This window comes from Protopterus annectens, chromosome 5.part0, assembly GCF_019279795.1.
Source record: "Protopterus annectens isolate FY-2018-M chromosome 5.part0, PAN1.0, whole genome shotgun sequence".
In the NCBI taxonomy this organism is placed as follows: domain Eukaryota; kingdom Metazoa; phylum Chordata; order Ceratodontiformes; family Protopteridae; genus Protopterus; species Protopterus annectens.
The window spans coordinates 787,631,366-787,775,544 of NC_056735.1; positions in this window are offsets into that span (position 1 = coordinate 787,631,366).

The window sequence follows — 144,179 nt, forward strand, 5'->3', positions numbered from 1 at the left end:
TATTAAACTACCTGAACAAAATGTGTAATTTGTCCCTGCAAGAATCTGAGAAAAGTAAAGGAGACTTTGATGACTGATTTATTTTCACATCAGTATACTGTATTCTTTTTTCTTAATTTTTAACCAAAAGTAATCAATAACTTAGCTTTTGAAGGTGTACAGAAAATTATGGAGAAAGGTAAAATAAAATTAATACCAGCACATTTTAAAGATGTAACTTACTTTTTGGAACTAGTTCATTTCACAACTCAGGATGTTTGGAAAAGAAGATTCCCCGAAGATTTGTTATGATATTACTTGAGATCTGGAAAGAACCTGCTGTAGAAATCTGTTCACAATGAACTAGCTTAACAATGCAATACAATACATTATATATTTTTGTATTTTACTAAGCCTGTCTCTAGTTTGTTAAATAGATGGTATCCCTTAATCATTGAATAATGCTGGGGTAGATTTGCTGGTGAGAGTCTCCCAAAGTTACAAACCTGAGGACTAAAGAAGAATCATCAACAGAATTATGGGAATCTAAATAATGCTGCTACGACGCTGTACCTCATAATTCCCAAAGTATACCTCCTTAACCTTGTCAACACCTTTCCCTTAGTTGGGTTACTCCTGATAATCACATCTGTGGTCTGCATTTAGCTGGTTATGTCCCTGCTAGGAACAAGATACATTGCAGTCTGCTTGTAGACCTCACATCGGTCAAAGTGTATTGCTGCATAAGTTAACTTTGTCCACAGATAATGCTGTAATAAGCTACACCTTTCAGACTGTCTAATACATTTGCTACCTAAGTACAGTGCAGACTGCCTTGATATTACTGCACTGTTGTTGTATAACCATACCTGTGCAAATGTTATTCTGCAATTAATTTAAATTGGTGAGTGCTTTCATGGGAAGTATATACTTCTGTGCCATTAATGATAGTCCTTTCAAAAAGCGGTATTTTAAGATGATTATATTGCTCATGCTGTCTCTTTTACTGAAATACTTGCCTGAGTAAGTATTTCTTTTTCCTCCCTTTCTTTTTTTAATCTTTGCAGGTTGTTTTTGTTATAGAGATTGTCCTGACCTTGTTTTGTGCTCTCTTCTACAGCCATAAGATAGAAGCTCTCCTCTGCAGACTCTGTGTACTTTGCTGCTATTTTGTCCTGCTAGTTCATGATCTTTTGTCTTGATTCTATAAATAGTTTATGTGATTATGGCATATGCACAATTTACGTCTACACTGATAATTGTATACAGACAATATACTGTGTCTTGCTCTTCTCCCTGCTCCCATCACCTGTACTCTTTGTATTATTCTTAGCCTTAGTTTTTAGTAGTACTTAAGTATTTGTACCTGGTGACCACTGTGAGATTGTCAGAGTGAGGACATCACTTTGGTGACCCTGGAAAGTTTCATCTTGCAACCCCCCCCCCCATTAGTGCAATATTTATTAAGTAACTACTGTTTTATTTTAATTCATTTGCAGACCTCATTTTATACAGTTATTTGTCTTAAAGAGTGCAGCTCTGCCAGCCTCTGACTCATCTGCCCCTATGGAGACTGATTGGCTTCTCCTATCAATGCAACTGTGTGAATGGTCTGCACGATGATATCTCTGAATTTGTAGTGACTTAAACCTCACTTAATCAGTACAGCACCATACCCACTCAGACATTCAGTCCTCTTACAATTCAGTCTTAGACCTTGTTATTACCAAAAACCCTTCTCATATTTCACAATTCAGTGTTATTCCTCCTTCCATTACAAACCATTGATCAGTTTTCATTTACAAAACGTGCCACTCAAACATCCTCCCAAACTCATACCTTTCAGTCTCAAAACACAAACTAACATCAACAAGTTCAAATCCCATTTAAATTCCCTCAATTAGACTGATGAACTGTCAAAACCTCAACAGTACTGCAGAAACTATAACATAGACCTTCCAGCAATCCAAAACTCACACTCATATCCAAAATCTTGTCAAAGAAGCCATTCATGTAATAAAGCTGACAACCTTATTACAAAACAAAACTCCTTACTTACCAGACCTAAACTACTATATTCTAATTCAAGTCTACTTCCTAAGTGAGTTCAATAACCTTCCATCCCTACCCAATATGATCCCTTGACCTCTTCACTACGTATCTCCTTACTACATATATTTTACTTTTTTTTCCTTCATAGCATTAAAATCCAAAGACACTGAATATCTCCTGGAATAAATCCCATTGGATGGTCTATCTGGTTCTGTTAATCTAACCTCCTGGTTTATATGCTAATTTATAACTGTCTATTTTATACACTCACTACGGCAAGGAATTCCTTAATATTCCCCTCCTTCATTTATACAACTTCTGTATTACACAAACTATATTATACCACTCAACTGCGGGTCTGCATTCATTAAACCCTTGTAGAAAAAAAACAACCTGACTAAAACTTTCCTTTTCTGACCAAACTCTCTTACTTTTACTAGAAAGATAATCTATCCCAGCTCTCATGAATTAATCAGTCAATGCAATCTCCTCTCGTCTAAACAACATGGTTTCTCAGCAGGCTACAGTATGATTGATCTGTGGTCTCTGTCAGATGAAATACCCAAGAATTTAGAAAAGGATATGATAACTAGGGCAGTCTTTATCAACTTCACAAAAACATTTGACCTTGTTAACCACTCTGTCTTATTTTTCCACATGCTTGACTTCAATATTAGACCTGAAGATTGTCTCTTCTGCACAATAGGCCCCTTCTGCAACTGTAGCCCTCTAATAAAGGGAGTCCACCAAGGCCCAGTCTCAGCTTCTTTGTTATTTTCCATGCTGGTCAACAAACTTACTTGCAGCCTACCCAATCTACTTTTGCTAATCTTTGCTGATGACAGTGTGGTTTTTCACACATTCTTCCCTCTCTTCAACATGATCTTCAAAGAGACATCCTCCCACATATAGACTTAATAAACAATAAATAGCTTATGTTCAGCACATTAAAAACTGAAGCCATGCTGTTTGACACCAACCAAAAACTGTAAAATCATCACCCCCTTTCAAATTAACTCATTCACTCCAATAGAGTTCAAGTTTGCATTATTACTTTAAATGGGCGGAGCCTAAGCCTTTTGACAGAATCAACTTATGTCCTCACATTTCAAACAAATGTTCATATCTGTGGAACCATACGGGTTATGGAAGAAATATAAATGGCAAACTCTTCAAAACACACTATTTTTATAGTGGTAGTATTCTTTAGGTTCTAGGTCTTAAACCAAATTTTATGAATCACAGTAAACACAATATTTTGTAAACAAATTACAATACCTCTGTGACCACTCAAGATGCATGCATACTGTCAGCAGCATTTTGTTCATCTAGTTGAAAGCTTTCATATGAGGCTAATAAGTTCTGTGTTACTTGGTTGTTGAAATATTTAGAAAAATGTGAAAATTGTACCTATATAAATTAATATCATAAAAAACAACAGTTAATATCTATTTACCTGCACTAGACAAAGGACAAATATGAATGTAGTTTAGTTTGCTATTGTGTAAGTTTTAAAATAAAATCATTTAAAACCTGTACATACCATGGTTTTCTAATTATTGATGCAAATATGAACAAGCAATATTCAATGTCTAGAGACATCAGTAGTAGTTAACTATAGATGCAACTGGAGGCATCTCTCAGATGTAATGAGTTAAGGACTTTTACAATTTGCTTATTAACAATGTATCTCAGTTCAGAGTCCTAAGAATGTGTTTTGACCAATTCTTCAACTTTCACTACAACTTTAAAATAGCAGAGAGCAAAATTAACTGTCTCATACTTTAGGTCCGAAGAAAATCTTCTGTGTTCTGTGTTATACAGCAAGAACAGATATAATCAAAGGAGTTTTACTCACCTATCATGAATATGGCCTACCCTGACTGCCAAAACCTCCAAAAGAAATGCCACATCTGTCCAAATCATTTCCAGAAAAACTGACGGTCACATCACACTCTCCCTGAGATGCAAATTGCTGTCTAACGATTGAAAAGCAAAATGGCTACCAATCAAGCAGATGGCTGAACTCCTTCTAGGTTCCTGACTATTTAAGCTGTTGCAATTCAACTCCATATTTTCATTTGCTGCAAACCATACTGTGAGAACATCTTCCTACATTCTAAGAACCACATATCTGAACTTCACTGCATTAACTACAGCTTCACTATGCTTGCTCCAAATTGTGAAAATCACTGACGTTTAATTCATCTTTTTTGGATGCTTACAACCTCCAGTTTCCTAGAGTTGCTCCAAATTGTGAAAATCACTGACGTTTAATTCATCTTTTTTGGATGCTTACAACCTCCAGTTTCCTAGAGGCAGCATAATACATATCACCATAACATCACATTATCTCCTCGGTCTCACTTCTCAGGCATGGATACTCAGTCTTCTAAATATGTACATTTCTTTATAAGTTTGTGTCACTGAGTGTTGTAGTCAAGGTACATGTTTGTGACATCTATTATATTTTTGTGCCACTGAGTGTTGTAGTCAGGGTCCATGTCTGTAACATGTGACATCTATTATATTTTTGTGTCACTGAGTATTGCAGTCAAGGTCCATGTTTATAATATCCACTGATGTTTATCTGTGTTTGAAAAAGAGAAATATTCTATATGTACATGGAACAATAATATATTTTTTGCATGCTCTAAGTACAAAGTTGAGACTGAAATTGCTCATGGCTGCTCAGTGCTGTACTCTGGTTAACAAAGTTCAAAGTTAAACACACAAATAAATAAGACAGCAAGTAAATAAATAAGTAATGTATTTTGAATGTTCAAAAATCATATTTGTATCACATTTGCATTAGCTGCTTTACTTACAAAAGGTTTGATTCTGAATTTTTAGAAAAGGCCTTTTATTTCTGAATATCAGATTCAGTTACGAATATTTTTTTTATTTAATCTATTTGTTAAATGAATAATTACAGGTGACAAAGTGTTCCTTTTAAGGCATGACCCAGAAGCACTATCTGAGTAAGCAGATTGCTTGGAGTCAGACATACTCAGTTGCTCTACACTTGATTAGAGGAAGCAGCTAATAACAATTCATATCCTGATTGCAGCTCAGTGCTCTACCCTGGTTAACAAAGTTAAACACACAAGTAAATAAAGATGCAAGGAAGTAAATAAGTCCTGTCTTTTCTTTATATTTTCAAATATTCAGAAATCATATTTCCTCTACATTTGCATTAGCTGCTTTGATTACAAAAGATCTGATTCTGAATTTTTAGAAATGGCTTGTTATTTCTGAATTTCCCATTCACTTAGTGTCCCATTTTAGGAGTGACCCCAGGTGAACTGTTTGGATAAGCAGATAGCTCAGTCACACAATAGGCAAATGGAGGTGGATGTGATGAATCACTGTACAATTGACTAGAAGTAGCTCATAACAATTAAAACCTTAATCTTCTGTGCAATGTGCAAGCAATAACTGTGCAGATGCACTTTAAATGTTGCTTATTAAGAGTGTATTAAGGTTGACCTAACAAACACAATGATTTTAGATGTAAAAATGGGGGGGGGGGGGTTACATTTGTGAAGCATCAGACTTGTACTGATATTCACTGCATATTGATGATCAAGTATGGTTCACTTTGTTCTGTGGGTTTAATTTCTCCATGTTTTTTGGGTTTCTAATACCATAATGGGAATGGACATCATTGCTAAGTAAATATATGATTAACGTTCATGAAATTAGTATTGTTTTAGTCTTTAATGTTAACCAAAAGTGCTCTTTGCAGCAGCTACAGTGTGCCTGGAATTGACTTCTTCTGCAATTAATATTGAGTTACATGGATCAGTAGCATATCTAAATACAACTGTATTTTTTATGAGACCCATTGCTCTTCATTCTATTGAATCTGTCTGGGTATCCTTCTTCCACATTGCCCTTGTGGCTGCCTGCAAATCTTAGTATTTTATGACTTTGTGTCTTCCCATATGTAAGACACTATAATTATTCAGTGTAGCAATTTCAATGATCAATGCCACTTTTGTATTCTTTTTATGGACTACTGTATCAGGTTTTCTGACATCTATTTTTTGAACTGCTGATAATGGGTGATCCCATGTGATATAAACTTCATCATTTTCTGTAATGCTTTGTCGTTCATGTTTCCAGTACTTCTCAGCTACTACAATATTTTAATGTTTGCATAATCCCCAGTGTAACAGTCTTGCTACATTATTATGCCTTTCAGTATGTAGGCCCTCTTCCGTTAGTGTATCACATCCAGCAACAAGATATGCAACCGTTTCCAATTCTGGTTTATAAAACCTGCATTTTATCTGTTTTCCAACATCTTCAATGGACTTTGTAAACCAACATCTATCTATGTAGTCCACTATTCTGGGTTGTCAATATTAACCTTTTGTCTTTTGGTTTAAATTCACCTCTCCTTAACTACTCATGTATCAGATCCTGATTGACATGAGGTTAGTCTAGGAGTTTTCTGTATTTGCAACTATATTTATGCCTTTTTCCCTATTTCTTGCTTTCTCATCTGATCCTTTAGTAAATATTCTTTCTTTTATACTGTGGTACATTCAGTTGCTGCCTGATTTTGTCTACTTCTGGTTTCATTTCCATTCTTGCTTGACACCTGAATGCTAAAATAAGTAATCATAGACTTGTTCTCCTCATGTTTTAAAAATTTCATTATGTTTGGATCTTGTGAGGTCAGCAGATATGTATGCAGTCCTATGATTGCAGATCTATACATGCAATCAATTTTTCCTATCAAACTGATCCAATACTTTTTGGGGCTAGCCAATCACCCATAAACTGTAAGCCACAAAAGGAAGAACAAATTGGTTTAAACGTTGGGCTTTATTCCCAGATGTCAGGGCTGTTTTCAGTATAGGGCTATTTGTAGTATTACTTTTAGTCTTCTAAAATACTCCTTACCAAGTTTTGTTAGTACTTGTTCATGTTGTTCATGATGGTGATCCTTCACCAAATCCCAAATATTTATACACTCCCTCCTCCACAAGTTCCTTTATATCACATTCCTGTCCCAGACTGATATTTTCTTGAGACTGCAACTTTCCTCCTTTAAGGATTGTTTTTTCACATTTATCAAGACCAAATTATATTCTATCATCTGTGAAAGTTTTGACCACTTTCAGTTGTGCTTTCAGTTCCTCATCTGATGAACTATACAGTTTTAAATCATCCACAAAAAGAAGATCAGAAGTCTTTATACTTTTTTGTTTTCTGGGAGCTAACTTGTAACCATGACCTAATCTGTAAAGTAGACAGCATAATGGGTTAAGGGCAAGACAAAAGAGTAGCAGTGACACAGAGTCACCCTAGAATATCCCCCTTTGAATTTTTATCCCTGGAATAATAATTTGTCCTTTGTCATGGCTTAGCTGCAGAGTGGTTTGCCACTGCTTCATGGTCACTGTAATGCAATTGATGAATGTAGGATGTATCTTATACATCTGTAAGCACTCCTTTATCCATGAATATGGTCCATTATGACAATGACTATAAACTCTATTAGCATCAATTGTTTGGGATAAGCATATAAATAGTTCTTGCTCGTGGATAAATCTTCATGTAAAGATGATAATACTTTTAGCCAGGAGTTACATACTACATCTGGGTCTTGGATTTTATTTTTAATTAGGAACTTTTCTTAATTTGTTTTAATTTTTCTGGCTGTTACTTCATCCCATTTTATATCTTGTACATGTGAACTTCTTACTGTTTCTTTTACTTCTTCTGTCCATTCAGCATCTTTGTTATGTTCCACAGGGTCTTTATAGATATTTCTCCAAAATGTGTCTATTTCTTCTTTTTTTGGTGGCATTTCTATTCCTTTTGCTTTGTTTCCAAATTCTCTATCAAACTGTTTTGGGACATCAATAAATTTCTTGCTTTGTACTTTTCCTTTATATTTACCTAACAGTTTTGTGTTTTTTTTGTAGACTAGTACTTCCTTCTGCAACAGGGGGCCATCCTCCCCCGACCCTGGTGTAATCCCATTTTAGAAATGTTCCCATGTCATGAAGTTTCTACACTTTCATTTTTTTCCATTCCTGTTTCCAGCGCACTTTCTAGGATTGGGCACATTTTTTTCCCCTGGGACTTGAACACCTAGCTGTCTTTTTATTTTTTAAGCTACTTCTGTCCATTGTATATGCTATATAAAGTACAGTCTATATATCAATGTCATCTTGGTGAGATTTTGTAAAAACAGGATCCGCCTCATGAAGGCATGCACCAAGACTTGAAGATGAATTCAGTTCCAGCATTACTACTCTCCTTTGCTTGCTGATTTTGTCATCTCTCCATTTGGTCTCCTTGTAAGATGTGCATTATGTTACAATGATGAACAATAGCAATTTTACTGCCTTCTTATGAATGTTTTCTACATTGCTCAAAGGAAAGAAAAAAATGCATAGTCCAAAACACTTGCAGTACCTATAATGTTCTGAAAGTGACTTCAAGCACTTACACTTTAGGCATTGCAATGAAGCCATATTTTTTAATTTACATTTATACATTTGTTTACAGGGTCTGAACACTGATCTCAGTTGACCATTTTTAGGTGTGCATGAGATTTACAATTTGTTTACTTGTGTTTAGATAAAACTGAGAATTAAACACATGGTGGGCACTGGGACTGGTTTTAAACTGAAGTGCTTCACAAATCCCATAAATATGCATACATTTTTCCAGGAAGCTTTACTGAACTTTTGGTATATTAGAAATATACCCCATTTAAGTGTTCTATAATTTGTGGTTTTCTGTATGAATATTAAGTTATCCATGTACAATTATACTTTGGGCCCTTTTATACCTTGCAACATCATTTCTGCTTTGTTATGCATCTGATGATCCAGTTTCCACTCTCATATTTTGTCCAGTCAGCTCTCTGTAAAGATTCTCCTCAAATCCTTCCATTTTGCTTACTACCCCCATCCCCTCCACCATTCTTACCACAAGCAATATCTGTAAAACATGCAGAAAGCGGTGATCTTACTTCGGTTACACTTCAAAACATCTAAAAGTCATAACATCTAAATTTATTTATTTACATTTATTTATTTACATTTGTTGACCGGGCTAGTCTAGCTGGATACATATCCCTTTTCAGTAGAGGCCTGAGGAGAAAAGCTCCAACACGAGTGAATTAATACATTCAAAGTATTCTAAAAATGACTAGTTTCACATTACATAATAAGACATGATAAGAAAAAATTAATAAATTGTGAACAATGTAAGGTTTCATTAGAGTAGAAGTAAGAAATAAACAACTCTTAATGCTTTAGTAGGGTTCATGTGAAGTCAATCAAAATCTAAAGCATTAGAACATTAGCAAAACTTTTCAGTAGTGTTGTTCATAAGATATGGGGGGTAATTGTTAAGGAAGCAGGAGAAAAAGAAACAGGGGAAGGAGAGAAGAAAAGTAGATTCAATCAGGCTTTGAGCAGGGGAAAAGACAATGTATTTTAAAGTGGTCTCTAAGGTGTTTTTTAAAGATTAGAGAGGATGAGAGTGAGGTAAGTGTATTAGGAAGTTTGTTCCAGATTCTACCCACAACATTGGAGAAGAGGGAATCGCCTGCTTTGTTATTAGAAGGGTTGCTGGCAATAAGTAGCTTAATAGCTGAGCGTAGTGTTGAAAGGTTTTGTAAGGGGAGATCAGATTAGTGAATATGGGAGTATTAGTAGGATGATGCAGGATTTTTTGTGCAATCACAAGTTGATTGTATTGTAGTTGATTTTGTAGTTCTAACCATTTGAGTTGTTTAAGGTTGAGGCAGTGATGGGTTCTGTACGGAGAGCCAGTGGCAAATCTGGTTATGTTATTGTAGCTAGTTTCAAGTTTGGTGAGATTATGCTTTGATAGATTGGAAGAAATGGCAGATGCATAGAATAGGGTGGAAGTAAGATGAGTCGGGGCAATGGATTTCTTAGCTAGTGGTGTAAGGAAGGGTTTTATTCTATACAAGGAGCCTAATTTTTTATTAACAGTTTTTATAATATTATTAACATGGGCATTGAAGCTGAGGTTATGGTCAATAGTTATACCAAGTAGTTGAGCAGTAGAATCAGGGGAAATGCAGGTTCCATTGTCAGAGGTAATAGTGAAGTGGAACTGAGGAGATTTTATGGTGGGAGTAAAGAGTAGTAGCTTAGTTTTCTTGGGGTTAAGAAGAAGGCAGCATTGGGTGAACCATTTTTCAACTGTGTTAAATACATTTTGTGTAAGGGTGTGGAGAGAGGAAGAAGACTTGGCAGTACAGATAAGAGTAGAGTCATCAGCGTATTGTATACAGGTGGATTGTGGAAAAACAGTATGGAGATCATTAATAAAGATGGAGAAAAAAAGAGAGGCTAGGATAGAACCTTGAGGAACTCCAGTGCTCACTGGGAGGTGTGTGGATAGATTATTGTCCCAGAGTACTGCTTGTTGTCTATTTTCCAGATAAGATTTGAACCAAAGGATTGCTTGTGGGTCAAGAGATTGGGCTTTTAGCACATTAATAAGTAGGTTGTGATTGACGATATCAAAGGCTTTGGAAAGGTCAATAAATAGAGTAGCTGAGAGACAGTTATTGTTACGATTCCTATTTATGCAATCAGTAAAAGTTAACAGGGCAGAAGTAGTTCTATGGAAGGGCCTAAATCCATGTTGGCAGTTAGCAAGCAAGTTGTTTTGGAGAAGGTGCTGGAGTAGCTGATGGTGAATACATTTTTCCATCATTTTGGCTAGTGGAGAGAGTAGAGCAATAGGACGGTAGTTGGAGATTTCAGTAGATTTACCTCTTTTGTGCAAAGGGATTATATGAGAGAATTTCCATATAGAGGGGTTGTAGGCTTCAGAGGTGGATCTGTTTATCAGGATAGAAACAGGGTATGTTATGGCTTTGGCTGCAATTTGAAGGTATTCTGCTGGGAGGCAATCAGCCGAAGGAGTGCAGGGTTTGAGTTTTTGAAGGAGTTTGCAGATAAAGGAGGCTGGTACATGTTGCAAATGAAGGGAGGGAAAGGGATGGTTAGTGTGTTGTGTAGGAGTGGGGGTCATGGGAACTAGAGTTTGAGTTAAAGTTTGAATAGCTTCAATGAAGTAATTGTTAAAGGCATTAGCTATTTGCAGAGGATTACTACTGGGAATAGAGCAGGGGGGAGGAGTTGTGGCATGTCCTGGTTTGAGAAGTTTATTAATGCCAGACCAGAATTTTTTAGGATTATTAGAGTGTGAATGTTGCAGGTGGGAGTAGTAGTTTTTGTTATCTGAGTTTATATCCTTTTTGACAGCATTTCTTAGTTGTTTAAAGTATAGATGATCTACAGAGCTTTTAGAGGTTCTCCATCTAGCCCATATTTTGTTTCGTAGAAACATTTTTTCTTTGGTTTGTTTTGTGAGCCAGGGGGCTGTTTTTGTCCTGATTCTGGAGGAGCGGAAAGGAGCATGGTTATTTAGAATTTGAAGGAAAGTAGAATTAAAGTAAGAGATTGCTTCATCTAGATTAAGTAGTTTCGGAGATGACCAGTTACATGCTTTTAGTTCATTAATAAAGTTCTCAGCTTGGAATTGTTTTTTAGAATGATAGGTGACAAAATTGTTCTTTTTTGGGCTATATTTCTTTTGTTTAGTGATAAAGGTTAAAATGTGATCGCTAATGTCGTCAGGGAGAGATCCTACCTTATAGGTATCTGGGTGACTATTTATAAGGATCCAGTCAAGAGTAGTTTCTTTGTTACTTGGTTTGTGGATCCTACTGGGGAAGTTTATTATTTGATTGAAACCAAATAGATTAATATGGGTGTTAGGGGTGGGGGAATTACATAAGGTCCAGTCTATATTAAAATCGCCTAATACAATTGTTTCCTGTGGTAAATGGGTAGAAAGGCTATTGAGAGTGTTTTCTAGGGTGCTAATATTGTTTCCTGGAGGGATGTAAGAGCAGATTATATAGATTGCTTTATTGCTATTCATTTGGAGTTTGATAGTAAGGGTCTCAGCATTGGTATTTGAGGGTAGTGATACATCATAGAGTGAAACCAGAAGATCAGATGTGAACAAGATAGCTACACCGCCACCTTTTTTTGATGTACGGTCACATCTTAGGATATTATATCCAGGAGGGGTTATTTCTAGGTCATGAGTAGAAGGTTTTGGCCAAGTTTCTGTAAGGCAAAGGATATCAAATGGATAAACCTGAAGGAGAGCATGCAGTTGACTAATTTTGTTGTTAATGCTACAGATATTAAGATGTGCTATACTGAGGGAGTTCTGGGTTATTAAAGAAGAGGTAGCATTATTAAATGATGGATTCTGTAGATTGGTATTTGGTGGGGATGGGCCAGGATTGGGATGAATATCTCCACCTGTTGGAATGTTTATGGTTTGAATGGATGAAATCTTTAAGTATTTATAGTACTTGGGTGGGGTTAGCTTATTGGGGAGGTAAGAAACATGGGTGTTTGTATGGAACTTGGGAAGCAAATAGGCTGAAGTAGAGGTGATGTTGCTATGAAAAAAGCTGTGGGGATGTGTGATGGGGAGTGTTTGTAGATAGGTCACATTGTGCTTTAGAGTGTAGTGTTCATATGCAGTGAGTGAGTAGGTTAAGGATAGAAGTAAAAATAAGAAAGAGGAGACAAGAAAGTTTTTCAGGGAAGATTTGGGAGAATGGGTCATTAGGGCAGTGGAATAGAAAGGTTATATACAGACGATATGAAGCTTAAAGTGTAGATAAAGGGTAGGGAGAGATAAATGTAATGGTGTAGAAAGATAGTCAGAAGAAGGGAGAAGGGAGTAGGAGATAAACTAAATAGCTGTAAAAGAAGTGATTATAGTTACTGATTATGTGTAGAGGTGAGAAAGGAGTAAGCTAAGGAGAGAAGTCAGGAGGAGTGGTGTTAGATAAAGAGGTGGAGTAGAGAAGAGGAGATAGGGGAGGAGTTGAGAATTATATGTTGAGACTGATTGGATAGGTAGTAACGTGGGTGTGACTTGTTAGGTATAAGTGTAACAGCACTGGGGGTGGGTGGGAATTGGAGGTAGGGAGGGGAGTGGAGTGAGCCCGAAGGGCGAACGGAGTGGGCTAGAGCAAGTAGTGAAGGAGACAATCAGTGAGCAGAGCAGCCCAGTTAGGGAAGGTAAGCAGGTGAGTAGCCTCAGGTGGAGCAGGTAAAGTTCAAGACAGAAGTATGGAAGGGGAAGATATGTTGTTTACTAGTTAGAGGGTAGAAGGTGGTATGAGAATAGAAATTCAAACCATCGAGACCACAACATCTAAAACCCAAAACATCTAAAACTAATGACATCGAATTTCATAACATTGAAAATGTATAATATAGAATAGTGTATCTTGAAACATGAAAATGTCATAGTTTAATCTGTTATTCTTGTGGTATCAGTATGACATATTGTAGTTTCTATTTATGTAGTTTTTATATAGTGTAGGAATTTATACTATTTATATAGTGTTTATTGTGCCACTCTGTATGTGTTTTTTAGGCAATACAGGTAAGTGATATAAACGTTATGTGTACATGGTGATCGTGATATAGTGGGGTTAGGAAATTAACTTTTTCTCACTGTAGTGTTATCTCATAGTTGGTATATTTATTTTACAGGGGGGTGTGGGGGGCTTGCGCCCCTGCAGAAACATAATAAAAAGTGTGCTTGTTAGTTTGGTGTTGTTATAGGTGGAGGGGATATTATTTCATATGATTTGTAGTGTTCGATGTTGTGATGCAAAGTTTCAATGTTATGAGATTCAATGTTATCGGTTTTAGATGTTCTGGGTTTTAAATGTTGTGGTCTCGATGTTTTGAATTTAGATGTTATGAGTTTTAGATGTTTTGAAGTGTAAACATTACTTCATGTCTCTACTACCCAATAGTCCAGTTATCATATGACAAGGGCAAAAAACTATATCCAATGCACCCTAAGTAGGTCCACAATTTCACCAGCAGCTGTGATCAGTATGGACGGGTCTATATTAAATCAGCGAATGCTTAAAAAAGTGAATGCTGATTTATCGACCCCATGTAAGCAAAAGCTTACAATCCTGAACACTTAGAATCACTGTTCCAAAAAAGAAAAAAAAGAAAACTTTAAAACATTACATAAAGTGGGGGGCTTCAACCCCCACACCCCCCGATGTGGGGGGCTGTGCCTCCACACACCCCTACTTAAATACACCAACTCTGAAACCACACTACAGTGAAGAAAATGGCAAAATAATGAAGGTGGCCAAGCAATTTCTTTCACAGGGAAAGAATTCGCTTATATGCTGTTTCAGTATTTTGCCGTTTTGTGCTTTCAAGTTAGATCAAGACGCATTTGAAAGAATGCGTCTTTGATCATATAATAGGGAACCATATGGACATAGGACTTCAAGTACACTAGCCCACCATACCTCTTAACCTCTTAGGGCAAGAAATCTGGACGAAACCTAAAGTAATGGTGGGACAAAGGCCCCAAAATAGGGACAGATTTTAAATATTGCTGCTATAAACTTAGAAGGTTGCTAGAATAACGGGAGTCATGTTATTATGCTGAAGGCTATGAAGTTTGAAACTCAAATGTATATCGTTATTTAATGACTTCAATGTACAGTGATTTGCTAGAAAACCACACATTTTTGTGGAACAAAAATATGAGTAAAAATATAGACATTCGACGAAAATCTGGACAGTTGAGTGGTATGTAGCCTGCTGCAAGTAGTTTGGGTCAAGCAGGAAAATAACAATTAACAAATTCATTTCTAGCTATCCTCATAGATTCCTTCTCCAGAAGGGGGTACAAAGCAACCTTCATGACATGAAGTTGGAGAGATGGCGAGATGTGCAGGAAGTTCAACATGATTGGAATGGGAAGAAAACTACTGACTGAATGACGAGAAAAGTAAATGAACAGTGAAGTAACAAGGAGGCAAAGATTCAATCCAGACATAAAAGGAAAAGGTAAAGAGAGAGAGACTATACAGGTAAGGAAACTGACACTGTCATTTTGTTCACAGGTTCATAGGTGTGCACTAGGCTAACGGATGATCTAACAGAACATTCTTATAACAAATACATGAAAAGACTATTGGGCTTGATGAAAGTAAGTATATTTTTGATTTATTCATTAACATTTACATTTAAATTGACAATTTATTTGAATAGTCATAGTATATACACAGTCACATAACTATTGTCTTCCTGAATATATGTTTAATCTGAAAGCTCTTCATTTTAATTCTTGTAGTTTTAAATGATTGCAAAGATAAAAAATGAAATTGTTTTCAGGTGCAAGAAGAAATAGTCTATACATCAGTTCTTTTGTGAAGATATCCTTTTCCTGTTGCTGTTATATTACCAAATAACTAGTAGAGAAGTTGAAAAATTCATTATGCTGAACTGGCATTTTTGTTCATTCTTTTGCCTGCTCTATCTAGGTTAAGAAAATAAATATTTGGTTTTCTAATAATATTGTTAGAAAATATATTTTAGCATGTGAACAAGTTATTTCACAGAACTGCTCAGTAGTGCATTACTTTAAGAGAACCACCAAACAACAGAAGTAAAATATTTTTTCTGTATGGTGTCAACTTTCTTCTCCCTCTGAGACATTTTGTTAACAACTGTACATATGCAATCCTTACTCTGTACTGATTATTTTGCAGCTGTATTTCATATAAGCAAACACTAAACTTGCTGAAGTCATCTGACTTATTTTTAAAAACTGATACTAACTTCATTACAGATGCTCTTCACTGTAACCAACTAACAAGGTAGGATTTTTACTGAATGTATAGAGCTCATAACAGTGTAGGTAGTTTCTGGTGAGAGCACTTAGTATGTTTGCCTGACGATGGTTCTCCAGTTCATTTCTTGGCTAGAATGTTTTCTGGGAAAAGTCTGTATGCACTCTCTGTGTCTGTGTGTTCTTTGACTGGGGATTCTTTTTCCTCCTACACATGGGAAGTCATCCTGAGAGCTGAATTGGTTACCATCCCGAAATTGCCTGTAGGTGTGTGTGTGTGTGTGTGTGTGTGTGTGTGTGTGTGTGTGTGTGTGTGTGTGTGTGTGTGTGTGTGCATACATGACACTTTACAGAAAAATAAATGTTACTTCACGCAAGGATTTGAAACGTGGCATGGTGTGATTCAAGGTTGAGATATAACTAATTAGTGTTTAGGCAGTACCTTTGTTTATCTTTGCATCCACAATTCATTAGAAGCTCAAACAAACTTTTACATTTAGCAAACTGTTATATAGTTTTAAGGAAGTAACTGACAATAGTGTGAACTTGATAAAAAAATAAAACAGTGTGGTAGCAGTAAAGTTCCTGGAGTAAAAAACTTTGTAAACACAAAGTAAACCAAATGAACTGTAAAGCCAGGACCAAGTAAGGCTTCAGGTAAAAACAAAACTATTTAATAAAGGTTAGTGCTTTCATGCCTTTACAGGCACTTCATCAGACAAATAACAGTCACAATTTTTAATTTATAGCAGTTGCAATCAATTAAAACAGTTAATTAATGACATGACTTCCTTTCCTTCAAAATAGGTTTTAAAGGCACATAGCCACACACCTGGAGGTCTATGTGCCTGCAGTAACATAATCCATCTAGTTTCACATTTCTCAATACTGTTGTTGACATCTCCTCCCCTTTTGTTAATAACAATATTTTGTAATACTAAAAACTTGAATGTCCCCTGAATGCTTGGACATGTCTATATAGAGGACTAGTAATATATTTGTTTCTAATGTAGCCAACATGTTCTAATATCCTTTCTTTTAAACTCCTACTAATCTTACCTACATAAAAACTTTTCCCAGTTAGGGGTCGCCACAGGGGAACAACTGTCCGCTCATGATTGGCAGTGGAGTTTTTACAGTGTTGAGTTGCCAGCCCGGCACCCAACCTTCCACAGAAGGCACACACACACACACAAACATGCACTCACACCTAGGGCCAGTTTGGAGTGTCCAATCCACCTGCAGCTTGTCTTTGGGATGTGGAAGGAAACCAGAGCACTCGGAGGAAACCCACATGACCACAGGGAGGACATGCAGACTCCGCACAGAAGGAACCCCAGCTGAGGATCGAACTGGAGAACCTCTTGCTGTGAGGTGACAATGTTAACCACTGTACCACCATGGCTACCCTCTTACCTACATAGAAACTACCACATAAAATACAAAATTCAAGATAAACTAGAAGCTTGCAACAACAATCTGAATAAAACCTAGGTGTAAATACATAATCTAAACTGGGATGCTTAAACGTCTTTGTATCTGAAATAAAAGAACATGCCGTACACTTCCCACAGGCAAAGGTGCCTTGTTTAGAGAACTGTGGCCCCTTTGCTCTAGTCTTGTCATAGCATACTTGTTGCTTAAGTTATATAGCATTTTTAAAACAAAAATGTGGAGTATCACCTACTAGTTCAGATGTGGTACCATCCCATAGCAGGAAAATGTCATCCACAAAATGTCTAAAAACTCTAAATGTTTGATAAAACCATGAGATATGTGGACAAATCCTTCTTCCCATTGTGCCATCACCAGGTTGGCATAGCTATTGGCACATGTTGTGCCCATAGCTATGCCTATCTTTTGCAGATATACTTGTTCATTAAACATAAATGTGTTATTTTCTAAAATAAGATCTAAAAGGGCACATATCAAGAAAATCATATTGTTATAAGAGCTGAGCTTATGCAAATATATTCTAATCCCTTCCACACCCTCTAAATTGGGTATTACTGTAAATAATGTATTAACATCCAATGTGACTAATAAACAATTTGATACATCATAGGTGGAATTATATTCATATAAATATGTAAGGAAATGTTGAGTATCCCTTAATATAGTGCTGACTTTATTAACCACTGGTCTTAAATGATGTTCAGCAAAAATAGAAAGTGGCTCCATGAGTCAGCCACTGCCTGAAATTCTAGGTCACAAAGGCAGATTTATGGCATTTTTATGCATTTTTGGTACGCTATATATCATTGGTATTAATGGATGTTCAACAGAAAAATATTCATACATTTCTTCATCTGTTATTCTGTTCCTTAACAAATCACATAACTCAACACTGACAAACCGTGTTATCCTATCCATTGAGCCTGTTTTCATTTTGACATAAACAGTTACATCAGATAACATACAAAGCATGTTCTCATTATATCCATTCTTGTCAAAAATGACAATCCCTCCACCTTTATCAGCCTGACGTAGTTGTATATCTGGATTGTCTTTCAATGAATTTAAAGCCATTTGTTGTGCAGCAGTCAAGTTAACAAATTTATTCCTTGTGTTGCATTGCCTAATGGGTTGACATTGTAGTTGGATGTTGGTGGCATCTTCTTTCTGGATCCTAATCTTTCACCCTCTGTGTATCAGGAAGTACACCCTAAGTCCTGGGATGTCTACGATCTTACGTCAGACAGTGGCTTCACATAGTTGCAGCTGGGAGGAGCTATGGTGGTCTCTTTTGAAATAGAGGAAGTCCTTCCTTTAACGCTAGTTGTAATATTAACTGTGTTTGCTACAGTAGGGTTAGAATCATGCAGCCATGTCCTTTACCGGAATCATTGTAGTCACGATTCAATTTCTTACTTTTCAAGGATCTCAATTTATTCTCATAGACACATTTGTAAACATTTCTTCTAGTTTAGTCCTATATATATCGGCACCTGATCTGGAATCAAATTCCTTCAGTAGATTGTCTATTTCATTAGATATATTTTACTGCAGGTACATAGACCTCCAGGTTTGAATGGCTATGTGCCTTTGAAACCTGTTTTGAAGGAAAGGAAGTTATGTTGTTAATTAAGTGTTTTAATTGATTGCAACTGATATAAATTTAAAATTGTAACTGTTGTCCTTTGTCTGATGAAGTACCTGTAAAGGCATGAAAGCGCTAACCTTTATTAAATAGTTTTGTTTTTTACCTGAAGCCTTACTCGGTCCTGGTAACAGTTCATTTGGTTTACTTTGTGTTTACAAAGTTTTTTTACTGCAGGAAATTTACTGCTACCACACTGTTTTATTTTTTTATCATTATTCATCTTTGCATGTGGTAGCAGAGATGGCCGAAGGGCTAGATTTGGAATTGGATCATGTGTATGAAACTACCAGAAAGCAGGACCTGACGAGCAGGTTACATTAGCTTATGTGATTTAATGACAACCCACTTTTCTATTTGAATTTGGGTGGGTTAGAACCAGTTAACAAGATGGACATACCAGAGAAGGAATTTTTTATCAGTAGATTGAGAGACATTGAGAACAAACTGTATAACCTGAAGCTTTACCAATGGCAATGCCTACATCTCAAAGCCTGTTTACATTTTAAAGTAATTCCCAGAGACTTACATGTCCTGAAAATGCCAACACATGGATCTAGCTTTCCAGAGTTACTTCGGAAATGGCAGGAACTGAATATGGAATTAAGTTTTAATTACATGTGGCTATTGATAACCTTCTTTAAACCAGAGGAAGATAATCAATCTAATGAAATAGACAATCTACTGAAGGAATTTGATTCCAGATCATGTGCCAATATATAAAGACTAAACTAGAAGAAATTTATACAAACGTGTCTATATATGAGAATAAATTGAGATCCTTGAAAAGTAAGAAATTGAATCGTGACTACAATGATTTAGTTAAAGGACATATATTTGTTTGGCTGCGTGATTCTAACCCTGTTACTAGAAATAATACAATTAAACCTGTTTTCTACGGAACTATTCACAGGAGGAAAACAAACAACACATGTAATAGATATGTTAAATCAACTATAACCTTTACTAGTGATGTAGGTATGATAAGTTACGTCATTAAAAAAAATTGGCCAGTCCTTGTTTCAGATGATAAAATAAATGAGGTAGTAGGTGATACTCCACATTTTTGTTTTAAAAATGCTATGTAACTTAAGCAACAAGTATGCTATGACAAGACTAGAGCAAAGGGGCCACAGTTCTCTAAACAAGGCACCTTCGCCTGTAGGAAGTGTACAGCATGTTCTTTTATTTCAGATACAAAGACGTTTAAGCATCCCAGTTTAGATTATGTATTTACACCTAGGTTTTATTCAGATTGTTGTAGCAAGCATCTAGTTTATCTTGCATTTTGTATTTTATGTGGTAGTTTCTACAAATGTAAGACTAGTAGGAGTTTAAAAGAAAGGATATTAGAACATGTTGGCTACATTAGAAACAAAGATATTACTAGTCCTCTATATAGACATGTCCAAGCATTCAGGGGACATTCATTCAAGTTTTTAGTATTACAAAATATTGTTATTAACAAAAGGGGGGAGGAGATGTCAACAACAGTATTGAGAAATGTGAAACTAGATCTATTATGTTACTGCAGGCACACAGACCTCCAGGTTTGAATGGCTATGTGCCTTTAAAACTGTTTTTGAAGGAAAGGAAGTTAATTCATTAATTAACTGTTTTAATTGATTGCAACTGCTATAAATTTAACATTGTACTGTTGTTATTTGTCTGATGAAGTACCTGTAAAGGCATGAAAGCGCTAACCTTTATTAAATAATTTTGTTTTTACCTGAAGCCTTACTTGGTCCTGGTTTTACAGTTCGTTTGGTTTAAATAGTTTGAACTCACCTGCTTGGAATGAAATTCAAATCTTTATTCAAAACCTTTTCTCTTCCAATAACAAAATGCTGTACAAACGGATTGATAGTTTTTTCTACATCAAAGTAGTCTATTAGCTGTAGATCATAGGTCTGTTAGGAAAAACGAATATATCATTACTTATAGACACGCTGTAAGAACAATCAGAAAGTTATAACTAGGGTATAAGGACTATTTGTTTGCTAATTAAAATAGGAGTACATGCACTATACAGGCATGTTAAAACCTGTACATCTTTTTAAACATTTTGTGTGTGTGTGTGTGTGTGTGTGTGTGTGTGTGTGTGTGTGTGTGTGTGTGTGTGTGTGTGTGTGTGTGTGTGTTTTGTTTTAGCTAAAAATCCTAAAAAACAACTGGAGAGAGATAAATACTTGATATTTTGATACATTTTATTGCAAGCTAGCAAACTGTGTGATCTTAATGGAAATTTGTACCTAAGTTAAAACTGAGGAGGCTGAACTAAAGTTTCAATTGTCTTATTTTAATTATTTTTAGAAAGAACTGCTGTTTTTAAGCATTATTAATATATGCTTTTTTTCTAAATTGAGTAACATTTGTCATCTGAATATATATACTTTTTATAGCCTAACTCTGGACATTTAATAATTCATTTCAATATTTAAGTGAGAGATTCAATTCAGACTTTTGAAATATTTGTTGGACAAAAGTGCAAACCTGTGTTTGTAGTAAATAAAATCTTACCATTTATATTCTTGTTTCATTTTCTTCCCTATTTCTATTATGTTGATACAGTTTGAAGTTTTATATTTAAGTGTGTGTGTGTGTGTGTGTGTGTGTGTGTGTGTGTGTGTGTGTGTGTGAACTTCAAGTGCTTTTTGTAGGATGGGGAAAACCATAACAAATCCCTAGCTACACCAATGCGAAGAAGTGAAGTTTGGCACAGACAAATTTGTCACAGAACTGTTTAATGTGGGATGGGGGGTGCTGGGTGGTAGCTGTGCTAGGTTATTTGAGTGGCTGAGAAGGTTAGGAAAGGGTTAAGTGAGCTGGGATTTGAAGGGAAGTGAGGTGGTATTAGGGATGTGGCTTGAAGGGTTTTTGAAAAGAAATCCAGAGTGAATAAGCACATTTTGGTATGGTATTGTTGTTGAGGCAGGATCATGTCCCAGACGATCTGAGGTTGAGAGTAAGGTAGGCCTTGGGTAGTTATAAGCAGTGAGGTGAGTACAGCTTTGTTGGGTTTTTAAGGATTCTTTTTTTTTCCCTCATAAAGGATATATAAGAAGTTTAAATGTAGTGTTAGGTCTGTTTCTGGTGTGGGGCTTGTTTTCCAGTTAATTGAGGTTGTGGTGGCATTGGCTTTTGGGCGAAAGTGGTATTTTAAGTGGCTTGTTAGGTTATTAGGAAGGTTTTTGTGTATTTATTGACTTTCTCTGGGGGGGGGGCTAGTGCTGGGCCATCCTTAGTAAGAATTTTGGTTTTCCCTGGTTGGCTAAATCAGTTTATTCTTTAATTAGTAACTTTGTTTGTGTAATATTATGTTCCCCGGTGGTCTAGTCCTGTGCCATTAAGTTTCTTGCTACTGTTTAGCTTTCCCTGGTGGTCTAGTGCTGCACCGTTAAATTTATTGCTACTGTTTAGCTTTCCCTCGTGGTCTAGTGCTGCACCGTTAAGTTTATTGTTGCTATTTACCTTTCCCTAGTGGTCTAGTGCTGTGCAGGTTTTGTGGTAATTCACAGGCCGGTTTCTGACCGTTAACAGCCAGATGCGCATGTGCAATGGTGCCGGTACGGCACTCTATGTATATTAAAAAAATAAATAAATAAATAAAAGAGAGAGACAGAAATAAGTAAGGGGGTGGCTGCTTATCAATTTGCTTTTAACCCCCTAGCCTTTCATCCCTGAGGTCTAGTGTTGGCATGCGATGATAAGTAACATGGCCGTGTTGTTCCATGGTGGTCTAGTGTGTTTGTGCGGTGTTTGAGTGGGGATAGAGTAAGAGGGTTGTATGGATGTTTTGTTCATTCCCCAGTGGTCTAGTGCTGATGTATGATACTTGTATGGGATGGCTGTTTGGTCGTTTGTTTCCTCGTGGTCTAGCGGCTTTGTTGTGTAGTATGGCTGTTTGATTTCTTCTCTGGTGATCTAGTGCATGGTGCTTGTGTGGGATGGCTGTTCAGTTGGTTTGCTTCCCTGGTGGTCTACCGGTTTGTTGTGTGAGATGGCTGTTTGATTTTCTCCCTGGCGATCTAGTATGGTTCCGTGGTGGTGTGTGGTGATGGCAAAGTCTGGTTCTTGTTCCTTGTATGGTTTCCTGGTGGTCTAGAGCTGAGGGGACAGAGCAAAGATGCTCTGCTTTTCCAGGCTTATCGAGCTGTGTGGCTTTCAGCGCATGCGCAGTAGTGTGGGCAATCCTTGATTGCCGTTTTTCTGTATGTATATATATATATAGGTTAAAATAAAAAAGAATAAAAAAAAAAAGAAGAGAGAGAATGTAGGCAATTCAGCTTTCTGCTGATGCATGCTTAGACAGGAGAGGTATGTGTATTGATTTAGATAGGATTAACATTAAGAAAAAGGCATGATGATGTGGCAAGTTTTTTTTTCTGGGATTCCAGAGGGACCTAGGGCGATGGTGACTACAGTGTGTATGACTGGAGTGCGAATGGGCTTGAGGCAGAATAGGTAGTTATTGAGATTAACTTTATTGTGCCAAGTTTTTATTGCCATTAACTACTTTGTTTCTTTCTAGGTGATTATGTTGGTGGCTTTAAGACAGAGATGGTATTGTAGCACAGGTGGAAGATTTGTTCAATCCCATTCCTGCTGAGGTACCAACAACTAGCATGCAGGGTGTGACCATGCATAAGAAACGGCAGATGACTACAATCCGGGGATCCAGGGCGAAGAAAGCCAAGCTGACAGCATCGGTGGAGAAGGCTACAGAGGTGATAATGCCCCCTGTTTCAGCAGCAGGTAATAATTCATCAAGCTTGGGAGGGGGTGCGGAGACTGGAGCAGTTGTGGGGGGTGCGGTAGGGGGCACTCAGTGTGTCCATAGGTGACTACTGGGTAGTGGTTTGAAGGCTTTATCTGAGTGTGGAGGGGTTTTTGAGGATACCCTGTCCCTGTTAGATTAGGAGTTAGGGCAAGATGTCCATGAGATAGGATCTGATTTTGGTTTACAGCTGGGAGATTGGTTGATATCACAGGCTCTGCAACAGGAAGGGGCTCCCGTTTATTGACCCCGCACATATCTCTGTAAGTAAAGGAGAAGATTTGGAAAGGGGATTGTGTCGATATTTTTGAATTGATTGATGCAGATGGGGTTCAGCAGTTGATGCAAGCAGAGATGGCTAATGGGAAGGACCTCTTGTTTGCATTGGTTGTGATAGGTCCCAAAAGGTAGGGTGGTTTCGGTCTAAGACATCGGGTAATTGGGTCCTAGGTTTCATTTATTATATGGTGGTGTGTTTGAAAAGGGACACTTCACTGGCTCTTACTCTTTTGGCTTATTTTTTTTTAACTATTAGGGAAGTGCAGAGGTTGAAGCCGGGTTATGCATGGTTATGTTATGACCAAAAATTTTGCAAGCATAAAGCAGTAGATAAAACTATGCATTGGGAGGTCAGACATCTGCACATTTTTCTGTCCACCATGATGGATACCAGTGGAAGGGGTAGCAGATTATCTCAACCATCTGAGGGAGGTGCAAGGATATGTTGGGTTTTTAATGCCGGTAGGTGTTCCTGGGTGGGTTGTAGTTTTGCTCATATTTGCTCAAAGTGTATGGGGGTGCATGCATTTATACAATGTGGGAGGTGGGGGTCAGGTTGGGGGTCAGTCACCACATTTTTGGGGTATAAGAGGTTGGAATAGTTCCCATTCAGCATTGCTAGGCTGGCATGGTCGGATAAATTTTTGGTGCCAAAGGGGTGGTCCTTTCGGGTAGGTAGAGGGAGTTTTGGGGAACCATTCACCTATTAAAGTGAATGTATTGAAGGACTTATTGACACATTATCTGCTGCCAGTGGTAGCGGGGGAGTTAATAGAAGGTTTTTCCAAAGGGTTTTCAATTGTCTGCATTGGTGGGGGGCAGGAGTAAGGGGAGAAATTTGAGGTCTGTCAAGGGCAGGAGGTGATTTTGAAAGAGTTGATTGACAAAAAGTGTCAGGCTGGGAGGGTGTTAGGTCCTTTTTTTTACTCTCCTTTCTTTAAGGTGTCTCCATTAGGTTTGGTTCCAAAGAAAAAGCAGGGTGAATTTCACTTAATTCATCATTTATCATACCCAGCAAATGAATGTGAATGAATTCATTCCCAGTGAAGAGGCTAGAGTAACGTATTCATCTTTGGATGATGCAGTTTGGGTCATTAGGAGTTTCAAGGACCCTTGGTTAGTTAAAGTAGATATTGAGTCAGCTTTAAGTTTGCTACCTGTAAGAGAGGAGGATTGGCCATTAGGCATGGTACTAGGGGACAACTTTTATTTTTACACTGCCATGCCTATGGGATGTGCGGTGGCATGTGCTACATTCGAGAAGTTTATCTCAGCGTTGCACTGTATATGGCAGCAGAGGGTGGAGGATCTGAAAGCCGTACACTATTTAGATGATTTTTTATTGGTGGGGGAAGTTAGGCATGGTGCACAGGTAGCTATGCAAGAGTTTGTGGGGATGTGTGAGGCCTTACGGGTGCATTTGGCTTAGCATAAGTTGGAGGGCCTGACGAGGACCTTGGAATTTTGGGGGTTGACGGTAAATGCAGAGCAGGGTTTGTATTATTTGCCTCCAGGTAAGATGGTTAGGCTGTGGGACAAGATCATTTGGGTGAAGTCTAGGCCTAGGGTTTGGGTGAAGGATGTTATGGAATTGCTGGGTTTGTTGAACTTTGCATGCAAGGCAGTACATCCTGGGCAGATGTTTTGTCAGTCTGTGGCATTTTTGTTGAAAGTACATAAGAGTAAGCACTACAGAGTACAGGTCAGTTAGTTGGCACTAGAGGATTTAGATTTGTGGATGGAATTTTTACAACAGTTTAATGAGATTTCATTTTGGCAGTTGGATTGGGTTAAACAAGTAGACCTGCAGTTGTTTACTGATGAAGCTGGGGGGTCAGGAATGGGTGCTTACTTTGGGGGTCAATGGTTTGCTGTTCTGTGGCCGGAGCATTGGTCGGAGGAGTTGAAATGGGATGTTGCCTTTTTGGAGTTGATGCCAATCTGGGCATCTTCGGAGGTATGGCAGGATCGTTTGAAGGGGCAAAGGTGGTATTCCATTCAGATAATTCTGTGGTGGTGAGAGTGCTACAGATAAAAATGGCTAAAGCACCTCACTTGTTATTTATTCTTAGGGAATTGGTGTTGCATAGCCTGCTGATTAACTTTTCTTTTACAGAGTTGCATGTACTGGGGGGTTTCAAATGAGATAGCTGATAGTTTGTCTAGGTATAGGTATAGGTGGCTCTGGAAGCAGCTTTGCATCCATCAGTTGTCCCACCCAGCATTTGGCAGATTGGGCAATAGTTATTGGAAGGTTGGTGCAACAATCATGGGCGGCATCATGAGATGAGCCTACGGTAGGCATTGCTTCAATTTGACAAATATTTGTGTCAGTTATCTGATGAGGACTGCATGTGGTCTGAGAATTTACTATTACGTTATCTAGCCATGTTGAAGGGGCAGGGTAGGGCAGTGCAAACGGCGAGGGTGGCCTTAGCAGCCATTGCAGTGTATACTCGGTTGGTTGGATTAGAGGATTTCACTAGGTCATGGGTAGTGAGTAGAGTGTTAAAAGGGTGGGCTAGAGTTGAAAGGAGCAGCACGAATAGGAGATGGGCAGTTACGAAAAGTATTTTAAGAATGTTGTTAAGGGGTTTGGGTAAAGTGTGTGGTTGTTTGGATGAGTATGTGTTGTGGTGTACAGTTAGTGTTTGGATGTATTGCAGTGGGTTTCATGTGTCGGAGTTATTGGGTTCATTAGTATGGGAGGATGTATTGATATTACCTAGGGAGGTGCATATTAGATTACTTTCTTCAAAGACAGATCAGGAGGGGCTTGAGCCACCCATTGTTTTGGAGGAGGTGGGGTTAGCTTGGAGATGTCCAGTAGTTTGGGGAAGAAAGTTGTGTGGGGTACGAAAGGGTAGAATTCAAAGTTTGTTTTTTTCAGCAGTGAGTGGTAAAGCATTGACAGGCAAGCAATTGAATGTGGTTATGAGAAGGGTGCTTTGGAGTGTGGGTTTACAAGGGGATAAGTTTTCTTCACATTCCTTTTGGATGGGTAGGGCATCGGATCTGGCTAAGGAAGGTAGGTCAGTGGAAGTAATCAAATGGGTGGGTCGGTGGACATCCAATGCCTTTTTGAATTATATTAAATAGTTTGTAGAGGCTTTGTTTTTAAAGAACTTTTTTTTCTCTCTTCTCTTAGATCGGAGATGGATCATCACTGTGGGCCATTCCTTCATATTCTCGGCTGCTAGTGTGCAGAGGTTAGACCCAATGGCATGAATCTGGGTTTGTATCATTTTGGCTTAAAAATCATTTAGCATGGTGTTAGAGGGCTAAGGTGTAGTCAAATATTGCAAGAATTTAATGGGTTGCAGGTTAAGTGGGGGTTGCCTCAGGTGTTAGTAATTCATTCAGGTACCCATGATTTAGGCAGGGTACCAAAAGGCAGTTGGTCTGTCAAGTTCATGAGGACATTTTAGCATTGTGGGGGATGTATCCAGGGATGGTTTTTATCTGGTCTGAGATTATTCCTTGGTTGGTATGGAAAGGGGCACAGAATTTTGCCGCCGTGGAGAAGGCTCGCAGATATGTCAATTTTAAGTTGGCAAAATATTTGTGAGAAATTGGGGTACATACAGTCCGGCATGTAGAGTTTGGCAGTAAGGATCCAGTGTGGTATAGACCGGATGGTGTTTACCTCAATGATTTCGGTTTGGATTTATTTAACCTTAATCTGGGTTTGATGGTGGAGGATCTTGTGAAGAAAGGTATTGTTTGAGAGGAACAGCCCTTTAAGGGCTGGTGGGTGGAGAAGAGAGTCAGGCCTGACCCTCTTCTATTCCCCCTCTACAGGATGGTGGATGGAAAATTGATAGTTGTGAGAAATTAAGGTGAGCGGGGATGCTTCCTTTGTGTTTATCCAAGGTGAGCGGGTACGCTGCCTTGTCTTTGGCTATTGTATATATGGGTGAGTGGGGACACTGCCTGTATGTTGATTTGATTGATGTTTGATACAGTTTTGTTGTTTCCTTAGCTAACTGTATTCAAGGGGTGAGCGGGAACACTGCCCTTATGTTGTTTATGTCCTTTATGTTTCAATAAAGTTACATTATTAAGCAATTTATCACAATAAACATCGTCAAATGTCTGTGAGTGTTTGTGTATTTATTAGGACCATGACAAGTGAAGTTTGGCACAGGCAAATTTGTCATGGGACTGTTTAATGTGGGATGTAGGGTGCTGGGTGATAGCTGTGCTAGGTTATTTGGGTGGCTGAGAAGGGTTAGGAAATGGTTAAGTGAGTTGGGATTTGAAAAGAAGTGAGGTAGTGTTAGGGGTGTGGCTTGAAGGGTTTTTGAAAGGAAATCCAGAGTGAATAAGCACATTTTAGTGTGGTCTTGTTGCCCTCCGTGCCCAACCCAATTGATTTTGGTTTGAGGTTTTTGGGCAGAGAAGAGGGTCAGGCCTGACTGTCTTCTCTTCCCCCTCTACAGGATGGTTAATGGAAAATTAGTAGTTGTGAGGAATTAAGGTGAGCGGGGACACTGACTTTGTTGTTTACCCAAGGTGAGTGCCTACGCTGCCTTGTCTTTGGCTATTTTATATATGGGTGAGGGGGGGGTGCTGCCTGTATGTTGATTTGATTGATGTTTGATACAGTTTTTTTTGTTTCCTTAGCTAACTGTATTCAAGGGGTGAGCAGGAATGCTACCCTTATGTTGTTTATGTCTTTTATGTTTCAATAAAGTTATGTTATAAAGCAATTTATCACAATAAAGGTTGTCAAATGTCTATGGGTGTTTGTGTATTTATTAGGACCGTGACAAAGGAGAAATCTCCCCATAAAGGGAAACACTTCTGGTGAACACTTACAAATCACACCTGCAATGATTTCACATGGAAAAGAAAGAAGTCAGTATTGTGTTCTTGTGTGATTTGGGCTTCAGGCAAGTGACTCTTGAGGAATTTCAACTTGGACACCTCCAAATATAATACACATCTCATTTCTGTCAGACTAATTATGGATCTCACTTATGCTTACTTGCAAACACACATAGAACCTTCTGGAAATTTCAGAATCAATATTAAGAGTCTAGGAACTCTGAAAAATTAAGCACAAGTGTGCAGATAAATCAGAAGGCTGTGAAACTCAATATTATGCTTAAAATCATTTTTTTTGTCATGGACCACCTACATCCTCCTTCTTCTTACATATACCAACTCTCCATTCAGTATATTTTAGAGAAGGCATACTTTTCTTATATAAAATAATTTCATACTTCAGTTTGATTTTCTCCTCATTGAAATTAATTCTTCACAGATTAAGGAATTTGTATATTAGGTCTGAAGGACAAGCAGACCCGACTGCACACACACACACACACACACACACACACACACACACACACACACACACACACACACACACACACACACACACCAGTGGCAGCTGGTAACTTCAAATCAAAGGGGGAGCTGCAGGAGACAGCTAAATGGGTGGGGCCAACAGGAAGGGATGTGTGCAACTAGAAAGGGGTGGAGCTATGCTAAAAACCACAACAACTGGGACTTTAATATAATACACTGCCCTGGGTGCCACTGCCAAACTGTCATTATGAGAGTCCAATCAAGTCAAAATGAAGTGTAGAAGAAAAAAAATATTTCAATGCATTGGCTACATGACAGCTTACTTAATATCTAGATGGAAACAAAAAGGTTGTGAGGCATGAAAAAATAAATTACTTTTTAAATACATTACTGGAATGCCAGTCAACCTCAAGAATAAAAATCAAGCAGCACTCAGCTCAAACCATTTCTCCTTGCACTGCAGCTCTAATTATAATTTATATTCAGCTTTATAAAAGTACCAGGTAACATGCTGAAAGTAGCAATCTCTGTGTGAAGATTGGGTGAAGATAAGGGAAGGCTGCCAACCTAGCCAGCTAGAATTTAGGAGACAATTCTGTCATCTGTAAATATTAATGTAAATAACAGGGTTGTTGTCTTAAATGGTGAAAATAGTGTTACATGTGGAACTGCAAAAATGTAACAACAGTGCACTTTGCTGTAAGGAAGCTAAGTCAAGCATTTTGTGAGTGGCTTTGATCTTTAAAGTTAGCTCCAGCCTGTCTAGGTGAAGGAATTCTTACTGTTGCTTTAAGGTGAGAGTTAATAGCCAGAATTTGCATGCATAAATGTCCTTTATGGCTTTGCTTCCTGACCAGGTGTAAACTTACTAAAGAATGTAGCCTGAAGCCTGACAACCCTAGAAAAGTGTGAAGAATGATGTAATGTGAACCAGGAATGTGATTTTAAAAACAGAGAGAATCAGAGAGCATTAAGCATTTTTGTCTTGACCATCCAACTCAGCATTGCCTTTGCTCTATATGTAAGTTTATCTTAGACTTGTGTTTTCTCTTAGAAATCACTAGAAACTAGAAAAATTAGTCTAAGTGTTTTTCTGTGATGTTAGAACTGTACTACTGAATTATTTTAAATATTTCTCTGTGATCTCTGAACTCTTGACTAGCACTGTGTAGTAAAATGTATTGTCTTGTGTTTTTAATTATTTATTATTAAATATTTTTAAACCTTTTTAGCTGTGGCTGTTGACTGTTTAGTGTGTGTGTGTGTGTGTGTGTGTGTGTGTGTGTGTGTGTGTGTGCCCACTAGGCTGAGATCTTAAAAATGTTTCTAATGACATGCAAGAAGAAGCATAAATCAACAGTATACGGGATACTCTGCACGCTACACTCCTTGAAACTCACATTCCTTGAAACTGCACTGAAATCCACATTCAAAGAAAATACATCTGGCCAGTGGCAGATAAAGATTAACTTTGGGTTGTTTTCAAATCATAGGTCCCTTGCACAGGAAACATACATGTGTTCTTTGATCCACCTTCTTGATTGTATTTAATTATATTCCTTGCATAATACAGTGCAGTTGTTTGAGGATGTTTTAAATCTATTGTTTTGAACATTTTTCCAGTAAACAATGAAACAAAATGCATGCACACAATAATGACAAAACTGCCCAATTCAGAACATTTCCATCATAAAAGTCTACTCAGACTTCTACAACCGAGTATCAGTAAATATGCACAATCTCTGCAGAAGTAAAAGTCATCTAAATTATTCCACATTAAACATACCTGTAACTAAATGAAGAGGTTGATGCTAGCAAACAACTTTATAGTTCATTGTTTCATCTACAAATAAAGTGCCTGTTGCCCTTGAGGAATAAATTGCCTTTGTTACAATAAAAAAAAGCTAGTAATATTGCAGTAGGGAATGGATGGCAAACTGATAACAGGTTCATCATTACTAGGTATCTCTGCCAAAGAGAACATTCTCAGGACTATAGCATCTACCCCCTTTAAAAGTACAACGCAGCACAGTTTCAGCAATGCATCTATATACTGGGGGAGTAGAACCCACAGTCTTCTACATCAAAAGCAAGTACACTATCTGCTGTGCTATTAACAATGCAAGCAGATTTAGCATAAGCAGCACTAAACTTCTCTTCAAGCTCTCAGCTCCTTGTAAAATCCATTCAACACTCAACTGTATCTGTCAACTTTGAAGCACAAGAAATCTGGAAAGAGACAAAATTTAATGGGGGGGGGGGGCAAAAGCCCCAAAACTAGGGACATATTTTAAACGTTGCTTGTATAATCTTGGAAAGTTGCTAGAATAAAATGCTGTGTTACCACCATGCATTTCACTGCCAAACCTTGAACCCAGGGCCCTGTGTATTACAGTCAGAGCAACATACCACTATACCAAATCAGCTGTTTCTTGAAAGACAGACTGAAACTTAAATGGCTATCATTAAGTGAATTCAGTTCTCACCACAACTCTCAGTCTCTTACCACAAAACACCTAGACAAAGACAATAATGTGGGAATACAGCCCCTAAACATATCCAGTGAATTCAGTTTTCATCATAGCTGTCAACCTCTTAGCACAAAACATCTGGACAAAGCCACTATACAGCCCAAAAAATAAAGACAATTTTCAAATATTGATCACATAAACATAAAATTGGTAGAATAAAAGTTTTGTGTTACCATGTACTTTCTGAAGAATATGAAGTCTGAAATTCAAATGCCTGTCATTATTTAGCGAATTCAAAATCCTGAAAACCACAGACATTATCTCAGACATTATGAGGAACAGAACAAAATTTCACAAGTGGTGGTAGGTAGGGAAGCTAAGTTGTAGTACCTGCTTCCCAAGGTTGAGGGTTTGAGTGTAGCTCCTAAGTTCTTTCTAGCCACCAGCTTTATGTAACTGGGCCATTACACACACACACACACACACACACACACACACACACACACACACACACACACTCAGTATACGTTCTGCTATACAACCTCCATTCAGTATAGGTTCTGCTATACAACCTCCGTTCTGTATAGGTTCTGCTATACAACCTCCGTTCAGTATACGTTCTGCTATACAACCTCCGTTCAGTTCTGATACAGAAGAAATAAACCCAGTTACATACCTCTGTTCTCATAAAAGGAGCAACCTAAATATTCCATTCTTTGCTGCTTGCCCCATGAGAGCAAGCTACCCAGCCAGACTCTTCATTCCCTTCCCGCGAGAGCAAGGTAATAGGTCCCAGCCTGCAGATATTGCAGTCTGATCCCCTTCAAGTCTATGCAGTTGTAACTGCATAGACTTCTGGGATCTCTTGTTGTTTGAATGCTGTTTCCCCAATCCAGACTGGTTCACTAGCAGTCTGGATTGATTCCTATGTGTGATGGACTCGGGAATAACACGTATGTGTGGGTGGAGTTTTGGGAATAGCATGCGTGGGTGGAGTTGTGCAATTTCAGGATCACTTTTGTTTTTTATTTCTTTTTTAATGAGTTGTGAAATTTTGTTTCTTTTGAATTTAATTTTAGTTACAGCTGGGGGGGCTGCAGTCCTGCAGTCCAATAGCACAAGCCGCCCCTGACACACACACACACACACACACACACACACACACACACACACACACACACACACACACACACACACACACACACACAAACACTCACACACGTGCACAGACTGGATTCAGAAATAAACTACATGACAGGATATGCAGTCCTCTTTTACAGGATTCTGCTATAGGAAAAAACAGGATAGCATATCAGTTATTTAGGCTGAGCCTTTGCTTACATTTTAGTGAGGGATGGGCATAATGGCTATGATATCCAGATAACCTACTGGCTTATTTCATGATATGTACCAATGTCATTAACATATTTCTACTATAAGGACAGGAAGATGACATCTGCTTAAAAAAAAATAAAAATAAATGACTGAAAACTGTAGCATCCCATACCCCCGTAATTAAACATACTCTGTCTACAGCATTCTGTTGCACATAAGAACACATACATATTATATCTGTAGTTCATAGAAAGAAGCAAAAAAAAAACTTCCATATTGCCTCATTTGAACCCCCCCAATCAAACCCCCAACACCACAGATAAAAACAACGCTCACTCAGAATGAGCACATTTCAAGAAACACTCAATTCTGATAATGAAGCTTGATATTAATCCTGTTAATCCTTCATTAATACTGACACAGGGGAAAAACCTCATTCTGATTATTTGAAGTTGTTCTCTGTTTCACTGGACTACATGGTAATGAAGGCTCCTGACTTTCAACTTTTGATTATTTGGAGTATGGCAATGGTTTAGGAGAAATGTCTGAAAGACCATGCAAGTGAGAGAGTTAATAACTTATCGTATGGTTAGCCATCATTCATATACCCACCACATGTATGTTCTTTACAGCCTAAACAATATAAGGAAACAGAAGATGAAGCCCAAGTTATAAAAATTAGCATATATATGTTCACACTTTTTATCCTGGCAAGACACCATGCACAGTGCTGTTGGATGTCCATCGATCTAGCTGCCTGAATGCATGAAGATGCCATGGGACATTTGGTATAAAACCTTATTATATACTGCCTATGTTGGAGTTGATGTCCCTGTCACACACCATGCAGACATTTTGGTGACCTCAATTCTTTGATTTGCTATTACCACAGACACCAGCTTTGCTACATAACCTTAGGGAAACTTGAACAGGATATGCTTACAACCTGAATCATATGCATGGAAAATCGATAAGTAAATCACACTATTTAGTTTTGTAGTAATTACTTCACATAGAATAAAGGTGTGAATAGCATAATTTGATGAAATGGTATAAGAAATCACCTAGTGAGAGGTTAATTTATAAGACAAGTACTTTGTCTTCCTTAAGGATGTACCACATGTTTTAATATAGCCCACATTGATAGCATGGTCTATGTAGTACTGGATGAATGAATAAGAAATAAGTTCCATAAAATTGCTCAACTACATTGGAATCATTATACATTTTGCATACTGCTGCTAATTTGCATCAACTTTGTGTATTTCTGCTACAGAATCCTGCCACATTTGGCGTCCAAATGGAGTTCTTATGTTATCAGTACAGTGCATTGGTACCTGTGAAAACTGTAAGACTTCTGCAGTGCTACAGTACCAGCTGCACCTTTAAATGGAAGTCATTACAGAGCACTGATTTATTTTTATGCTAGTACTTGTGCTGGTAGGGTATCTGGGAGTACCATGCGACACATGCATTGTAGTTCAGTGGACTACTTTCAGCAAGCGCATCTCTGGAACTATAATGTAACATAGTTTCTGCAGATAGGCATTATATGTAGTATAGCCATCTCTGAATTTTAACACTCATATTCAAGCATCAGCAGTGTGTCCCACCTGCCAGTTTGGTGCACACATACAGGTTAATTTGCTTAGTCCAAATCTTATTAGCTGAGTGCTATTTAGGATGACCAGGATTATTCTGATTCTGTTTTATTGATAGTTTTGGTTGTAGATCTGTGGTTTCTAGAATACAGCTGAAATTGAAATGTTTCTGTATCAGAGATGTTGCTATTTTTTGTTGGTTTGCTTGTTTCAGTTTCTTTAAAAAGTATCATCATCACCTTTTTTCTCATTTTTATATGGGGCCAGGATATTACATCAGCCATCACCACTTCTTTCAATTCAGTGCCACTGCCTATCTGCTCCAGATGTTCTCTCACACAGTCCATTCATCTCTTGGCTGGACACCCTCATCTCCTCTTGTCTTTTTCCTGTCTCTCCCAAATTTGCTTTACCAAATCATTTCTTGTTTTCCTACACATGTGATCAAACCACCATATTCTGTTTTTGACCTTCCCTGTAATTGGGGAAACTTTGTCTATCTCTCTGATTTTCTTGTTTCCTTGTTTGTCCAGACAGTGCATCCTACAGCACATCTCTGGCACTTCAAGTCCATCACCTCAAGGTTTTTCATGTACTGTGCCTTCACTAGCCAGTTTTCTGTGGCACATCGAAGACCTTTTCAAACTACCATTTTGTGCACTTTACTTTTCAATTTCTTTAACATTCTTCTCACATGCTACCCCCAATACTTTGTGCCAATTAGCTACAGTGCCTTTATCTCTAGCTTTGACCTTCACCTCCTCAGTCTGACTTCTTTTCACTTCAGCTGTTAACTGTTAAACTGTATCAATGTTTTCCCTTCCATTTCAGGACTAAGCTTCTTAATACTGAAATAGGCTAGGCTTATAAATGCCTTTGGCCAGATAGCCTAGTACCTACCTATGAACCTATGAACCTATTGCTTCCATTTGTTACATAACCACTCTCTTGTCTATACTTCAAGGAACTTCAAGGAAATGATAGGAGATCTTAATGTAATGCTGAACACACATGAGATGAAACCTGAGTACAGACAAGAGAGTGGTTATGTAACAAATGGAAGAAATATATATATATATACATATATATATATATATATATATATATATATATATATATATATATATATATATATATATATATATATATATATATATTATATGTATACACATATACATATATACATACATACATATCTGTCCCTAGCTGCCTGTTTTCTAATGTAGTCCATTATCAATATGATTAGGAGTGAGTGGGCTTAGGGCTAATACCTGCTGCTGAATCACTCACATACAGAGCCCATCCTCGAGTCCTAACACTATTCATATTTTTGTCAGTGGGTCCTTGTATATAGGCTACACTAATTATATCAATGTGTATAATAATTTAAACCATTGCAAGACTTCCCAAATCAATTTTTTTCAAATAATATCACTGACTTTCTCAAAAGGCAAAGCCTTTCGACTTGGCTTTGTTGTATGTGACATTTTACTTTAAGTTTGCATTTCTTGCAGCAAAGTGCTGCAGATCTGTTGTGGGGATTTTTCCCTAGGACATTTACTCTTTCCATGCAGCTATGTGGCTGGATTTACCATGTAAAAGTAAGAAGGGTAATGGAGTGCTAGCAGATGTGGTGCTCTGCAGAAATAATTGCTTTATTTTTACGTTAGTTTTGTGCATGCTGATTTTTATATTTTTGAGGTGATTTTAGGGTTTCAAGTTTAGTAATTTCTATTATTTGCTAATAGTACTACAGTAATTTTTTGCTTCTGCATCTCTGAATCTGACATAGGCCTTAGATCTACATTTCTTGTCAATGGTCTTAAATGGTGAGTGCAATATTCCTGAAGCTTGCTCATGCTCTGCATTTTTTCCAACCATTTTGTCCTCAGCATAATTAACAAATACTGTTTCAGAAGTAATAGATTTAACAGTACTATCATTTTAACTATCTTCATTATTTCACACAACTGTACCTTACTTCCCCACCTAGCATTCCTTTATTTCCATTCAGCATCCTATAGATCTTTGTTATGATAACAAAGGCTAGGCTTATAAATGCCCTAGGGCAGATAGCCTAGTATGAACCTATGATCATCATTCATTTCTTCAAAAACACTTATTCCTAATCCTAAATGCTTTATCCCTTGAATTCCCTTCTGCAATCAGCAGTCCCTTTTATAGGTGGATAGGTAATTACTATGCTACCAACCCATAAAGACCTTTTTTTAGCCTAGTCATTCTTCTTTGACAGGTTTTCATACTAACCATTTTTACTTTGAGAATAGCTTGGGTATGAGCATTTATAATCTTCCTATTTCTAATAGGGATATAGGTGACAAACCAGGGGTAAGTTTGTGATTCATCATATACTGATCCAAGTTACATCTGAATAAATGCAGGGAGAAGCTCTGATTCACATGGATGAGAAGCCTGTTCCAGGGAAGGGTTAGTCTTTGAGACATGGGCCTGTCCTTCCAAAATGCCTTATTTATGTTGCTGACAAGGTTTAGTTCCCTGGATTGAGTGCTTCTAATGCCATTTTTTCAATGGATGCTTTGAAGACCAGGCATTGACTGCCTCTTATCTGTCTGTAGGAGACAGAGTGCAAGGATAAGTCTTTAAGGTAGTATGTACAAGACATGTTGTTTACACCATGCATTCTTTTTGTGTGGAATCTCTGTGGATGCTTCATTTATTGCATATGCCTTGACAGGTACATACCAAAGGGGAAATTATACTTAATGACTGGTCTAAAGAGGGCTCAGCATGACAGATCTATGACATCTTTGGACCTAGATGCCATACTCTTGCCATACTCTTGCTTATAAGCTGGTCAGTATAGAATGATTTCCTTACTATAGTAGACATAGGATGATCAAAAGCCTAGTCACTGTCTGCATGCCATCCCAAATCCCTGACCACAGGGTTAATTTTTAGGGTTGTATTAGAAATGCAGTAATTTTCAGGGGTGGCTGTCTTTCCAGAAGATACTATTATGAATTCTTTAACATTATGTTATAAACTGCGACTATGAAACCAACTACTAGTCTGTGGCATGCCTTTTTGGAGGATATGTATGACTTTGGGGGATTCTATGACTGCACTTAGTTTGCAATCATCAGTGAATTTGTTTAGCCAGATGCCTTGAGGTTAGCCTTGACTTCAGAACAGTAGAGACCAGTAGCCCTAGCACTGAGCCCTGGGGGACACTGCTAGTGACTGGCCTTTTTGTTGTAGAAGACTTACCTATCCTGACTTCCTGGTCCTATCTGAGGGCCAACTGGTGATCCAGTGGGTGACATAAGGGTTTATACCTAATTTTGGGAGATTGTCTACAGTACCTGAGTGGCATTTTGTATAAAATATTTTGGTCATGTCAAAGTGGGCAGTATGCAGCATTTTGCCCTTATACATTGCTCTCGACACCTTCTCAAAGAAGTCCTCCAGGGTGAATAGGCATGACATGCCTCTGATGAAATGAAACAGGTTGGATGCAATGATAGGTTTTTTATATCATTATTTATCATGTCCATGAGTATTCATTCCATGACCTTACATATGAGACTAGTTAGGTTTATGGGTCAGCAGTTTCCTTGGTCCATGCATGACCTGCTCTTGTGCAGTTGCAGATTTCCATTCACTTGCCACAAAGCTTATATGTATATGACTGAATAGTTCTTCTAGTAGCCACAATAGGTCATGTTTCATGCTATTAAGCAGGCATCCTGGAATACTTATTTTAAAATTTAACACATTATGTCCCTCAGGTCTTAATTTAGATTGCAATTGGAATGTCTTAATTTACATTGAATTTGGGAAGTGCTTATTTAATTGGATGTGTGTTTTTATTGGTTATTGTTTAATTTGTGGGTGTATTTTATCAGGTTCATGGGGAATGTTTTTTAGTACTCCTTGAAGGCTGTTGCTGAGGTGGTAGAGAGAAACAATAAAGTTTTTGTTTTTTATGGCTAGTGAACCCTCTTTTAATATATTTCATATTTTTGAGAGGATTCTCTTGATACCTCACAATGTACTATGGATCATTTTGTGACCCATGTGGATACTTCTGTAGATTGTCCTGGTACTGGTTGCTAAAATGCTGTGGAGAATTCACCACCTGTGTTGGAAAAATTTGAACAGGAGTAGCAAATAAGGACTGATAATCCTTTTTTATCAGTGGGTCAAAGATCCAAATCTCCTTTACTGGGTAACTCTCGTAAATTTGCTTGATAAGTTGGAACGTTATGTTATTTAAAGAAATGGCCACCTATTTTAACTTGCTATGTTTACAGAGTTATATGTCACCTTACAGCAAGACGTTGTCCCATTCGATTCTCAGCTAGAGCATCTTCTGCGTGGTGGCATGCATGAATGGGCGTACCTTCGTTGAAGGTTATGCGTCAGGGCTGGTAACTCGGGACATAAAAATCCACTACCAAACATTAGCAGACCGGAGTTCCGCTGTGGCGACCCCTAACTGGGATAAGCCGAAAGACACAACAACAACAACATGTTTACAGTGTTATATAAATGTGGACATTTCACCTAGGGGTCTTAGGACATTTAAAACCCCTTCTACTCCATTTGACATATCTGATGAAATGGATAAGAATTTTTCTCGGAGGTGGCTTGCAGCAGCACATAAATGTGCATAGAAGTGGGTTAACATTTTATTGGAAAGAGACAGAGTAAAACAAAACAAGTTAAAAAGTGAGATTCTAATTACATGTTCTGAGTTATCAAAATGATTGGTTCCTGCTTGTTGTGATTCCTTGAAAATTAATGAAAAGCTTAAGAAATATGGACAGAAATTTGTTGATTGTAAAACTGATAAGTTAAAAAGGGACCTTAAAGATTACGAAGGGGCAAAGCTTTTCTGTGGAAAGTAAATGATTGTCCGACTCATCAGAACACATCCAACCTATCTAGCAAATCATCCAAGTCTTTGAGGGGTGTTTCCTTTGTGTCTGACATCTCAGGCTCTTTCATGGACTTGGAAGTTAATGAACGTTCATTTCCTTGCCTGCCTCCAGCACAGGAGCCATTGAATTTAGCCAGGGATTTTCAGAGAGAATATCAGGACTAAACTGAATCCTTCAGTGACCAGAAAAGAGGGTGATTTCAACCCAATACAAGTAATACACATGGAAGAGAGGGACAGCATCAATGTAAGAGGAATAAATAGAAATAATCTGTTTAAATGCTGCACATTAGTTCATTATATCTCTGGTATTGATTTAACTGATAAACAACATAGAATTTTCAATTATGGACTTAAATTTGTGGCTACAGTTTTGCCTTGAATTCATGATTTATGTACTTTTTTGAGTGTGAGGGATGGTATTCAGAGGATAAGATGAATCACTTGGGGGATATTTCTGTTGATAGTAATGAAGATGCTAGTTTTTGTTCATGTTTGTCTGACCTGGGGGACGAAGATTGTGGTAATGCTTATTGTCAACCTGACACTGCAAATTTTGTTTGTAAAAGTCATTTTATGCCTCCTTTTAACATAAGGGGATTAAGCAATTTGCTAACATGCATAACTTTGTTATTGAATGTGCTTATGAAAAGTAGTTTATGAAAAATAAATATAGTATAGTTTATAATATGTCTAAATCTGAATGGAATTAACTGATGATATTAGCTAAGGATAATAATGTAGTTATTAAACCTTCAGATAAGGGTAACAAAATTGTTGTTATGAACTGTTACCAGTATTTTCAGATGTTTTTGTTACATTTACAAGACAATACTGTGTATGAGATTAGTACCATATCTAAATATAACAGAGCTGTTTCTAACTATATTGCTCTTTTAGAAAAAGGCTTAAGATTTGGTTATTTCTCACACACTGATTTGGATATCAAGTTTCAAGTTTCTGATAGTGAGTTAGCAGTTTTTTTACTGTCTCCCTAAAATACATAAAGATGCCTCTAATCCTTCAGGCAGACCAATTATTTCAGCCTGTATATATATTTTTGTCTAACATGGGCCATTTCTACATGACTTTTTGATGCCTTATTTTATGAAACTGCCATCTTGTATTAGGGATACAAGTGATTTTTTAGAAAAAATACCTACTGTTAGGTGGTTGGATGATATGTTTTTATTCGTGCTGATGTCTGTAGTTTATTCACCAACATTAAACATAGTATTGGATTGGAGGCCAAGTATTTTTTGGGTGATAAGCCTTTATCAAATTATGTATTGGAACTTTTGTAATTTTGTTTAACTCATTTTTTTATGTTTAATTGTTTATGTCATCAGTTGCAAGGGACTGCCATGGGGACATCTTTTGTCCCCATGTATGCTAATTTGACTATGTATTTGTATAAATTTGAGCATCTTTATCAACGTGATTTTTTTAAATAAATTTGGGGTTAACTATTATCAATTTATCAATGATTTAATTTTTATCTGTAAAGGTGGTTATGATATAGTTCAAGAGTTTTATAATCAATTACATAATAATCATTTTGTTTTTTTTCATTTGATGGATTACAATCTGGTAGATAAATTACTTTTTTGGATATCAGTTTATCTGTTAGTTCTAATAATGAGCTATTTACTACTGTACAAAGGAAGTTTATGGATGGGGACAGTTTTTGGATGGATGCAGTTGCCATCCCTCTCATGTTTTGGCTGCTCTTCCTTATGGGGAACGTGTTCATCTTAGGAGGTTATGTAATTAGTGATAGGGACTTTTTTTGTTGAAATTGACAGGATGATTTTTATTTTTTGTTGTAGGGGTTATGATTATGAATTTGTGAATTCTGCAGTACATAAGATTACAGATGGACTTACATCTATGAGAGTGGTTAGGAGTGAGTTTGGTAAATATGGTAATGTTATGATAGGTTGTAATGGGGGAGATAGAAAAACATTTTATTTGGTGACTACTTATAGTGTTTTTAGTTCTGAGGTAGTTGGTTTAGTTAAATATTATTGGTATTTTTTGCTTTAAGCTTAGAGACATGGCTGGTGTGCTTTGTCCATTTCCTTGTATCTCTTTTAGAAGGGGAAGAAACTTGAGGGATATTTTGGTGTGTAATTATTTTAGTTTATCTCCTTCTAGTCCATCAGCCTCTCCTAACCCATTATGTACTTATTCATGTAGACGTTGCTGTGTTTGTCAATATATTAGGACTTTTGAATATGTGAATAGGATTCTTTTATATTCTTCTGACTTTTATAATTGTGAATCTCAAGGAATTATTTATGCTCTTAAATGTCCTTGTGGTTTGACTTACATTGGTAAGAGTAAAAGGAGATTCAAAATAAGGTTGCAAGAACATGTGAGAAATATTAGGCTAAAAGGGAAAGTCTTATTGCTTATTACTTTGTACAGTTTCATAATTCTGATCCCAGTGGATTAAAGGCAACAATTCTAGAAAAAGTACTTATGAGGTTTTGCTCAAAAAATGCCTATAAAAGAAAGCTTATGTATAAGAAGGCTATTTTTATTTTAAAATTTAACACTTAATGTCCCTCAGGTCTTAATTTAGATTGTAATTGGAATGTCTTAATTTAGATTGTAATTGGAAAGTACTTATTTAACTGGATGTGTGCCTTTATTGGTTATTGTTTAATTGTTGGGTGTATTTTATCAGGTTGGTGGGGAATGCTTTTTAGTACTCCTTAAAGGCTTTTGCTGAGGCACTAGAGAGAGAATAAGGTTTGCTTTTGATTTTATTTGTTTCTGAGGGTTCCTGCCAGTGGTTTTCTCTATCCTCGAATATTATCAGGTCCCATATTACAGTGTTTTTGGCCTTGCTGAGTGTATTGAGGACCAGTCCCCTAGTGATAGCTGGGAGAGCTATGGTTGAGGGTAATACTTGAGTTGTCTTGTGGGGGAAACTAGGATAAAATTAGAGATGAATTTATTGGCCACTAGATTTGCTCTATCCTCCAACTCAGTATAAGTGCCTCCATTTGTAATTAGTTTGGCATATTGTTTTGTATTACCTTTGAGGTTGTGGACATATCTGAAGAATGCTTTATCATTTTCCTTGGCCTAGAAGTCTACATTTACCTAAAATGTGGCTTTGGTAGAATTAATTAGTTCCCTGAGTTGTTCATTTAGTTTAATGTGGGAGTCATTACCTTGCCAAGCTTTGCATTTCCTATTTTTGGCAATGATCTTCTTCCTTTTGTTTTGCAATCTGATGATGTTGGGATTCTACCAGGGTGGCTTGTTTTTTCAGTTTGTTCCATGATTATTTTTGGTAGGTACTGCTGCCTCCATGCAACTGTATACATGATTGGGAAGAGTTTTTTATGAATGACTCCACACTTAAATGTAAGAAGATTGCTTTAGAATAATTCCTAAAAATTCCAGGGTTACCTGGCTGTCCCAGGTTTTACTTTTATTTTTATTTTAGATACAGTGTTATGGCCTGTCCAGAGGGTGTTACATGGGTGGGTGGGAGCATTCCCCCACACTGGGGAAGACTAGGTCAGGGATGTTGGATACCCGCATGGGCATATGGAGTAGCTTGTTAAAGGCATCCATGCTGATAACAACCAGGAATCTTCATGCCTGCAAATTTGAGGTTGTGTATGGTTCTCAATTTATAGCATGTAGTTGAAGTCACTTAAGAGTATATTGTTCAGTTGAATGCAAAGTGACTCATGTTTGCTTCAGTAGGTGATATAGATTTCTTGGGGGATAGAGTGGGACATACACCTTGCTAAGATATGGTAAGGAACTTTGATTATTGTGAGTTGGATTTGAAAAAGTTCAAGTGCATCATAATGCCTGACTCGTCTTCAGGTGTAATTGTTTTGATGTAAATAGAGAAAACTTCACCTTTTGTCCTTTTCTCTGCAGCAGCTGGTGTACATGTGTGACATGAATTATAGCCCTGCACTGCATGCCTCAGTAAGTACACCAATGTCTACATTCTCCAGGGTTAGGAGAGCTTGCAGGAAGTAGAGTTTTTTTTTTGTTTAGATTCCTGACATTGAGCAGTATGACCTTCAGATAATTCTGGGTTGATTTAGCTATGTCAGATCATTTATTAGGTTGGCAATGCCTGCAAAAGGCACTATGTTGGATTAGGTTTTAGTTATTATTCTAAAACCTAGAAGGGACCCATACCAACCATCCCTTGTGAAGCATCATGGTCTGTCAACCATATCTTCCCAGGCTGACAAATACTGTACCCCTTTTGAATGAAACCAGAAAATGGGACGATTATTAAAATCAATAACTTTTATTTGTATTGTGGCATTATTCTTACAGGAGGCAGAATTCTGCTCAGTGCTCGACTCATACCTGACTGGGACATATTGTCTGAAAGCTCTTTCAAATATGTCTTTGTATAGTCCAGTCTGGTATGTCTCAGGTCATTTACTCTGACATGGACTATGACTGAGTCATACTGGTACTTGTGGTTCAGTGACCTGAGTGCATATGCAATCTACCAGATCTTGGCCCCTGATAATCAGCTGACCACAACCCTCTCCTTGATCAGCCTGGTGAGTGAGACATCAGTGTGCCTCCCAATGGCATCTCCTGTAACCAAAATGTTGGATTGTGTGGTGGTATGCCTTATGGGTTAGGCATAGAGACACTCTGAGTTGAGGGTGAGTATGTTGTAGTGGGTGTTGCTTTGATAGTTTGTTTTTGAGGCTCAGAGGATATGTATTGTAATTGCTGCATCTGGGAGACTTTTGAGGTTTTGATTTAGGAAAATTACTTTAAGGCCCTCAGCATATGTGGGTCTATATGTTTGTCCTGCAGTGTGTGTGTGTCAAATACTATGTAGTGAATGTAACTTCAAACCAAGACAAGAACTCACAAATAGTAAACGTTTTGCACACCCTTCACAGTCCAAATGGTAAAACAGCAAAAATCAGGTATCAGAGCAAAACACAGCTGGTAAGTTTTAAAACACATTCAAAGGCAGCAATTCCATCCAGTGCAAGTCTTTTTTTGAAACAAATAGATAAATCCCATAAGCACTTTCACCCAACAGGGTTTCATCAGACCATAATGCATCACTGATAGCAACTCTTTATATAGTAAAAAAGGCGCCAAAAACTTGAATTCAAACATTTTCTTAAAGTGACAAGATCATAAACTTATCAAACATCTTATTTCAGAAACATCACCTTAAAAAATAAACATAAAAAGTATAAAAAAATGTGAAAACATATATAATGAAATACATGTAAAAAATATATATAAATATATAAAAAATATACATATTTTAATATACAAATACATAAATACTGATGGGAATATATGCTCAAACTAATAAATACTCTCATTCCATGAGGACACAAATTTCATGTGCCTATTATACACAATATATGAATATCTTCACCAACAGGTCAAATATTGGTTCTATCTAAGCCTTCTAGACTTCAAAAATGGTTTCAGGGGTACCTTATCATTAAGACCTGAATAAAAGTCTGCCCTAAACTGAATTATCCATTTAGCCTCATGTGTTTCAGTATGGTTCTAGTGTTACCACCACTAGGACCTATAAATAACATCGCAATGACTCTGAAGGTGAACATATGTGTGTTGTCTCTCTCCAATACATGTCTAGATAGTGCACTGACTGTGGACTTAACTTTAATTTGATATATGCTTTCACATATCCTGTCCCTGAGTTTTCTATCTGTCTTGCCTACATAGAATCCATCACATGCTACACAAGTAGCAAGGTAAACAACATGCTCAGACTGGCAAGTTGCAAAGACATGGAACTCATAACTCATGCCATTTGAGGGGTGCACAAAATTTCCACTGGAATTTATAAAGTGGCAAAAATGACAACCAGTGCAAGAAACTGTACCAAAGGTATTATAAACATTCTCCTTCCTACCTTTCTTAGGATAACATAACAACTTCTTCAAGTTGGACCTGTTCTTATACACAAAACTTGGTGTGTCCCCTACCACTTCTCTAACCACCGGATCCACAGTCAGCACCTCCCAGTGTGATCTAATAACATCTTTAACACTGCCCACATCCTTAGTGTAAAAATAGGGGGATCCTGACATTACCATTTTCCATTGTAACTATAGGGTGCTCTGCTTCTAACTGATTAGATGCTATTTCCTTAGGATCTGAAAATAGGGGGTAGCCACATCCCTTCTTAAAGTAGAGATCCCAGCTATTCCCATTTTGATCTCCTCATCCTTATAAGCCCTAGACTTAAACCTCTCATATAGTTTCTCTAGTTCAGTTTCAAAGCCTTCCTGTGAAGGGTTATAGTGAGAAGTCCTCATGGCTTGACCTCTAATCACATTTTTAAACACATATTCCGGATGCATGCTATATCTGTGCAATAAAGCAGTCCAATAGCATGATTTCCTATACACTCCAGTGTTTAACATTCCATTCACTATTCTCTTTACATACACATCCAAGTAAGAGATCCAAGTATATGAAAACTCATATGTGAACTTCAAAACACTAGATAGACCATTCACTTGATCAAAAAATAAAGCCAGTTCACCAACAATCTCTGTCCAGATAAAAAAGAGGTCATCTACAAATCGTCTATAAAAGGAAACCCTCTCACAAAACTCAGCCAAATTAAACAAACAATCATCGTCTCAGATGGCCATGTAAAGGTTTGCGTAGCTATTAGCACAAGAAGTGTCCATAGCTATGCTATCCCTCTGCAAATAATACTGGGAATCAAAACTGAAGATGTTATTCTCCAACACTACCTCCAAAAATGAAACTATGAGATCTATAACATTTCCATTCAATCCAGAATGACCCCTAAGGTAATCATACACTGTTTGAACACCTTCCCCATTGGGAATAACTGTGAACAAGGATTGAACATCCGCGGTCATCATGAGGTAGTTCAAATCCACTGGTACTCCCTGCATGTGTTCATAGAGATCAAGAAGAAACTGTTTAGTGTCCCTTAACACATACTTGTTGGAGTCAACTATTGGTCGTAAATATTTTTCAACAAAGATTGAAAAAGGTTCTATAGACCACCTGACACAATGGGCTTCATAGGAGGCTTCTGAGAATCCTTGTGTATCTTGGGGAGGCTTGCATCAAAGGTATGAGGCGGTCAGCAACCATTACGTAATCATACAATCCTTCATTAATGAACTGGAGTGTATAGAAAATCATGCTATCAGAATGCTTTATTGCACAGATATAGCATGCATCTGGGATATGTGTTTAAAAATGTGATTAGAGGTCAAGCCATGAGGACGTCTCACTATAACCCCTCACAGGAAGGCTTTGAAACTGAACTAGAGAAACTATATGAGAGGTTTAAGTCTAGGGCTTATAAGGATGAGGAGATTGAGATGGGAATAGCTGGGATCTCCATTTTAAGAAGGGATGTGGCTACTCCCTGTTTTTCAGATCCTAAGGAAATAGCATCTGATCAGTTAGAAGCAGAGCACCCTATAGTTACAATGGAAAATGGTAATGTCAGGATCCCCCTTTTTTACACTAAGGATGTGGGCAGTGTTAAAGATGTCAATAGATCACACTGGGAGGTGCTGACTGTGGATCTGGTGGTTAGAGAGGTGGTAGGGGACACACCAAGTTTTGTGTATAAGAACAGGTCCAACCTGAAGAAGTTGTGTTATCCTAAGAAAGGTAGGAAGGAGAATGTTTATGATGCCTTTGGTACAGTTCCTTGCACTAGTTGTAATTTTTGCCACTTTATAAATTCCAGTGGTAATTTTGTGCACCCCTCAAATGGCATGAGTTATGAGTTCCATGTCTCTGCAACTTGCCAGTCTGAGCATGTGGTTTACCTTGCTACTTGTGTAGCATGTGATGGATTCTATGTGGGCAAGACAGACCGAAAACTCAGAGACAGGATACGTGAACACATATATCAAATTAAAGTTAAGTCCACAGTCAATTCACTATCTAGACATGTATTGGAGAGAGACGACACACATATGTTCACCTTCAGAGTCATTGAGATGTTATTTACAGGTCCTAGAGGTTGTTGCACTAAGAACCGTACTGAAACACAGGAGGCTAAATGGATAATTCGGGCAGACTTTTATCCAGGTCTTAATGATAAGGTACCCCTGAAACTGTTTTTGAAGTCTAGAAGGCTTAGATAGAACCAATTGTTGACCAATTGGTGAAGATCATTATATATTGTGTATAATAGGCACATGAAATTTGTGTCCTCAGTGAATGAGAGTATTTATTAACTTGAGCATATATTCCCATCAGTATTTATGTATTTTTATATATTTTTTATATATTTTTACATGTATTTCTTTATATATGTTTTCATATATTTTTATATGTTTTATGTTTATTTTTTATAGTGATGTTTCTAGAATAAGATGTTTGATAAGATTATGATCTTGTCACTTCAAGAAAAAATTAAATTCAAGTTTTTGGTGCATATTTTACTATATAAGGAGTTTTTATCAGTGATGCATTATGGTCTGATGAAGCCCTGTTGGGTGAAATCACTTACCGGATTTATCTGTTTGTTTCAAAAAAAAAGACTTGCACTGGATGGAATTGCTGCCTTTGGGTGTCTTTTGAAACTTACCAGCTGTGTTTCACTTTGATACCTGATTTTTGCTGTTTTACTTTCTGGGAATGTTTTTGGTGTTTGTAGTAGCTGTATGTGAGAGTCTTGCCTCCAGAGAGAGTGTTTAGGTACATCTGTCATACACTGTATCAGATTGTTTGGGAGTTAGGTGGGTGACAAAAAATATGAGACAATTTCTACATAGTCTCGTGATGCTAATTTCTCCCAATGTAGCCACAAAGACAGTAGGGAAATGCAACTCTATGGCTCCAGGTATGAATATAGTGGGTTCCAGGGGACTGGTACCAAGGGATTCTATGATCCTCTTTATGCAATCTCTGAGAGGGGAACAGATTTTCTATGGTACTAATTGGGTAAGAGGTACAATGTTAATCTAATCTCAAAAAGCAATATCCTCTTCACTCAAACCTAGTCTTCATTGAACAACTGTGTACTCAGAAGCACTTAGGGGTATTTTCTGTACAGAAGTTGGGATTCTAAGAATACATCTATACAAGCATAGTAACCAAGCAAAATGGGCCCCTGTTCAGTCACAACAAGCATAAATTCTCAGCACAGAAGAGATCGGGCTGCACTGTAATCTCATGAGAGGGCAGACCTAATTTTTCTAACTTTGAACCTCTAAAAATGAAGCACAAGGTTCAGTAATTAACCAAGTTAAACAGTAGACCAAATGGTTAGGCAGAAGTGTCAAAGCTTAACAGCTGATTAAATTCACAAAAAAACAAAAACACTTAAAAAAAACATAAAAGAGTACAAAAACTCTGCAAATAATGTATAAATATAACATCAATACTTGCATAGTTTAAGATAAAGTGGCAGTACTGTAGAGTACTTATCTAACAGTGGATGGTCATAGATTTGACAAGAAAGCCTCAGTAATTAATGGTGTGACTGCCCAGCTTTTTCAGTAATGTCTGGTAATCACTGGACAGTCAGAGTCCAGCAAAAAACAAGGCCCCTCTTCTCCTTCTCTCACCAAGACCAAAGCAGTAGCACTAATACAAGTTGGCTCATAAGGAGCACATTTCAAGCTTTATGGTGATTGGTAATGACTAGGAAGGTCAGGATATAATGCTTCTTCTTTCAGTAGGAGCAAAACAGAAGCACTAATTCCAAGCTGTTTCCTGAAAAGCAGTTTCCAGGCTATCCAGTGGTTGGTAGTCTAGTCCCACATTTTACAATTTTTAAATATAATCTGGAAAGACAGGATTAACAGTCTGAATATTGCAATGTTCATTAATTAAAGTAGGGTGATATGAAGCAGAGCCTAACTCAAGCTTTAAGAATCTAAAAAAGGTGGGGGCATGGCCAAGATGGTAAGCAGTTAACAGCACTGATTTTTTAGCTCTGCTTCATTTTAACATTTTTAACAGGACTTTTACTTAAAAATTCAAACAGAAAATTTCAAAACTTTATGGACTTATAGTTGATAATCTGCTGAAAGATTTACTACAAAAAATAACAAGTTTGAAACTCTTTTAATTGCTTTTTACTGTCAAGAAAACTAGACATAACTAATTGTCTCAGAATGAGCAACTCTAATTCCAGTGCACAGGACACTACGATGAAAAAAAAAGACATACAGGCTATACTATGTAACATCAATGAGTTATCTGTAAAGACATAAATTAGAATACAAAATGGACAATTTTAAACAGGAATGTAAAAAACAAGTGCTGAGTGAATCTCTTAAACAACAATCATCACAAATCTTGAGTATAGAAGAGACAATGTCTGATTTTGATGGAATATTACTTGAAAATGAGAATAACACCGAATTGTTTCTAAAACGAAACAACTTATTCTGTGAAATAATAGAACACGTAGAGAACAGATCTAAAAGGAATAACATAAGGATTTATGGAATTCCTGAAAAACATGGGGACAGTAATATTTCAATTCCTTAATACCTGGCTGTCTAAAACTTGAACTTGCCTGAAGCTTTTTCTTTTGGCATTGAAAGGGCACATAGACAACTTTCCAATGCATCTTAAAAAAAAACAAACGCCTTCACTAAGGAGAGTGTCAGTGATCGTAAGATTTTTCTTAAGTCAAGTTAAGGATTTAGTCTTAAAAGATGCATGGACTACTTATCCAATTAAAATGAAAGAAAATCCTATACAATCTGTCAATGACTATTCAGTTTTAGTGGTATCAAGGAGAAAAGCATGTGTGCCTCTTCATAAAAGTTTAAAGACAAACATTATTAAAGCACAAATCTTGTTTCCAGCAAAAATAAGGATAGTCCTCCTAGAAAGAAAGACCATTTTTTAATACCTTGGAAGATGTTGGGAGGGTGGCCTAATGGTTAAGGTGTTTGCCTTACAAACACAAGGTGCAGGGTCTGAGTCTCACAATGGGTAATTGGCTAGGCTTAAAATGGCTCACAAGGGCAGTTAGTTTAGTACTAATCTATGAACGTATGCAATGGACTTTATAAAATCCTAGAAGAAATGGACTGGAATCCATCAACTTCTTTGAAGAGAAATGCAATAAGAGATGGTTGGTTAATAAAAGACTAAAACAGCAAAAAACTGAAGGAGAAATGAAAATCAATGTAGTTCGTGGTTATAAATTCTTATTAATTTAAATACGTGTTTGAATACTTATGAAGATGTGCTGAATATTACTTTTTACAAGGTAAATAATTTCTTTCTTTCTTTTTTCCCTACTTAAAATGGTTACTAGTTCCCTTTTTAAAATGTTAGCTTCTGATTCTTTTAACTATATTTGAAGTTAAAGCCATTTATTTTTGTTTAAAGTTTAAAAGTTAATTTTATTAAAAGTTAATTCTTATTATGATGAAACATGTTAGGTGGCACACTTTCTGATATCTTGGCATAGCTGAGTAATGTACTGTTAAATTTAATGCAAGATGCAATAAATTGCACTAAAGAGGCATGTTAGTACATTCTGTGTTCTTAAAATGGTCCAGCAGTGTGCTACCGATATTATACTTGGCATGTAATAGCACCCAGGAAAGACAGGCTATATTATAAAAAAAGTATAAAAAATATAGATTTTTACATATAACAAAAGTTACTATTGGAATGATATCAAATAATTAGAATAACACACTTTTACAAGTTAAACCTAGATCACATGTAACTGCCATTTTTTTTTAATGTAAGTTTATATGCTATGTCTTCTTTAAAAAATGACAGCCTGCTTTATATTAAGCATCTCATACAAATAGTGCTTACTGAATCATTAAATGTTATTTATTTAAATACAATAGCTTTTTAGTGGTTTGGAGGGGTTTGTGGGATTAGTGTGTGGAGTAGAGGTGGCTTGGATTCACTTGTGAGCATTTTTATGTGAATTGTAACTGATGGGACTATTCATTTTCAAACCCTTATCATGAAAGACGTCACGTTCGATTCTTAGCTAGAGCGTCTTCTGTGTGGAGGCATGCATGAATGAGCATGCCTTCGCTGAAGGTTGTGCATCAGGGCTGGTAACTCGGCATGTAAAAATCCACTACCAAACATTAGCGGACCGGAGTTCCGCTGTGGCGACACTTAACCGGGATAAGCTGAAAGACACAACATCATGAAAACCAGCATGAATCAACTTAGGGTGAGGAGCACTTTTGTTTTTTTTTTCTCAAATATTTTTTTTTCATTTTTAATTAAAATAACATTTACATAATATTTTTAAATATAATTTTAAACAACTGTATACAATATTTACAATAACCTGACTTTCAATTATATGCACTGTATGTTATTAAATATAGAATTAACATATCAGTTATCAGAGATATAATATTGATTATTGCAGACTGTCCAACAAAGATATAACTTTCTTCCAAGGATTATTTACCAGTGGCCTAGGATAGATTTGTAGTTCTTTGATTTTTATTTACATCAATGCAGTTGTCTTCGATAAAGTGTAGAATTCTTCCAAGGTCGGGGGTGCATTTGAATTCCACCTTCTGGTTACGCATTTCCTAGATATAGCAAGTATTGTCCATAACAAATACATAGTTGTCTTATTCAGGTAGGTACCTTCATTTTCATTTAGTATTATCAATATTTTAGTTAAGGTAAAGGATTCATTAAATAAAGCTTGAAAAAATTATTGATTCCATTCCAATATGATTTAATTTTATTACATTCATAAAAAATATGAATCCAGTCTGCTTTATTTGACTTTTCACACCTCCAGCAAAAAACATTTTTAGTAGTACTGATCTTTTTAATTCTGTCTGGGGTTAAAAATGCTATATGAAAGTATTTCCAGTTAAATATTTTCCAGTACTGTGTGTTAGAGGTGTAATTAACTGATAGTAAGATGTTACTTTTAATTTCTTCTGTTAACTGCAATGACTGACCTTTTGTTAAGAACTGCCGGTATGATGGTTTGGGAATTGTTTTATATGTTATTAACTCTTTATATAGATTTGAAATGGAATTTTTCTTTTCACAACTATTTATATATAAATTCATACAGAAAATTTAGTAGATTTGGAATACCTTTAAACAAGAAATTATTAATTAATCGGCATAAATCTTGAGTGCACATTAGAATGCTTTGTAAGGTTAACCAGTCCTGTGTTGTAATATTGTAAGCAGTTTTTGTCATATTTATATCTAAAACATGTATTTACACATTGAAACCAGCATAAGAATCCATTGTGTTCCCAGGAAGTTATTGTTTCCATATATATTTTGTGAGGAAAGTTCTTAGTGATGGTAAATGGGATTAAAAGGTCAAACCAAAGTTTTAGATATATGTTTGTATTGATAAGTTTCCTAAAGGAATGATGTAATGATTAATCAGTGTTGTTTTAGAAGGTTTTGTTATATTATATTGTATACTTATGCATAGTATGTACCAGGGTTTGTTTGATTTGTCTACTATTACATTTTTTAATAGATTAAATTCATTTGTTAATATAGCCGTTGTTAATTATTTCCAGTTGGTAAAATAATTTGGGTTTATCCAGTCTATTGTAATTTTAAGCACAGATGCTTTTATATATGTTTCTATTTCTGGGAAGTTCAATCCTCCTTGTTTCCAGGGTCTAATGTGATGAGTTAGAGCTAGTCTATTCTTTTTGGGATACCATAAAAACTTTATTAAACATGAGTTTATTTGTTTAAGAATGCATCTTTCAGGAATTAATTGTATTGCTAATGCTACATATAGTATTTTTGGCAATAAGACCATTTTTATTAATTGCAATCTGTCTTCAAAAGTTAATCTAATTTGGTCCACTTTTTGCTATATATTTTTATTGTTTCAATAATGTTTTTATAATTTATTAATATTATTTTGTTTATATTTTTGCATAACACTATTCCCAAATAATTTAGCTTAAGTTCTTGTTTTCCTATGATGGATTTATCTGTAACTTGTAGGTCTTTTTTCTTATTTAAAAATATATATTTTTATCTTGATCTATTAAAGTGTAGACCTGAAATCTTATAAAATGTCTCCATTACTTCTTCTAGCTCTCCTAATGACTCTCTGGAGTTTGACACGGTTAATAAAATATCATCAGCAAAAAGCATTATTTTAGATAAGTACTGGTCATAGACTTCTATTCCTTTTATTTTTGGATTATTGCATATTATTTCTGCAAGTATTTCTATAGCCAAAGCAAATAAAATAGGAGAAATGGGGCATCCTTGTTTAGTACCTTTCATTATATGGATAGATTTTGAGGTGAAAGTACCTAATTTAATGTAGGCTAAGTTATTAATATATATGTTTTTTAGTAATAAGATGAAGGGAAGAGGAAATTCAAATAATGCTAAAGTTTTAAATAGATATTCCCAGTTGAGGGAATCAACTGGCTTTTTCTGTGTCTAATTCAATTACAAGTGTTTCTCTATCTTCTTTATTCACATAATCTATAAGAGTAAATATCCTTTTAATATTATCATGTGTGTGCCTGTTATATAAAAATCCAGTTTGATCATTATTAATTGTCTTTGAAAGTGGGATTTTCATTCTGTTAGCTAGGATTGATATGAATATTTTGCAATCATTATTCAGTAATGATATAGGTCTGTATGAGTTGCAACGGTCTGATGGTTTATTATCTGTTAGAATTGGTGTTATGAGAGAATATTTCCATGAAGGTGGTATTTTTGCTTCTGACTGGACTTCTAGCAAAGTTTTATGAAAAAGGGAGATTACTGTTGAAGGGAAGAGTTTGTAAATTTCTGTATTTATACCATCTATCCCTGAAGCTTTGTTAGATTTACTTTCTTTTATCTTGTCAACAATTTCTTTGTAGGATATAGGTTTTTGTAGATCTTTAAGTTTTCGGGAATTTTTTTTATATTGATAAAGTTTGCATCTAAGTTTATTTGGTTAGTATCTAAATCTTCTTTTTTGAAGTGTTCCATATAATGGAACCAAAATGCTTCACGGATGTCTCCTATATCTGATACCTTTTCCCCTTTCTTTTCATGATATATACTACTAATGTTATTTGCTTCAGACTGTATTTTAATTCTTGTAGATAAGTTATGCAGATATCTGGGGGAGGTGGCGAATGAGTTTATTTAAAAATTTTCCAGGGCTAGTAAAGTTTTGTGTGTTAGAATTTTATTATATTTTTTATTTAAATCCTCTATTTCCTTTTTCACTTCTGGACAATTCTGATTATTTTTAGATTTTGCTGTCAAAAGTTTGATTTGCAAGTCCAATGATTCAGATTCCCACTCTCTAACTTAGTTTTTGTACCAGCTAAAGGTATTACCAAATAAATATGCTTTTAATGAGTCTCACACCATGACTCTACTGATTTCAGTTGTACTAGTAATTTCAAGAAAAAATTGTAGTTCTGACAACATCCAGGTTCTGAATTCTTTAATTTTCATGATATATGATGGAATTCTAGTTGAGAGGATTAAAAGATTAAACTCTATTTGGAGCCTCATTATCAGAGAGTCATGATCTAAGAAGGGGCATGGAACTATTGAGAAGTTGGGGAGTTTTGTTTGTAAATCCTGAATTACAAATAATTTGTCTATTCTAGTTTGTGTTCCAAATATATGGTCTTTATGGGAAAATAATAAGGATTTATCATCTTTTACTTTAAAAGTGTCTATTAAATGCAATTAATCAATCAATTTTTTTAAGGATTTTGAAATAGTTGCTATGCGAAAAGACTTCTTGGTAGTTTTAGAAGCTATCTAAGGTACAATCAAAGACTCCTCCCAGTATAAGATTTCCTTTATAATTGTTGGAAATAAAATCTAGGTGTTTTTTAACCATTCCTGCTCCAATTCCTGGGAACCAATATAGATTAGCTAAGGTCCATATTCTGTTATTAAATTTAATTATAACAAATGCTAGTAGACCTTCTTTGTCTTCATATTTATAAATAACTTTTGGAGTGATTATGTTTTTCTTCCAGAGAATTGATACTCCTTTTGTCGTTGTTCTATAGGAGGATTGAGCTAAAACTATATAGTCCTTAGGGTTCCAAATAAAGCTATCATTAGTCTTAAAATGTGCTTCCTGGAGAAATACTACTTGTGCCTTATTTAGATTTAAATATTTTAGTAAGTTTGATCTTTTATTTGCATTATTTAAGCCATTAGTATTTAATGATAAGAATGTTAAATCTATTTCAAGTTATTGTTGGAAGAAACTTTTTGCTTCTTTTTTTTATTTTGATTATAGTAGTTATACCATATTATCTGATAACATTGGATGTTGCTTTTATGTGTGTACACTTGGGAGTGTAATTCAGTGTTCTTTCTTCTTTAAATATAAGTAGGGTAAAATTCTGATCAGGCTTTAAAAAAGTACTTCTATAAAACATTAATTATAAAGTATCAAATACAAGCAGATATGAATTTCCCATTAAACATGGAATGAAAGTCATTCTTAATCCAATAGATAAAGATAGATCTATTGGATTATCACTCATACCTTTAACCAACAATATCAACTGAGCTCCATATGTTAAATTATTATATGGATAATTTTCTTAAAAGAGATATGAAATTCTATATTATTCTATTATTGTTCTATAGTATTTTATATATCAGGATGGAATGTTAGTAGTGTAAGCAATTATTATGTTGACTTAGAAAATATTCAATATTTAGTTACCCTTAAGAGATCCCAAAATGTCATTTTGGATAAATTAAATGCAACAGAGGAGCATACACTAAATAAGCCAACAACAAATAGATTATTACTAAAATAATTGGACTTAAATGACTCTACAGGAGACAATGAGTGATTACCAATGAAATATGAATTTACTGTATGTGTACTAACTTCCTTTACTTTCCCACTCTTCAGATCACCAACTTCAACTTACACTTATGGAAAGATATGCCCCCGGATTCACGAATCCTCCGTGTAAGACTAAATAAGTCTTATTCAGAGGCTGCAGTTGAACGGTATGACGTCAGCGTGCCATGAATATGCATGAGGGCACGCGGACTCAACCGTAAGTCTTACACGGACCGTGTAAGAAAGCAGGGGGCGTGTCCAACTACCGAGCAGTCTAAATGTCCACGCCCCTGCAAGTGTTTAAAATAAAAGCAAATAAACAAGAGCAAGTCTGGTCAAATGTCCCTGCACCCAACACCTCACTGTCTGATATTGTAAACCCCCATCACAGTTCTAAAATGCATAACATTAATTTTTTTTAAATTCTCAAATTAGCTGCCTGTATTTGCGCGTGTGTGCATGGGTGTGCCCATTGCTTAGCTACAGTTAGCAATTCTGACATGGAAGAGCATAAGAAAAAATGTTTATGCAAATCACACCAAATAACAATAGCGTAATGGTAGAGCATTCGCACAAAGAAGAGGCATTCACGGTTCGAGTTCCACCACTCCCTTTCGTATTTATTTTTTAAATCAGTATATGGAATAATACCTGACATATATGTTTAAACATAACTAAAAAGCAGTGAAATGGCCAATGTATCAGTGAACAAAATAAATATTTTAAAGGATCCCAATATAAAATTGCCTGCAGTTAAGCAACGCTTCACCCAGCGCAATAGAGTTGCCCATAGTTCAATAGCGCTTCACCCAGTGCAATAGAGTTGCCCATAGTTCAATAGCGCTTTACCCAGTGCAATAGAGTTGCCCATAGCTTAACAACGCTTTACCCAGTGCAATGTGTTTGCGCGGACGTGCACGCCGCACCAACCAGGGCACCGTAGGGCACCAAGGAGCAACGTAGAGGAAAGTTGCTTAAATGCAGCTATACCCCCTAGCCTGTCTGGACAGTATGAAAATAAAAAAAAATGACAAGGCTCGAACCTAGGACTCTGTGCATCAGAAGCAAAGTACAGAACCACTAAGCCATGACAACATAGGGGAAACAGCCATTGTTAACATTCATATACTTATGAATGGTAGTTAACCATTACTAAGCAGGTCTGCAGTCAGCCGAGAATTTTACAAAATGACCAATCACAAAAAAGTGCGGGAAATGCAGCATATTTAAGCCCCACAGGCAGAAATACACGTCATAACTGATTGTAGCTCACATCTGCAGTTAGAATGTCTGGTGTCAGAGAGGGAACACGCTTCCGAGCGCAACGTTGGAGCATCGAGGAGTCGAAATACATGGTTTGGCTCCTTGTCCACTGTCATGAGTCAAGACTCCTGCAGGGCCAGTTCCAAGGGACGGAGTACAAGGCAGAGGCTTGGAACCGGTTAGTGCGTGACCTCACCAGTGCCACAGGCTTTCCTCGGACAGGTGAGCAGGTCCGTCACCACCATGCAGACCTGAAGAGACGAAAGCAAGACTGCTTGAACCAATGGATACAGGAGGCCCATGGGATGCAGGATGCCCCACTATTGAGTAAGTAGCCATGGAATGCAGTATGTAAGAATTGATAATGGAGTATGTATAATGGATAGGTATGTCTCAATATCCCTTCATTTACTTTACAGCTGCAGGTGACCGTGCTGCTAATCAGCAAGCCTATGCTGATAGGCTGCTAAGGCTGCGCCACCAGGCAGGTTAGTGATTATTCTGCATGTATTGTTATATAAAATATGGGAGAGAGCATGACAGAAAGTATTGTAGTCCAATAATACAGCCATAAAATTGCCTGAATAAGTCCTCTGCATGTACTGTCAGATAAAAATGTCAGAGAGGCAGAAAAAGAGTGCAGTAACCCATTAAGAAAGGTAACATATGTCTGGAATAATATCTCTGCAGGCACTGTCATATAAAATAAGTGAGTGAGCCTGAAAAAGGGTGTTCTAACCCATTAATAAAGGTATAATATGTCTTGAATATGTCTGCCATATACACTGTTAAAACAAATAAAGGAGTGAGCCTGTGGAAAAGTGTGTAATGTCATTAATAAAGGTCTAAAACCCAGAGTGTGTCTGTGTCACAGAGTTTGAAATGTTGTTGTACCCTTGCGTTATAGAAACAGTACTGTTTGAAAAGGTGCTGGCAACCCAGAGTTGTGCAGTCCCATATAAAGTGGGTAATGGAAGTGCTAGTAGCTGTGAAACATATATACAGTCCACAACAGTCAGTTACTGGCTGGCATGAATAAGTAAATCTGGCACATGTGTGGCATGTTATTTTTCCCCAGAAATGTGAGTGTGTGTCAAGAAATGCAGGGTTCTGTACAAATTGAAGTGAAAATGTCATGTGAAAACATCCCAGATATGTAGATAAAGAAATATAAATGCAATCAAGAAATATGTAGCAGTAACATCTGCATCCTGGACAGTTAGTATGTCAGATATAGGTCAGGCATATATATATTGAACTAGCCAAACCCATTACACAACCTAATGTATGGTGGCAATTATAATAATACATGTAGGGGATATACACTTGCAGTCACTAGGAATGTAGTGTAGACGAAAAGGTAATTATAAGATGTTAACCGAGGTTTTTTTACACCCTACTGTATGTGCATAAACCATGCAATTCCACACCTCAATGGGTAGGTTTAATCTTACATATTTGTTGGGACATATGTCCTATTGTTCTATAAATATTTGCATTCACGTTGATGCATGTGCCCTGTTTAAACACCACAATCATGGTGGCCTGTTGCTACCAAACATCCCTGCATGCTGTTGGAATATCCACTGTGGTTCAATATATGTATGTGTTATGCTTCCTGTTCAACTGTTGTAACCTTGGTGTGTTGGGTTAATGGGAATATTATTGCATGCTGTTACAACTAATCTGGAATGCTGTTTTGATTATGTTGTCATTAAACACACCTAATCACAGAACGTATGGGAAGGCCGGTCCCAGTGGACCCACCTGTCCCTCCTCAGCTGGCGAGTGCACCTGGCACCAGCAGGTCCGGTGCCCAGCCCGGGCTCCCCTCCTCCATTGGTCCTGTGCCACCTTTGGGTGGAAGCACTGCAGGGGATGGGGCTTGTCCCCCCTGTGCAAGCATGGGTGGAGAAGGGCCACCTGTCACCCTTCAAAGGTTGTGGTGCATAGGGAAATCCAGCATTCAGTCGCTGATCCCCTATGCCAGCTCGAGGTGAGAGTGGTGCATCTCACGGGTGAGCCTGTCTGTCATACACCGCCCCCAGCACAGCCACCCTCGGGCTGTGAAGGTTCAGTGGTGACTGCCCATGGGTGGGGATCTCAGTTCCACTGTTACCATCTGTGGGCTTATGGGCTTGCGATTTCCAAACATCCGGCCCCGTCATTTGTGTTCCCAAACCCCATGTGTCATACACTGTCCCTGTATGAGTCTTGTCTGTCTTGTCTGTTTACCTTCCCAACCTACCTCCCTGGATATACCTACTTCCTCTACCTCACTTCCCACTCTCACCTAAAAAAAAAAAAAAAAAGGGCAATCTGTACCCACAAAAAAATGACACCCCATACATAGCTGCCCATTTCGCACACATGTCAATTGGACATGTAAGCTGATAATTAGAATTGGCAGTACAGCATACTTTGTTGTCCTCACCCCTCTCCCAGGGGTGGAAGGTTTCAAATTTCACTCCAAATTCATTGCATATGCACAGCTGTTGCTGTTAAAGAAATGGGCAGCTATGGACCTTACCTACACCAGTCCTGCACATCCCGAGCTTGTTTACCTACTGTCTGTCCCTCTTTGTGCCCCCTTTTTCACCACTTTCCTATCTCCCCATTTTCTTTTCTTTAAAAGAAATTAGCGCGGGGGTTAGCGGGAGTAAGCACTTTTAAGCAGTAGTAAGCGGGATTAAGCGAGTGTGCGCATGTGTACGCTTAGCTAAGCGTCACGCAAACCTGGGCAAACCCGCTTACAACTGCTTAAAAGTGCCTTAGTCACTCTATGGCGGGATCCTTGTTTTGCTGAGCAGCTTAAAAGTGCCTTAGTCACTCTATGGCAGGGCCCTTGTTCTGCTGAGCAGCAAAAGAAAAAACCTCTGACAGTCTCGAACCCCAGACCATTGACACAATAGACTGCATGAATTACCACTAAGCCACAGCACATTTACAAACAACTTGGTTCTGAAATAAATATATCATGCATTACAATGAGGGAATGTAAATGGAAATTAGGAATGGTATAACACAAATCCTTTTCGGTGGGTCTTTTCCAGCAGTAGTTGTGGAATTGCATGACATGACTGTGAAAGAAGAACCAGCCATCCTAGCAGGGAATAATGTTACAGTAGCATCTTACAAACACCACACAGTATCACACCAGGATAAATACTGGCCACAGGAATACAGTGCAATAACCATATTTGTATGGCAGTTAATTGTGTAAGTGAGAAAAAAGTACATACTCCCATGTATCCTGTGTTAGCATTTGGAGGGGTGCGTACATGTCTACACTGAGATGTATGTACTGGAAGCAGCAACATTCAGGTTTGAGTACAACAAGCATATAACTGGCTACAACCCTAGCATTAGATAAGAGACATATACCAACCTTCAGACTGACACAATGGTGTCCAGAGCAAACAAGCATGGGCCCCACCTTGGAAATCTGAAAGGGCTATGCCTACTTAACCTAGCATTTTATAGCAGTGGGCTGCACTCAAAAGTGAGTAATGCAATCACCAAACAGCAGGCTGCATGCAATTACTGAATGGTGGGCAGCAATTGGTGCAGAAGCTGTCACATGCACAAGTGCAGATACCTAGAAAAGCAGGCTGTACCTGCAGTCCACACATGCAATTATATCATTACAGGTGCTGTGAGATAGAGAATGAGAGTGAGAGAGAGAGAGACAGACAGACACAGATGCAGACTGAGACAGAGACAGAACACAGTGAGAAACTGAGACAGAAAGTTAAATAGAGTGTGAAACCCAAAACAAACCACCAATAAAAAAAAAAAAACTACAAAACCGTAACACACGGAGCAGGGAAATACAAAGGTAAGGTATGTAACTCACATATATGTGTTGGCATGTTGTAGATGTTCCTGAAGAGTACTGTACACACTGCAAATCATCCATGTGTGGCAGCAGTATGTATCTATCTGTATCTGCCCATGTGCATAGGGCAAGGGACATACTGCAAGTGTTAGTGAAGGGTGGACAGATATATATCAGTGAAGGTTGATATGTGCATATATCCATGTAGGTCATAGTGTGTGGCTTAGAAAACAGCATGCAGTGCGCATGAGCGGCCTTAGGTAAACTGGTGCCCTAGGCAAAAAGGCTCCACGGCGCCCCCTACCACACTTCCTGGTGCTCCCATCCTTGTCTTACTACACCACATAAATAGTGGAAAAGCACCCCTGCTAGAGTGGCGCCCTAGGCGGCCGCCCAGTTGGCCTATGCCTAAGGCCAGCTATGGTAGTGTTGATATATGTTATGTGGGGGTTAAATGCTGCGGGACAGATTTGTCAGATCTGCTGTGTTACAGCCAATGAGGCCTGCTAATGCTACAAGGGCTGAGGACACCCACATGCATTCTGCACAACACTGTGCAATTTAATCACATACCTGTACATCCCACAACTGTCACATAAGTGATATCCCCACCATGAAGGATGGACTGTACATGTGTCTATATGTACATCCATGTGTACAGCAATGGATGTGTACATGTATGTGTATAGATATGCATACATATATATATATATATATATATATATATATATATATATATATATATATATATATATATATATATATCTATAGAGTGAGAGAGAGACACAGAGACACAGAGAGACACGGGGTCAAATGTACCACAACAGGTGTGTGGTGACCAAGGCATGGACTGTAGACAAGTGTTGATACTGCAGTGCCATTCCACCTTCCCAAAACAGTGTACCCATTAACTACCACATAGGTAGAGATCTACCTAACAGTGAAGGTGTGATAAGGGAACATGGGACACAGGTGGACAGTAACCTCCACTTTGATGAAGACAGTACCACACTACACCTGTAATCTGTCTGTGTGGTATGTGTCATGACAACAGGTGTGTCATCTATGGAAGTATAGGGTAGAGTTCCCCTCTACTCATCAAAATGCCCTGTGTGGTATGTACTTCACATGACAACTACACCAGGTGAACAGGCCACAGACAGACCTTCCAGAGGGTAATACTGGCCGCAAACAGATGCCCTATGCAGACTGACTCACAAAACCACAACTACACTGTATTGCGTACTGGCCACACAGAGGTGACCTCTGCCAGACATACAGAGGTATGTCACACCCATAGCTGGGTGACAACCACCATGGCAACATATCACAATCCCTCCGGGATACATGCTGTAGGGCCCTAAACCTTGTCAGCTAACTAAACGGCACATGCTGGAGGGATAGGTTCCCATCTCAGAGATATGCCATACACCGGAATAGACCACATAGCAATAGCAAACAAGGCTCCTCCTTAGCAGTTGTTATAAATACCCCTGATGATTGTGTGGGAGATTGGTAATATACCCCAGGAAACACCTCTGTGGTTCAGGTTGCAGAGGCAAGTGAAATCAAACTACATGAGTGTCAAAGGCCAGGGTAGCATATGGCTAGGCTGCCGTAGGCCCTAGGGCCAATAGCATATTACCTACCTATGACACTATGCACTTACACATGTACTTAATGCAATAGCTGCTATGTGAGGTTGAATAAGTGTAATGCTGAATGTGTGCAAGGTCTGTAAAGGCGTGATAGCTTAGTGTGATGTTGTATCTGACATGGGAGTGCCTATCCTAGCTGTGAGGACAGCAACTGATGTGTAATGTACTGTTAGGCAGACATAGTAGTACGGCATATGATGTGACGTAGTTCTCCATTGACGAATGTGGTGTCTCATTGTAAGCTAAAGCAATACATGTATGCTTAGTGAGTGGTACTGCTGGTGAATCCATCACCAGTATGAACTGTAGTACTACCTGAAGCTGTAGGCCTAAACAGCACAGTATGGTCTGTGTTCACATTGCTTGGAAACATTGTCATGTGTGTTTCCTGTAGTCTCCACAGAGGACAGAATCAGAATTCAGGCATAAGGGTGTGTAAGTAGTGGCACACAGTACCGTATGGTACACAAGTAATGCTCATCTGTGTTGGCATACAGTGGTACATTGTATGTTTGTCTGATGTGTGTGCGATTATGCCTGTACAATGGCTGCAATCATATATGTGTTACAGGGTAAACATGTGTATCCAGCAACATATATAGTCTGTTACAGCAGTATGCTACCTATAGTAACAACTGGACACATCTGTTAGGCAGGGCTATGGCATCAATGACTAGGGTGGTTGATTTGTACTACTGTACCTGTACTTTACATCCATTGCAATGGATGACATATCTGTTTGTGCATCGGTGTGATATACACCCCTGTCTTGAGGTTGTGCAATGTGTCACAAACAGTGTGTTGGGTACTGTTGTATAGTGGTGTGATATATAGAGCCTGCCAGGCAGTGGTAGTTAGTTGTGGCCTGAAAACCAATAAGTGGTATTGAATGTGTGTAACCTCTGACAGACAATAGGATGGTATATATGTCAGTAAAGTGATATCTGTGGGTAAAGGTGTAAAGTGTGCCACAGGACACTCTCACACATATTGTTCATATCTTTTTCAGCCAGATGGCCCACCAATGCAACCCAGCGTACACAGTGCATGAGGAAGAGGTGATACTCCACAGCCTATTACTGCGGTACACAATGCTCTTCTCCAGAAGCAGCCAGCACCAGCAGGAGCGGACTGCACTGTGGCAGGAACTTGTTTGTCGAGTAAATGACATAGGCATGCATAACCGGACATAAGAGCAGGTACGCCATCACTGCAGTGATTTAATAAGACAAGTCCAGCAGCGTGCATCTGATATCCAAAGACAGCAGCTTGCCACAGGTGGTGGGGTTGCCATTCATACTCCCCTCACCAGAGCGGAGGAGCTGCTCCTAAGCATGGTGGCTCCTGGACAACAGCTACATCAACCTCTGACATGTGTTGTAATGGAGGCTGGAGCCACCCAGCACATCCACCTGGAGCAAGCAGGTAACATGCCCTATCTGTAGAATACAGTTAACTGTATTGTTAGATTATGTGTACGTGAGATGAGTACTGTGTGTTTAGCAGATCTGCTGCCTAGTGTTGTGCAATACGGATAGTTTGAATAATATCCCTACACCTGTCACTGTTGACTGTTGTTGTACAACAGTTTAGCATACCCACTGTAGCAATGCCACAGTTGTGGCCACTGACGAACCCTCTCATATTCTCGTAGGTCCCTCTGGTGTGATGGCAGGGCAGCCAATCCATGCTGGTGAGTGTGTTATACCTGCAATGTTGTTAATGAAATATGCATGTCATAGGTGAGGTGTAGGCCATGTACACGTAACACACCTATGCATAATGCATGCTGTCCATGTTTGCTGTGAGACGTTGCACAGCTCAGTAATGTCAGTAGCTGCCTCAATGACATGCAATACACAGGGCATGACACAGTTGTGGCAACCCCGTACTGCACATTGGATAGGCATAGTTGCAACACCTGTACACAACATAACACATTTATCACATGCAGTACACAAAGTCATGCTACATATGGCGTAACCACACACCCGCTGTAAGGTCACACTTCAGTATCCCACATGTCATTCACACACACATGGTGTATCTCAGGGGTAGATGCTTATCATGGGGCTGTGCAACACTCTTCAACACATTACACAGTCATGTTAGGCAATGCTCTCTACTGGGCACCTCATACACCCATGTACAAAGTGGCTGTGTAATAGTGAACGTATCCAAGGCACTGTAGTTCAGGTACAGCATGCTAGGCAGTGCTCTGTCACACAGTAGTAGCTGTGAGTGACCACAAGATGCATGATGATGATGATGGCACATGGTACTGCACCCCATCCGGTTGTAGTGACCACAGTACTACACATAGCAGTCTTTGCTGTGCACCTCATTGTTCTGTGTGCGCAAACATATGCACATATACACACCATGCATAACATGTTGTGTGTGTGCTTACATATGCTAGTATACACATTTTGCACATCAGCCGCCATCTTTACAAAGAGTCACAAAAATGTCCTGGAATGCTATTGGGTGTATAGATCACATGACACACATTGGGTATGTGTGATGTTTAATGTTGCAGTCATGTAGCATGCCATGTCATGACTGGCACTGACATATCTGCAATATGTCCCCCACTCACCATAACCACTGTACAATGTCCATGTCGTGCATTGGGATTCCTTCACATCTACATGCACCACTCATGCCATGTCTGTACATTGCATGCATTTGCTACACCTGTGCCCACTATTATGTGCTATGGACACAGACACTGTCATCAGACATGGAAATCTATGTGTCACACAGATAACACATGCAGCCATGGTATGTATACCACTGAGTGATGGTGCACATGACATTGCAGAGCAGATAATACTTGCACAGCAATGTTGTGTCCATATACACATTGTGTTCCAGGGTGTACCCAATCACTCAACAACTACACAGATGCATCAAAGCCATGTATAATGTCATTAGATAGGGCTGTCTACACTTGCACTGCATGGTATTGAGCAACACATGGTCTGCATGCTGACACGTGTGTGGTGACTGTTTGCCTTGTGATACAGTCACCCACCATCACCCACTATTGTGTATGTGTTGGATTGCTGGTGTGTGTGTGTGTGTGTGTGTGTGTGTGTGTGTGTGTGTGTGTGTGCTGTGGTGAGCAGTGTATGTCTGTGCATGTGTGCATGTGTGCATGTGTGCATGTGTTCATGTGTGCATGTGTGCATGTGTTCATGTGTGCATGTGGTCATGTGTTCATGTGGTCATGTGTTCATGTGTGCATGTGTTCATGTGTGCATGTGCGCATGTGTTCATGTGTGCATGTGTGCATGTGTGCATGTGTTCATATGTGCATGTGTGCATGTGTGCCTGTGTGTTAACATCATGTACAGATTGTAAAGTGTGTTTCCTATCTTCCTTCCATAGGTGCTGAGTTAGGGGTGGCTGAATGCAGCAGGGAACCTGATGTCACCGCCACTAATAGTAGAGATGATGAGACATGTATTGTGGCACAGGAAGGTCTGACAGGGTCTGTTGTTGGTCCACCAATCGACATTACACAGAGGTCAACCCCATCTATGCGCACACTCATACTGCCAATACTTCCCTGGTCACCAATGGCCATAGCTGAGGGACAGCATACAGTTGGCATTGACCAGGAGAGTGTGGTACCTAAGGCACGTGCATCCCCTCACAGCAACCATAGCTGGATTACCAGAACGGTACCACATAGGCGGATGTCCAGGGGTTCTCGGGGGAGCACCACTGTTGTATTACCTCTGGCAGACGTGCCCCCGGAGGTATTACAACCTCCAGTATGTTCTGGGCTGTAATGCAGGCACAGACACATATGGAACGGTACACCCGACAGAGACTAAGGGCACAGAGGGCCCATTACACTGCTATCAATGACAGCATCTGTGACCTTGCCAGTGCCATACGGAATTACACCGAGGTCATTGATAGCCATTGGAGGGAGACATTAGATGTCCTCCACAATGTGTTAGCCATGAGCCAGGACCATGTGGGATGGATGAAAAGCCGACGCAGATTCATGCCAGCAACAGCATCAGCTGGCAGTCGTCGAGGACGGAGCATGGATAACAGCCACTCCCGTAGTGACAGTACCAGCCCCAGCAATGCTGGGGCTGGCCTGTCTAATTGACCATCCTACTAGACCATGTGCACGTGGAGCTGGCCAGTCCCAGCAGGGACATGGGTCCAGTCATCATACCTCTGCCTCTGATGATAGCACCCAGTCAGGGTTGGTACCCGATACTGCCCGTAGCACCCCTGCTAGGCACAGGTACTGTGTCCATGGCTGGAGACAGTGATCTGTATGGCCTAGCAGGTACAGTATGTGGCTGTCCCACAACTGCCCGTATATGGCAGCCACATGGTGGAGTTGTGTGCATGCAGACACACACACATTTACCATACAACTAGGGGTCACACATACACACACATTACATCAACATTGGCCCATGCAGTACTGTTGTCCCTCACACACACACACACACACACACACACACACACACACACACACACACACACACACACACACACACACACACACACGCACACACGCACACACACACACACACACACACACATACACACGCACATGCCAATTGGATGGGTCAATGTTGGGCTCTGGCAAACCTACAACACACCCTGTGCATATGATGACACCTGTGCCACCTCCTGTCATCTGTCACATTGATGCAGAAATAGGCTAACATGGTTCTGATGCACAGGGTGACTTTATAGCAGTGTAGCAATAGTAACAAGTTGCCAACAGGAAAGTGTACTGACATCCTTGTAGGTATATCTGAGCAGGCATTATGCATCACAGCTCTGATAGTCATTGTAGCATTGTTTACACCAGTGTTAGGTCTGAGTATGTATTGTCCACCCATGTGCCACTTGGCTGAAGTGTACAGTGTTGCCAGCATGTGCTAGTGAGTGGACAGTACGTGTGTGATGTGTGCATTACAAATTAGTGGGTGTACATCTGTGAACATGGTGTGTGCGTACTGTCTGCATGTACGTGCATAGTGGACACGGTGGATGTGCGACATACCCTGTTCTACACATTGTTAACATCTCATGGTATCTTTCGATGGCCAGTATGCATTCTACTAAAGATATGTACTAACATGGGTACACATGTGTGTATGACATGGGTTGGCACTATGCTGTGGGTGATACCATTGATATCTGCCAATGATCTGCAGTCTGGTAGTATACACCACCTCAACAGCATGACTATAACCAATCATTAGATGATGTCCTGACAAATGACTCACAGTTGTAGGGAACTCAGTAACAGTTGGATCCTTCCAGTACTATACTATAACAGTAACCACTAGTATTGACCGCCACACGTTCCTGGGACCACACCTGTGTGGCATATAGCCCTCTTAGGTACATGCAAACACACTAGGGATATGTCCATCCACATCTGGAAATGCATGCATTGGCCTACACTGCATTCCCTGGATGGGACGCATATTCTACACAAGGGTATCATACAGGCAGATACCTGTTGTCCAATACATGCTGTATAGCAGTACACCGTCTATGGCATAGTCATCCACATTTACTATACATACTATCCCGACAGCACCACATAGGTGGTAGCCCTGAACATGTATGTTGGGTACCAATGTGTACAGACAGACACGTGTTATGTCATCTGTCCCTTGGTATCCACATATCCATAGGTATTGTGGGGTCTCTCGGTGTTTCACATAACACATTAGGGGCCTGCATGAATATCCACAGGGCTGGTGCACACCTATAATGACTGTCCATTATTGCCAGTTGTTGTTGTGTATGAACATGTCTGACATATACCCTGGAAATTACCCTCACTCACAGTACTCTATAGTACGTGTCATGGGTGTGTGTGGCAGGGATGTCCTTGGCCACGGATCACTACATTGGCCAGTCTTGACGCATACATACATATGTGACCTATGATCTGAGAAGCAGCAGCACAATCTGTCGAAGGTTACAAATGTATTCATGTAGTATCCAGGCTTCACACCTATGTACTCATTGAGGTCACATGTACACAAATTTATTTGACATGCAGATACTCGATGCGTGCAATGCACATACTTTTTGAAACATATGTCATACCATAGTAAAAGCAAAATCCACACAGCAATGACCACCTGTGGCGCGCGCGCACACACACACACACACACACACACACACACACACACACACACACACACACACACACTCAGTGTTTGCAGGACCCAAACCCCACTATGTTATGATACTAAAAAGATACGCATTACTACAGTGTGCTATATGCAATACTCGGTGGTTTTTGTTCCCCTTGAATATTTGTAGGATGCTGACATCATTAGACTTTCCGAAGAGGGATGTACGTCTTTTAATGTGTTTTCCCATTCTCCAAAAAGGCTACTCCTCTCAAAAGAAATCACACACATACACACCGCCCTCCTTTCCAAAGAGGGATGTACATCTTTTAATGTGTTTTCCCAGTCTCCAAAAAGGCTACTCCTCTCAAAAGAAATCACACACATACACACCGCCCTCCTTTCCAAAGAGGGATGTACATCTTTAATGTGTTTTCCGCAGTCTCCAAAGAGGCTACTCCTCTCAAAAGAAATCACACACATACACACCGCCCTCCTTTCCAAAGAGGGATGTACATCTTTTAATGTGTTTTCCCAGTCTCCAAAAAGGCTACTCCTCTCAAAAGAAATCACACACATACACACCGCCCTCCTTTCCAAAGAGGGATGTACATCTTTTAATGTGTTTTCCCAGTCTCCAAAAAGGCTACTCCTCTCAAAAGAAATCACACACATGCACACCGCCCTCCTTTCCAAAGAGGGATGTGCATCTTTTAATGTGTTTTCCCAGTCTCCAAAAAGGCTACTCCTCTCAAAAGAAATCACACACATACACACCGCCCTCCTTTCCAAAGAGGGATGTACATCTTTAATGTGTTTTCCCAGTCTCCAAAAAGGCTACTCCTCTCAAAAGAAACCACACACATACACACCGCCCTCCTTTCCAAAGAGGGATGTACATCTTTTAATGTCTTTTCCCAGTCTCCAAAAAGGCTACTCCTCTCAAAAGAAATCACACACATACACACTGCCCTCCTTTCCAAAGAGGGATGTACATCTTTTAATGTGTTTTCCCAGTCTCCAAAAAGGCTACTCCTCTCAAAAGAAATCACACACATACACACCGCCCTCCTTTCCAAAGAGGGATGTACATCTTTTAATGTGTTTTCCCAGTCTCCAAAAAGGCTACTCCTCTCAAAAGAAATCACACACATACACAGCGCCCTCCTTTCCAAAGAGGGATGTACATCTTTTAATGTGTTTTCCCAGTCTCCAAAAAGGCTACTCCTCTCAAAAGAAATCACACACGTACACACCGCCCTCCTTTCCAAAGAGGGATGTACATCTTTTAATGTGTTTTCCCAGTCTCCAAAAAGGCTACTGCTCTCAAAAGAAATCACACACATACACACCGCCCTCCTTTCCAAAGAGGGATGTACATCTTTTAATGTGTTTTCCCAGTCTCCAAAAAGGCTACTCCTCTCAAAAGAAATCACACACATACACACCGCCCTCCTTTCCAAAGAGGGATGTACATCTTTTAATGTGTTTTCCCAGTCTCCAAAAAGGCTACTCCTCTCAAAAGAAATCACACACATATACACCGCCCCCCCCCTCACACATACTTTGCAGGACACAAACCCCTACTTGCCTTTGTTATGATGCTAGAGAGATACGCATTAACACAGCATGCTATATGCATTACTTGGTGGTTGCTGTTCTCTTGAATATTTGTAGGATGCTGACATAATCAGACTTTGCAAAGAGGGATGTACCTCTCTTAATGTGTTTTCCCAGTCTCCAAAAAGGCTACGCTTCTCAAAGGAAATCGCACACAAACACACATGGCATTTGCAGGACTCAACCCCCTACCTACTTATGTTACGATGCTAGAGAGATACACATTAACACACCGCCCTCCCCCCCTCACACACACTTTGCAGGACACAAACCCCTACTTGCCTTTGTTATGATGCTAGAGAGATACGCATTAACACAGCATGCTATATGCATTACTGGGTGGTTGCTGTTCTCCTTGAATATTATAAAATGCTGACATCATCAGACTTTGCAAAGAGGGATGTACGTCCTTTGATGTGTTTTCCCAGTCAGTCTCCAAAAAGGCTACTCCTCTCAAAGGAAATCACACACACCCAGAAATCACACACACTTCGCATTTGCAGGACTCAAATTCCTACCTATTTATGTTATGATGTTAGAGAAATACACATTAACACAGTGCGCTATATGCATTATTGGATGGTTGCTGCTCTCCTTGAATATTTGTAGGATGCTGACATCATCAGACTTTGCAAAGAGGGATGTACATCTTTTAATGTGTTTTCCCAGTCTCCAAAAAGGCTACTCCTTTCAAAGGAAATCACACACACCCCTCCTCCCCCCAGAAATCACACACATACACATGGCATTTACAGGACTCAAACCCCTACCTACCTATGTTATGATACTAGAGACATACACATGAACATAACATAGGAAGGGGTTTGAGTCCTGCAAACATTATGTGTGTGATTTCCTTTGAGAGGAGTAGCCTTTTTGGAGACTGGGAAAACACATTAAAAGATGTGCATCCCTCTTTGCAAAGTCTGATGATGTCAGGATCCTACAAATATTCAAGGAGAACAGCAACCAGCCAGTAATGACTATAGCTCGCTGTGTTAATGCATATCTCTCTAGCATCATAACATAAATAGTTAGGGGTTTGAAGCATACAAATGCCAAGTGCATGTGTGTGATTTGAAGGGGGGATGCATGTGATTTTCTTTGAGAGGGGTGTGTGCGTTATGATGCTAGAGAGATACGTATTAACACAGCACACTATATGCATTACTGGGTGGTTGCTGTTCTCCTTGAATATTTGTAGGATGCTGACATCATCAGACTTTGCAAAGAGGGATGTATGTCTTTTAATGTGGTTTCCCAGTCTCCAAAAAGGCTACTCCTCTGAAAGGAAATCACACACACCACTCTAAAAGGAAGTCACACACACACCCTGTTCTGCAAAGTTTCACATGTTGATCACGTGTGGTCATTGTGCCCCTATACTCTTCACAACCATGCTTGGTTACTATGCCACCTTTGGGATGTACCTTACCTGACACCTGCAGCAACTGTAATGGCCACAAATGTTACTCTTCTAGCAGATGTAGGGACTCACACAGATGCCCTGCACAGTTCTGATACAGTAACTGCAGCTCTGCTCAGTCACTTACCACCTACACGGATGTGTTGTGTGCCTGTAGTTGAAGGCAATATCTGACCCAGACTTACTGGACATGCTCCACCTCAGGATATCTGACTCCCTTGCTGCTACACACTCCTGGGACATGTACCTCAGCACTGATGTCAAAAGGACATGCTTGGGGGACAGATTATTATCAGAAAGCCTCCACTCACTCCGGAGTGTAGTCCCGGTTTTGCATAGGCAGAGCCACCCACTGACCACCTACAGATGAAATCTTGACAAGTGGATGGGTGATCGCATGTTTACCCATGGGATATCTTCTGGGTCCCTGCTAGACAGAGGCACAATAAACTGAATGTAAATGGGCTATCTTGTGTGACCTACTATTCACAGGCACAGTGCTCTGATTTGACTGGGTTGCAGTAGCCAAACACACTCTGGCTATGCTTGTACATGCCCTAGGGCAGATAGCCTAGTATCAACCTCTGAACCTATGATAATTTTCATGATGCACAATGTTTATTGCTGATACTATTTGCAGGTTTTTATCATCTTTGCTTTCACACTTTATATGAACCGCTTAGGTATCTGCAGAACATATTTGCTTATGGCAGGGTTCCACTGTATTATATATGTCTGTTGTCATATAAGTGTGTGCACAGGGCAGATTGCTGTGTAGTGAGAGGTCCTGGCTTAACACATGCAACTGCCTGCTATGTGTGGCCCAATGCTTTACTCCAACATGACCTAAGTGTGTGAGCATGTCCATTTCAGACTGTCAGTGTTCTGTTGTCTGACATTTGTCTCATGTATTCAAGTGTGTGAGCATGCCCAGTGTGACCTTTCAGTATGTTGCTGTCTGAGGTCCAATATATTTGTTGATGTATGTCTTCATGCCCATTATTAACATTTGTACTGTGTGTGTTGAAAGTCAGGTTCTATTCTTACTGCAGGACTCACCATTGTGTCATAAATCGACAGGGATTATGCTGTACCTGCAGGGTTTCCATGAAATACTTTGAATAGACTTATCAACATTTCTTCATACAGGCTAACCACTGCACTGCTGTCATGGTTTAGTGGTTCTGTGCTATGACTATAGTGCACCGTATCCTGGATTCAAGGCCCATTGCCACTTATATTTTCATACTGAGCAGACCAGACTGCTTAGGGGCCAGTAGAACAAATATGAGCATGTTGGCTTTTGTTCAGCTATGCCCTACCTAGACCCAGCTTGTCCAGCATTGCTCAATATTAACCATCATTGCTGGACATAGGCCAGGATTACTCTACATTGACCACATTTGTAGTAGTTGGTGTGTGCGATTTTGTTTACATTGACTTCATGATGGTAAATGCTGTTTAGCACTGCTTTATATTGCTTAACACATGGCAATCATGCCTCAAGTGTTGATGCAGGGCTGCCTATGTTGGCTGCACATACTACACTCCCTAAACATGTTTGAAAGCAGATAGTGTCAACTTAGGCATCCCTTTTACTATATGTGCGGGTCAGAGGGAGGTATCATTTCCAGAGTGCCTACTGAGCCAGTGTTTGTGCTATGCATTGCCTCTTTGCCAAGGCCAAAGCATACTGGGCATGCCTCCTTCTGCCTACTGGGGAAGGCTCAGGTTGTTCCTCCTCTGAGTCATGCTCTGCCTGTGATGGCCTTGGCAATGGTGGGGGGGCTGTTTGGCCCAGGCCTATGCTGGTCCTGCTGCAGCTGTTTTCACAGGATCATATTATGTAGCATAGCACATACCATGACAATTTGGGTACATGTAGTTGGTGAGTACTGCAAGGCTCCATCAGATGTGTCCAGGTACCGGAACCATGACTTGAACAGCCCAAACACATGCTTGATTACATTTCGTGTTTGTGCATGTGCCTCATTATGGCATTTCTGTTCAGATGTGTGTGCATTTTTGATGGGTGTCATCAGCCATGGCTCCAGTGCATAGCCAGCATCCCCCACTAGGTGACCACGTGGGATGTCCCCATTGGCAAATGTCTGGTACAGCTGCGTCAGATGCCAGATATGGGAATCATAGTAACTTCCAGGGCAGCCAGCACACACATTCAGTATTATGCCCTGGGCATCGCACACAACTTGGCAGTTGATGGAAGGGAAGCCCTTGCGGTTGAAGTAGACCCTACCTCGCTCACCGGCTGGTGCTTTGATGCATATGTGCGTGCAGTATATTGCACCCACTACCTCAAGGTATTCCGCTATTTGCTGGAAGAGACGCATATTGCTGCCCAATACCTCACGGGAATTGGGGAAATATACATGATCACCGACATGTGCTGACATGGCATCCAGGAACTGGTGCAGTACCCTGGATGCTGATGCCTGTGATATCCCCATCATATCACCAGTTGGTCTCTGGAAGGTACCTGTTGCTAATATTCTTAGGCCAACACATACCTTAGTTTCCACTGGGATGGCTTCCCCTCTGTTGGTTCTGTGTATGAGGTGTGGCCTGCACAGCTCAACAATTTGCTGCAAGAGGTCTCTGTCCACTCTATAGTGCTCCACTATCTCCAGCTCATGAAGCCCCTGGTAGGTAACCCTGGGCCTGTACACTCTTCTCTGTCTACTCACTGTGGGTTGTCCAGCAGCATTTGCATTATCACCACCCTCAGCTTGTTGCATATGTCGTCTTATAACAGCAATGGCAGCCCCTAACATTTTTTGTCTCAGTAAAGCCTTTTTAGTTTTCACTTCAATTAGCTTACTGCAGTGTTGCAGTGTCTCTTGAGAGAAACATAATGGACTGTTGTTTGCAGAGTTTTAAGTGCTGGGCTGGGCTAGTGTTCTGCCTGGGTAATTGCCTGATTCTGATTGTTTTCACCTGCTAGCTCTACTAGTATTCCCTGGTAGCTTCCTACTATTTGTTGTGCTTTCTTTTTCCTTTCTGTTTCCCCGGGGGGGGGGAGCGCCGTGCACACAAGCGCAAACACGCACACAGCAGCTAGCACGCACGCACACATACTTACACAGACTAATGCTTGCTTATTCTTCTTAAAACATGGGCACACTGGTGCAAATGCACTTACAACTCTTTGCACAGTCTTACATATGCTTACTCAAGCCTACACATGCACACACGCTTACACGAGCGCACACTGTCTTACTTGGGTTTACTGGCATGCACACGAGTGCATGCACGCTCAGCAAGAAACTTTGGTGTTATCCATGGCATACACTTTCAATTTCTTGACTTTATCTGGCCTACCTGTTGACATACCTCTTTCACTATTATGTAAATGTAAGCTGATACATGTCACTCTGCTCCAATGAGCTTCACTCCTTTCATACATACCCCCCTCGTGATGTCACCTATCTTCTACTCTGTTACTCCCCTTATCTTACTCCTACACTCCACTGACTGTGCTCATTTGCTATGTAAACTTGCGATTCACTATCCTAAGTCTCATTTGCATAGGATTGCCTACTAATGCTTAATTACATCTCTTAGACTGAGCTTCCCCCCTTAGCAACCTCTACTCGGTGGCCATGTTGTCTTCAGCTTGCCATTCCCTTGCATTGTAAATTCATTTTAGCTATACAATCCATATTTGTGGATATTAATTATTAATTTTCTGCTTTTTAGGGCGCAGCGCATTTGCATGGCGCTGCGCTACGGTTAAACCCCAGTGATCAGGATAAAAAAAAAGTTATTTTATTTTTAATTTGCATCACTTCCCGTTGTCAGTGGCCGTATTTTTGGCCATTGGCATGCTTCCTCCTGTGAATGCATGCTTTTTTTCCAGCTGACATGGTTCCGTTTTGCTATTGCAGAACCATATTCAGTTATCAACTCAGTACATTTCTGCAAATAACACTACTCCTACTCGGACAGGTTTGGGTTTCCTGGATCGCAAATTTACCTCATTTGCATGGCTTTTGCCTGCAATTGAGGTAATTTGCATATCCCAGCCCTGTCCGTGTAGGACTAGTTTGGAGAGCTCAGCTGCACGCCCCTACTGGCTGCTCCTGGATCGCTCAGCGGACATGTTGGCTGCATGGAGTCTTACTGTACTCTAAGACTCCATGCAAGCCTTCATGAATCTGGCCCATGGTTTATCAGTGGTATCCTGACTCTGAGTAGAGGTGCCATACATTCTAGTGTGCAGTGCTTTTACATATTTATAGATTTACAAAGCAGAGTCTAAGAATGAACTATGATCACCCTGACAATTCCTGTCCTGCATAGGGCACCTCCTGCTTCCAGAATGGGTAATCACATCAGGTCTAGAATGAATGTGAAGGTACCTATATGGTAATCAAGACTTACCTTAAGTAAGTATTAATTAAATAGTATTTAGAGCATCTTAGAGAGTTCTCAGGGCAGTTAGAATGCTCTGAAGCCTCTCCTCCCTTGACCACAAACAGAGATTTCCCTTGATTTAAATCAGTACTAATAAAAGAAATTCAGCAAACATAGGTAAACAGAAATAACATTCAGTAGTCTGTCTTGTACATGACTCACAATCCATTAAACAAGTCAATGACTAACATCACTTTAGTAAACATTATAAAGAGAAATTAGAAAGAATTTCCTAGCTCTTTGAAATTTCTGATAAAGCAAAAAGTTAACAATAAGCTATTTTAACTAAAAGTATAACGCATTTCAATTTTACCTGGCATGTATACATTTCTACTTATATTTTAGTGCCGGTAGCTGTCTTTGAAATCTATACAATACTTCACTTCTTCAAATCATTCCTTTTTCAATTCAGGTTTTGTTTTGTCAAACGGCAATGATATTTCAAGGGCACAATTAATATTTAGACTAATGTTTCAAATAAATAACTTGTCAGTTGCCAATTGAGTTAGTTTAGAATGTATGGTTAGTGCAAATATAGCATGTTGCAAAAATAATATGTATTTTTTTTTCGTGTGCTCTAGAGACTGTCATATGCAAGTGACATATATAATGAAGCATATATAGAGCAGATAGCTTATGGATTCAGGATGTTAAAGTAAATTATGCTTATTAATCAGGCAGTTTCATTTAAATTCACAAATAATTTGGGAACATTTCAGTTGAGTTTCCAGGAATGTGTAGTCCAATATGAGTAACTGAGTCCACTTTTCCTCATAAACATATGTCACAATTCATTAAACTAAGCAGAGTCTAACATCTGTCTAATAAACCTTATAAAGACAAAGAATAGTAATTTCCTAGCTCTTCAAGCTTTCTGATATTGCAAAATGTTGACAGGAAGCTATTTTAACTAGAGGACTAAAACATTTCAATACTTCCTTGTGAATATACATTTTACTTTTACTGTAGTGTCAAAAACTGTCTTTGAAATCTATGCATTACTTCACTTCTTTCAAGTCATTCATTTTACAGTTCACATTATATTTTGTCAAAATATCAATAGCATTTCAAGGGCACATTTAATATTCAAACTGATATTTTAAATGAATAGCTATCAGTTGCCAAGTGAGTTTGCACAGAGTGCGAGGTAACTGCAAAAATAACATGTTGCAAAAAGTAATATGTATCTTTACATGTGCTCTAGAGACTGTCAGTTTCAAGTAACATATAAAATGTAATTTTACAGTGCAGACAGCTTGTGGAATCAGCATTTTAAAATGGGTAATACTTCTTAATCAAGCAGCTACATTTCAGTGTACATGTAGTTTGGGAACATTTCAGTTGTGTTTCCAGGAAAATGTAATCCTATGAGGATAAATCATAAAATATATACAAATAGTCCTATTATGCATTTATTTTCGCTTGTTTAGGTTGTTTTTCATTTTAATAACTAAAGAACATTACTTTTTCTTATTATTTGTTATCTGTGAGGCTAAATGCACTTCGCCGATTCACAGTGTCCTTAGAAACTGCAGCAGTTGTTTACTGTTGCTATGGCAAAGCAAATACAATGTGAAAAAAGCTTCACTTTTCTTAACCAACCGTACATTTTTCCCTCCTTTTTTTATGTATTTGTTAATACTAAAAGGAAATCATTGAAAGGACATATGTACATGAATGGAACATTTCAGAGTTAATCACGAACATGTCCCCAATCCCAATAAGCATAACAGTCTGCCAGATTCACAATGGCTTGCACGGAGTGTACAAGTAGAGTAAGACTCCATGCAGCCATCATGTCTGACGAGCGATCCAGGAACAGCTTGTAGGGGCATGTAAGAGAGCTCCTAAAATGTCTCCTACACAGACTGGGCTGGGACATGCAAATTACCTCACTTGCAGCCGAAAGGCATGCAAATGAGGTAAATTTGCGATCCAGGAAGCACAAACCTGTCCGAGTAGGAACTGTGTTAGCTGCAAAAATGTACTCAGTTGACAGTTGGTGATTTCCGATGTTTAAGCGTAGAGCAGCACCACGCAAATGGGGTGCACTAAAAAAAATCATAAAATAAGAAAATAAAAGCCACAAACGTGGAATCTATGAAAACTGTTAAATTACAATGTAAGGGAATAGCAGGCTGAAGACAACATGGCCACCGAGTAGGGGTTGCTAAGGGGAGAAGCCCAGTCCAAGACATGTAACCAAGCATTAGTAGGCAATCCTATGTAAATGAGTGTTAGGATAGTGAATCACACTTTTATATAGCAAATGAGCACAGTCAGTGGAGTGTAGGAGTAGGATATGGGGAGTAACAGAGTAGGAGATAGGTGACATCACAAGGGGGGTATGTATGAAAGTAGTGAAGCTCATAGGAGCAGAGTGGCATGTGTCAGCTGTCAGTTAGACATCGTGGAAAGAGGTGTGTCAACAGGTAGGCCAGGGAAAGCCAAGAAATGGAAGGTGTATCCTGTGGATAACACCAAAGTTTCTTGCTGAGCGGGTATGCGTGCGTGTGTGCGCCTGTAACCCCGAGTAAGACAGAGTGCATGCGTGAAAGCGTGAGTGTACGCGTTTAAGCCAGAGTAAGCATGTATAAGGCTGTTTAAAGACCTGTAAGTGTGTTTGCGCTGGTGTGTGGGCGTTTTAACCCAAATAAGCAAGTTTTAGTCCATCTAAGCATGTTTGTGTGCATGTGAGCTGCTGTGAGCGTGTTTGCACTTGTATGCTTGTCGCTCCCCCCTGAGGAAACAGAAAGGAAAAAGGAAGCACAACAAATAGTAGGAAGCTACCAGGGAATACTAGTAGAGCTAGCAGGTGAAAACAATCAGAATCAGGCAATTACACAGGCAGAACACTAGCCCAGCCCAGCACTTAAAACTCTGCAAACAACAGGGCAGTTTGTTTCTCTCAAGAGACACTGCAACACTGGAGTAAGCTACTAGAAGTGAAAACTGAAAAAGCTTCACTCAGACAAAACATGCTAGGGGCTGCCATTGCTGTTATAAGGCGACATATGCAACATGCTGAAGATGGTGACAGTGCAAATGCTGCTGGACAACCCACAGTGAGGAGACGGAGAAGGGTGTACAGGCCCAGGGTCACCTACCAGGGGTTACATGAGCTGGAGATAGTGGAGCGCTATAGAGTGAACAGAGACCTCCTGCAGCAAATTGTTGAGCTGTGCAGGCCATGCCTCACACACAGAACCAACAGGGGGGAACCCATCCCAGTGGAAACCAAGGTATGTGTTGGCCTAAGAATACTAGCAACAGGTACCTTCCAGAGACCAACTAGTGATATGATGGGGATATCACAGGCATCAGCATCCAGGGTACTGCACCAGTTCCTGGATGCCATGTCAGCACATGTCGGTGATCATGTATATTTCCCCAATTCCTGTGAGGTATTGGCCGGCAATATGTGTCTCTTCCAGCAAATAGCAGAATACCCTGAGGTAGTGGGTGCAATAGACTGCATGCATATACGCATCAAAGCACCAGCCAGTGAGCGAGGTAGGGCCTACATTAACCGCAAGGGCTTCCCCTCCATCAACTGCCAAGTCTTGTGTGATGCCCAGGGCATAATAATGAATGTGTGTGCTGGCTGCCCTGGAAGCTACCATGATTCCCATATCTGGCATCTGACACAGCTGTACCAGACATTTGCCAATGGGGGACATCCCACATGGTCACTTAGTGGGGGATGCTGGCTATGCACTGGAGCCGTGGATGATGACACCCATCAGAAATGCACACACACCTGAACAGGAACACCATAATGAGGCACATGCACAAACACAAAATGTAATTGAGCATGTGTTTGGGTTGCTCAAGTCATGGTTCTGGTGCTTGGACACATCTGGTGGAGCCTTGCAATACTCACCAACTGCATGTACCCAAATTGTCATGGTATGTGCTATGCTACATAATATGATTCTGCAAAAATAGCTGCAGCAGGACCAGCATAGGCCTGGGCCAAACAGCCCCCGACCATTGCCAAGGTCATCACAGGCAGAGAGTGACTCGGAGGATGAACAACCTGAGCCTGCCCCAGTAGGCAGAAGGAGGCGTGCCCAGTATGCCTTGGCCTTGGTAAAGAGGCAACGCATAGCACATACACTGGCTCAGTAGGAAACCTGGAAATTATACCTCTCTCTGACTCCCACATATAGTGAAAGGGATGCCTAAGTTGACACAACCTGCTTTCAAACATGTGCAGGGAGTGTAGTATGTACATCCGACATAGGCAGCCCTGCAGCACCACCTGAGGCATGATTGCCATGTGTTAAGCAATGTAAGGTAGTGCTAAACAGCATTTACCACCATGTAGTATATGCAGACTTGATGACCTTGACTATCATCCTACCCTCACCAAACATGATGCCACAGTATGAAGACAAGATGATCAATTACAACAATTGGCTTAAGTATTGGTGTCAGTGAAAGGGGATCCAATGCCTGTCAGCCTGGGATGACATGCTCGACAAGACGTGATGCTTCACTAGGGATGGCTTTCACCTGTCACCTGTGGCCTTTTGGATATTGCCAAAGGTTCTTGTCACCCCCATAGTGCCTTTATTAGGTAAGGCTCAAAAGACAAACCCACCTCCATAGATATCACAAGGGATAAGAAACTAGAAGTAATGCTACTCAATGCCAGAAGTCTAAACTGCAAGATGCATGGACTCCAAACTCTCCTCAGCATGGAAAATGTTGATATCTGTGCAGTAACAGAAACCTGGTTCAAGGCTCCCAAGAGCACCCTAGCACTAACAGGTTACACCTCATACCATGCTTTACAGCCACAAAACATGGAACAAACTACAAAAGGAGGGTGAGTATCAATATTTGTCAAAGATACCCACATCCCCAGGTTGGTGGCACAGTATGAAGCATCAGAGACTATCCATGTGTGACTAACAGTGGGTAAAACCGCCTTCCAGTTCATAGCCTGCTACAGACCACCCTCCTAAACTCAGGAACCACACTTGGCTGACTGGAGAACACATGAAAATATGAAGGTCTCCCCAAACACCATTATATTGGGTGACTTCAACTACCCAAACATAGACTGGGAGCATTACCCTAGCTGCAACTCCCTAGCCCAAAGGTTCCTAGAATTTATAAACTCAAATGCTATGGAACAACTTGCTACCACTCCCACAAGAGGGGAAAACATACTGGACCTGATCATCACCAACATGGGGACTCTATGCCCAAGACGAGAAGTGTATCCCTCACTGGTAAGATCAGACCATAGAGTAACCTCACTGGATATTCACATCCCGACCCCAGACCATGGCCAGAAAACCACAGTGAAAATTTTTCACTAAAGCAAATGTCACACTCCTCAAAACCGAGGTGGAATTCTTCACAGCCCCTGTGCCTGTGGAAAATACGGCCCAGACCTCAGAACCCTTTATAAACACATTCTATAAACACCTTCAGGAATGCATGGATCATGCAATCCCAAATAAAACCAAGATCCAATCCTCCAAAGGCAGGCATCCTGTCTGGTGAACCCCAGCCATAAAAAAACATACAATAGAAGGAGGAAGCTACTATATGATAGAGCAAAATCCCAAAAAGGGAAGGCATCTCTGATCAGTATTATTGAAAAACTACGGCCACACATAAACTTGTCTAAGGCCATATTTGAGATAAAAATTGTACAGGACACTAAGGATAATCACAAGGCTTTCTTTAGTTACGGTAGGAACCTGGGTGGAAATTCCCAGATATGCTCAGAATTAGTCCAAAATGGCAAACAATACACCAAACCCACAGACGTTGCCAACATCCGAGCTGACAGGCTCAGTGCAAATGTCCCCCCCCCCACCAAAAGGGCAAATATCTATCCCAGCAGAGTGCTGGCCCCCTGACAGCTCAGATGCACAGGTAACAGCCAGCCTCTCCAAAGCAAAACACACAGCATCAATGGGACCAGACAGTGTCCTGGGCTGTGTCCAACATGAACCCCAAGAAGAATTGAACACAAACATAAAAACACTGTTCAATCTCAGCCTTACCACAGGATATGTACCCAAAGAGCAGTGTACAGCAACAGTGGTCCCTCTCCACAAAGGTGGTGCCTCAATGGATACTGCAAACTATTGCCCCAGAAGCCTGACTAGCTTGGTCTGCAAAGCTATGGAAAGGATCATCATGGACCTCAGAAATAAAGATATTGGGGACCTACAGACACTGGATCCTACCCAGTTTGGCTTTGTTAAGGGCAGATCCTGCCTCTTAACCCTGGTTGAGTAATTTGAAACAGTCACCAAGGCCATTGATGAGGGGAAGGTGGTCCACACAGCCTACCTGGACCTCGCAAAAGCCTTCCATACAATATCCCACTTTGTCATTATAGATAAGCTCACCAGCTTCAATATAAACCCTTATGTCACTAGATGGGTTGCAAACTGGCTCAAGGACAGAACCCACATGGTCAGAAATGCTGGAGCCATGTCAGACCCCAAACCAGCTACAAGTGACATCCCACAAGGCTCAGTCCTGGGACCTCCCTTGTTTGGTATATATTTCTCGGAGGTACAGGCCAACAGAGAAGGACTGTGGCTGAACAAGTTTGCAGATGACTGCAAATTGGGCACCATAATCGACCCACCAGCTGACACAAGCATCCTACAAAAGGTCCTCATAGAAACAGACAACTGGTGCCAGAGCCATGTCCTCAAGCTAAACGGAAAAAAGTGTATAGTCATCCCTTTTGGCAAAAACTAAGTGCCCACAAATTACCACATAGGTGGTAGCCCATTAAGTATGGAAGAAGTGATAAGGGACCTGGGGACCCAAGTTGATAGCAATCTCTCATTTGACAACCACGTGACCAAAGTGTTTAGAAAAACATTTCATATAGCCCACCTAATCATGAAGGTATTCACATCTAGATCAGGGGAGGTCATTGTGCCTCTTTACTCATCCCTCATCAGGCTCATAATTGAGTACAATGCCCCTTGTGGGATGTACCTTATCAGAAACCTGCAGCAGCTGGAAAGACCACAAAAGTACCTCACCAGGAGGATCAAAGGGCTCAAACACATGCCATTCGCTGCCCAGTTAAAGAAACTGCAGCTCCCCTCAGTGGCATACCGCCTGCCCAGAGGTGATCTGTGCCTGATGTATAAAGCCATGTCCAACCTGGAATCAGTGGACATGCTGCACCTTGGAAAATCAGAATCCCATCAAGCTACGTGCTCAAGAGACCTGAACCTCAGGACTGAAATAAATAGGACATGCTGGAGTGACAGATTCATAACTCAGAGGTTCCCTTCACTCTTGAGTAAACTCCCACTCCAGGTTAGCCAGAGTCCCTCATTGACTCTCTTCAAGAGGAATCTTGATGAGTGGATGAGAGATCGTAGGTTTACCCTGGGTATCACTTCTATGTCACTGTTAGACAGAGGCACAGTATACTAACCTTGAAAAATGTCATAGCAACCTCCACTTAAAATGTGTGTTGAAAGCCAAACACACTCTGGCTAGGATTATAAATGCCCTAGGGCAGATAGCCTAGTATGAACCTATGAACAGAATCACACACACCAACTAGTACAACTGTGGTCAATGTGGAGTAATGTTTGGCAATGTCCACCCAAGTTGGTGAATACACAGCAATGCTGGACAAGCCTGGTTTAAGTAGGCCATAGCTGAACAAGATGCAACACGCTCATAGTTGCCCAACTGGCCCTTAACCAGTCTGGTCTGCTCAGTATGAACATTTAAAGCAGTGATGGGACTCAAACCCATGAGACTTTGCATCATAGTGAAAGTACTGAACCAGTACACCATGACAGAATTGCAGTGTTCAGCCAGTATGAAAGAATGTTGACAAGTCTTTGCAAACTATCCCATGGAAACCCTGCAGGCACAGTACAATCCCTGCTGAGTTATGACACAAAGGAGTCTGGCAGTAAGAACATAACATGACTTCCAACACACACAGTATAAATGTCAATATTGGTCATGTTCACACACAGCCACAAATGCAGTGGATGTCAGATCACAACATATGGAAAGGTCACACTGGGCATGCTCACACACTTGGATAAATGAGACATATGTCAGGCAACAAACCATGGAAAGCCTGAACTGGGCATGCTCACACACTTAGGCCATGTCTGAGTATAGCAGTCGGCCACACATATCTGGCAGTTGTATGTGTTAAGCCAGGAACCTCCCACAATCCAGCAATCTGCCCTGTACACACAGTTAAATGACAACAGACACATATATTAATATACTGGAACCCTGTCATGATCAAACATGGTACGCAGATACACAAGTTGTTCATAGAAACTGGGAAAGCTACAGCAATACAGACCTGCAAACAGTATCAGCAACAAATATTGTGCATCCCCAACATAAACCTAGGTGCAGAGGTCGATACTAGGCTGTCTGCCCTATTGAATTCATAAGCCTAGGCAGAGTGTATTTGGCGTCCGCCTCCCCTTTAGAGTAGCCTACTATGCCTCTGTAAAGTAGGTCACAGAAGGCACCCTTTAAGGCTAGTTTGCTGTGCCTCTGTCAAGCAGGGACACAGTGGAGATCCCAGGGGTGAATTTGCAATTTCCCATCCATGCGGCCGGATTTTGCTGGAAGAGGGTTGGCGAGGGGCTATGTCTAACTTTAATTGGGATTCAATTCCAAAGTGAGGGGAGCCTCTGGGTAATGAATCTGTCCCTGCAGCATGTACTATTTAATTTTGTGCTGAGGTTTAAGTCCCTGGAGTGTGTAGCTCTAAGGGTCTTTGATGTTATGAGGTGGAGCATGTCCATTACTTCTGGGTTTGACATGGCTGTGTACGTCAGGCATAGATTACCTCTGAGTAGGCGTTAAACAACTGAGTAGAGCTGGAGATCCTTTAGTTGAGCTGCATAGGACATCTGTGTGTAGCCCATGATCCTCTTGGGGAGGTACTGTTGTGGACACTGTAGTTGCTGCAGGTGTTGGGTAAGGTACACCCCCAAAAGGGCCATTGTAGTCAAACATGGGCCTGATGAGTGACTAGTAGAGGGCCACAGTGACCTCCCATGATCTACATGCAAACCCCCATGTGATAAGGAGGGCTATATAAAGGTCTTTGCAATGACTCTGTCAATGTGATTAGCAAAGGAGAGGTTACGATCTATGTTGGTCCCCAAATCTGTAAATACATGTTCTGTACTTAATGGATTACCACTTATGTGGCGATTTGTGTGCACCTTGTTTTCCCCAAAGGGGATGACTATGCATGTCTTAGCATTTAGCACAAGGCCATGGCTCTGGCAACAAGCATCCATCTCTGTGAGATCCTTATGGAGGAAGCATGTGTCAGCTGCAGTGTTGCTTATGGCCCCCTGGTTAGCAGTCATCTGTGACGTTTGTTAGACATAATCCCCCCGTGTTAGTCTGAACCTCAGAGAAGTACATACCGAACAGGACAGTTGTAACTGGTCTGGAACTGGACATGGCACCTGCAATACTGACCATGTGGGTTCCATCCCTGAGGCAGATAGCAACACATCTAGTGATATAGGGGTTGATATTTAAGCTGGTAAGCATATGTATGATGCCTGAGTGGGGTATTGTGTTGCGGGCTTCTGCAAGGTAGAGGTAGACTGTGTGAACTACCTTGCCCTCATCCATGGCTTCAGTAACCATTTCAAAGATATAAACTATGTGTAAGAGGCAAGATCTGCCCTTAACAAAGCCAAATTGTGTATGATCCATGGTCTGGAGGCTCACAATGTTTTTGATTATGACTTCCATGATAATACGCTCCATAGCTTTTTCTATCACACTAGTCAGGCTTATGGGGTGATAGTTCCTGTGGTCCATTGTGGCACCACCTTTGTGGAGTGGGAGCACTGTATTTGTATGCCATTCTCAGGGTACATATCCTGTAGTAAGGCTAAGTTTGAACAGTGACTTAATGTGAGTGTTCAGTTCTACTCAGTGCTCATGTAGGACACAGCCTGGGACACCGTCTGGTCCCATACATATGCTGTGTTATTTGCTGTGGAGAGGGCACCTTTCATCTGTGCATCTGTGATGTCAGGGAGATTACATTAATTTGGGTTGGGCATCTGTACCCTTGGGGAGTAAGGGGGGGGGTGTTTGTGCAGACTCTGTCTGCCAGGGTGTAGGCTATGTCCATAGGTTTGGCATATTTTGTGCTGTTATGCAACAATTCAGAGCATATCTGGGTTGTTTCCACACATATTCCTGACATAACTAAAGAAAGCCTTGTGATTATCTGTAGTGTCTGGTCAATTTCACTGTCGAAACGTGCAAGTGATGATTATATGAGGGATTGAAGTGTCTTGCCAATACTGTTCAGAGATGTCTTCCCTCTGTGGGATATTGCTCTGTTATGTAGTAGCTTCTTCCTTCTGTTGTACAGCTTATATATGGCCGGGGTCAACCAGACAGGTCTCCTGTGTTGGAGGAGTCATGGTTTTATTTGGGATAGCATGATCAATGCATACCTGCAGGTGCTCATACAATGTGTTTGTAAAGGATTCTGCAGATTGGGCTGTATTATCCTCCAGCACGGGGCCTTTGAAGTATTCCACCCCAGTCTTCACAAGTGCAAAGTCTGCTTTTGAGAAATTCTTTACAGTGATTTCCTTGGCTGGGGGTGGGGACGGGATATGGATCTGCAGGGAAAGTTGTTTATGGTCTGATCTTAACAATGAGGGTTCTACCTCTGGTGTGGAACATAGAGTCCTCATGTTGGTGATGATCAGGTCCAATATGTATTCCCCCTTGTGGGTGTGGTGACTGGTTGTGCCATAGCACATGGATCCACAAATTGTAGTGGCTGTAGGTCGATGTTGTTGAGGGCCTGAGTAGTATCCCCAGTCAATATTTGTGTACCTGAAGTCAGCCACTATAACGGTGTGTGTGAAGACCTTCATATCCTACACTGTTCCCAGGAAAGCCGAGTGCAGTTCCTGGGTATGGGGGGATGGACTGAACTACACACCAAAACAAAAGGCAGTTTTGCACAATGGTAGTTGTATATGTATGGCCTGTCATGCTTAGTGCAGTGGTACCAACCCAGAGGTGTGTGTATCTGTGATGTATATGGATACACCCTCTATTGTGTTGTGTGTTACAAGTCCTGTGATCATGAAGCATGGTATGGAACATAACCTGGCAGTGCCAGTGTGCATATGTGACCCTGAACTAGGCGTCTGTTAATGCACAGATATTGTTATCCCCCATACTGAGGGATAGTAAAAGATGTACATTCCTCTTTGGAAAGACTGATGATGTCAGCACCCTATAAATACAGCAGGAGAAGAGAAATCATCCAGTAATGTGAATAGCACACTGTGCTAATGTGTCTCTCTCAAGTATCATAACATAATTAGACAGGGGTTTGAATCTTGCAAACGCTGTGTGTACGGGGTGGCAGGGGGGGTGTGTATGTATGCAATTCTCTGTGAAAAGAATGGCATTTTTGAAGACTGGGATAACACACTAAAAGATGTACATTCCTCTTTGGAAAGACTGATGATGTCAGCACCCTATAAATACAGCAGGAGTAGGAAAATCATCCAGTAATGCGAATAGCACACTGCGCTAATGCATCTCTTCCAAGTGTCATAACATAGTTAGGTAAGGGTTTGAATCCTGCAAATGCTGTGTGTGTGCAGTGGCAGGGGGGAGTGCATGTATGCAATTCTCTGTGAAAAGAATGGCCTTTCTGAAGACTGGGATAACACACTAAAAGATGTACATTCTTCTTTGGAAAGACTGATGATGTCAGCACCCTATAAATACAGCAAGAGAAGGGAAATCATCCAGTAATGTAAATAGCACGCTGCGCTAATGCATCTTTCTCAAGTATCATAACATAGTTAAGTAGGGGTTTGAATCCTACAAATGACATGTGTGTGCTTGTCAAACAGTTTGTCAATGTGGTGTGTGTTTTGCTTTTATTATTGTATGACATATTATTATAACAGTAATTTCAATGCACACATCAGGTATGTGTGTGCCACATACAGATATGTACCTGTGACCTTTAATAGTTCGTATGTGTGAAGCCTGCCTCATATGATTACAGTTGTTACCTTTGCCAGCATGTGCTTCAGTTTACCAGACCTTAGGCCATACATGTATGTTGGTGACAATGCAGGCTACTGCAGTGATCTGTGTCCTAGGCCAACTATGTGACACACACCATGAAAGCTTTGATACATTAATGTGGGTGAGGGTTCATGTCTGGAGTATATGTCAGACATGTTAAAACACAGCAAAGTCTGTGAGTGATGGACATCCAGTGTAGGTGTATGGCAACTGTTGCTGATATGCATACTGACACCTTCTTGCTTAGGTGATACACCGAGGGACTGCAGAATACCTTTGGAAATGTGAATATCACAGGATAGACACGATAACACTTGTCCACATGTACACACCATTACCCAATCTACATGATGGGTGCTACCACCTACATGGTACTGTTGGAATACTATGTTAACTACATGCCGATGACAATGCTACATTTGCGTTACAGCAATACAGCATGGCTTGGACAACAGGTATCTGTCTGTATGATACCCTTGTGGTGGTTAGGTGTGTCATGTGTAGAATGCATTGTAGGCCACTGTATGCATTTGCAGTCATGGATGGACATATCCGTAGTGTGTTGACATGTACGTGAGACTGCTATATGCCAAAGAGTATTGTTCCCAGGGATGTGTGGGGCTCAGTAAGAATGGCTACTGGTATAGTGTAGTACTGCAGGGATATCACTGACACCAGGTTCCTACATTTGTGTATCAGTTGAGGAGACACCATGTAATGACCATGGAATGTCAGGCTATGCAGGCTGTGTATAGTACCAGAATGCAGACCATTGACATTTGGAAACCGTATCACCCACAGCATACTGTCAAACCATGTCATGTTCCATGCTAACCATGTTCACAAATGTACACCTGCAACTCTGTGCTGCAAACATCACACATGTACTGTCTACACCCCAACACATGCAGGCACAGGTACACACAACAGCCATGTGGCACACGTGCAGACAGTACACATTGGGAATTAACACTGGTGTATACAAAACTACAATGACAATCATAGTTAATGCATCATGCATGCTCGAATATACCCACAACAATATCATTACACTGTACTGTTAACAACATGATATTATTACTAGAGTGCTATGTAGTCACCCTGTGCATCAGCACCATGCTATCCTGTTCCTGCATCAATGTTACAGATGGCAGGAGGTGGCACAGTTTCATAATATGCATAGGGTGTGTACTTGGATTGCCAGAGTCTGCCATTGACACATCCAGTCGACATGTATGTGTGTGTGTGTTAGTGAGGGACAACAGTACAACATGGGGCAGTATTGATGCGATGTGTGTGTGTATGTGTTAGCCCTAGGTGTTAGCATTATGTATGTGTGTATATGCTTGCACACAGTTCCACCACGTGGCTGCCATATACGGGTGTTTGTGGACAGCCACAGACTGTACCTGCCAGGTCATACAGATCACTGTCTCTGGCCACGGACACAGTACCTGTGCCTGGCAGGGGTGCTACGGACAGTATCAGGTACTAAGCCAGACTGGGTACTGTCATCAGAAGCAGTGGGTTGTTGACTGGACACATGTCCCTGCTGGGACTGTCCAGAGCCATGTGCACGTGGTCTTCTAGGATGGTGTAATGACAGCACAGACCCAGCATTGCTGGGGCTGGTACTGGCACTATGGGAGCGGCTGAGGGTTTGTTGTCATCCGCGATGACTGCCAGCTGATGATGTTGCTGGTATACATCCACATCGATGCCTCAACTGTCCTGCACTGTCCTGGCTCCTGGACATGTAGTTGTGGAAGAGATCTAATGTGTCCCCCCAACATCTATCAATGACCTCTCTGATATTATGGATGGCAGCCGCAATGTCACACATAGTGTCATTCATAGCGGTGCGATGTGCTCTAAGCTCCCTCAGACCCTGTCTGGTGTACCGTTCCATACATGCCTGTGCCTGCATTACAGCCTGGAACATAGCTGAGGTTGAAAGACCTCTGTGGACACATCTGACAGGGGCAGTACAACCACGGATGCTCCCATGAGAACCCCTGGACATCTGCCTGTGTGGTACCATGTCAGGAATCTGGCCATGGCTGCTGTGAGGGGATGCATGTGCCAATGATACCACACTACCCTGGTCAATGCCCACTGTATGCTGTCCCTCAGCTACGGACATTGGTGACAATGGATGTATCGGCAGGATGACTGTGCGCATTGATGGGTTTGACTGCTGTGTAGTGTCGATTTGCTGACCAATGACACACCCTGTCACACCTCCCTGTGCCATTACAAATGTGTCATCATTATCACTATCCCAGCAGTGGCTTCAGGTTCCCTGCTGCACTCCAACAGAGCAACATCAGAAACTGTGAGAGGAAGATAGGAAACACAGTTTACAAATGTGTGCATGATGTTAGCACACATGCACACAGGTGCACATGCACGCATGCACACATCCACAGATGCACACATGCACACATGCACACAGGCGCACATGCACTCATGCACACATGCACACATGCACACAGGTGCACATACACACATTCACACAGGCACACAAGCACACAGACACACAGGCACACAGGCACACTCCTCAGTACAGCAGATACAAACACAGACACACCTGCAATCCAACACATACACAATACTGTTTGAGGGTGGGTGACAGTATCACAAGGAAAAACATCATTGCACACGTGTCAGCATGCAGATTATGTGTTGCACAGGAACATGCAGTGCAAGTGTAGACAGCCCTTGTTAATAACAGTATATGTATACTTGATGGTTGTGTGTAGTTGTTCAGTGATTGTCACCACCCTGGGACACAATGTGTACAAGGACATAACAAAGTTGTGCAAGTGTTACAAGCTGTGGGTGCATATATTTGCACACACACACACACAACACATGACGGTGCTACACAATAACTGCTATGTGTACTTTTGTGGTCAGTGGAACTGGATGTGGTGTAGTAACGTGAGCCATGATCAACATGCTTCTTGTGGTCAGTCAACAATAATAGTGTGTGCCAGACAGGCAGCTAGCATGCTGTACCTGAAGTGCAGTAACATGACTACATCCACAATTGCACAGCCACTTGTTACATGGGTGTATAAGGTGGCCAATAGTGAGCATTGCCTAACATGAATGTATTATTTGTTCAAGACTGTTGCACAAAGACATGATAGGCCTCTACCCCTCAGGTATATTATGTGTGCTGTGTAGAGGATACGTGGGATACTGAAGGGTAGACATACAGCAGGTGTCATAATTGGACATGTGTAGCAGGCTAAGCTGTAGTGTCTATGCCAAACATGTGTGTGTTGTGTACATGTGTATCAGGTATGCCTATACAATGTCCAGTACTGTGTTGCCACACATGTGTGTCATGCTCTGTGTATTGCATGTGAGGGAGGCAGCTACTGAAAATAATGGGATATGCATAGTCTCACAGCAAACATGCACAGCATGCATTATGCGTAGGTGTTACATGTGCACACACTACACCTCCATATGACATGCACATGTCATTAGCAATAGTATTGTTATTACACACTCACCAGCATGGATTGGCTGCCTTGCTGTCACTCCAGAGGGACCTGCAAAAATATGACAGTGATTGCCAGTGGCCACAACTGTACCATTGATACTGTGAGTATGATAAAGTACAGTAGTACAACAGGTGGCTTTCACAGGTGTACATATTATGCTCAGAATATCAATCTTGCAGAAGAATAGGCAGGTTAACAGCTACACACACAGTACATATCTCACACATGCATAAACTACCAGTACAGAGAACAGTCAACTACAGATATGGCATGTTACCTGCACACTCCATTTCAACATGCTGGGTCGCTCCGGCCTCCATGATGACACATGTTTGTGGATGTTGTTGTTGTTGGCCTGGAGCCACAACACATAGGAGGTGCTTCTCCACACTGGTGAGGGGGGTGGATAGGTACCCCACCACCTGTGGCAAGCTGTTGTCTGTGGATATCAGACGCATGCTGCTGGACATGTCTAATTAAATCACTGCAGTGATGGCATACCTGCTCATATGTCCGGTTATGCATGCCTATGTCATTTACCCGACGGACAAGATCTTGCCACAGTGCAGCCCTCTCATGCTGGTTCTGGCTGGTCCTGGAAAACAGCACACAGAAATTCTGCACCAGGCTCTGGTGGATCTCCTGATCCTCTGCTGCTGTATAAGGTGGGTTACGCTGATGCACCATCACCCTGGAAGGAAAAGAAAAATATGTGAGCAAGTCATGTGGCACACAATATTCTAATGTACTGATATCACTTAACTGCCATATATAGCATCTGTCTGTCTATCAGGGGATACACATGTTTGATACCACATATCAGTGCTCAGCCCACAACTCTCTGAAAGTGCCTCCCACACTCCATACAACAAACTAGTATACACCAGCACTCGGCACACTGTTTGGGATACAATGCACAATCTCACACTGGGGGTATGTATCAAGCTAATGGATGAAGAATATTGTCATCCCATGCAATGAATGCAATGCACATTTACAGTTTAAACTGTAATCCACCCTAGTCTTTGATGCCATACCCCTACCTGACATATGTGCACAGTTGTTAATATAGCCAGCATACTGCTGTCACAGAGTATACATGCTGCCAGGTACACACACATACCCTGTAACACACATGTGATTGCAGCCATGGTACAGGCATCATTACACACACATTACACATACATACAACACACAAATGTATGACGACACAGATGAGCATTAACTGTGTTCCTTATAGTACTGTGTGCCCCTACTTACAGATACCTATGCATGAGGTATGTAATCTGTGCAGACTACAGGAAACACACCAGACAGTGTTACCAGGGAATGTGAACATACACCATACTGTAGTGTTTAGGCCTACAACTTCAGGTAGTACAACAGTTCATATTTGAGCTGGATTCAACAGCAGTACCACTTACTGAGCATACATGTATTGCTTCTGCCTACGATGGGACACCGCAGTCATACACAGGGAACTACTGTACAACATATGCCAATCTACTATGTTTGCATCCCGATAACTGACACATCTTTCTCTGGCCTCACACCTACGACACAAACTACCATGACAGACACAAACTCACGCTAAGCTATCACACCTTTACAGACCTTGCACACAGTCAGTGTCACACTCATTCAACCTCACATAGCTGGTATTGCACTGAGTACATGTGTGTGTGCATTGTGTCATAGGTAGGTACTATGCTATTGGCCCTGGGCCTAGGACAGCCTAGCCATATGCTGCCCTGCCCTTTGGGGCACATGTAATGTGATTTTACTTGCTCCTGTGAAATGGTTACACAGAGGTGACTCACAGGGCATATTACCTATCTCCATAACATTCATCAGGGGTATGTATGACATCTACTAATAAGGAGCCCTGTTTGTTAATGCTGGGTGGTTTAGTCCAGGGTATGTCATATTTGTGTATAGAAGCCTGTACCTCCAGCATGTGCTGTTTAGTACGGTGACAAGGATTAGGGCCCTAGGTCATGTAGGCTGGACAGATTGTGAGGTGTTGCCATGGTAGTTGGCCGACTGGTATGGGTGTGACATAACTCTGTATGTCCAGCAGTGGTAACCTCTGTGTAGGAAGTATGCAAGGCACTCTAGCTGTGGTTTTGTGAGTCAGTCTGCATAGGGAATGTGTTTGAGGGCATTATCAGTCTTTGTTAGGTATGTCTGTGGCCTTTCCACTTGCTGTAGTTCTCATGGGAGGTATATACTGCATAGGACATTATGAGGTGTAGAGGGGCACACTGACTTACATTTCCCTAGCAGACACACCTTTTGTGATGACACTTACCATGTACAGGGATTACAAGACTAGTGTGCCACCGTGGATATCAAAGAGGAGGCTATTTTACACCTGTGTCCCATGTTCCCTTCTGACACCTCCAGTGGTAGGCAGGCAACCACCTATGTGGTAGTTAGTGTGGGTAACATGTTTTGGAATGGGGTATGGTACTGCAGTATCAACACTGGTGTTCAGTCCATGCCTTGGTCACCAGGCACCTGTTGCAGTACATCTGCCCCCATGTCCCCCTCTCTCACTCTCTTTATATATATATATATATATATATATATATATATATATATATATATATATATATATATATACACACACACACACACCGCTCTATATAACCATATATATATATATATATATATATATATATATATATATATATATATATATATACATATCTATAGACATTCATATCTATCTGTATATATGTATGTATCTACATATATATCTATATATGTATGTATCTATTATATCTATATGTATATACATATTCTATCTATATATCTCTATCTCTATCTATTTATACATACCTTTCTATCTATGTGTGTATATATATATATATATATATATATATATATATATATATATATATATATATATATGTAGATATATATATATATATAGATATATATATATATATATATATATATATATATATATATATATATATATATATGTATATATATATATATATATATATATATATATATATATATATATATATATATATATATATATACACACACACACACACACACACACACACACACACACACACACACACACACACTTCTAAACATCCATTTCTGTACATATACATGCACATGTAGGCACATAGACTGCCCACCTTTCATGTTGGGAATATCACTTCTGAAACAGTTGTGAGACCTACCATTCTGTAATGATATTGCAGTGTTGTGCAGAATGCATTATGCTGTCCTCAGGCCGTAAAGCTGTAGCAGGCCTCACTGGCTCAGTCCCACAGAAGTTCACCACCACATGACATATACTGCATGCTGTTTTCAATGCAACACACTACAACCTATATTGATATGCGCACATAGCAACCTTCAACTACATATGTATGTCCAGCCTTCACTAACAGTTGCAGTATGTCCCTTGCCCTATGCACATCTGCATATACATATAGATACAGACTGCTAACACATATGGCGGGTTCACAGTATGTAGATTATTAGATTATGTATTTTACATTACCTTTGTCTCTGACAGCTTATTTCTTTTGGCTTGCTAGATGGCTTGCTTGTTTTTTTGGTCTCTCTCTCTCTCTCTCTCTCTCTCTCTCTCTCTCTCTCTCTCTGTCTCTCTCTCTCTATCTCTCTCTCTCTCTCTATAGTTGCTGCAATGATATTATTGCATGTGTGGACTGGCAGTACAGGCTGCTTTTGTACGTATATGCACATGTGCATGTGATGGCCTCTGCACCAATTGGTGGCCAGCATTTAGTAATTGCATGCAGCATGCTGTGTGGTAATTGCAGTTCTCACTGTGATTTCAGGACACTGCTATAAAATGATAGGTTAGGTAGGTGTAGGCCTTTCAGTTTTGCAAGGTGGGGACCATGCTGGTTTGCTGTGGACACTGTTGTGTCAGTCAGAAGGTTGGTATATCTCTCATATCTGAGGCTGTGTTGTAGCCACTGAAATGCATGTTGCACTGAAACCTGACTGTTGCTTCTTCCAGTGCACTCTTCTCAGTGTGTATGTTAACTCACACCTGCTAATGCTAACACTGTTTACATGGGAGTATGTACTTTCCTGTGGGATTTGTGGATTAACTGGCATACAACAGTGGTTCTTGCAATGTGTTGCTATGGCTTTTCTATTTTCCCTTTACATTCACTCCTTGAATGCCTGATATTTGTCTGTACTGGAATTTGTTGCTATGGCTTTCCTATTTTCCGTTTACATTCACTCCTTGTAATGCATGATATATTTCTTTCAGCACTAAGCTCTTATGTGTTTGTTGTGGCTTGGTGGTACTTCATGCAGTCTGGTGAGCCCAAGGTCTGGGGTTTGATTCTTACAAAGGTATTTTATTTTGCTACTGAGCAGTACTGGAGCCTTGTCATACAGAGTAAATAAAGCACTTTTAAACAGTTGTAAGCGGGAAGCAGGAAGTCAGTGGGAACACCAGCTAGGGATGTGCAGCCTGGGTGTAGGGAAGGTCCATAGCTGCACATTTCTTTAACTGTAATAGCTGTACATATGTTTGACATTTGCTGTGACATTTGAAACCTTCCACCCCTGAGAGAGGGGTGAGAACAACTAAGTATATTGTACTAACAATTATGAATATCAGGCACATGAAGTGCTTGTGAACTGCTATACTGTCATTAGTATGTTAGATGGCTACATCCTTTGATATTTCTGTGTTGTACTCCTACATAAGGGCATGCTTGTGGAAGTAATTCTACAGCTATTTCCAGTGTGTTTAACAGCAGACAGGCTGATATGCCTGTGTGTTTCTGATGCTTCCAGGCCTCAGATACTCTCAGGTATATATTTGACCAGCCTCAGGTAAAGGTACATATCAGTGGGATACACCCGTGATATATTTCAGATATTCTGCAGTTGTGACTGTGGGGTATTTTGAGCATATGTATTACTACACCATTTCTGACATGCAAGTAGTGTCTACTGTAACTTATTGACAGTTACCATTACGTGGGATTCCCCACCTTTCTGCCTACTGTGAGTACATTTCACAGGGAGTCAGTGGGGCACAGGTAACATTTGTTTGCAAATCAGGGACATCCCTGTAAATCAGTCACAGTTGGGAGGTCTGGCCTCTTACCTATTCAAATATGGCGGTGTTTATCCTGCTCTGATACTGTGTGGGGTTTGTAAGGTGCTACTGTAACATTATTACCTACTAGCATCGCTGTTTCTCTTATCACACTAATGTAATGCAATTCCACAAAAATTGCTAGTAAAGATACACAGAACAAGCTTTGTGTAATGGCCTTCCTATTTTCCCTTTACATTCACTCCTTGTATTTCATGATATATTTCTTTCAGCACCAAGTTCTTGTATATCTGCTGTGGCTCAGTGGTAATTCATGCAGTCTTGTGTTTCCAAGGTCCTGGGTTCGAGACTGACAGGGGTATTTTATTTTGCTGATGAGCAGACTACAGGCCTTGTCATACAGAGTGACTAAGGCACTTTTAAGCAGTTGTAAGTGGGTTTGCGTGAGTTTGCACGATGCTTAGCTATGCTTATCTACGCTTAGCTAAGCGCACACCCGCTGACTACTGCTTAAAAGTGCTTACTCTTGCTAACACCTGCGCTATTTTCTTTTAAAGAAAATGGGGAAATAGGAAAGTGGTGAAAAAGGGGGCACAAAGAGGGTAGGACAGTAGGAAAACAAGCTCGGTATGTGCAGGAAGGATGTAGGATAGGCCCATAGCTGCCCAATTCTTTACCAGCAACAGCTGTGCATATGTTAGAAATTTAGAGTGAGATTTGACACCTTCCACCCCCTGAGAGAGGGGGGTGAGGACAACAAAATATGTTGTACAGCCAATTGTAATTATCAGTTTACATGTCCAGCAGACATGTATGTGAAATGGGCAGCTATGTATGGGGCGTAATTTTATTGTGGGAACAGAGTGCCCTTTTTTATTTTTTTTTTCAGGTGAGAGTGGAATGTGAGGTACAGGAAGTATGTATATTTGGGGAGGTAGGTTCGGGAGGTTAACAGACAAGACAAACAAGACACATACAGGGGCGGAGTATGACACATATGGGGGGTAAACACAATTGACGGGGATGGATGTTTGGATATCGCAAGCCCATGAGCCCACAGATGGCAACAGTGGAACTGAGATCCCCACCCATGGGCAGTTACCACTGCGCCTTCACAGCCCAGGCCGGGGCTGTGCTGGGGGCTGGATAGGACAGGTAGGCACACCCATGAGTTGCGCCACTCTTGCCTCAAGCTGGCGTAGGGGATCAGTCACAGAACGCCTGATCTCACTACGCACCACAGACCGGACCCTATGGAGGGTGAGTGGAGGCTTTCCTCTGGCCACACTTGCAGAGGGGGGATGAGCCCCATCCCCTGCAGCGCTTCCACCTGAAGGTGGCACATGGTCACCGGAGGAGGAGGTCCCGGCCTGGGCACTGGTGCCAGGTGCACTCACCAGCTGAGGTGGGAGAGGTGGGTCCGCTGGAACCCGCCTTCCCTGTTGTCCTATGTTTAGCAGTATGTTATGGTATTTTGGGTTAGTAACAAACAACACCATTCCAAATTAGTTGTAACAGCATGCATTAGTATTCCCATTCACCAAACACATATGGATTCCAAATGTTGAACAGCAAGCATAACACATGCATATTTAGGACAACAGTGGATATTCCAACAGCATGCAGGGTTGATTGTTGGTAACAGGCCATCAGGTTTGGATATGTAAACAGGGTACATGCATCAACGTACATGCAGATATGTATAAACCAACAGGACAAATGTCCATAGGAATTAATTGTGAATACTCATACCCAGTTTGGTGTGGAATAGCATCATTTGTAAACATAAAGTAGGGTGATAAAATATTACATTAACAACTTAAAATACCTATACGTATACTATGCATTCCTACTAGATGCAGATATATACCCCCTACATGTATTCATACAGTTTCCAGTATGTAACCTTACAAATGTTGGTGATAGAGATGTTACTGCTACATTAATATACATTCCATTTGTATTCATCCTGCTACATTTGAACAGTTACTTACAGTTCTAGCAGCACACTGACATTTGTGGGCTCACAAGCACAAGCTGCTCATGTACCGGATTAACAGGTAAATACTATACATGACACAGTTGAGGACTATAAATAGTCTTCTGACATACTGGCATTCCCATCAGCCAGTTTATATGGGCCTAGACAACTGTGGATGTTCAGCATTTCATACAACCATGCTATCTCCATAATGCAAGGGTACAACAACATATCCGAAATGTGGGACGGACACAGTCCAGGTACTGTAATTTATTAAAACATTTCACTCTTTGGTTATGGCTGTCTCATTCATTTCATTATGCCGTGCATGCAGTATACCTTTATTACAGACTTCAAGGTCTTTCTCACATTCTCTCTCTTATTTTATATTTACATTTCAGGATGGTACTTAATTCTAGGCTTTATTAACATTTATTACTGGGTTACAACAATCCTTTCCAGCTGACTCTCTTATTTCATATGACAGTATATACAAGGATGTATTCAATACTTGTCTGTCCTTTATTGATAGGTTAGAACACTCATTTTCAGGCTGAAGCAGTTATCTGATATTACAATACAGGTGGGAATTCTATTTGAGACTTGTTTACTCTTTATTAATGGATTACAATACTCCTTTTCAGGCTGCATCACTTATCTCATAGTTTCATAGGTTAGTACTAAGCTAACTGCCCTTGCGAGCCATTTTAAGCCTAGCCAAGTATCCCTTGTGAGACTCAAACCCTGCACCTTGTGTTTATAAGACAAACACCTTGACCATTAGGCCACCCTCCCAACCCTCTCTTAGAATACTAGCAGAAGCTTTATTCTAGGCTTATTTGACCTTTATTACTGGGTTACAACACTGAACTCTTTTACAGGCTGTCTCACTTATATTTTATAATAATACCAGCTGAATAATTACTAACCTGCCTGGTGGCGCAGCCTTACCAACCTATCAGCATGGGCTTGCTGATTCGTGGAATGAACACCTGCAGCTGTAATACAAATGAAGGGATATTGGAACATACCTATCCATACTATAGGCTAGGATAGCATTTCTTACATACTTAATTACATGGATACTTACTCAGTAGTGGGGAATTTGGCATTTGATGGGCCTCCTGGATCCATCGGTTCAGTTGGTCCTCCTTTCGTTGCTTCAGGTCCGCATGGTGGTGATGAACCTGTTCACCAGTCCTCAGAATGCCTGTGGCACTGGTGAGATCATGTGCCAACTGGTTCCATGCCTCTGCCTTATACACACCCCATTGAACCTGGCCCTGCATGAGTCGGCCTTCATGATGATGGACTAGGAGCCAAACCATATATTTGGACTCCTCAATGCCCCACCTTTGCGCTCTAAAGTGATTTCCCTCTATGACACCTGCCATCCTGACTGCAAATGGGTACCACAATCAGTTATGGTGTGTATTCCCACCTATGGAGCTTATATATGCCGGTTTTCCCGCACTTATTTGTGATTGGCCGGTTTGGAAATTTCTCAGCTAAGAGTAAACCTGCATTCTCATGGTTATATTTTCATTCATTCCTATATGTATGGTAATACTGGATTTTTAGGTACAAGTGTCATGGCTTAGTGTTTCAGTACTTTGACTATGGTGCACATTATCCCAGGTTCGACCCTTGTCATTGCTTTTTTATTTTACTAATGTGTAGACAGGCTAGGAGGTGTGTCTGTGTAAAGGCGGCTTTGCTACACATTGCCAGACATTGCCCGATGGTAAGCTGGTTGGTGCACTGCGCAGCTCTCCACAAATTGCTTACACTGAGTAAAGCGTTATTTAGTTATGTGCAGTCATATTAAGTTGGGTACAGCACTGCTTAGCTACGGGCACTCATATTAAGCTTGTTAAAGTGCTGCTAAGCTACGGGCAATTATGATCCTTTTTATATATACATAATATAGGTTTTGTTCACAAATACATGGGCCATTGCATTACATTTTACTTAAATTAAATTTATATATATTGGGGAATTGTGTCATACTTATTTAAATAAAAATGGAGGGGGATGTTGTGGGGCTTGAACCGTGACTACCTATTCTTTGGGCAACGTCTCTCCCGCTATGCTATTGCTACTTTGCTTAATTTGCATATGTAGATCTTATATGCTTTTCAATGTCAGCACTGCTAACTGTGGTTAAGCGAAGGGCATACCCGTGCAAATGAGCGCAAATGCGGGCAAACATATTGGAAATTATAAAAAAAAAAAATGAAACGGTTATTTTTACTTTTTAAACACGTTCACTAGGGTTTAGTCTGTGGGGATGTGTGGTGTTGTGTTTCTTGACATTTCAGTGGACTCGCTTGTGGGTGTTTACTATCAGGACTCTAACTCTTCTGGGGGCGTGTCCCTTTGCAGTACTCAGCAATCGGACATGCCCCCTACTTTCCTACATGGACCGTGTTAGACTAGAGTATGAGTCAGCATGCCCTCATGAATATGCATGGCATATTGACGTCATACCGTTCAACTGCAGCTTCCGTGTAAGACTTATTTAGTCTTACACAGAGGATTGCTGAATCCGGGGGATTGCCTTTCAACGGTAGTAAGATATCAGCAAATAGAAGTATTTTAGAATTCATATTATGATCAGACAGTATGCCCACTATATCTTTATTTGATCTTATATAATTTGTGATGGGTTCCATAACTAGTGTAAATAATAGCGGAGACAATGGGCATCCTTGTTTTGTTCCCTTATTTATTTGTATTGATTGTGATATATAGGATCCTATGTTTATGTAAGCTAATGAATTGTCATAAAGATTATTTATAAGTTGTTGAAAATCCTTTGAAAAATTATACTCTTGTAATAGTAGCAATAGATAATTCCAGTTGACAATATCAAAAGTGCTATTAATATCTAGGCTTACTAAGGTTAAACTATCACTTATATTGTTGGTATTGTCAATTATAGTTAAAATTCTTTTAATATTGTCATAAGTGCTTCTATGTCTTATAAAACCAGTTTGATCATAATGAATTAAGTCTGGTAAAATTGTTCATAATCTAGCTGCAATTACAGACATAAATATTTTGTAGTCAACATTTAGCAATGGAATTGGTCTGTATGAAATGCACTCTAAAGAATCTTTATCTGTTTTCAGTATTGGTGTAATAAATGTGTATTTCCAGGAAGGTGGAATGTTTACTTGGTTTTTTACTGTTTGAAAAGTATACTTAATGCTGTTTTTGGCAGGTATCTGACATTCTTTCAAGTTCTTACAAATTTATTTTTTTATTACAGGTCCAACACTTACATTGATAGTCCTGCAGTTATAACTGTTGTCATTCAAGGCTGACTCTGATGCTAGTACTACACAACCATTACATGGGGAAGTAAAAGTTGTGATCATTGCTTGGCACCAATTTTACTGTATGTCTGTGCATAGGATGAAAGGTGTACCCCTTAAAAAGTCAGCAAGTGTGTTATCCATTTCCTCTTGGCCAAGGTGAGGGTATATTGTGCATGCGTATGTCTCCATACACCAACAACAGCTAGGGGCTCCCCCCTCTGACTGTTCACTTATGTGTGGATGAGGTGATCTTGTCAGTAGTGGTAAATTGCTTGGTCCTAGCCCTTGGTGTTCCTGGTATATCTGTTATCACAGGATGACACTATGTGGGATAACACAGACTGTGATAATTGTGGCAGAGGTACTAGGATCATACTGCAGAGCCCTCCCCCAATCGATGTATCTAGGCACCAAAACCGTGACTTCAACAGCCAAACACATGGTCTATTATATTTTTTGTTTGAGCATGTGCCTTATTATAGCATTCCTCTGTTTGTGTGTGTGCGTGTGTGTGTATTTGTAAGTGTGTGTGTGTGTGTGTGTGTGTGTGTGTGTGTGTGTGTGTGTTTGTGTGTGTGCATTTCTGATGGGCGTCATCAGCCATGGTTCAAGTGCATACACTATATCCCCCGTAAATGGCCTTATGGCACATCACCCTTGGAAAATGTCTGGTGGAGCTGTGAGGTGTGCCACATATGTGAGTTGTGGTAACTAATGTTGTTGCCAGCACACACATTCAGGATGATTTCCCTGGCATTACACACAACCTAAAAGTTAATGGAGTGGAGCCCTTTTCTGTTGATATAGATCCTTCCTTGTTCCCTGGGTGGTGTTTTAATCTCAATGTGCGTACAGTCTATAGCACCCAAGACTTCAGGAAAGTATGCTATGGGGTAACTCCTGCATAGTTCTAGCTCTGTCCTTGGGGGTAGGGGGAAATATATATAGTTACTGGCATGCTGTATTATAGCATGCGGGAATTGGTGTAGGATCCTGTAAACTGATACGTGTAACACTTCCAGCATGTCCCCGGCGGGTAATTGAAAGGTTCCGGTAGCTAATTTGCTAAAGGCTACACATACCCTGGTCTCCACATGTATTGGTTCCTCTCAGTTTGCCCTTGCTCTCAGTTGAAGATGACAGAGGTTGCAGAGTTCCTGGAGTGTGTCTCTCTCCACTCTATAGCACTCTATTATTTTCACCTCATACAGACCATGAAAAGTTAAATGGGGTCTAACTACCACTTATCCTTGCCCAAGGTCTATCAGCAGCAGCAGCATAGACTTGAACCTATTCCACATACACATGCAGAAGAGCAGCAGCAGCCCCTAACTATGCTATTTCCTTCTGGTGTAGTTTCTGTGGCTGTCTTTCAATAGGTTTTGGAATACAAAACAGAAGGCTACACTGTGTGTACACAATTGCTTTATAGCTTGTTGAAATGCTCTGCCATCTTAAATCGGTTAATGAGCATACAATTCAGCTGCTTATGCAGTAATTAGCATGCTGCAATGTTTACAGTGTTTGCATGGCTCTGCATATCATGTAAAGTTGCTTACTGAGTACCAATTGGTGTGCTGCCATTTGCGTGTTGTGCCACTATGCAAACACAGTTTAAGCAAGCCATGTAGGGTTTATTGAATCCTGCCTATAATTTAAGAAAGGTAAGCAATTTCTTTCTTAAATAATGTTATTGCATAATAGCAGTAATCCAGTCTCCATGATCAAACCACACCAGCCATAGGGAAATATTGATATACCCACACACAGACATGAATTCATTACATCCGAGTGACGCCTCCAGGTGCATCTGCAGTTAACTCCTACTGCTCCTCTAGGCGTCAAATATTACTTATGCATATTTGCATTAATAATTCCAAAACCATGCCACATACAAGGTTTAAAAATATTTTATCTTGAAGCATACATGATGGCTAACACAATTGTATTGACATTTGACCTCTGTCAATGAATATTTGTTAGAATTGTAAGGTGATAATTTAATTTTTAAAGGCTCAGGCCACATCCACTAGGAGTTAAAGGTACATACTCAAAATAGTTGCACTGGAGTGAATGAGCCTCAATATATGTTAGAAAGGGTCTATGTCATAACACTTAAAAGTCATTGCACCAAAACTTATATCCACTTCATTGAAAACTTAAAACACTGGAAACTCATTTCACTGAAAACTTTATTCATAAGAAATATTTCCTAAAAACATGTTTTCAGAAGGGAAAGTCCTCCTGCACTCACTGTGCTACCTTATTTACATATAAACCAAAAAAACAGCACCGAAGGAAATGGAACGCCAATAAATATCCAAATGTGAAGATCCAAAACTCAGTTTTATTAACGCAAATGAATTCTCAGTACCACACGTTTTCATCACAAAATGCAACTTCATCAGACAACATTAGGGAGTAATCCCTCAACTTATATACAATTGATTAATAAAACAATTAAGTCTTAAAAAGATAAACATCGTAAAAATACTGCATTGTATAAAATGTATATAAAATGTTGTGTATGAAAAAATATATATAATAAATATATGTTGTACATATATATGTTTTTATAAAACATGTTCAAAATATATTGCCATGAATAAATAACATCATAGCTTAAAATAAATAAAACAAAACAAATAAAATATAATATGTAAAGAATTGTAAAGTATGTATTTAAATGTAACCTATTGTAAACCCTACACATTGATAGCTTTCAACTTTAATATAGGCTTGATGGATATATAATCATCCAGGCCAGGTTCCGTATTGGCTTCCAGGGAAATTTGCCAAAAGGTCTCTCTGTGTTCTAGTTTTGCCTGCCATGGCCCACCCCTTGGATCCCTATTGACACTTTCCAGCACAAAAAAATTGATATTTGGCTGTGGGACATGCAGATGTATGTTTGAACAAACCATTAGTGTTATTTTCCATTTGTATATCATGCATGTGTTCATAAATTCTGCGTTTTAAGGTACGCTCGGTCTTCCCCACATAATATGCCGGACATTTTGAGCAAATAGCCAAATATACTACCCCATGACTGTTACAATTGTAATATGCTGTAGCCCTAATAGTCCTATTTTTTGCCAAAAGGAATACTTGGTCATCATGCACAATGTATGAACATTGTGCACATGACCCACATCTAAAAGTACCCTTGCGTGGACGAGTAGAATTATATTGAAAAGGGCCTGTTTCTAATATATTTTTTACACTTTTCCCTTTTCAAAAAACTGTCGTCATGTCTTTACCATGCAAATTGTGCAAATCAGTAACTTCTTTGAAGGTTTCCCATTCATTTGAAATAATGTCCCTGATGTTACTGGAATTAGCACTATACTGTGTAATAAAAGCTTTTTTAAATTCTAACTGGTTGTCCTCTCTGCTTGAATTGTTGGGAACAATTCCCAAACCCAAAACTGGTCGAAATCTATCCTTTCTGCCTTCTTTGACTTGTTCACCTGTATTGCATATAAATTCTTCTGGGTAACCTCTGTCTTGAAACAATTGAAATAATTTATCACATTCTAACAAGAAATCTTCGTCATTAGAGGTCATCCGAGATATCCTGACGAATTGACCTTTGACGATACCTCTTTTTTGATGCATGGGATGTGAGCTGTTAAAGTATATGTAACTGTTAGAAAACGTAGGTTTTCTATATACAGTGGATCTAAATACACCATCATCATCAATACTAAGAAGAACGTCCAAGTATTCAACTCTGTCCACATGAACATGACATGTAAATGTAAGAAAGTCCGTGGTGGAAGCTAAATATTCCATAAAGTCCCTTATTAGGGTATCTGGTCCGGTCCAGAAAATGCAAATATCATCCAAAAACCTAAAATAGGCTACCCAGTGTTCCCTAAAGGGACAGTTAAATACATATTTGTTCTCCCAAACAGAAAGGATGATATCCGCATATGTGGGGGCACAATTTGCCCCCATAGCGACACCAGATGTTTGTTTGTAATATTCACCTGAAAAGTAAATGAAATTGTGGTGTAAAACCAGTTCTATAAGCTCCAAGATGACCAAAGTGTCATTATTACTGACCTGGGGGCAAGATGTAAGTGCTTCTTCCAGCCATAGTAAACCCGTTTCGTGTGGTATCACGGAAAACAGGTCCACAACGTCTATGGTCAGGAATTTTAAATTGGGAGCCAGGAGTTCGGGAGAGACCTGTCTTAAAAATTCCCATGAGTCCTTTAATAAGTGAGTGGCTTTTGGCCACAAACTTTTGAATTTATGATCTAGAAATTTTGAAAGCGGAGAGATTTTAGAACCCTGTGCCGCCACAATGGGTCTTAATGGTGGATCATAGACGTTCTTATGTACCTTGGGTACTCCAAAAATGGACGGTACCCTAGGTTGAGAATTGTCCAAAAATATATAAGTACTGTAATCTATGGCTTCTTGGTCCAATAAATCTTTTAGGGCCAAGTCAATCTTTTTGTAAGCAATGTTGATTTCATTAAGAGATACTGTACAGTATCTAGATTCATTGTTTAATATAGTATACATTTTGCCCTCATAGATGACTTGGTCCATGATGACCGTTCCACCCCCTTTATCTGGCTCCATAACTCTAATACTAGTGTCTTGTCTAAGATTGCTCAACAAGTTGTTTTCAGGGATCATCAAGTTAGGAACATATCTAGCATGTCTACAATAATTCCTGATTTTTTGTTCTATCCTAGTCTCCAGATTTTTGAGTTGGGGATGCAATGGAGGATTAAAAATACTGCTCCTGTGGAGACGATCCTGGTGGGGAAATTCCTTATTTCCCAATAAATTTTCTAAATTCAATTTTCTTATGAAAAGTTTAAGATCCATAATCACATGGGTGACATTTCTGCTCCTGTTAGGAACGTATTTAAATCCCTTGGTGAATAGTTCAAAATAAGTATCAGAAATATGTAAAGGACTATAATTATAAATAGTGTAACCTTCCTTCTGGCATATAGGGTCAGTAGGGCCAGGTGGATCTATCACAGTATTGTTATCAGTCTCGGTAATATCTATTCCCAAAACTGAACTTGCGTTTGATACTGATTCCTGTTGTTCCTCATGACATCCCTGTAGGGATGGCGTTGAGGGGAAAAAGGCTGCTCAGAATGTGTTTTTTGCTGATTACGTATCCTTTCAGATCTCCTGGGAAGTGGGTCTAATCCCTGTGCCTGAGGTCTTTCTATATCCTGCTCATTATCATAAAATGTAGGATCTGAACTAAGAACTGGTTTGTGTTTTTTGTATGCCCTAACATTGTTAGAAAATGGAATAGGGTACTGGCATCCTTCTTCATATTCCCTGATGTCTCTATGTAATTTTTTATACTTTCTTTTCAGAATTTCTTCACATTTGTTGTCCACATCCTTTCTAATTTGATAATATTTCTTGTTTTCAGTCTCAATTTGAAACATAAGATCACTAGTAACAGCCATATTGTACTTTACTATATCTTGGTCTAATAAAACAATCTCTTTCTCGTTTTTCCTAACAATGGCTTGTACAATTTCAAGCCCACACTTGTCAAAAGCATTAACAAGATCAGTATGGAAATCACTTCCTGCAATGACATTGTTCGGATATTTGTAGACCCGAAGGCCTTTAGGAACTAAGCGCTTGTTGAGACATTCATTGAGGTACATATTGTCTAGTTTTAAACTACGGTACCTGTACAATGAGGTCTCAAGCACCGCCATAGAGTCCATAAAGTTAATGTTATTTTCGGTCCTGTTAAGGTGTTTTCCATGATGTTCAAAGGTAGGAATATCCTTATACCAGTCCTGAAACGTGGTAGATGGTGTATTACTGCTCCCTGGTTCATCGTTAGACTGCAAACAACGTTCGTTGCCAGCCTGTAAAATTTGCTGTGTTCTGTGGAAATCTGTAGCCATTGGATGACGTCCTCTGCTGTTAGAAAGAGGTAAGGCATGAGCAGTAGTTACACCAGGGGTGTTGGAAATACCCAGAGTTTCCATGTTCGGAACGTTAGTAGGTTTAGAAAGCATTTGTTGTAAGTCTTGTCCTAAAGGTAGCAAAATGGCTATTAATTGACTAAGCTGACCAGTGAGCTTGCGAATTTTGCCCACTTCTGAGCGAAATGAAGGTTCTGGGATATCGGCATTAATAGTCTCCCCCAAGACTTCCATGAAAGCACCGAAAACAAACTGCACGGAAGGAAATGCTGGTGAAAGAAACCAAAACCAAAAAACCAGCACCGGAGGAGATGGAACGCCAATAAATATCCAAATGTGAAGATCCAAAACTCAGTTTTATTAACGCAAATGAATTCTCAGTACCACACGTTTTCGTCACAAAATGCAACTTCATCTGACAACATTAGGGAGTAATCCCTCAACTTATATACAATTGATTAATAAAACAATTAAGTCTTAAAAAGACAAACATCGTAAAAATACTGCATTGTATAAAATTTATATAAAATGTTGTGTATGAAAAAATATATATAATAAATATATGTTGTACATATATATGTTTTTATAAAACATGTTCAAAATATATTGCCATGAATAAATAACATCATAGCTTAAAATAAATAAAATAAAACAAATAAAATATAATATGTAAACAGTTGTAAAGTATGTATTTAAATGTAACCTTGCGAAAACAATAAGTGAGTCCAACAGAACACAGCCACACGATAAATCCAAAAACCTTTACTTGTAAACGTTTTCGTGTACAGAAATACATACACTTCTTCAGACAAGTAACACTGAAACCTCTTGTGAGTTTAAATATACTCACATACCCTAATAATTGTTTAATTTTAATCAATTTACTAAACAATCTATCAATTAAACAATTGCCATATACATTCATTCAAACCTTTTTAAAAACGCAGCTTAATATAAAGTATTCACTTAGAAAAGATATATTCCTAGTGAAAAACTAATATATCAAGGACACCATTCTCTACTATATTATGGGATATAAAAAAATGTATATAAAATATTAGTAAATTAATAATGATAGATAAATGCATAATAAATTCATGTTAAATTTATAATAAATTCATAATAAATTCATAATGCATTCAGCAAATTAGGTAAAAAATATACCTTTATATCACATTTATGCAAGCTTAGGGAATAAAAATAAGAATAAAAATAAAAATAAATATATTAATATAATACAATAATACAAATATATATATAAGAATTATAAGTGTACAATTACCTAATAAGAGCTTTTTGTTTTAAGAGACATTTAATAGAACACGTCCCATTAATCCCTGGGTGGGCGTAGGCGTTTGTTTTAAGTTGCCATAGCAACTCACTTTCTTCCAATTTAAGGTGCCATGGCCCGCCCCTAGGGTTAATGTCTATTTTTTGAACCACATTGAACAAGAAACTATGATTGTTGTTTTCCATAATATGTTTTGCTAATGGCTGTGTTCTGTTGGACTCACTTATTGTTTTCGCAGTGTTTTAAACTTTTGGAAGTTTCGTGTGTGTTTTGATGATTTAAATGTAACCTATTGTAAACCCTACACATTGATAGCTTTCAACTTTAATATAGGCGTGATGGATATATAATCATTCAGGCCAGGTTCCTTATTGGCTTCCAGGGAAATTTGCCAAAAGGTCTCTCTGTGTTCTAGTTTTGCCTGCCATGGCCCACCCCTTGGATCCCTATTGACACTTTCCAACACAACAAATTGATATTTGGCTGTGGGACATGCAGATGTATGTTTGAACAAAGCATTAGTGTTATTTTCCATTTGTATATCATGCATGTGTTCATAAATTCTGCATTTTATTTATATATACTATATATACGTTTATTTATATATGCTAACTCTATGATCAAACAAGCACAGAGAAAATAATAAAAAAAAAAAAAAAAAAAAAAAAAAAACACCACAAACAGTGACTCAGTGCTTAGGGTCAAACAGACATTTGCAGATCTGGGGGTACAACATGACGCTGACCACTGTAATTTACACATGTTGTGCTAGACTAACTTCTCCGATAACTGCTTTGAGAAGAAATTATGCCATTGTCTATTTTCTACACAATTATATATACTTCTACACTTTACAGTGAAATGAGGTTTCAGTGAAATGGGTTCGACCATTTGGATTTCAGTGAAATGAGTTTTCACTGCTGTGAAAACACCATGATATACTAGCTTATTAATTAGGGCAACAGATTAATGCCGAGGTTTACTGGGGAAAGGATACAGGGTTCAAATCACCCCCCCCTTATATTTAACCTTTTTTAACCCATATTTTATTTATAAATAGCATCCCTGATGGCTGGTGGCAGCACAGAAGAGTAATACCTTCTGTGGGAAGGTAAGTATTGGAATACATTTTAGTGCCTTTAAGACACACTACATACAGCATCCCTGGTACCTAGTGGTTCTCCACACCATTTTTTGGTATCTAGTGCTCCCCCAACACTTGTTTACATGTAAGTACCATGTAAGTACCATTAAGACATTTAGCTAAAGAGTTCTCTCTGTTGTTTATAGTTTTCCCTCCTAATCTCCATTATATTTATGTTTAAGTGCCATTAAGGCATAACATTTAAGAGTTCTTCCTAGTGTCCAGTTTCTCCCCACCCCTGTTCCTTTTATGCACTATTAGAGCATGAAATGTTGGAATTCTCCCTGGTATTTATTTTTTTCTAACCTGAATTCCATTATATTTAAGAGCCATTAAGGGAATATGAAAAGGTTAACTATGTTTTAAGGAACACTGCTTTTACTATCCCTGGTATGTAGTGGTTCACCAGACTATTTCCTTTTTTTAATTAAGGTATCCTGGTGTCTAGTGTTACCTCCTCCTTCTCTGACACGTTATGTTTAAGTGCCATTAAGGCACAATTTCCAGTAATTATTCCCTGGTATCTAGTGTCCTCCCAATACACTTTACATGTAAGTATTATCAAGGCAAGTAGCTAAAGAATTCCCCTTGCCATTTATTATTTTCCCTCCTGAACTCCATTATGTTTAAATGTCATTAATGCATAAATGTAAGAATTATTCCTGGTGTTTAGTTTCCCCCATCACTGTACTGTTTTGGTATCTAGTGCTCCCCCACCACTAAGACACAAAATGTAAGAATTTACCCTGCTGGCTAGTGATCCCCCTCCTCATCTCCATTATGTGTAAGGGCCATTAAGGCATAATGAAAAGGTTATCCATGGTCTCCCCAAACGACATATGTAGAGTTGAACCTGCTGGCCAGATGACCCAATGTTGCAGGATTTACTGGTTATTCTAGGGGTGCTTGCAAGTATGATAGACCCCACCCACTCCCAGAACACACACACACACACACACACACACACACACACACACACACACACACACACACACACACACACACACACATTAATTCCATACATACATAGACATACACCCAAACACCCACACCTACACACATACATGCACACTCGCACACATACACACACACACACACACGCACACACACACACACACACACACACACACACACACACACACACACACACACACACACACATGCATGCACACACTTTCCTCCCTACATACTTACTCATTCACCCATACATGCACACGTCTTCCCCAGAATGCTTCATTAGCATCTTGCATGTCCATAGAGATAGCCCAGTATGTTGCTACACATCCTCATACAAAAGCACCATGGTATGGCTATCTCTGAATGTGAATAGGTTACTATAAGAGATATGCATCATGTACACATCATGATAACCTTTCTGTGACCCACATTGACACAACAATTCTCAGAAAAATATAATTAGGGAAGTTGAATTCAGCAGTTCTGTTTGATCAAGCAGGTCAAAGTGGGTTGCTTAAGTTTCCTGTGAATGACACTACTCTTAAAAGACCTTGCACATTTAAACCCAACCTTATGCAATGCTCTTGAAGCCTTTCAATCCATTTATGAAACTGACATTAAAGCAGTTTTAAAAAGTAATACATTTTGGAATTATTCCAGTCAGGACAAAGCAGCATTGAGTTTCAATAAGGCAAGAATGTTACAATAACTTAATTAAACCGATTTCAGTGGAGGAGGTAACAGAGACAATTAAAAAGCTGAAACCACATAAAGCCCCAGGGCCGGATGGATTGACCTCTGAATTTTACAAAACCTTTAGTGAGATTCTGAGTAGAATACTTTCACAGACATTTAACTATATAATTCAAAATAAAATTAATGATCCTCACTTTAATGCTTCAAAGACAATTTTGATACCGAAAGAGAAAAGTGATTCTAAAAACCCAGATAATTACAGACCCATTTCACTCTTGAATATAGACATGAAAATTATGACATCCATTCTGGCAAATAGACTGAAAAGGGTCATAAATTTAATAATATCAGAGGAACAGGCGGGGTTTATGGATGGGAGACAGACCACTGATAATACATTAACGCTTCACACATTAATTTCCTACGCCAAGCATAAAAAATCTCAATATTTATGCACTTATAATTGACGCACAGAAAGCATTTGACAGAGTTAACTTGGAATACTTATTTGATATGTTATCATACTTTAATATACCTCAGGATTTCATTTTAACATTAAGGAAAATATATAACAACGCATATACAAATGTATTTATCAATCAGTAATGCTCTAAAAGAATACAAATTAAAAATGGTACCCGACAAGGGTGCCCACTATCTCCTATTTTATTTAATCTTTATTTGGAACCATTATTTTTACACATTAAACAAAATGTTTTTTACAATCCCCCAACATTATATGGTATGAAGATAAATATGGCTGCTTTCGCAGATGATTTAAATATATACTGTACCACACCTGTGTCAGATACCGAGAAAATATTAAAAGCAGTAGAAGACTTTGAGAAAATCTCTAATTATAAACTTAATTTTAAGAAATCCAAAATATTCCCATTAAAGACACCTACACCCTTTTCATTGCTATCATTGATAGGACAAGTAGTGATGGAAGAAAAAATAAAATATCTGGGTATTATATTTTCAACTGATAATACATATTTTTTTATAAATACTGTTAAATCAATTTGGGATCAGATGACATTAGATTTGAAAAGATGGAGTAAATTGAAATTACCAATGATGGCAAGAACTGCAATTATCAAAATGAATGTTCTTCCCAGAATACTTTATATACTTAGAGCTGCACAACTCAGAATCACGAGGACATTTTTTAAACAGCTTCACATAGGACTAGGGAGATTTCTCTGGGAACCTAGGAAAATGAGGATAACATATGAGAAACTGATGGCTCCAAAGAATAGGGGAGGTCTAGACTTACTGGATTTTGAAACTTATTACTTGGTAATTAATGCTAACAGAATTTTAAGGGCGATTTACTTTGATAGAGGCAGTCTGAAATGGGCGCCCAAATGGTTGGTCTTAACCTATAGACATGTAACTGGAGTGGGAATTAACTGTAAAGCTCTACCTTTTCTGAATAGAGGAACACTCAGTAAATATGACTTAATGGAACATATTAAAAGTTATGTAACTTCAATTCAAGATCTTTTTACTTCATTAAACCTACTAAAGTATATGATGGTGTTTCAACCACTCCACAAGAACCCAAATTTAGTAATTGGGAATAAATTGATAGACTTACAGAAATTCCCTCTAATAAAGGATTTAATCATATTGGATTTCTACCCCTGTCTTGGGGTATCAGTTCATGATATTTTATAAGAGAAAAATCTTCCTATTTCCTATCTAATTATAATGAGACAACTAAAAGATCTGGCTATAAATTATTTTAACAACTTTGAACTTAAAGAAGAGGAATTAAATATATGTCGTAATCTGTGGGAAGCTCTGATACAAGACAAAAAATATATAACTACCTCATATAAACTGATAAAAGAGATGAAATATAATAAACATATTCTATTATCGAATTACTGGAGGCAAACATTAGTAGTAGTTGATGACAGCAAGATCTTGGAAGCATTTAATCTGACATTAAAATCAGTATCCCTCCAAAAATTACTATTCACACAATTGATGATATTTAACAATGCCTACTATACCCGTCTTATTCTTCATAAATTTGACTCAAAGAATTTGCCTAAATGTCCATATTGTATAGACCAGACAGCTGATCTGTTCCACATGTTCTGGAGTTGCAAATGCATTTTTAAACTTTGGAATTCGTTAAAACTTCAGTTACAGAAAATGGGCTACCAACACTCAACACTCTCTTGGGAATTTATGATCCTACATATTCCCCCAGACAATTTAGACAAATCAAAAAGGATCATAATCATGAATATTTGTTTATTAATGAAACTAAGAAAATCCAAAAAAGAGTGCAAACAGCCAAAAAAGAACTCTCAGTAACTTCCGATGCTTCTATAGGACGTTTTTAATAGCACAATACAAACAAAAACATTAACGCTGTTCAGACAATAGTATTTCCATGAGTTTTCATCCAAAACAAATGGACTTCCTCAGACAACATTTAAAAATTAATTAACCATTTATATACTGGCATTCATTATCCTAATAACCAATATTGCATCAAGAATGACTTAATACATGGAATAAAAGAGGAAAGGCATAAATATTACAAAATTAGGCAAGATATTGATGATAAATGTAAACAAGTTATGCAACGGAAGTTAGGTAAATTAAATAGGGACATTTTGGAATATGGAACTGGCAATAATTATCCCAAGCCTATTGTTCCTAAGTGGGATACAAATGTTAATAGTAGGAAATGGAACAAGCCTGGCACTATTTATAAGGATTATAGGAATGATTATCAATATGATCAGGAGTTTCCCCCATTAGAAAGGGAAATATATGAAGAATATAGGCCTCAAAACAGAAATGGAAATTTTTATATGAGGGGGGGAGAGGGGGGAGGGGGAGGTTTTAAACAACAGCCCCTCTGCCATAATTACTGAGCTGGATGTGAAGGACATTGATATTGATAACGTCAAACATACTTATAAAGATTTTTCTATATATAATTATGGTAATTTTATTATAAAGAAAATCATTTCAACTTACTTAGCAAAGGATTCAAGTTTATACCTTGTTATAAGGGTGATACTGCCACCACGATATTAGACACTAAGTTATTTATAAGAAAAATTAATTTAAGTGTTTTAGCTTCGAAAAATGTCTATGAGAATGGAAATAATAGAATAGGACTGAGAAAGAAATCTACCTATAACCCACCGTTATTACCACAGTTAAGGAATTTTGAAAAAATCCTGGAAGATGAGATTAGATGCACACAAAGTAAGAATAAAATTAGATACAACAACAATTTGAAGAAGGATGAGAAGGAGGCGTTAGTAGAATTAATGAATAACGCTTCTATTAGAGTAATGAAGCCAGACAAGGGTGGGGGGATGGTAATAATGGACAGCATTATTTATGAAGGAAAGATGAATATGATCCTTAGAGACGAACAAAAATATACAGTTGTTTCAAGGAATGAGGTAAATTTAGCATACCAACGGATAGATAATATGTTAAAAGACTACATGTTTGAAGGTGTAATAAAACCTGAATCACACAAATTTCTCGCTGTAGTAAAACCTAGAATAGCCACAATGTTCGGAATTCTGAAAGTCCATAAAAATTGGTTAGACCCACCCTTGAGACCCATAGTTATGGCTGAAGGGTCAAAAACAACACCCCTGGCAAAATATGTTGACATCACAACAAAACATATATGGACAAATAACAAAATTATTCTAAAGGATTCATGGGATTTTTTAAAACAACTTTCTACTGATTATTTTAGAGTTGATCTTTTGTTTATAACTATAGATATTGTGGATTTATTTTCCAGCATACCACACGACTGCGGTATGGAAATGTTTGAAGAATGTATATTCCAGGACAACAAAATGACACAAGATGAGAAAATACTCTCGGTAGCCCTCATGGACACTATTTTAAAATATAATTTTTTATTATTTGATGGAGAATATTTCCAACAGAAAGCAGGAGTGTCCATGGGGGCGGCGTGTGCACCTACATATGCCAATATAGTGTTGTCCAAATGGGAAGAAAAATGTGTGTTGAATTCTGAATTTAGTAAGGAATGGATTTTGTACAGAAGATTCCTCAATGATATAGTTATTTTTTGGACTGGGGGAAAGGAAAGGTTCATGGAATTTATGGAATACATTGGTCACACTACCAATTTTCTCAAATTGACTTATAATATGAGTTCGGAGGTGTTGCAATATCTAGATATAGAAATAGTTAAGAATGAAGAACAACAAAATTTTGTATCTAGAGTGTATAGAAAGGACACCTATTGCAACTCTTATTTACATTTTGACAGTGCTCATCCCCCTTCACTGCAAAAGAAATATAGTAAAGGGACAATTCGTGAGGAGATTGAGAATGACTAGTTTAAGTGATGATTTTGAAAAGGAGTGTAACAAATTAGAGAAAATGTTTATAGAAAGAGATTACCCTGAGAATTTTGTGACCAATATAAGAAGAGAAGTGGAAACAGGTAGGGAAGAGAGATTCAAACCCATTATTGGAATGAAAGAATTTAAAACATTCCGAGAAGAATGTAACAAAATGGGAATTATAGAAGAACAGTTCCAAAGAAATTTAATTGTAGAATATAATACACAAAATCTTGGTTTGGGTAATATATTAAAAAAAGAATGGGACAAATTCGCAGCCCTGACTGATATTGAGGAAATTAATAACATTAAACCCAAATTAATCTATAGGAACTCTAGAAGTCTAAAGAACATGCTGGAGAAAAGTAAGAAAAGTGCAACATACAAGAATAATAATAAAAAAGTTGGAACCTTTAGATGTGGGCGGTGTAACCAATGTACCTATGTTAGGGACAAGAGTGAAATATTTTTAGCAAGTAGAAACATTCTAATTAAAAGTAATGGTTACTACAACTGCGATACAAAAGGAGTGGTTTATTTGGTAACCTGTGACAAGTGTCCATCCTACTATATAGGAAAAACTGAAAGAGAGTTAAAGAAGAGAATGTATGAACATGCTTACGATATTCAAAAGGAAAAAGAGACAAATGCACTCTTTAAACATAGTAGGGACTGTGTGGGTTGTAAATTTCATTTTTTTATTCTCCAACAAGTCAAAAGGGATGTTAGGGGAGGCATTTGGGAAGAGATTTTGGAAAGCAAAGAATTGTGGTGGCAAGTGTACCTTGAGGCAGGAAAAAAGCCAGGTTTAAATGATTTTTTAAGTATAGTTTCTTTATTGAAAATCAAAGCAAATAAAATATAGATGCAGTATTTGTTGTTAAACAGCAGAGGGTGCAATACATTAGAACATACATAGTAGATTTTAACATATGCACATGCACTTTCATATATTATTAAGTATTTATTTTTTAATTAATCAATTGTATTTATGTAGTTGTAACAATATTATCATTATTATTAATTGTTTATAGATGGTTTATTGATGTGATCAAGTTTTTATGTCTATGTTAGAGTGTAACAGGGATTTTAATTAATATTCATGAGGCTGATGGTTGATTTGTTTATTTTAAACTTTTACTTCAAGATCAATTGGTTATTAGGATAATGAATGCCAGTATATAAATGGTTAATTAATTTTTAAATGTTGTCTGAGGAAGTCCATTTGTTTTGGATGAAAACGCATGGAAATACTATTGTCTGAACAGCGTTAATGTTTTGGTTCGTATTGTGCTATTAAAAACGTCCTATAGAAGCATCAGAAGTTACTGAGAGTTCTTTTTTGGCTGTTTGCACTCTTTTTTGGATTTTCTTGGTTTATTGAGTGCCTTTCAGTGACTGGTTATTTGGTTATTAATGAAACTATACATAGCTTCAAACTGGTTGAACCCGACCCAGACATCTTGGGAAAATTTTAGAACATTAGCAATAAGACCCATATTAGCGCACAAATTGTTAATCAATGACCATAAGAAAAGCATAAATAATATAAAAATATGGGAGCAAATCTTTGATATTGTGTTGGCCTAGAGGTCTTATCCACTTTTACTCAGGACATATATTTATAAGACAGATTCAATCTTAGATTTAATATAGGTTGTAATAATAATACAGACTGTTGTTTTTTTCATGTTGTATTTCCTTCTTAATAATTTGTGTTAATATACAATGTTTGTGTAACTTTTGGAAGCAATCATGTACATATTGTATATACATAGTAGTGTGTAGTTATGTAGTTGAAAAATAATAAAGACGGATTATTGAAAAAAAAAAGAATGTTACAATAACAATTGCTGACAGGAGGGATGTTTACTGAACAAGATACTAATGAAAGAATGTTCAAATTATAACCAGGAAATGTTTTTCTTTAAGCATTTTCCACAAAAAAAATGTCAGCTAATGATCTCAATGACATATGTTAAAAACGGAGAGGTACACTTCATACACAGAATTTTTTTAGGGGCACCCTTCATAAGTTAGGTATCATTTCTGTAATGCAAAAGATACATATTGATGCCAATGGCCTTCCCTTGAGGCCAGTTGTTTTGGAAAAAGGGTTCAAGATTAAAATTATTTTAGGAAAAGAAATTTAAAGCATTGGTTAAGCAGATTAGACGTTCTATTGCAGATTCAGCAGATTATATAGGCTCATAGGAGATCACTTTGCTAATGTTCCTAGAGCCTTTTTCAGCCTAGCTATTCATGCCCCAAATTTCCCAGTTATCAATACCCATGGGCTAGAATGACTTTGGTATATGCATGTGACTTAGGGCATCTGCAGACTACCCAATTCAGTATCACTGAGTTGAAAGGCATTACAGTGACAGCGGATAATTTTATTACTAAATGTGATGTGCAGATCTTGTATGCCATGATTCTACACCTATTCTTTGGGTTAAAGAATATCTATGCAGTTCATTGCAACTTTTGTTGGTAAATTCTGTCACTGTTGTTGGAAGATGATTTTATGGGAATGTTTGCAGATGCTTCAAGATTACAGATACTGTGTTTTTAAAAGCAGAGTGTTCTAGCAAAACCATGGCATTGAAATGGGGACAGTAATGCCCCAGTTACATGAATTTGGTCTTGGCTCAATTGAAATACATGTGCATTTATAATAATACTTTTTTTCTCGTGTGATTTTTTTCTAACAAAATTCTTTACGGACTTAGCTAACCTTGCAGTCTGCGTATTTTTATTGGGGAATTTGAGTATTTTTTTGTCCACCATTACTTTAACTTTATGAAGTGCAGATCCCAAGGTTCAGCTGCTACTCTACCCTGGTCACTAATCACTCCTAACAAAGTTCTTTAATGCCTTAGCTAACCTTGCAGTTGGCGCAGTGTTAAAGGGGAATTTGAGTGTTTTTCTCCTCCATTGTGTAAAGCATATCCCAAGGGGCAGCTGCAACTCTTTCCTGGATGGTATCACTCCCAACAAGGTTTTAATAGCCCTAACTAACCCTGTAGATTAAGACTATGAACTGCTTATCTAAATTCCAGGCAGCTGTTTCCCGCTACATGCGATGAATGGTCAATTAATGAACATTTTCAGCTAATTGAGCAGATGATAGTGTTATCTCAATGTCGAATGCTAGATATTATTGGGGGCTTACTGCAGTTCTACGAAGACTTTATTTTTAACAGTTATTAGAGTTGCTGATTAAGCGGAATGTTAGCGGACTTAAGAGCTATTTGATACGGTGATATTTAGAACTTGAAGAACTCAAGGTCTCTAACTAGCTGCTTCTACATTGCCTAAGCCTGTGTTAAATTAAATAACATATTTTGGATAATGACCAATGCATTTTCTGGCAAATGTTGTTTTCAAATGTGCAGTATTTTACCATTTAGTTTGCTTATAGTCTGCTTCTACCTTGCCTAAGCTTGTGATAACTTAAATTTTTTTTGGATAATGACTTATTGCATTTTTTGCCCAATGTGCTCTCATATGTACAGTCTTTTACCATATACTTTGCTTTTAGTCTATGTTTAGTCCCACTGCCTATTTCAACACAGTTCTCTTCTCCTTTTGTGCACCCAGCTCAACAACTGCCTGACCAGTACTAGGTTTAGGGTATTTATTCTGTCCAGCACTACTGCCTCCTCCCTAAGCTAAGGAAAAGAGACAAACCTCTGTGGTCATCTCTCCCTAAAGAACTCAAGAAAGTACGTCTCATACTGACTGTTATCTACATTTAAGTTTGTTACATACACATCAGGTGCCTACTGCTAACTCCATAGCCAGGACAGCCAGCAGCTAAACCCTTCCCACCTCCCTACAAACAGTATATCCTACTCATACAGCCTCCTTAACTTTGTGTATAACTACCTTTCTCCTTAGAGCTCACTCTGGTTCAGCCTTGGTTGTAGTTTCACCCATTGACCACTAGGTGGCACCTCCCCTTCCAGGATCTTTTCCCTTACCTATTTCACCTCCAGCATACAGAATTTTACCAAACACCCTTTTCTAACTTTCTGATACGCCCACTTACACTCCTTCCTCCTTCCACTGCTACTACACACTTCATTATCTCCTTTAACTTATCCTAACAATCAGCAGTTCACTGATTGTTTTCCCTGCACTTGGTCCTTCTCTGGCTCTACCCACTCCATTCACCATGCGGGCTCATTCTGCTCCCCTACCCTGCCTCCAATTCCCACACGCCCCCACTACTCCTACATTTATACTTACCAAGCCACACCCCCATTGATTGGACATTCCCACTAACCACTTTTCAACCTATCACTACCTACTCTTCACTCACACATCCCCATTTACAAATTATCTTACACTCACTCTAATACACCACCATACCTTTTTCTTTTAACTTATTTAGCACACAAACCACTATGTCTACACATACTACCACTTCAACTTTAAAACTCAAACCTTTGTACTACTTCACACCCCCAATGTTGATACTTTATATAGCTACTACCTATGAATTCCACTACCTGCCTAACTATCTACATCCATCATCAGTCACTTCCACATATACCCAAACACACAACCCTCCTGTAATACTACCTCACCTCTTCTCACACTGAGCTACTCCAAAACCTCTCCATTCTATACAAACTAATTAATTAAACCCAAAGAATAAAAGCTACTACCAACTCCTACTAAAATTCTACAAGCTTATAAGGAGTTTACTACCCAACCTCATGGCTGATGGAGACATCCATCCCAACCCAGGCCCTAACTCACCAGCTGCCACTTACACCAAAATAAAAACTTCCACCAACATAAGAAATTCTCACAATGCCCGCAAAGCATTTCTAGTCTGCCACCTAAATATCAGAAGCATAAAAAACAAACTCCAAGAGCTGCATGCTCTCATAGACATCCACCCCCCCTGATATTCTTTGCCTCACTGAAACATGGCTAAAACCCACCATCCCTGACAATGAAATACTTCCGCCTGGCTACAATATTACTAGAATGGATCGTATAGGTAGAAAAGGAGGTGGAGTTGCCATTCTATACAAATCCACCCTCGAGCTATCCACAGTTAGCATCCCATCAGACCTAATTGCCACCAATACCGAAACTATCCTCTCAAGAATCCAACTCAGTAACAACAAATCTGTTAACATAGTATGTAGTTATATTCCCCCAGGCAATAACATTAACATCTTAGAAAGTACCCTCCATTGGCTATCCTCCACCCACCCCCAAGAAACAATCATTCTTGGGGATTTCAACATCGACTGGACAACCTGTTCAGTTAACTTTCCCACGACCCACATTAACTTACATGGTTTCTCTCAAACAATTTCTACCTCCACTAGAATCAACAAACCCAGCAATAAGGAAAGCATTTTAGACTGGATCTTAATAAATAACAAACCACAGTTATACAAATCAGGCACTCAACCTGAAGCCATGAGTGATCACCTGCTAACCTACATAATGAGAAAAAGAGAAGACCTGTCCCACCAAACCACCTTTAAAACTCTCAGATCCAAAAAAAAAAAAAAACTTTAACCTAAATAGCTTCTTATCTGATTTAAGCTCACTCAAATGGGACAATCTTAAACTACTCCCCCTAGACCAAGCAGTTTCATATTTCAACACCAGGTTCCTAGCTGTCCTAGACAATTATGCTCCCATACATAGAATCATAACCAAAAACAAAATAACTCCATGGCTAACCAATAATACTAGACAAAAACTAACAGCCAGAAATGCAGCATGGACCTCTTGGAGAACCACCAAATCCCCTCAAGCCCACCAACTATTCAAACAATTAAAAACAAAGCAAAAAGATCCATCCTGTTAGACAAGCAAAGCTATTATGTCAACTTACAACAAAAACACCAAAATCAACCTCAAAGATTTTGGTCATGCTTAAATAAACTACTACACCCAGGTAAATCTGCTAACCCCACCCCATCAACAACCTTACACCTACCCCCTGATTCTGTAGCTAAGACCTTTAACACTTTCTTCACCAAAACTGTAAAATCCCTAGCTAATAATCTATCTCCCTTCTCCTCAACTACTAGCACAGCTAACCAGGTGAATCCCCCCCCCTTAAAATTCGATTATATATCTACAGACTATATCAAATCCTTACTAAAGAAATTAAAACCTGCTTTCCTGGCTGCAGAACAACTTCCCACAGAGTTTCTACAAAAAGCTGCCAATGTAATAGCTTATCCTATCTCCATCTTAATCAATCGTTCTATCCAGGAATCCTACGTCCCCCCATTTGGAATACAGCTCATATTATTCCACTTCATAAAGTTGGAAACTCCACTGAACTTTCTAATTATAGACCTATTGCCATACTATCTCCGCTAACCAAAATAATGGAGAAATGCATACAAAAACAACTTTTAAACCACCTGACCCACAATAATCTCCTAGCATGGTTTCAGACCAGCCCACAGTACTAACACTGCCCTTCTCACATTCTCCCACAAAATAAACCAAAACCACAATGAGAATCTGCTTTTCTCTGCCCTCTTCCTTGATTTGTCAAAAGCATTTGACATGGTTAACCACAACCTACTCTTAGACTCTCTCAAATCCCTGTCCATAGAAAACCCTGCAAACAAATGTTTCCACTATTACTTGCACAGTAGGCAGCAAGCAGTCCTGTGCAAAGAGCATCTATCTCCTCTTTTACCTGTCACTCTAGGAGTACCCCAAGGCTCTAATATGTGTCCCCTCCTTTTCTCTATTTTCATAAACGACCTGCCCAAAACTATCCCTCATGCTACTACTATACAGTACGCAGACGACTCCACACTAATCTGCTCTGCCACAACTCCTACAGAATTACAATCCCTATCCCAAACAAACTTCAACAAAGTAGAGAACTGGCTTAATAATCATCAGTTCTTATTGAACCCAAACAAAACCAAACTTCTATTATTCTCCCCCACCCGTAAGATAACACCACCATTTTCAGTCTCTTCTCAGAATGGCACCATAATTTCTCCAGAACCAACTACTAAACTGCTAGGTATAATCATTGATAACAATCAAAACTACAATGCCCATATAGACAAAACTATAAAAACAGTAAGCAAAATATAGGCTCCATGTATAGGATTAAGAAATTTCTAACCCCAACTGCCAGAATAGCCATAGCTCACTTCTCTATGCATCACCCATCCTCACTAACTTATCCAAATCAAATCTCAACAAAATCACTAAATGTTACAACAATATAGTGAGATTTGCCACAGGCTTAGAATACAGAACTCACCACTGCCATAATCTTCAAAAATTAGGTTGGCTAGAGCTACCCAACCAGATCTATTATAACCAACTCATAGTAACTCATAAAATCCTCCACCAACCTTCCCACACCCCCAGTCTATCTAATATCATTACCCCATATTGCAACCTAGCATCCCTTCGCTCTTCCAGCAGAATGCTAGTACAACCTACCAAAGCCAACAACTCTGCCGGAGATTCCTTATTCTCTAACACTGCTGGTAAAAAATGGAACTCCCTTCCTGCTGAACTAACCACAAATTGCTCCTTGCCTCACTTCAAAATATCACTAAAGACACACATGTACAATAACTGGCTATGTCCTTGTCTAAACCCTGACTACAACTCAAATTATTCAGTCTGAGTTACTTCACTGATTTGAGTTTCAACCAAAGCTTGTCTCAGTCTTAGCTAGTCCCAGTCAAACCCGGCATTACTCATATAATCTATTAAACCATCTTAGCTATCTAAGAGAATTTCCCTTTTTTCTCTCCGTAAGCTCCTTCAATTAATTTCTTCTACCCCTTTATATTAGCTCTAGCTTCCATTATCAGAATTGTAACCTCCGTTCTCAGCCTCTGCTGCTTTCTACCTAACCTGCCCTTCTCTTATCTCATTCTTCCTCTCTTTATAAATGATCCTCCTCTTCTTATACCCTCATTTCTCCTATATGTTTTATTTTTTTCTCCCTTTATAGTTTCCCTCCACCTCCCATGTTCTTGTTGACTTTCTCTTATCTAAATATAACCTTGCTTTGAACCTTTTTTTCATTATGGAACCTATTTGTAGTTGTCTTTTTATTTTTGTTAAATTGCTTAATATCTCTGTAAATATTACCTTACTCAGACCATTCTCTTAAATATGTAACCTATGTGTATTTTTCTTTTGATTTTGTTTAATTGCTAAATATTACTGCATTTTAAATGTTTATCTGTTTGGAGCTTTTCTCCCCGGGCCTCCGCTGAAAATGGATATGTATCCAGTCGGACTTTCCCAGTTAACAAATGTAAAATAAAAGAAAGAAAGAAAGAAATAAAATAAATAAAATTCTTACAGAAAGGAAGATTTATTGTGTTCATCTTGATATAGTGATCAAGAAAAACTTGAACACTTTAGTAGTAGTCGTCAGTATTTTTTGAAAAGATACCGCAGTAACTCTTACATGGGCTACCATAGTATGAGCCCATCTTTCTTAAAACATAACATAAAAGGGCAATGTGTATAAACCGATAGACTCAGAGCCTATTTAAAAAAAAGTAAATAGCTAGGTTACAGGTTTGAGGCCAGAATATACCAAGATTTGACCAGGTCACTCGATGAGGTGAATTTCGAGGTATGACAGATTTCATTCTTTGACTTTACCTTTTTCAGATGATACTCTTGAAGTTGATACCAACTTTAATAAAAGTTTGTGTATGGATTTAGCATACATCTTGGATTCATCAGCCATTTATGACATCCTTTCAAATAACTGATGCAAACTCATGGCACAGAATTACTTTAATTATGTTTTGGGAGCAACTCTTTTGTATTAATAAACATAATTTTAATCTAAAAGGTGATTTTGAAAATAAATAAAAAAACAAAAATCAAAGCAAAACCACTGTACGAAACCAAAAAGGAACGGACTCCTTGCACCAGCAAACCACCAGATAGTAAAATCTGAACGCAAATTTATTGTTTTAACAATCGTTTTCGCTTAACACTTAACGCTTGTTAAAACAATAAATTTGCGTTCGTTCCTTTTTGGTTTCGTACAGTGATTTTGAAAATAAGACCGACAATTCATGTCTTTAAGGTAATCATTTTAGAGAAAAGGAGACTTTCTCATGTAAAAATTGCAAGTACTGAAGATTTGTTTCAGCTTTTACTTTTCTTGTTGTCCAATAATTGACTGCACTTGCACATCCCTTAAGTGTAACAACAGAAACTGCAGTTATGTTGTCTGTGTTGTTAGTTGTACTTATGTAATGCCATCTACATTGGTTATACTATCCATTTATTAGGATGAATCTGACTCAGGATAAAAAAGCAAGAACAATGACTTATTTGAAAATCATCTGAGTTTGCTGATTTTAAGTTTATTTTTTTATTTGTTAGATTTTGTTGAAATGGATAAAAGTGGTGGCGTCTTGCATGAACTTTTAGATTATAAGGAATAATTGTTCAAAAGTTAAGCCGAATGCCTCGGTGAGTCCAAGCTTGAATGAACATTTATATTTTAAAACTCTCCTACAAAAATGCTAACTATTACATGTATGTTTCTTTCCTGTCACATGGGCATTAATATTGTTTTATTGATTACTTTTGCTTTTAGTGGTTTATATAAGCACACATGCACACAGACACGTTTCCTACCTATCCTTTAGCTAACTCCCCCCACTACTATTGCCTAGGAGGATACACACACATGCATCTAACACTACACATACCTCTACATCCATTCACACATGCAGACACAAACACACACACGCACACACGCACACACGCACACACACACACACACACACACACACACACACACACACACACACACATATGCACACCTCTTCAACAATATCCCCAAAACTCCCCAGCAATTGCATCTAATATGATCCTTCTCATTATAAGTAGTTGGTGACTGTGAGATTTTGGCCCAGTGAATTGCCACTGCTGGTGATAAAGATTAACACAGCTGAGCAGTCCTATAAATAATTTGACTGCATAAAATACTGCAGGCATTTTTGGAGGAAGTGCTCATGACTAAGCATCAAATGCTACTCTTCCAGAATACTTCATTAACATTCATGGTAAGACAGACAGACAACCCACTCTGGTGCTGCACCTCTTCAAGATAAGCTCTGAGATATGGCTATTGAAGAATTGGAAATGGTTACCACTACTGGCAAAAAGGCTTACTGCTGGGAGCAACCTGAATTACAGCCTTAGTTTGTGCAGGAATGCAATGCAGTGTATCAGCAATGGTAAAAGTTACCTAAGTGCTGTGAAACATTTTTAAAATGTGGAGACTTACGTGAGCATTTTGAAACATGGCTATGTTACAAACCTACATAATCATGTTAAACAATTTTGGATTATTATACATAGTGTAACATATACATTTGTCTGCTATTGCTAAGTGCATAGCACTAGCCAGGCCTACATAATAACAAAATCAGTAGCATTTAAAGCTGTGGTTACCAAACATGTTTATTTATTTTACTTATTTATTAAGCTTGTTTACCAAGGTACTACTCTGATCATAACAGACAAATTTGTGTTCTGTTTATGTGAATGAAGAAATAATAAAATCAGGCAATACAGATTTAAATATACAGTAATGAAGACAAACATAATAAAGAGATTTATTTCTTTATTTTATTTATTTATTTATTTTATTTTACATTTGTTTACCGGGATAGTCCGACAGGATATATGTCCAGCAGGGGCCCGGGGAGAAAAGCTCCAATAGACAATATTACAAGCATTACACAAGTTAGATACATAGAAAATATAAGACAAGGAGTTATATACAGTGGTTTAGTAATGTTCCCAATAGGGACTCACAATTTTCATGGTCTGACGCATTAAAAGCAAAAAATCATCAGATTGGAACAGAACATAGTTAAGTATTAAATGTTAAGATGTTATTCAGATATTAATTCATTTTATAACTTAATCAGGGTTGGTACATGGACAAAGCCAGTTCACTTTGAAATACTGTTTGAGGCTTTTTTTTAAGAGACTTATGGAGGATTGAAGGATTATATAGTTTGGCAGTGAATTCCAGGTTTTGCCAACAAAGTTGGCAAACAGGTATTCACCAGCTGATCTATCAGCTTTGTAGGTTTGGACCAATAGTTTGTTGGCTGATTGTAGGGACCTCAAGTTGTTGTATGGCTTTATAATATTTATAAGTGAGGGGGTAACCTCAGGGCGGTGTAACATTTTGTGTGCTATTAAGAGTTGATTGAATTGAATTAAGCTGGGCAGTTCTAGCCACTCTAGTTGTTTCAGGTTCTGGCAGTGACGGGTTCTATAGGCGGAGCCAGTGGCGAATCTGGCAGTATGGTTGTAGCTATGGGAGAGCTCACTCAGTTCAGATTTATTATATGGTTGTAGCTATGGGAGAGCTCACTCAGTTCAGATTTATTATATGGTTGTAGCTGTGGGAGAGCTCACTCAGTTCAGATTTATTATATGGTTGTAGCTATGGGAGAGTTCACTCAGTTCAGATTTATTATATGGTTGTAGCTATGGGAGAGCTCACTCAGTTCAGATTTATTATATGGTTGTAGCTATGGGAGAGCTCACTCAGTTCAGATTTATTATATGGCTGTAGCTATGGGAGAGCTCACTCAGTTCAGATTTATTATATGGTTGTAGCTATGGGAGAGCTCACTCAGTTCAGATTTATTATATGGTTGTAGCTATGGGAGAGCTCACTCAGTTCAGATTTACTAAGGTTTGAGAGTACAGGAGAGGCACACATAAGAGTAGAGAGTAGGTGTGACCGGGGGATTGCAGTTTTAGCCAATGAGGTTAAAAATTACTTGTTTCTATAGAGAGATCCAAGCTTCTTATTGATGGTCTGTATGGTTTTGTTGACCTGTAGGTCAGATTTAAGACTATTATCTATAATAACCCCTAGAAGCTTAGTATGGGTATCTGGGGAGATAGTGGTACCACTGTTGGATATAACAGAGAATGAAAATGGGGTGGTCTCCTAGTGGGGGTGAAGAGTAGAAGTTTAGTTTTATTGGGGTTCAGCAGTAGATGTTAGTTGGCGAGTCAGTTTTCAATAGTGTTAAATATGTTTTGGGTTAAGATTTGCAGGTTGGATGTAGAGGTGGCTGAGGAGATTAGAGTAGAATCATCTGCATATTGAATGCAGGTGGCTTTAGGGGCAGCAGTGTGAAGGTTATTGATGAAAATAAAGAAGAGTAGTGGTCCTAACATGGAGCCTTGAGGGACACCAAGTGTGAGCAGTAGCTGGCTGGACAGTTTGCCTTGCCATAATACGGCCTGTTGTCTGCCAGTCAGGTAGGACTGGAACCACTGGATTGCATGCTTATTGAGGGAAATTGACTTTAGAGAAAGAATGAGAAGTTCACGGTTGACCATGTCAAAGGCTTTTGATAGGTCAAGAAAGAGAGCACAGGATAGCCTATTGTCATTCCTGTTTTGGTTTATGGTGTCGGTAAAGGAAAGGAGGGCAGAGGTGGTGCTGTGATGTGGCCTAAAACCATGCTGGAGTTAGACATTAGGATATTCTGAGAAAGGTATTGCATTAGTTGCTTGTGCATGCATTTTGCCATTATTTTGGCTAGTGGGGAAAGATTGGCAATGGGTCTATAGTTGGATAATTCTGTGGAACTTCCATCTTTATGGAGTGGGATTACATGGGATATTTTTCCAGAGGAAGGGGATAGCACCTTCAGATAAGGTTCTATTGATCAGGATAGATATGGGGTATGCAATGGCATCTGCAGCAATTTGTAGGTACACTGCAGGGAGGAGGTCAGCAGAAAGAGTAGTAGGTTTTAGTTTCTTTATTAGTGTTTTGATGAAAGTGGTGGAGATGGGCTGGAAGCTAAAATGGGGATGATTAGTGGATAGATTGGAGGTGGGGTTGAAATTTGTGTAGGTTAGTTGATTTGCCAGGGATTGGATTGTTTCAGTCAAAAAGGAATTATAGGTGCCAGCTATGGTCTCTGGGGAATTATGGGTGAGGTTTGTAGGGTTGGGGTGGTAGAATGACCTGGATGAAGAGGTTGACTTAAGCCTGCCCAGAACTTTTGAGGGTTGTTTTGGTGTTTATGTAGGAGATTTTGGTAGTAGCTTTTTATATCTAGTAGAATAGATTTTTTGTTTCATTCCTGAGTTGGTGGTATTTTAAGTGGTCAAGTGGGGGTTTAGTTGACTGCCAGCTGGCCTAGGCTCTGTTTCTAGTTTTGATTTTTGATTTGGTATCCTTTGTGAGCCATAGTGTTGTGTTTGATCTAGATTTTATAGTACGTGCCTGAGCATGAGAGTCAAGGATACTTAGGAATTTAGTGTTAAAGTGGGCTATGGCCTCTTCTAATGATAGATTTTTTAGTTTTGGCCAGTTAACTGTCTTTAGTTCATTTGGGAAAATAACAGGGTCAAAGTTTTTCCTGTTTCTAAGTGTTTTGTATTTGGTCTGGTGGGGGTTGCCTGCCTTGTGTTTTATGATATTGGTTAGTAGATGATCACTAAGATCATTAGGGAGAGTCCCAGCTGTGTACAGTTGGGGATGGTTATTGACTAGTATCCAATCTAGGATACTTTCCCTGTTGGTAGGTTTGCTGAGCCTAGTGGGAGAGGTTATAGTCTGTTTAAACCCAGATAAGTTTATAGGGGTGATGGGGGGTTTGTAGAAGCAGGAGTGCCAATCAGTATTGAAGTCACCAAGAACTATGGTTTCTTGGGGGGTAGGTAGTGGATAACCAATAGACAATATCCTCTAGGGTATTTATATTGTTACCTGGTAGAATGTAGGCATAGACAATATTCAAACATTTGTTATGGTTAATCTGTAGTTTGGTTATGTGGAGTTCTGAATTATTGAATTGGGGTGGTTGTATGGTGTCTCTGTTAACAGAGCATTTTTGTAAAGGACTGCTATCCCATCTCCTTTCTTTGTGGTGCTGTCTAGTCAGTGCATATTATAGCCTGGAGGTAATATCTCATTATCAGTAATATTTGGTTTAAGCCAGGTTTCCATAAGACACATAATGTCTGGGGAGTGGGTTGTTAGGAGGGCGTGCAGGTTGGGAATTTTATCATTAATACTTCTAATATTTAGGTGAAATGCTAGGAGGGAACTAGTGAGCGTAGAAAGGGGTAGCTTGAACGTGGGGGTTGTGGTAGGGGTGTGAATGTTATTGAGTGGGCCAGGGTTGGGATGAATGTCCCCATATATTATAAAGTTATAGTGACAAAATATGTGACTTCAACAATAACCAGATGCTGTCAATAAGGCATTCTTTAGAAACACACAGGCAGAATATGCAGTGAGCACAGCATTTGCTAGAAGTTAGAGTATAGACTTTGAAGACTATGTACATGTTATATACAAGTGAGAGTGAAAGCTGCTATGCCTTCCATTCTAAGATAAATAGCAGGGACTCAGAACAGAGGCAGAGTTGATGGAGATGCATTGATCTGAGGTGGATACAGTGTTTAGGTAATAGAACAGCCTGGAAGCATGTGCACTGGTTTTGTTTTTGAAAGTATAATTACATTTTGGAGAGATGAAAATGTCTTTTAGATGAGGAGGTACAGATTCCCAAAATGTAAAGGTTAAATGATTTATAGCTTGGTTTTCAATGGTTGTATAGTTGGGATATTTGAGAGAGACTACTTAGGTTGCAGTAGGAGATGTTGGTAATAAGCTTTGTTGCCAGAAGGACATATGTTTCACGTCAAAGGAGTCTGAAGAGAATTGATCCTGACAGTAACAGAAATGAAAGCACAGCTGGAGTAAGTACCTTAAAGCTATTATGATATTGCAAATGACACCACTAATAGTTATTCTCCCTGCAATGACCAAGCATCTTTCTTCACAGAATGACTAGCAATGCTGCAGAAAGGCACCAGCTGATGATCTTCCATAACCATTATGTTGTGAAGACTGTAGAAACCTTCGCCTTCTTGTCTAACACCAGAAAAGTTGCTCATAATGTGGTTGAGCCAGGAAGATGAGATGCAGAGTCTCTCTCTCTGTCTGTCTGTCTGTTAGTTCAGCTGGATGCTGTCATCTAGACATGACCAATATAGAAATATGAGATAAAGGCTGCAGGGACTCACCAGTCATGTAAAACAGGTATTGGTATTTATAAAACAATCAGTAGCTACAGTTCTCACACGCAGTGTGCTTTATATAAGCATGTTTGACAATAATGCAAAATGTCATATCTAATACATGTACAAGTTCATGTATACAGCTAACTGCATAGGCTAACACCATATTGTTCTGAATTACTTCAAGAAAAAAACATGTGGAGATATTAGGAATGTAAGGGAACCATATCAACTTACAGTACTTGTGATTAATGCCCAACATCGCACAGCATTGTGATGCTAAGTGCTATTCCTTAAGGCTGATTTATTTATGACAAACCATTTTACTGACATTCCAGGACAACTATGGATTTAAGGATTTCATTAATATGGATCACATGGCACATCGTAAGTAGACACATGCAATTCATTATTTGCTTGATGTTGTACTGCAAAACTGTCTTGGATACCTCTTCATAAAACAAAAAAAGTGCAATTTTAGAAGCAGTACAGCAGGTGTAGACTGGTATTTCCTGTCCTGCATTCCTTAGTGTTGTAGATCTGGACATCTACATTTTTAATATCAGTTAAATGAAATACATTGCACTCAGGTGTATCACAGCTATTAAAGTTGAGAATAGAAGGATGCACTAGTTAGGCTTCTGACTGGTCATCTATACTGTATGGCTGGTATATACCTATGACCCTAATCAGTGCTAACACAGGTACTGAAGTAAGACAGCAGACGTATTACAGACTCTGGTACTTAGTTATGCGTTAATGCATTAGTTGCTGACAGTATGTTAAAAGTGTATCTGTTTGCAAGACCTTTCACAACTATGTGATATGTAGAATTACTACTACATGGTGTGATGTGTCAAAAAAGTTGCAGAAAATGAGAACTGCAGCTTTGTGGTTTACCATAAATGTCATGAGCAGTATTTGCTAATTTTGTAATGCTCAAGTAGTGTTTCATCTAGCAGCATTTCTCATGATGTATTTGATTGTTACTCACTGTAGATACCTGTAAAGGTTTGAAGTATAAAGGTTAATGTTACTCTGAATTCAGTACATGGGTAACACAGAAAGAGCAATCATTCTTATGTTACAAGAATGATAACTTTTTCTTCAAGCTGGACTGATGTGCAGGTGGGGGTGCAAAGACCCAGTCATGGTGGCTGCAGAGATGACTACCTAATGGTGCTTGTAGGAAATCTTAATTTTAATATTTTTTTATGACTTCCCATTCTTGTTGCGTACCTAAGCTTGAAGATTATTTGTACTGCAGATATACTTAATGTATAAATGTATGCACAATTTTGAGCAGAAGTTTTATACTTAAAGTTTACCTAGCAAACTGGAATATAATGCATCACACATCAAAACTCTTCAATGTCCTGCAGTGTCATTTGGGGCAAAGTTTTCCTACTTTGCATCATGTCTGTAACTTAGCTTTAGTCTGAGGCATGTTGTTGACAGCTTTGTATGTAGAACTGTCAGCAAACATTTCTGACCAGAACCTAACACTGACAGTCTTGCCCTGTAGGTCAGGCATAACAACATATGCTTCTCAGACATATATACAAAGACTGCAAAGTGACCCACATATGTGTCACTGGCTGTACACAGATATACAAGGTCATCACCAATTATTATATCTGCAGGTACATCAGGTCACATCTTGAAACATGAAGGCTATGCAGGTCTGACTAGCTACCAAAAGAGTACTAACAAAACTTTGATTACAGATTAATTTTCAGCCTCAAAGAGCCTGCAAGGGAGCATGGCTAACCCTGTTTGAATGGTAAGGAATATAGGCACATCAGAATACCTTTGCACGCAGATGATTGCTAATGTTAATGCATGGGCACCAGAACCATAGAGCCAGGAAGATGGGGACCCCCCCCATACTTTTACAGCTGCAAGACCTGTCGGGAAAAATTAATGAACTGGAGTTTTCATACTAATGTGGATTCATGCGTGGAAGTTAAACTAAATAAACTAGTTGTTCTTGTTCTCTTATACAGAAGTTATGCTGCCACTGTTCTGTTGGTGCTGCAGAAGTCATGCCGATAAGGAGAGTTTTGTTCTTTTATTTGCAGTAGTTATGCTGCTCCCATGTGTGTGTGTGTGTGTGTGTGTGTGTGTGTGTGTGCACGCGCAAAATGTCCCATTTAAGTATACCTGGTGGTTAGTGTTGCTCAGGTTGAAACAAGAGCCTGAATTATCCACCCATAGCACCACTTGTGATTCAGGGAGTTGAGTCCATAGCTCTAAACTGTCCAGATTTTCACAGAATATTTGGCTCATACGTTTGGTTTATTCCTCTTAAAAATTGTGTTTTTCTGGCAAATTAGTGAGAACTGAATATAATATGAAATAATGATAGCCCTTTAAGTTTCAGTCTTCCTATCTTTTAGGAAATACATGGTAACACAAAACATTTTATTTTAGCAACTTTCTAAGATTATACATGCAATATTTAAAATGTGTCCCTGGTTTTGGGCCTTTGCCCCCCCCCCCAAATAAATGTAGACTTTTTCCAGATTTCTTGTGCTGCAAAGTTGAGAGATTTAGTTGAGTGTCAAGTGGATTTTACAAGGAGCCGAGAGCTTCAGGGAAAGAGAAGTTTAGTGCTACTTATGGCAACCTGTCTGCATTGTTAGTAGCACAACAGGTAGTATACTTGCTTTTGATGCAGAAGGCTGAGGGTTTTACTCCCACTGCATGCAGATAGATAGCTGATACTGTTCTGTGTTGTACTTTAAAGGGAGTAGATGCTAAAGTCCTTTGAATGTTCTCCTTTGGAGGAGTTACCTAATAACTAAGAACATGTCATTAGTTTGCCATCCATTCCTCATTACAAAATTACCTGCTTATCATTTTTAATGTAGCATAGGCAATTTATTCTTCAAGGGCAACAGGCACTTTATTTGTGGATGAAACAATGAAATATAAAGGTGTATGCTAGACGCAACCTCTTCATTAGTTACAGATCCCTGAACTGTGGAATTATTTAGATGACTTACTTCTGCAGAGGTTTTACATATTTACTGATATTGGGGGATTGTAATGACAGGCGTTTGAGTGGCTTTTTATGGTTGAAATGTTCTGAAATGGGTAGTTTTTCATTACTGGTTCATACATTTTGTTTCATTGCTTACTAGAAGACTGTTCCAAACTACAAATTTAAAACACATTCTAACAAGTGATGCTGTATTATATAAGGAATATCATTTAATACAATCAGGTTAATACAACCAGGGAGGTGAATCAAAGAACGCAAACATGTATGCTTGTTTACAGAATTCAGGAGAGCAAAATAGGGGAAGAGACCAGTCACCAATAGAGTCCCCCAGGGTTCGGTGCTGAGACTTTTTCTGTTTGGCATATACATCTCAAAAGTAAAAGGAAATATCAAGGGGCTTTTTTCGATTAAGTTTGAGATGACTGCAAACTAAGAGCAGTTATTAAATCCCCAAATGAATTAACCATCATGCAGGAAGGTTTATCCCAAACAATAAGTGGTGCCAGAATCATGAATTGAAACTAAACTCAAAGAAATACATTATAGTACCTTTGGGAAGTGATCTAATCCAGGGAACTGCCAAAATGACAATGCCCCCTGAGAATTGACCCAGTTGTTTAGCATTTGGGAACTTGTGTGTACAGTGACCTAACTTTTGACCAACATGTAGCCAGAGTCATAAGAAAGTCTTTCTATATTCCACAGCTTATAAAAAAATGATTGTGACTAGATCTAGATATTTTATTGTCCTGCTTTACAAAGCCCTCATTAGGTTAATCATTTTGCATAATGCCCACTTTGGCATGTATCTGCCACACCCATGCAACAATTGTAATACACACAGAGATGCCTTGCTAAAGGGATACAAGTCCTAAACAACAGGTCTTGCATGGACCACCTGAAAGATTTAACACTATACTCAGTATTCTACAGAATGCTTAGAGGTGATGTGTCTGGCATACAAGACATCCTCCGATCTAATACTGATGGAGCTACTGAACATCAGCAAGTCAAATGGCATAAAAAATACTCATTCCACGATCTAAACTGAATGTTGTAGAGAGATGGATATATATATCACATAGGCTACCACTGATCCAGAGCAGACTATCCATTCAGGTAAAACAAAGCTCATCCCTGTCAGTATTCAAATACGACTTGCATCTAAAGATAGGTAGTGGAAAATGTACTCCAGGATTGCCCCTTGTGCCACTAATGGATAGAGGAAGTTCCTAAATGCTGCCTCTCTTATATGGGTCCCCTCAAATTATCTATAGTATGATCACATTTATTCTCACTAAGGCTAGTATACAATTACCAGCCATGGGATAGGAAAAAACAATCAGGAAATGTTAATTCAAGCACCAAAAGGAAACTTGGTTAAGCTTAAAATGTCCTCCAAGTGATCCTATGTTGAGGTAGTAAATAGTTTTAAAAAATTGTCCTTTTTAGATCACTAAGTGTCCCTCTCACCCCCCTCCCCCTCCCAGTCTTCAACAGCTTCCGGTGCCTCTGTGGTAATGCAGATGGTGGCCATTCATATGTGGTGCAGTCTTGGGATTAATGTCACCCATACATACATGACCATAGCAAGTACATGTCTGGGGTTATTTTTTTAAATCACATGCCCCTCTGTAATGGATCTAAGCAAGTCCCACCTCTGATATCATATCAGGAGTTCTTGGGTATCCTGGTGGGCAATATCAACTGCTCCCCTATCTGATTAGGCATGAAGTGGGTGTTTCCAATGCAAACGCCACATTAGTTGCCATAGTGTGATATCAGCACTCCATACACCTGATCATATCAAAGCTTATAGTTCATGATCCTCTGATACCATGGCAAGGAATACCAGCCAACATGCTGGACCTGTGTTTGTTTCAGCCATAGCAGCTGATACTCAGTAAAGTGTGCATATAAGATACAGCATACAAAGCACTGGCCTTCCAGATGAATAACACTGAATGTGTGCTTATCTCAATACATACTTCTAGGATTCTACATCAGTGGCAAGTTCCAAGAGCAGAGCCAACTACTATCCTGCTAACTCTGCTAGAGGCACTTGATAAAGTTGCCAGCACAGGGAAGCACAGCCAGGAAATGTCTTTATATAAAGATATTTCTGCCACAGTTGTTTGCTGATCTATGTTTTGCTCATTGTTGCATTTTTTCTGTTATTCATTTCTGTGTAGCCTTTCACATAAATGAAACAGTACAGTTGTTTCCAAACTGAGGTGTGTAGAATCACTAAGGATAAGATTTATGCATTTCTTTGTCAACACAAATACATTATTTACAGAACTAGAAAAAACATCAATGTTGAAGAAGAGGATCAGATAGAAGAGAAGTTACACTTAGTATTAGAAGGAGTTAGAAACATTAATAATGAGAATGTCATTTTTCTACTACAGATACTGCATTGTCTGGCATTGTCTTTCTATGTTGGAAGCAGCAGGCTTTGAAATCAGCAAAATGAGAGAGAGAGAGAGAGAGAGAGAGAGAAAATGACAGTTGTGCCATTAATTTTAAGCATGCTGCATGACACTGGCAGATAAGCACATGACACAAAGTACATAGCAACACAAGATATCTGATTAAAGCTCTGTGTGGCATTCAGCTCCTGAAAAGTCACATACAGATGTACAGCACATACACACACAAGCTGTGATCAAACAGACACAAGCTCTTTGGGCACTGCAAGGTTCATCAAATGGCATATTGTGCAGATAAATGCTATTATGACTTCCCTTTCAGGGTGCAGTGACCTGTGTTCATTGAACAGCTACACCACTGTATCATGCTATGAGCAGAAAAGCTAGCATTTGCCAGGTACAGCTACCACCAGCTTAAACTGCACACATAGACTCCACATACCGACATGGTTAACTACCAGTGAATTCACTAGTATATGCTGCAGTGCAGTGGACTAAGAGAAGTCCTATGTAATTGTTTGGAAGCTCTGTTTGATGCATTGCTTTTAGTGTATATGCAATACAGGAATTGAACTATGCTACCTTTTACACACGGCAGTGGCAAATGCTTGCAGGTCATTTTATCTTAAGCAAAATAGGCTTGGTTATGTCTGTAGCACCAATGTAATGAATGGCACATATATATTTGCCACATGTTATTCTGAATTCCTATTCAACAGATACTAACAAAATACCCCTACATATACATGCTATGTCCATTTTGTAATGTGTACCACTGGTGCTGTCTCTTTAGTGGTCTCCTTATTTCCTTTCAGATGTATTATGTGTTCTGGATCTACCTGTACCTTGTGTTGTTTTGTTACCAACCTCTGCTGCAGTCATGTGTAGTGTAACCAGGGAAAGGACAGGAACCTTCATAGGTTCATAGGTATATACTAGGCTAATGACTACATGGCCTTTATAAGCCTAGCCATGCAACCCAACCTAATTGTGCCCCATGTACTTTGGCTGCTTATTGGGAGGGGTATGCTAGTTTGGAGGTCTTTAAGGACTTTATGGGAGGTAGGGTATGTTACATAGGTAATATTTCACTTAATGTCTGTCTGTTAAAGATATGGGGGTCAGATCAGGGTTGAATTTACAATTTCCTATTCAATGGTCAAGGTTATATTTGAATAGGGGCAGGGGTGAACTCTGCTTCTCACGGCTGTGGAGTCTATTCCATAGCACAGAGATCCCATGAGACACATATTGGTCTCACCAGCATGTTCTTTTTATGTCACATTCAAAGATAAATCCTTGGATCTAGTATTTCTGTTACTGTTCATTTTGCAGATGTGCAAAAGATCCATCAGGGTTACATATGAAGATGCCTTATATGCCAGGCATAAATCGCCTCTCAGTAACCTCTAGAAGACTGAGTATAGAGATAGGACCTTAAGACAATTTGTGTAAGACAGTATGTAAATACCTCAGATTTTCCCAGTGAGGAACCTCTGTGGGAGTTCTAGCTTTTGCAAATGTCTGGTTAGGTACATGCCGAAGGGGACATTGTACTCAAAGATGGGTCTGATAAAGGCCGAGTAAAGTGGTGCTATAACATCTTTGGACCTGGATCCCAAATTCTTACTTATAAATTGGGCAACATAAAAATACTTTCTTACTATCCTGACTACATGTTGATCAAAGAAAAGATTACTGTTTACATATGTTCCCAAAACCCTAACTACCAGGTGAACTTTTAGGGTTATTGTATCAATTGAGTAATTGGCTTGTATGCATATTTCCTCAAAGGGAACCATAATGCACTTCTTGGCTCTGAGTTTTAAACTGTGGCTTTTGCACCAGTCATTTGTCTGTGCTAGGCCCTCTTGCAGGATATCAATGTCATTGAGGGATTATATGATAGCTTCCAATTTACAGTCATCTACGAACGTGGTGAGCCAGTGGCCCTTGACATTAGCTTGGACTTCAGAGATGTAGATGCCAAACAGGAACAGGCCCAGCATGGATCCATGACTTACTCCATTGGTGACCAGTCTCTTGGTGGAGGTCATCTCCCCAGTCCTGACTTCTTGGGTCCTATCTATGAGCCTGCTGTCAGTCAAGTTTGCCAGCAATATCTGAGTGGGAAATCATATCAATCACCTTAGCCAGGTCAAGGTAGGTGGTATGAACCATCTTCCCTTCATCCATTGCCTTGGTGATACTCACAGAGAAGTCTACCAGGTTAAGCGGCAAGTCCTTCCCTTAACAAAGCCAAACTGTTAAGTAAGCAAGACCATCCCTTCTCAATCATAAACTGTTGAGTAGGCAAGACCTTCCCTTGACAAAGTCAGACTGGGATGGGCCAGTGTCTGTAGGTTTCTAATGTCCTTTTTAATCATTTACATAATAAGTTGCTCCAGTACTAGACTTGTCAGACTGATGCATCTGTAGCTTCAGGGACTGGTTGATGGGTCACCGTTGCGAAGAAGGATGACCATTGCAGTCCTCCATTCACTTGGTAAGTAACCTGTTTTGAGGCTGTAGTTGAAAAGTAAATGTCATATTTTAAACTATTTAGGAAGCAAGCCAGAATGTTGTTGGGTACTACTGAGGCAGTGTTTTTGGCCAACGCCACCAAGAGATTTCACAGGGGAAACTGGGTGGGGGTGAAGTTTCAGATGAATTTGTCAACCATCAGATTCACTGTGTTTTTCTCTCTCTCTCTCTTTCTCTCTCTCTGTTCAGCGAAGGTGCTACCATTTGCCATCAATTCAGTACACTGCTGTTTGTTACCATTAAGGTTGTGGATATAGCTGAATAAGGCCTTGTGATTCATTCTTTGCCTGTGAGGCTATACTAACCTCAAAGTTGGTCTTGTCGGACTTAATTAATCTTCTAAGTTTCTTGTTTAATCAGTGAATTCTTGTCTTTATGAGAGTAGCTCTTTATGATTTTGGCCATGACTTTTTTGTTTTGCTTTGTTTCGTTGTTTTTTGTTATAAACCCTGTTAGGGTTGGAATTCCACCAGTGTTGTTTTCTTTTGGTGTCTGTTATGGGCTTACTCCTGGTAGGTACAGCAGCCTCTGTGCATCCATTCATATGTTTTTACAGGGTTTCTGTGAGCAATTCTGCATCGGTTGTTGTAATCTTGAGGTTCTGGGGGTATTGAATTTTAACAAGCTGTTGTTCAGTAGGATGAAGTTTGCTATAGAATAGTTATTGACTGTTATGAGTTTGGTTGGATTTTCAAAGTTGATTTTTAGTTCAAAGGAAACAGCTTTGTGATCTGACCTCACCAATGAGGACATGATACAGGGAGCTGGGTGCAACACTCCTCAATATGGGTGAGTACTCGGTCCAGTATGTTTGAACCTTTGGTTGAAGCATGTGCTATCTAGTCCAGGATATTTGTGTTAATAACATCCAGGAAATGTTGTGCCTGCAAGTCAGAGGCAGAGGATGTTTCCCAATCTATACAGGGATAATTTGATTGGATGGTGAGTGTTTCCAGTAGGCCTAGGTATGAGTTATGAGATTCTTGAGACATAGATGGTGATCTATAGTTATCTAGGATATATTAAGGGACTTTATTTGTGCTGACCTACATGTGGGTGATCTCCTGGGTGTCATCCTGTTTAACCACCTGGAGGCATATTTGTTGATGACTTAGCTTGAGAAACCTCCACCTTTAAACCCTGTCTGTGCTGCTGTTGGTTTAAATGTGTGGAGGTACTGTAGCCTTGCACTGCTGGAGTACTTTCAGTGGCTTTAAACCAAGTCTCAATAACAGCACAAATATCTGCATTCACTAGTGTGAGGGGAGCTTGTAGGGTGAGGAATTTCTTTTTCAAGATCCTAGCATTGAGCAGTAACACCTTAAGGTTGCGCTGAGTATTTTTTTGATATGTTGAAAGGTTTGTCATTTTGCCATTACCTAAAAAAGCTCTAAGGGGGCGAGTCAAGTTTATCCAGTATCTGAATGCCCAGGGTGGGCAGGTGCAGACTATCCTTGGCAAAGCAATGTGGTCTATCAACCATGTCTTCTCATGCTGATATATATTAAATTCCCCTGGAATGACAACAGAAACTAATCCAGTTGTTAAAAATCAGTCATTTTTTTGCTCATGCTGTGGCATCATCATTGGTGGATTTAGAATGTTGCTTGTACATCAGTATGTATGTATGCCTTTAAGAAGCTTTTCAGGAGTTTGCACAAGTGTATAAATACTGAGCATGTGCAAGCCTGACTGCCATTTTGTAGTAAGCTGTTGAGATGTAAGCATGTATGTCTGTATAGTCTGTCATTTGATCAGTCTCTTTATATTTTGTAATGCTGCTATTCATCCTGGTGTGTTTTTATGTAATAAAGCGTATAAACAAACTACCCTGCCTGTTCGTCATCTGTACTAGAGAGGGATAAATGACATGTTGTCAGAATGGGACCCAGTTTCTCCAGATTCGAGTCTGAGAGGCACTCAGTTAAGACTGAAGGAGTATAGAGGAGTGAATATTCCCTACTGCATGTATAACTCACAAAATAGATCAGAAATGAATTTCAGGCATTAAAACTTGCATAAATACACAGAAAATAAGAATGAAATTAAACGCTTCAGCACCTTTTATATTTATGTCTCTGCAGATATTAAACAGGAACATATGTTGCATTAGTTTTCATGTTATGTGAGAGCTTCAAACATTAATATATGTATATACTTTTTGTTTTTAATAACAGATCAGGTCATATTGAGTATGTATATGTTATACCGTGAATATGATTTTTAGTTATATATTAATGTTATTGAGTTGTTACGCGATTATATAATTAATGAGATTCTGGTTGTGATTGACCAATTTGGATTATGATTGGTCAACTCATTTTTGAGTCTGCATTTAAGGGTTTGGGTCAGCTTTGTCATGTATTATCTGATGAAGTTCCATTTGGAATGAAAAATGCGGTGAGAAAGTTAAGTGTTTAATTTCATCCTTATTTTCTGTGTATTTATTAAAGTTGAGTGCTTTTTTCACTTACTCTGGCTCCAGGTGCTCTATTTTGACTGTTTTATAGTTGGAGCCTTGCTCTCTGTGGCACCCTTGTTTTTATTTTTTGGTTAGTGAGGTATTAAAACTTGCTCAAATGATTTCTTATTCACAAAGTATGAAACAAAGCATTCTAATGCTTTAAATTAATTTCTAAGTAAACAAAATGCCCGAAACTACAACATATTGATAGAAATATTTGAATAACTATGGAAAATGTTTGAAATAAAGTCTGACTCACATAAAATGAATAAAAATAAAGAAAATGACCACATTTTTTCACTAAGCACTACTTTTTTGCATTAATTAAAGCTATTTAAGATATCTGAAGGAAATCTATTCCTGGTTTGGCACCTATGTCTCTAATGGACACAGGCAACCTGTAAATAGTTCATCTCTCAGGCTGCTGTGTAGGCATGAACGTCCATAGATCCTGTATGCTTTAGGCAGTTTGTGGTTTATGCTCCCGTGCCCCACCTATTAACTTGAAGATTACAGCTGCAGTCTATGCAATAGGTGGTACTCTTGTATTATAAGACACGTACCAACCCCTAACTCCCTGGAGAGATGAATTGGTGTGACTTACTCACTCCCATCTCTCACCAACCAGTTCCTACAGTCCCAGGGCCAAGAACTGAATGAAGGTCATCTAGTATGTGGTTTGTGCTTTACCTTTCTGTGACATAAAGCTGACTGCTTATACAGGTAAGTACTGACTACATCCCACATCCTTAATGCCTATGATTCAGTAATCAATGGCTATATTACGATATTGTAATATCCAAGTATATGCAGCACCAGCCTCCATGACAAATGAATGAGTTAGCCTAAAAAAAAAAACAGTGTGAGAATTTTAATTCATGTCATGGAAGGTTTCCAGCAAAGCTTTATATGCTATGAACTAGTCAAGGAGCTCTTGATTGGTCAGCAGAGTGGGATTCTGGGATATATAGCTGCCCGCATCACTGTCACTTGGCCAGACATTTCACCATCTGTATCCACCATATCCTTTTGTCTGTTTTATCCACGGAATGCAGCACTCCTGCTGCAGCACCAATCTTTAAATCCAAAGTCAGATGTACATGAGAAAATTTATTAAATACACCACATTCTGGCTCACTAAAAGATGCAAGCATGTGTAATGTTCAGACCTTCTTCAGTCCTTGAGGGCTGCCATATTCATCTTCAAGGAGACATTTGGTTTGGTATAACATCCCGATTAAACTTCCCTAAAGTTACTCTTCCTGAAGACTCCCCAATGCTATTTACTCCTGGGTTTGTAATGTATCAGCACAGGGTATGCAAGATTTGTTTGTACTGTTGTGGAGATTTTCTCCTTTTTTCAGTATTGTGCCACTGTGGAGTTAGTATTTTTAAGTAAGAGGGGTGGATGGGAGAAAAGCCTCTCATGTGGGGGTACAGGGGGCTTTCACCATGTGCATGTA